At 45.5% G+C, this 143882-nt stretch overlaps 1 protein-coding gene and 2 long non-coding RNA genes across 6 annotated transcripts; 2 read left to right on the forward strand and 1 right to left on the reverse strand.

Annotated features, from left to right (window-relative positions):
• Nucleotides 1-963: 963 nt before the first annotated feature.
• FGFR3 (fibroblast growth factor receptor 3) lies at nucleotides 964-56920 on the reverse strand. Of its 4 annotated transcripts, none has more exons than XM_080592080.1 (18): nucleotides 56762-56920; nucleotides 55654-55889; nucleotides 36326-36589; nucleotides 31754-31807; nucleotides 25642-25811; nucleotides 20922-21045; nucleotides 20237-20427; nucleotides 15195-15339; nucleotides 12426-12613; nucleotides 11457-11602; nucleotides 11245-11366; nucleotides 9923-10033; nucleotides 9252-9442; nucleotides 7800-7922; nucleotides 6395-6465; nucleotides 4743-4880; nucleotides 4011-4116; nucleotides 964-3931 (listed from the first exon to the last, which is right to left on the reverse strand). In XM_080592080.1, exons 2-18 carry the CDS (start codon nucleotides 55838-55840, stop codon nucleotides 3767-3769), a joined length of 2496 nt encoding a protein of 831 aa, XP_080448206.1. In that variant the 5' UTR covers nucleotides 55841-55889; nucleotides 56762-56920; the 3' UTR covers nucleotides 964-3766. The 4 variants fall into 4 exon arrangements, with proteins under 4 accessions (XP_080448206.1, XP_080448205.1, XP_080448204.1 ...); XM_080592079.1 differs by having other exon boundaries at nucleotides 11457-11605; XM_080592078.1 differs by lacking the exon at nucleotides 15195-15339 and adding an exon at nucleotides 16404-16554.
• Nucleotides 56921-94058: 37138 nt separating this feature from the next.
• LOC308194961 lies at nucleotides 94059-95622 on the forward strand. The gene is made up of 2 exons (XR_013951107.1): nucleotides 94059-94461; nucleotides 94571-95622. It is a non-coding gene; the product is annotated as an uncharacterized lncRNA (long non-coding RNA).
• A 10572-nt stretch (nucleotides 95623-106194) lies between these two features.
• Nucleotides 106195-112662, forward strand: LOC308195200. The gene is made up of 3 exons (XR_013951323.1): nucleotides 106195-107623; nucleotides 108143-108211; nucleotides 108307-112662. It is a non-coding gene; the product is annotated as an uncharacterized lncRNA (long non-coding RNA).
• The last annotated feature ends 31220 nt before the right edge of the window (nucleotides 112663-143882 follow it).

The raw sequence follows: 143882 nt of genomic DNA on the forward strand, positions 1-143882 counted from the left end.
AAAAAAAAAGGTTTTTCCTACAACGGCAAGGAAATGACCTAAATGCCACACAATCTATCTTCAATAAATAAATAAATAAATAGAACGTAAATCCTAGGAAGCAGCAGGAGCAACAGTGCTTCCAGTGCTGTGGATGTAACCAGCAGAGATGCATGAACCCCCCCCCCCCATGCCACTTTCTTAAAAATAGGCAGGCTACACGCAGTTGGATAAACTTGCATGCAAAAATTGAGGTTTCTGGGAAGCAGTTCAACAGGATCACTCGCAGGGGTATGTTATATGGCTGTGCTGGGTTGGCCCAGTGCTCCCCAAGCTGCAACACCCCATCTGCTGCTGGCAGAGCGAGGATTTGTGGAGCTCCCTTGCATGCTCCTCCGGAGGTAAAGGAGACAAATGTGGGTCTGCTCCTTGGATGCTGGGCAGGATGAGGTCCCTCGTACCCACCCTGAGAGGTGCTGGGTGCCTGCTCTGGATAAATCCCCATTCTCTTTCCTAGCAGGGGCTTCCCTTGTGCATGGCGGGACTGAACACAATGTTTGCACCACATCATGCTGGGAGACTTCCAGGTCTGAACAAAATCCACAGCTGAGGTTTCATCAGCAAATCCTGCCCTTGTGCTAGGGGCAGATGCTTGGTCCTGTATGGGAGAGGGAGCAAAACGCCCCTGTTCCTGCATGCACGCAATGGCCTGTGTGGACATAAATACACCCACTACTAAAGAAATAATCCTGCCCTGCTAATCCATAACTTTTAAAGTTATAAATATAAAACCTGTGCTGGCCAGGACTTGTGAAGCGCTGTAAAATACACCCTCCTGGCACAGGTTTGGTCACTACAGACCCCACAGACTTTTTTTTTTTTTAAAGGACCCTCACAACTGGGAATAAACCCCCAAATTTAACAACTTGTTTATCTTTATTATTGTTATTTTTCTTTTGGTAAAAGTAAGTTTGCCATGTTAACAAAAGCAGAATAGTTTTATTTAGTGTTCATCTCACACCTTCGACAGCTGCAGCTGTCAGGCACAGAAATACAGTATTAAAATAAACTGAACAGAGTTGCTCATTGAAAAATCACGCTATGCAAACCTGTGGATTGTAACATCAACAGTATAAAATGTAACAAAATTGGAATTTTTTAATTTTTTAAGCTTTTAAAGATAATAGTCCAGGCTATAAAACTATATAAGCATTGAATAAGAAATGTTAAGTCAACAAGTCTACAACAGATACATCTTGTAAAAACTCAATAAATTATATATATATTTATAATATCTAGTAACATTTGAAATCATGCACAGTTTTGTACATTTTCTTTTTTCAGTACATGAAACTCAACGCTTCGAGTACTTGGAATGTACACAATTAGCAGACATTTGTAAGAAAATACCAAAAAATTCTTTTTTTTATTCCAACACAACAAAACAAAAATCTATAGAAATCTACCTTCTCAAACTTCCATCGAAGTAACCTCAAACTATAAATTATTTATTTTAGGATAAGGATTTTGTGGCTCTAAGAAGGAAAAAAAAAAAAAAAACTTAAAATGAGATGCTGCCATCCTGGTATTCTGAAACATTGATATGTAATATGCACCAGAGAAAAATGTAAAGAAAATTCAGGATGCAATTATCCTTGCCTCTTCATGGTAGCAGACAGTCTTCTGGACAAAAACAAACAAACAAACAACAAAAAAGCCAACCCAAACCTCCCCCCTTGTCAGCTTGAGCCACAGTAAGATTCTCTAGTTCACTTGTGTGCTTTTAAACTGCTATCTGACGTACAGGAACAAAACAGCACAGCACTCTGAACACAGAAAATTAGGCATCACTGGCATTTTTCAGTGTGTTAGATGCAAAAGAAATCTGCAGTCATTGCATCTCCCCTGCAAACAGTGTCACTTCTCTTGCTATTTTGCCCACATGGGTATTTCTTAAGCCCAAAATACAACGGTACTGGCAAAGGGGGGAAAAAAAAATAATGCGCATCATCCAAAGTCAACATTTCGCTTTGCTGCGTACTTGTTATTAACTCGACCACAAAGAATACCTTCATTCGAAAATAGAAAAATAAACACCCACACCCCCCTTAATGCACAGTGGTTAAACTGATGGAAGAATTCTTGGCCCTATTTTTCTGAAATATGTAAAAATCATCTCTCTGCTGCTATTTGTTTGGTTTTAACCACTGGTGATGTATTGAAAAATAAACTTACCTTTGCTCACTGCAATCCAGGATAAACTAATATTTTTTTAACGAATACATATATATATATTTATAACATTAAATGTAATTTGTTAAAGGACTGTACATCTATACATTCTTTCAATATTTCCCATAAACACAAAAGAAAAACTTGATTAATATATTTTTTCTCCATTTTTAATAAGTTAAAAAAAACACCCTTAAACTCAGTGAAATTTAAAGTTTACAGTAACGCTACGCTATTTAAACCGATGAACAGATATGTTAATGTCTATAAATAACTTTACAAATATACATGTTAAGGTACAATTTTTAAAACAAAACTGTGAAGATATAAAACAAACAAAAAAATCTTCTCTTTCACCCAGATCAGTATATCCTAGATTGCAATGCTCATATTTTGAGACTCTCTCTCAGTACTGCTTTATGTTGCATTAGTATTATACATTCTTTTTTTTCCCATATATTTATTTATATATATACAGGATATATTTATAGATATATACACAGATTCTCTGGAATAAACCTTTTTGATATAAGTTAAAGGCTCTTGCCTACAGGTACCCGTAACTTCTTTCTCCAAGTCACTGCACGTAGATGGAGCCAAACCGCTGGCGCCAAGGGCCGGAGGAGCTGCTCCCCTCCAACTCGCCCTTTGCAAGCAAAAGTATGCAAACCCCCATCTCCAGAAAGCAAGGTTCCCCCAAAACGGCTGCTCCCGCAGGTTGGGACAGGGCTTGAGAAGCAGCATGGGTGCTCGGTCCCCATGGGACCCGGCTAGCGGCAGGGTGATGCTCTCCTCCAATTAGGATGACTTGACTGTTTCTTTTTTTTTTTTTTTCTTTTCCTTTCTCCGTGACGATTTGCATTTTACTCTTTTTTCTTCTTCTTCTTCCAAAAAAGATTCCTTCTATGTAGCTGGGTAATAAGATCATGAAGCTATAAAAACGACGACAACAAAAATATAGATATTTTTATAAATATATGAATCCCTGCAGGCAACGTGGCTTTTCAGCTCCACCAAAAAGGTTCATGTACAGATTGCATAAGCAAAGAATTTCTACATTCTTTACACTTTTTTTTTTCCGTTAGCTTTTTTTTTTATAAAAAAAAGGAAGATTTTTTTTTTCTCTTCTTCGTATTGCAGGCACAGATCGGCTACTCTGGCACTCGGCACACGACCGTGGAGGCTGGAGGTCAGCACCCCCAGGTTTAACATTCTACTTAGGAAAAAAAAAAATAAAAAATACCAAAAAAAAAAAAATCATACAAGATAGATCATCTTGGCAAGAGATTAGTTCCTTCAGGCCAAACAGTGCTTCTTGACTTTTTATACAGCAAATGGGAAAATAAAAAATAAAGATTTTTCTTTTTCTTTTTTTTTTTTTTTCTTTTTTACCCTGAACAGCTCAACAACACAAATCCTCCAGCGTCGCCGAGCAGTTTCACGGAAACATCCTTCACTACGGGTTTGTCCTCGGCGCCCCACGCTCGCGCCGGGGTGGGCGCGCTGCCTGTCCATCCATCCGTCCGTCCGTCCATCCGTCTGACCGGGGGTGCCGTCACGTCCGGATGACGCCGTTACAAGGGGGGTGCTTGGGCAGGCAGGGCTCATCGGGCAGCAGGTCATGTGCAAAAACCGAGTCGTCCCCCGAGGAGCAGGTGCTGTGGGTGTCCTGGCCAGCCGGCGAGTACTGCTCGAAGGGCACCGAGAGGTCCAGGTACTCCTGAGGGGGTGACAGACCCGTCAGCACCCTTGGGGACAAGCCACCCCTCCCCGCGTCCCCCCACCAACACCACACTCACGTCGGTGGACGTCACGGTGAGGACCCTGTCCAGGTCTTCCACCAGCTGCTTGAAGGTGGGCCGCTGCGAGGGGACAGCGTGCCAGCACTCCCGCATGATCATGTACCTGTGGGGCATGACAGGGAAAGGGAGATCGTCACCTGTGGTAAAGCTCGCCCCCAAAACCCCATCCGCCTGAGAGAAAAGCTACGGCAGAGGGGAGCAGCACGGCTCAGCCCCAGCCGCCATGTCAGGAAGCAGCAGGGATGAAGCCCGGCGCTGAGGGGATGGCGGCAGGTCCCTGCTGAGCATGGGTAGGAGAAGCCTCCTCTGCTCACATTGACTTGAGGAGTCACTGGAGCTGAAGTAACGAGGAGGAACTGAGCGTAATTGTGTCATTTTCTGGGACGCAAAGCAGGCTGCGGCCCCAGCTCCTAGGACGGCGTCCCTCAGGCATGAGGTGAGGAGGGTGTGAGGCTGTGGTGTCGTCTTGGGGAGGGGAGGAGGAGGGTTTTGTGGAGCCAAGCCCTCATTACTGATCACCTCAACCGTATACGCGCTCTCAAAGCAGGACAAGGACCTGTGCTAAAGACGAGACACCAGAGCTGTGCCCCGAATTGCCACCCATCGAATGAGGCAGGTATGTGATGCCCCAGCAGCCCGAAGCAGGCCATTTGTGGTTGTGGCCACTGAGGGAATGGGGAGTGGGGAGAGGTGAGGGGAAAGCTGCTGGGTCACCCTCCTTCCACTCACAGGTCATGGGTGCAGTTGGCAGGTTTATCCATCCGATGGCCTTCTTTCAAGAGTTTGAAGAGTTCCTCGACAGGAATTCCTGGGTATGGAGACCCTCCCAAAGTGAAGATCTCCCATAGTAGCACTCCAAAGGACCAGCTGGAAACCAAAGAAAGATCTTTAAAATTCAATGAGTTTTTTTTTCCACCCCCCATATCCCCTCCCCCCTGCTCTGCTTTATTTCTGTGCAGCCATGCATAGCTAACAAAGTCATCAATAGCATGACTAATTGCCTAGGCCATTTTTACTAGTTACTTGGAGATCTCCGCTGATCCAACTCAATAGCAAAGAAATCCCAGGCACCAAGTCTGAAATTGAAATGAGCATTTAATCAGATAGGTGACAGCCCATCTATTACCCCCAGCTCTTTGTTAGGTCTTCCACCAGCTCCACTGAATGGAACAAATCAAATTATTCATGCACAGCTTCACTGAATTGCAGGCTTGGAACCACAGGCCACTAATTGTGCAAGCTGATACCAAAACTTGCTTGTTACAACACTCATTTCACTGGCCAAGCTGGGAGAAAAATACCCCAACAAAAATCAGCAAAGCACTAATGTTACACACTCCAGTCCTGCAGCTGTGCTCTGGTTAAAAGTCCTCTTTTCAAAAATATCTTTTGCCTTCTTCGTTTTCTTTTTAAAAACAGGGATTATCTGTCTCTGTTTCTCTTTCATGCATGCTCTCTCTCCTGTTCTCTAGCTTTGATTTATCTGTCATGCCCAATGCAGCATTACCTAAGCATGGAAACTATGATTTAAGATCAATAAAGCCAAAGTATGTGAAATTTACAGAAATAGAAATGATTCATTTGTCCAACTGCAAGCAGTGAGCCTTGGGGAGCCGGCAGCCTGTCTGCTAAATTACTGTAAAAAGCTATTATCATCCAAATATTGAAATAAAAAAGCCGGTGTGCATATTGAGCTACTTCAGTCCTTGCAAAGTTTAGATGTGATCTGAAACTGCTTCCCAAACTGCTCTACTTTCTGTTCAAGTCAGGAAAAAGAAAAAGAGATGTTTAAGGTAGCAGCCTGATAGATATACATTTAACATAGGCTCTGCTGTTTGCTTACAGTACAGAGACACTAAAACTGACAAGACGGGATTAGGAAAAATAAAGGTAAATAAATGAAGCAGCAAAATTAATCTGAGAATATATCTGTTGACTATTCTCTGATCACCTCTACTAATGCTGGGCAGAATATTTCAAGCTCATCCCACGTACTCAACTGAAGTGTAACTGTCTGGGTCAAAGTCTGGAAGAAGTCAAGGGTAACTTTTTAATGGTTTTTCTTTTCATGTTTTTTTTTGACTGCAGGATGAATCTCCTCATCTATAAACTGCACAAGAAATACCTGCCTGCCTCCCAGTAATTCTTCGGCAGCCTACTGGAGATTTATCCTTAGTTAAAAGCAACTAGATAACAGAAAAACAAAACCACGTGTGCAAAGCTGCAGCTTGAAATTGAATCATTTGTGTTTTCATCCCCAGGCGCCCCAGTACTGAGCAAGCCCTGCTTGAGTTTAGCAGTACATATGTTTTTGGGATAGTATGGGTGTTTATTTTACTGTTATTTTGTTTTATTTTTTAAAAAGTGTGGGTAATGCTTACACATCGCTCTGGTGAGTATAGACCCGGTCAAACAATGCTTCTGGAGCCATCCATTTCACAGGCAGCCGACCCTGTAATTAGGAAGACAATGGGAACATCCCATCAGCATATTCCCCCAGCCACAACGGCACCATCTGAATCTTCTTTTCTAATCCAGTTTGAAACATTTTCATTAACAACCACATCTGCCTTCCCGGTCACTGGGCAAAGCAGTAGTGGACACATATAAACAGATTACAGCATTTGATCCCTGGATCTTCGCTAACAATCTTTGCAGTAAATGCTCTCTGTGAACTGTATTTCTCTGCCAAGGCAGGTTTAACATATCAGAGCATCTAAATCTTTGTGTGGGAACAGCTTCTATTGCTCACAAATGCAGCTAGCTCAGAGGCAGAGAGCATAGGACAACAGTTTCAATCTCTTTGGTTGGAAGAAGCAGTTTGATGCTTAGACCAAATTCTGCTTAGGCTGAACCAGAGGGGCAATTTCCTAGAGTGAAATCAAGGGCCAGATCCTCTGAGAATCAAATTCTAATCCCACTGAAGTCTGAAGGAGGCCTGAACCCAGGTTTCCAGGGGGCTATTCTACATCAGGGTCATAAACATGCACAAATGGGATTAGGTTGTCAGCTGTCCAACGCAGCTCAAATGGGAAATCCATCTGAGCTGTAATCAAAATTCCCAATAATTTTTTAAAAATATATTCTTTTGATATTGCATGGGATCATGGTGGGCTTTGTAGGACTGCCTGAGAATTGAAACCCCTTGCAGCTGCAAAGCTGCTGAGCTCCACAATACACTCAGCTCTTCCACTGCTGTCCTCTGCACCACGTTGTAGTTGTGGCTTTTGCTCTTTTGCTGCAGAGCACTGGGACGTGCTTTGTGCTCTGCAGCGTGGCAGAAATCTGAACTGCTTTGGGACTCAGCCCTTGGCTGGGACCCTCTTCTCACCCTTGGTAGCAGACCCATGGAGTTCAGTTGTAAAAAAAGAGAGAGAAGTGCATGAAAGCCAGGTAGCTCCAGGAACACAAAAAGTGATATTCTTCACTCAAGGGCTCTGGTGGGGCCAGAGGTTGGCTCCCTGGGACCTTTACGAACAGTAGTGCAACAGGCTTGGAAAGGCTCCTTTGGTAAAAACCTTGGTTTCTTAGTCTAGAGCCTTCTTGGCAGAGCCGGGACCTCTCAACCAGCTGCTAGCACCAGCAGCATCTGTCAGGAAGAAAATGGATGGTGGATGGACTCGTGGGATCAGCCTGTCTGTGGTCCCTCACAGGCGAGGCCAATGGCAGATCTCTTCCTCCTAAGTCCCTCTAAAAAGGGAGATGTGGAGTGAGGGCCACTTGCTGCAGGGACAGCAGTTCCTTGCCAGAAGGAAAACTACAAGTTCTTGGCAGTTCTGTACTTACATTGGTGGTTTTCTTGTAATAGTCGATGTTGTGAACGTCTCTAGCAAGGCCAAAATCAGCTATTTTCATCACATTGTCTTCAGTGACTAACACGTTCCTGGCTGCCAAGTCGCGATGAATGCACTGTGAAAGGTGAGCAAGTCAATAAATAAGGGCTTGTTAGCTGCTTGTGCCTGGAACTAACAGCAACGTGTGGTTTACGAGCTGCTGTTTCATTGACTCCCAAGCTCATAAAGCTGTGAGCACTGCCTAATTCCTCGCTCTCTGTGTCATCGCTGCATCATGCATGCTCAGTGGGAGCCACCTCTTAGCAACACCTAATCGGCAGCCCCAGTGCTGACACGGCCGTGCAGCTTTTCCTTCTCCAAATGCATGGATGGGTGAGAAATCAAACTTTCCTATTCTGTGGGTGCCTACTGGGACATGAAGCTGTTCCTATCCCCCTTCCTCCACAAAGAGGACTGCAGGTTGATGTTTAGAGTAAAAAAATCGTCAAATTAAGACTCATCAATACACCCAAAACACATCATAGCTGTTAGCAGAGAAACAAGCTAAATTAGCCTGCACTGTGCAGAGGGAGTTGAAAGCTACCACAAAGCATCCACTCTGAACTGCACTCACAGGGCCAACACACCTGAAATCTGGAGCTGAACTTGTTCTTGCCTTTGTGTTCCCTACCTCCGGAAAGAGGTCACACCAGCTGGTGCACAGCTTAGCGAACTCAAAGGCCTGATCGTCCACTTGCTGGTGTCAGGGTAAATCAGGACTAATCCCCAGGGTGTGATGTAAGCAAACACAGAAGCCGGCTCAACGCCAACAAAGTACTCCCCAGGGAGCATCCTGGGCATAGCCATGCCAAATCCACTGCCGGCTCTGCTCCAAACTAGCTTACACGTGCTGGTGACAGCCGCAAACACGTGCACTGCAAGCGGGATCTCAGCTTCCTTTTAGGTGCAATCTTCAGCAATCCCAAAAGAGAGATGGGGGAAAGCCAGGGGTGCGGGGACCTCCTGACTCTAAGGTAATGCCTCCCAGGGTGGAAGCTCACAACTTTGTGTGATGTCCACCCCGACCACTGCTGGACGAGCCCCAGGACCACACATCTGAAAACCAATTACTTCTACAAGCGGTAGAGGTTGAACTGCTGAGGACACGCACCAGGGTCTGGGCTGCCTGTGTTTTTGCATGCCCTTTGGAGATGCTAACGGGCCTGCAGGGGACAGCCAGGGCTGTTCAGCTGCACAGCTCACGAATGCAGCTTGCACACGGGGAACAGGCTTCTACAGCTTCAGCCTTCTGCAAAAATACCAAGATCCTTTGTACTGAAAAATCTGGTCTCTAAAGGGAGAAGCCTGCGTAGGTAAATTTGCCTGAATTTGCCTATACACACACACGTCTCTGAACACACAGGGCTGACCAGCATTTTTACCAAATGAGACTTCTCAAACTCACTTTCTGAGATGCCAAGTACTCCATGCCCCGAGCCACCTGGTAGGCGCAGGAAACCAGGTCTTTAAATGTCAGCTGCTCCTCAGGCAGCTTGCAGGTGTCGAAGGAATAGTCCATGCCAGGTGGGCGACGTGCCCTGAGGTATTCCCGCAAGTTCCCCTTCGATGCATATTCCACCAGCACGTAGAGTGGTCCTGCAAGCAAGAACACCATCAGCATCCAGAAGAAAAAGAGGAAGCATGTGCAAGCTGACCCCTAAAATCTTATATTTTGAGACATTTTGGACAGTCAGTTAATAGAGGAGCTAGTCACAAACTTTGCCTCTCTCCAGGACATCATTTTATATCGATGAGAAAAGAAGAAAGACGTACAGGAGGACCTCAGGGAAAGGTGCAATCCAGGCCAAACCACATCAGACATAGGCAGGAGTCTGTTGCTGATGCCAGCTATATGGCCGTCAGCAGGGCCTGGCCAGGTCTCACACAGTCAATGTGTGTGTGAGTGAGCCAGAGGAAGGAGGAAAAATCCCTCGGCACTGATCAAATACAGCGGGCAGGTCCTATTTGGGGTGAGATTAGCTCCAGAAAGCCATGCTGAGCACTAAGAGCAATGCTGTGGATGCAGGAGTGTGAAACACAGCACCCTGAGCCTCCCGTCACCCTGTGAGCTCGTACCGTCCTGCGTGCAGGCACCGAGGAGGTTGATGATGTTTTTGTGCTTCCCAATCATCTTCATCATTTCCATCTCAGAGACCAGGTCTGAAAGGTCCTTGTCTGTGGCATCATCTGGTGAAAGCAAGAGAGGGAGAAAAAGAAAACATCAGGATGAAAATAAGTGTTTTGTAAAATACTGCTGCACAGCCATGCAGGGTTTTAATGGGGAAAAAGTATGCAAAAACTGTCAGTATTTGTTTTTCTTCTACTTTGGAAAGAAGAATCAAAATAAAAACAAAAACTATTATCCAAAAAAGAGAGTATTTGTTCAAAAATAAAAATGGAATAAATTGAGAGAAATATTCCTATGAAAATCAGTAATACCTTTCATCTTCTGTTTCACCCTGATGAACATTAAAGAAAAAAAGTCAGTCTGGGTACTTGGCACCATTTTTCTGTACTGATTTTTTCTCTCCCTTGTCTTCCAGGGAAAAGGGTTAAGGATGGGGGAAGATCAGATCTGGGATATAGGATAGAAGAAGGAATGTAGTTTTTGCACGGAAACCTGTAATTTTTCAACAACAGTAGAAAAATGAGGGAAAAGCTCCCCAGACGAATGCTTTGGTTTGGAGAGATGGGAATGTTCCTGCTTCCAAAAATAACTTCAGAACGGACTGAAGGAAATCTAAAGAATCCTTTTCTGATAAGAAATAGTTTTGTTTAAAAAAATGTCACCCCGTGTAACCTCAGACCTGGGCTGATCACTGACAGAGCGACTGCCCTGCCTGTTCCACCCGAACTCCACAAGGGGATTTCGCTTGTGATTACCAAACGACTGCATGGGGGCAGGATGGGAAACAGGGACTCTTATGGAGGTGCCCAGTGCATCCCCCATTTTGGCCTCCCTTCCACCTCTCAGCAGTTTTGGATTGATTTTTTTTAAGTGAGGGGTCAGAAGGAGTTTGGCAGATTAATTTCTGCAAGCTCCACCTGAGCTTGCTGAAAAATGTTTGCTAAAGTAGCCAGCGTTGGTTATGGGGGGAGTAAAGAGCAGACTGCTTCACGGAGCTGGCTAGCAGTGAAGGTGCTTCCCCTTCTCAGCGATCATATTACCCCTTGGCAGAGAACCGGGTTAATTCCCATTGCCTTTTCCTGATGGGACTTACACTTTTACATCCTCTCCAAGGAGACAGCCCTCCCCCCCAGGCTATGTGGGTGAAGCGGAAGGAAGGCCCCTTTTGCTTTCTTCTATTGGATCTGTTTGTACAAAAGACTTAAAAGAGAAGGAAAGAGAGGAAACCCCAGTGCAACATGCCGCTCCGCCCTCCGTGGGCTCCCCATACCTTTCAACATCTTGACAGCCACTGTGATGGCCTTGTTTGGCTTGTCCTTATCAATCCCAATCGCTTCTGCCATCACCACCTGGCCAAAACACCCCTCACCGAGCGGCTTCCCCAAGGTCAGGCTGGAGGGAGGAATAACAGGCGTGTTAGTGGGTATCAGGATGGTGACACTCCTGGGAAACGTGGGGACCCGGCCCGTGGGTTTGACTGACCGAGAGCGTGCCAATTCCCACTTGGGATCTGGAGGCAGTTCCAGCTCGGAGACGTTGGCCAGCATCGGCCCGTCGCTGGAGGAGAGACGCGTGATCCGGACCAGGGGTGTGTTGGAATTCATGGAAGAGTTGGACTCCAACGACACCTGCTTGGGTAGAGCAAATGAAGTGTTATTGCCAACTGTAGTCCCAGCGGGCAAGCGGGTGGGAACATGCCCTAGGTGGGTCACTGAGGGGTTTTGAGCTATCTCTGACATCTCACTGGTGATTTTGAAACGGGAAATCCCTCCCACCCCCCATCCCTCATCTGTCCCACCCTTGCAGAAATGAGCTGATCTTGGCACACGTGGTCACCGTCTTTGCTGGTGGGAAGGAGGGATGGGTCAGCCAGTGCTCTCCAGCAGGGAAGAGTCCTGGCAGCGGTGATATAAGCCCTTCATTTGCTCTGTATGCTTCTACACAGGTGTACACGTGCAAGTACAGGCTGTGGTTCTATCCTGGTACTGCAACTGCCCACCACGAGCTGTGAAATCCACGTACTTCACCATGTGGCTTTACGTGGTGCCTTTTGCCCCGCTGCAATGGCAGAAAGTGCATGGAGAAAGATGACCCTCTTTCATCTCCATGAGAACGGAAGGAACAGGCACATTTAACGTGCTCTTGCTCCCCAAATTACCCCTCTGCCAGGGAGCCAGGATTATACTGCTCCCCTGCAAGACCTGCTTTCTGTGGCAGCCAAGCACTGGGAGCTTGAACCCAAGGCAGATGCCACCAGCTACTGCTCCACTGGAACAGAAACAAATGAATAAAAGGGCGTTAGACTTCTAGACTGCAGCCAAGTTATGTCCCTCTTGGGCAACATCTTTCTGGTAGAGTTTCTCACCTAGAAAGGAAATCTCAAGGAAAAAAAAAAAAAAAAAAGGAATGACCATAGGGGGGAATAGGAATCTTGTATCTACTTTCTGTTACCTGTCTCTTAAGTGGAAATTTGGAGACTTTCTGTACAGTGGTGGTGTTCATGGCCTTTTTGTTTGGCATCTTCATCCTGCAGATAATCACAATGACCAGCACCAGGATGAAGAGAACTAAGCCAGTGCCGTAACTGAGAATGCCAGCATACACCGAGCCTGAATCGTCCATTTCCATTAGCTCCTCTGCTGCAGGGTGACAAGAGACAGCAGTCAGGATGGGGCGAGCGGCTGCCCGCACGCAACCACACACACGCAGCACAAAGAATCTGGGGAGGACCTGCTCATCCACACGGATTTTCTGACTGACTTCAGCGAGGGGTCCCTCCTAGGCCAGTGGTTTTCCACCTGTGGCTGTAGCTACAATATTTGCTTGGTTTGCTTTTTGTGGGGGGGTGATTTTACTGCCCTTTGATGTGATGCTGGAGGGCCTTCAGCCACAGGTTGAAAACCACTGCTCTAGACTGAAGGCATCTCCACGTGCCTGTGCTGTTCCTCTGAACCACATCGTGCTCTCTCTGCACATCCAAACCACGTAACTGGGTGCACCCAGAGCTCCAGTGAAGATCTCCACCGGACCAGTGCCTGCCCTGATGGACAAAGGGGCTCAAAGGGCACCCAGGGGTAAGGTACCACAACAGGAAAATGTCTCACAATAGAAAGCTACATAATTATTTTGTGAAAACTTCGTTCTTTTGGGAGGAGGCCGGAAGGTCTGGCCTGGAGAGGTGGCTGAGCCAGGAGGACAGTGGCATGAGCCCATCAGCAGTGGCCACCTGAGAGCAAGGCATTTTTGGGACCAGCAAGGCTCGGTTGCAATTCTCCCCTTGTTCCCTTCAGGACAGGCACTTGGACCAGAGGAAGGAGCCGTGGTGGGACCGGTTTTCTGTCCCCCAAAGGCAGACCAGCATCAGAGGAACAGTCAGCAGTAGGAAACTTTACAGTGAAGTCACGCCAGCGTGGGCAGCTTGCTAACATCCCATGTCCATCAGCGGCTTCGGCAGGCAGCAGGAGCCTTTCTGCTGGCAGCAGCAGGCTCCAAATCAGGTCTTCAGTGGCTGTTTCCAGGGTGCATATGGAGAAACGGTCATGGGTGAGCACAGGGTTCACACCAGAGCATGTGGGCCCATGTGCCAGCTGTGCAGGGCCTGATCCTGCCAGGTGGTGATCTCTTCCTGCAGGGAAGGGTTACCAGATCTTTCGGGATCAGGCACTAGGTTGGTGCCACAGCTCACAGCACGTCGCCCTCTGCTCCACGAGGACAGGTTCACAAAGTCAGGTTCCCCAGCAGGGTTGGATCCTGCACCTCCCTCCCTTTGGGCAGCGCTTTGGAGCCTGCTGCTGCACAGACAGCTGTACTTTGCTGCACGGGACTTCAATACAAAGTTCCACTTCAGGTGTTTTTCTTTTTCTCCCGTTTGTTCTTTGCTTAAATCGGAGGTGTGAGTTCATACATTATAAAAACAGCGCAACGGTTGAATGAGACAGGATCAGGAGATTCTTAAATAACAGGGATATTAGTGCTCTAACCAAAGGAAGTGATTTGTCATCCAGTGGATGGCAGAAGCAGAAACAGGATAGGATCAGCTATTTTAGAGCTGGCAAATAAACAGAGAAAAGACCAGCAGATCCCACCGGCAGCAGGGTCAGGCGTGGAGGAAACCCTCTTGAGCCCCAGGAGAAGTGTTTACGAGCAAATCACCCACACAGATAAAGTCAAGCTTAGAAATGCCAAAGTTCCTGGTTCCTAAACATATCCCAAGACATTTGTGGGATAGAAACAAATGTGGTCTATGACTCGGTGAGCAAAAGCTGTGGGTATGGGATGCTTACAAGGGCCTACTGAACATACTCCAGGTCTGTTCCCGCAGCCTCTGCAAGGCACAGCACCCACTTAGCTTTACTGTAAAACACTACTGGTGTTTTCCTGGGCTGTGCTCATGCTGCCTCCATAGCTGGAGGCAGATTTTGCAGGTGAAGGCACAGCACAGCCTCGGCCCTTTCTTTTGGAGGGCAGACCCCTCCTGCTGCATATTCTGCGCTGGCTTCATTGTCAGCGAGAGCTTTGCACATGAAAGGACCACAAAATTGAGGTCACTCTGGCCTCGGGTTTGAAACCCGTGGCAGCTTTCATCGGTTTCAGCTGGAGCAAGCAGCATTCAGTGCCCCTGGGAGCCAGCACTCCTGGGCTCTGTCCACAGATGACTCCGGTCGACCTCCCGTCCGAGATCGCTCTCTCCGCCTGTTCATCCGTGAAGTGGAAATAATGCTACAGGCAGGGACGGGGGTACTCACACCGACTACTTGTGCATCTGATTTTTGGTTGAGATATGAGGTCGGACAGAAAGGTTTCTCCATGAGATGATCCACGGTACGTGGCCAGTGTAGGTGTCCTGGATTGTCTGATGGGGAGTTTCCTTCTCCCATCGGGTACACTTGCAGCATAAGGAGACAAAGCGACTGATTTTGGCACCTAGAGACAGCCTCCTAATGCAGAGGCTGTGAGCACCTCTGAGTTATTGACATCTAGAAAGATACTGGGCAATTCGTATCATTGCTGCAACAGTAATTTAAATCCCGAGATGAAATGCAAAATCTGCCAGCTGTGAGTATGCAACAGGGGTCTTCTGCTGCACCGGTTTGTCACCGGCATGGCAAATCCCAGAGGGGAGCCCTCCCTGGGTAACGTGTCAGCAGGAACCTGGCATTTCTACAGCAAACATCAAAGCACCCTGGAGAAGGAAGGAGAGGCCAGCACAGAAGGAAATACCTGGTAGCACCGTCAGCCAAGCAGAGTGATGTGAGAAACCAATAGAATTCCCTGCGAGACAAGTATATTCCCCAGCATCCTCAAAAGTAACATTTCGCAAGTACAGAATCTCTAGCTCCTTATCCGTTGTGTTAACACCTGCCGTCTACGGGGAAAAAAAACACACACATATAGAAAGAGGGAAAACAGAGAATAAGCCACATTCCCAGCAAGTGTGAGGACACCACAGGCAAATTTCAAAAGCAGATTAAAGTGTTTTTTCTTTTTTCTTTTTTTTTTTTCCAACGGCCCATCTTCCACATTTATTCATTCATTCCCCTCTGCAACCTGTAGTCAAAAGCAAAAAAGTTCCCTTCACCAGGTTCTTACTCTGTCCCACTAAAGAAGCATGCAAGCAAAAGCATCCAGACGAAAAATTGCCCCCACAATATGACTGACCTTCAGTTAGTAGGGTGAGTACAGGGGGGAAGAAAGAGAAAGAAAAAGGAAAGAGGAAAGAAGGAAAGAAATGAGAAAGGAGGTGAGAGGTAGTGGGGAAAGACTCAAGTGCTGATCAGACGAACGTACAAATACTGAGTTCATTGAAGAATATTGAATTGTCAATTTTTTTTAAGAATTATTTTCAGAATGGCCATTTCTAAGCCATATATTTATCATACAGCCTTTGATACTACAATGTGACTCTGGCTGATCCCAAGAAGGTGCCAAACCCTCCAGGGGTGCAACAGCTGGAGTCACACCAGAGAGCTCACAAGTCTGCACTGCTCTCTGCTTAATGTGCTTGCTCGTATGAGTCAACATTGACATTTATTTCCCAATTACTCCTCAAACGGACAGAAGTCAGTCCGTAACGATTGTATCAGTTTTAGGGGCAAAAATCTTGGTTTTCCATAGCACCAAACGTCACAGGTCATTAGCATGCAATTCTGTTATCAGCACTCAATTGTAAGGAAGGGAAAGGAATAAAAGCATGAAGAGTTGATAGCAAAATTTGACAGTCATTTTATTGTGGGAATTTTTCCATGGCAATTGCTGTATAGGCGTTACATTCTTGTAAAAAAAAATTAGCAAGAAAATAAGATAAAGCCATTCAGCGTCAGTTGACAGGGTGTAATACAAAATGAATAGTAATTTTAATCACTAGCTTCTTAAAATGTTATAGCTCATTCTTGCAGTTGCCAGGGCCTTGGGACAGAGTCTGTGGTTTACCTGGTTTTGGTTTGCGAATGTGGAGCCAAAATGGTTTTTCGGCTATGCCTACGAAATTGTTGGCTCTACACAGATATTCTCCTTCATCTTGTTCTGTCACATTGAACAGATTTAGGTTAGCATCGGCTTCAGCGTTTTTACTGATCCAAGACTGCAGGAATAGACAGAAACCTGAACTTCAGTAAACCAAACAATACCTCCATCGAACCTATATCAGCTAGGATTGACTGTTCATGCCTATTTTCTTTCCAGCTATAGCAACATCCCCAGCTCGCCCTGTGGTGATAGACCTACCCAGGACTTGGGTGACAAAGTCCCCAAACCACATGTAGGTGACCTCCCACCCCTTCACTGGTGTTCCTGCTGCTGGAGGCACGCGTGCCATTTCTTTCTTAGAACAATTTCCCACTTCTCCATCTGACAGCAGTCAATGGCCCTACAGTTCCCTAATAACTCCGCAGACAGGAGCACCAGAGAAAGGGCTTAAGCAGAGATTTGTGTTTGCAACCCGGCTCAGCAAATACTGTTTCAATTATCAGATTCCAAAATAGAATTTGGAAACAAAATATAAGCAGTGGCGGTCTGAAACTAGCTGCTGACTTTGCCTTTCAGAAATTAGCTGTAATTTTTTCCACTGCTTATAGGAGCCTCTTCTTCACTAAATAAAGTGGCATATGTAAATCAAACAAACTTCAGGCTGTTAAGCAGGGGTTTATTTCTCTTCTTCCAAGCTGCCACAACTGCGTATCAGTTTGTTCCTAAACAGTTGTTTTTATTTTGGTTGAAAACGCACACACCCAAAAAAAACACAACTGTTTTGGGCGGCCTCTGAAGTAGCCTAGGGAAGGTCCATAAAAATATCAGCTTCAGTCCTGGAAATGAAAATAAACCGATTGCATTTCTCAGTTTTGTTCTTATGTCCTCCAGCTCCATCTCAGTGCTTTTGATTTCAGAGCCTGATCTTGCCAATGTGACTCTCAGCCCATGAAAATGAGCAGGGCTGCCAGATCTCATAGGTTATTGGAAGCCAAACCCAGAGGTGGCATCAGCAAGGAGCCCTGGTGTCCACGTCTGATGGCAAACCCCGCTGGCTTTGACCTGATCTCGTCTCTGAGGCTCACACGCTGCAAGGTCTGTCTGTCCTGACCAGTGGGGAAATGTGCCTGCCTGCTGCCGCCGCCTTGTTTATAATTAAACCAGGCATTTTTCAATGCCGAACGTACAATTTAGCCTTTGACAAAGCTCGGGCACCGTGCTGCCAGCCCCCCTCCAAAACTGGAATGCATTTAGTGCTCTTCTGCAAAGAACAAGGGCTTTCCTTTGATCACAAATGAGCCTGGCTTTCAGGAGCTGACGCAGGTGATGGCTTGGTTTTGTCAGGCTGCTTAAAAAATAGGTTGAAAGTACAGCATTCAGTTTATCCATCTGGCCTGGGGTGGGTTTTGTCCCCATGATTTAGATGTGAGGGGGAATTTCACATGCTGGGCACCTCTCCTTCCCCCTTGCTCTGATGGAGACTGGGATGCTCCCCATATACAAACTGCCCCGCAGCAGCTCCTAGGCTCCACAAAATCTCCTGAAGGCAGGAGGGAAGGACAGGCTGATAAAAAAGCCTTATCTCCCTGCAGGCACCATACTGTGAGGCAGTGGGGAGCCCCTTCTAAAGCAGCAGAGGTCAGAAGGGCTGCTACCAGGACCCTGCTCTGGCAGCACGGCCAGGATCCTGGATCAAAGCAACAGCATTGCACGGCACAAGGGCAACGAGTCCATACAGCCAAAGGACTGGCCCCGAGATGACAGCGAGATCATCTTTATTTTTGAAAAAGCAAACAAGCACATACACCAAAAAAAAAAAAAAAAAAGAAAAAAAATCCCTGCAAAGCTGGGCCTGATACAGCTCTGCAGAGGCCCAGTACTGGTGCACAAAAGATGCATCCCAAAATGGAAATGCTCCGTGCCCCAGTGCTGATGCCGGCATTAATACAATTCAAAGCATTCCTGATTAACCAGAAGTAGTAAATAGACGTGTGCTGGTCCTATTCAGCAAAAATAAAACCAAACAAAACTTCTGCTTTCAAACGCCTGCCTGTGCTCCCCTTCGAGGAATGCGGAGCCTTTGCCGTCCACAGAAGAGAAGGTATTTGGCAATTCTAATTACCTAGCCACCCCAGTGCCGCTCAAACGTAATTTTAAAACACTATTTATACGGACTATTTATATGTTCTTTGCCACAGCAAAATGGGAGCTTGTGCTTGTGACACAAGCCACTGTTCGCAGCGGCTCTGCAAACTTCCCAAAGGTAGCACTTTATCCCATGGGGACCACACACAGAGCTCGGAGACTATACGAGATGGCATGTGACACAGCCAGCTATTCAGAGCGTGGTACTGGGCTGTGAAACCAGGGGGAAATTCAAATATGCATAATTCAAACATATTTGGAGACACAGACAGAAAATAAAAAGTTTTATCAACTTGCGAGAAGCGCCTGCTGCCAATCCTGAAGAACTGTCTCCAGCCATTTCTTCCAACCAATCTGTTATTTCAATCTATGTAATTATTTCCAGGGTCTCTGGCTTTTATTATCATGTATCTGGCTGAGTTACAGTTTTGTAGATGCTGTCTGATAAGTTTTTTTTTTTTTTAATTTCATACAAAGAGATAAAAGGGTGCGTACAGCAGGATGTGCACGGGGAATGTCCATGCAGAGGACAACCTCTGCTCAAAAGTGCAGGGACAAAATCTGGTTTCAGACACAGAAAAACTGGATTTGGCACTACGTATTTTAATAAATACAATACAAACACAGGATGCCTTTAATTATTTAAAAAAAAAGGGAGGCTGGGGCTTAAAAGTTCGATTCGTTTTTCAATCTCTGTTCCTTACTTTTATATCTGTACTGCTTCAGAAGAAACCAGACCTGCTGGCTTTGCTCTGTCTGTAAGCTGGAAGATCCCTTTCTAGAAAGCATTTTAACAAAGTGGAGTTTTACTCACTGAGCTTTTGCTCAATAAAAAATAAGCTTTCCTGAGCATGGATAATAGCAATGCTCGCAAATGTTAGTGGCTGGAACAACAAGACTGTCTTGGCTCTCAGGTGCTGGTCGTTGAGCATTATTTAGCACATGTGCGCTGCAGTATGTTTACTTGGAAAAGGAAAGAATGTGTTTTAGTTGGGAGCCTTTTATTTTAGTGTGCCTTGAAAATACCTCTTTTGAAGCTGTAAAAGAGAGTTATTTTTACAATTTTAGGTCAAATTCAATCTGACAGCTTCTCTTTTATTATGCTGCATTTCTCACAGTTGCCTCAGCCCTTACAACTACTTTGCTTATCTGTGCCACTACAGTAGTTGTGTTATCTCTGGCAAGCAGAAGAGTCTGGAACATCGACTTCAGGACATTTTTGCTGTACCCCCTCCAAAAGTAGAATATTCCACTGCACAGGCTTTAAAGGAAAGAACAATCCCAATAGGGGCTTACTCTCACTGTTTTTTCTTATAGATGTGAAACAATTACATAAAATGAAACCTGGAGCTCCCAAAGATCTGATTTAAATAATAACCACCCTTCCAGGAGCGGTGGCATTTAGCATATTCTGTTGGGAGTTTCTGGTTTGCACTGCAGGGCTAGTCTAGGGCTTATTTAACAAACATGAAAATAAAAGTTTATGGCTTCCATTGATGGTGAGCACCTCTATTCAGTGCTGATCTCTTTTGCCACAAGACAGTGGGCTTCTTTGAGAAGCATCCCCACAATGTAGCTGCTGTCCCTGTAACACTGAGACCACGGCAGAGGAAAGACTGCCCTGAGGGTGAAAAGAAGGAGCGAGTACCAACCTTCAGCACCGTGACATAGGGTGTCCCATCGGGGCCGTATTTGCTGCCATTGACTTCCACATGTTTCAGCCACTGAATGTGAGGCTGGGCATCGCTGTAGACCTTGCAGTGAAACTCCACATTGCTCCCAACCACCACAGTCTGGTTGGCAGGGAGCCCTGCTTGCAGGATCGGTCGGTGGGGTGACCGTTCTGAAACACAGAGGAGAAGGAAATCTTAATTTACCCGTCCTTCTTCCAGCAAGGTCTCCTCTCTGCAGCCTTCAGCGCTCTCGATGGGAGGGGACAACACCGCTCAGTGGTGGCAGCTCACAGTGACCTGGCAGGAGTTGTTTCAGATGGGGAATCTCCTTTGTTTTACAGCAGAAAGGGTGCAAACTGGGATTGCCATCCCTTCCAGGTGTCATGGCCAAACAAGCCAAGGGAAGGAGAACCACCCGAGAGCAGAGGATCTCAGCCCCACTCATGCCATTCCTTCTCTGGCTCCTCTCTAGACCAGCTAGGTAATTTATTGATCGCAGATCCGAGGCTGAAGTGCTGGTCAAAAGGAGGCTTCCTCTTGGCTTCAGAAGATGCATGATTCAGCCATTTGTGAAAGAAACCAAGCTCCTGCTTCCTGTATCCCGTCATGTGCCTGTTCAACATCACCACAGATCAGTTGTTGAGGGAAAACAGGGAAATCTCACCTAATACATCAAGCTGGTACGTGTGCCTAATATTGCCGTATTTGTTCTCCACAACGCAAGTGTAGTTTCCTCGATCCGATGGTACAACACTCTCCATCACCAGGCTCCACTGCTGGTGTCGCAACTAGAAGAAGAAATGAAACCATCAAGCCCATGGTCAAGCACTGTTGTCACCAGAGCCTTCAAATCAGTGAACAGTCAGGGACCTTCTACACACTCGGCCAGCATGAACAGCCCCCAGAGCTGGCCTGAACATCACAAGCACCCATTTCAAGGGTCATTAAAGACTTAATTTGAAGAGGAATTAAGACCAGTGCATAAACAGTGCCACACTGAGATTGTAATGGGGACCTGTAGATGCTTCCACGTATGAAATCAGCTGACAGTTGCACTGATTATGGTGCCTCTCATTAGAATAATGAGTTTAGAAGACATCAGCTAAGGTAGCTCCAATCCACTTGTCCCCTTTGTGAGACCACTCTGGTCCACAGACCGTCAGCCCAAAACATTGCACTCTTGTCTGCAGATCTTTACCAACTGCTACATATAACACGTAAAGATAACTAGAAACAATACAGATTATACTTCTTATCCCATCTATAAGGTATTTTGAACAACTATGCTATGGGAACAACATGGCATGGCATCTGTCTGAACAGAAATGGTTATCTACAACTGAGTTGGCCCCCTAAATTTTCTGTCAAGAACAGATGAGAAAACATGCCCAACCTCAAGTCCGGTCCTAAGATGCTTGGTCAGCCCTTCTCTTTCTGCCCTAAGCCTCAAGCTACTTATTTTTCTGGATGGGGCTTATATCCAGAGCTATTGGTTGTGCAGTAGCAAAAGGTAAAGCACTACCCATGTCTCCAGCCTGACCCACTGCCCTGCGCTCCCCCTGGAACGTTTGTTTCTAATGAGTACAAAGGAAATAACGGATATGGGAAGTAAATCTTGAATTAATACAGAAAGCAACCAACACAAAGATGACTTCAGGATGCATAGCATATAAAAGCTCTGCAAATCTCTGGATATTCGTTTGATGCCTTCTGCTGCCCAGAGCAGCACATTTAACTTTATTAAACATGGTGAAGGTGACTCCAAGGACACAGAAGCAGGAGATTACAATAATGCTGTGCTAGAGAATGTCAAGGGCTGATGGAAAAAACAAGGGTGTAATTGCTCCTGGAGGTTTCTTGCTGCAGCAGGTGAACTCCAATATGAAGTCATTTAACCTCTTTTGCTACACATAAATTGCATCCACATGCTTTCCTTTAAAGGGCCAAGTCGCAATTAAAGCCAGAATTTTGGAAAGAGAAGGTTTGAAGCCATAGGACCAGACAGCTTAAACAACTTGCTTAGTTTCAACCCAAGCAAGCAAAAGCCATCTGACAAAGCCCCCTACTTTGTACATCCCTGGGATAGCAGTGCTGAGCACCCCACTTCTCAGACATTGTGATTTCCTTTCATTTCAGGAGGCCGTGGCTGTTTTAAACAGCCTGCAAAGCGGTCTCGGTTGCTGCCGATGTCTGGTCAGGTCTGACTGTGCTCGTTGCCCACCCAGGGCACAGATGGAGCTCAGTGCAGAGCCAACAGCTCACCTTTTGTAACGCAACAACCCACTTGGTGCAGCTCTTCAACAGCGCTGCAATTACAGGGTAACAGGAGCGGTGAGAGCTGAGGGCCTGAACCCTGGGTTCACATCTGAACATACCAGACTGTCAAGGAAGTTTGAATGCAAATTTGTGGCTGCTCAGTGGCTCATTTCCATACTGGCTTGTCTCGTAGTTTTGTTTAAAGACTTCTTTTAATCCACTCTTCAGCATTGCAAAGTATTTGCCCGTGGAACCCCAAGGAGCTACTCCAAGGAAATGGGACTCCAGACACCCGATCAACTCCCTAGTCTGAACTGTATTATAAAATCAGGTCCAAATTAGGTATTTTACTTAGCATGTCTTGTATTTACTTTCAAGGAATGTCTCTTCATTGGGTTTGTGACAGGGACTTTGGACCCTGAACAAAGACATGATACTGTGGAACTGCGGGCATAAACTTGGGGAAAACTTGTTTGGGAACTTTTCTAGAAGCAACAGGGCTTTTTTTTTTTAGGTTGAGACTGGGTCTAAACTTAAAGGATAATAAAAAGGGATGTTCCCAAGTTAGGATAATTGCTGTACTTGATAAAACACTAGAAATAAGAAGTGACTTAGTGCAGACATTAATCAAGTCAGTGAGATACTGGAAGTCCCTCTGGTTTATTTGGTGTTGTCATTCTTGGCTTCTTGTGAAACAAACATTTGCAGACACACTTGGAAACTCAGTCGGTGTTTGCCAGACTGGTATGTGCAATGGTCTGGGGAAGGGATAATCCCCTATCTCCCCTCCCCCTCGATCTTCCCTTCTAGGGTCATTTAACACACACAGGCTTACGATATTAGGGATTCCAACACGGATTTAACCATTAATGCTCTTTGGGAAATTTCATATGATAAGTCATATGAATTTCTTCTCTCTACCACTTAAGGATGAACTGTAAGAAGATCAGTTTAGCCTGGGCCTTCTCTTTAGCCTGCCCTTCTCTCTTGCAGACTTTACAAAGGGCTCTGACAATCACACAGGATCTAAATGCCATTTGTGAGAGGCAGAAGTGGAACAGTGGTCAGCTTTCATCTGCTGACCACAGTCCTTTCACAATCAATGTTTAAACTCTTCCGCACACTGAGAACAAATGAGAAAATTCCCAGCTCAAAGATTTCTGGGTTAAGACCAGATCTTGAGATGAAGCAAGCCAACCAAACTCTGCCAGATCTGGATCTTGCCCGTTCTTTTCAAGCTGCCTAATCCTGTTATGAAGCTAAGTTGTAACAGGGAATTTAAATCTTAAATACATTAAATAGTGAAGAGGTTTTTGATTTATTTTTCTGGTTCAAATCTTGGTTGATATCTATCAGTATTATTTATATTGGATGAGATTTACATTAGACTACTTACCTCTAACTATGGCTCAAGAGCAAAAGCGAGCAAATAAGAGAAGGAAAATTACAGAGAGAGAAAGATGTCTTTATATCAGGAAAGGGACAAAGAACTATACCTAGACAGACAGAGAGTTTAAACCAATCTTGCTGTAATTGGCCTGACGTTGCCTTCAACAGCACTTTAAGCATTGGCTTGTTGCTGGAAGGTGCCCCTAGAGAAACAAAGCACAGCGATGCCAAAGACTCACTACTGTGTTGCAGAGGATGAAATGTGTCAATTTAAACTCAAGGATAGATTAAAACCACCGGGAAGTGGGTAGGGGAATTGCTTTCAGCTTTAGATTTTATTCTGCAAGCATAATTTAGTGCAGCTGATGTCACATAGTCTTGTAAAAAGCAGTTCAAACAGCGCACGCAAGCCTGAAAACATTTCATGATGATCCTTACAGCGTGCAATTAGTAAAAGATGCTTGTGCTTTGTAACTGTTATCTGCTGTAAGACTGTTTACAGACAGGAGTCTTTTCTCTCCTTAAATTTTCAGATCTAAAAGCAAGTGTGTCCTCAGCCTCATCCAGGCTGGAACGGGGACAGGGCTGAGGAGGGACCTTCAAAGGCTTCTCTGAAACAACCACAATAGGCTCTTTCAGGAACAGGCCTGAGCTAACAGGAAAGCAACAGCCCAAAAGCAGCGGGGAGGGAAGACTTTTTCAAATCCTTTTCTGGTTTCTGGAGCCCTGCACGCTCCGCATGCCTAGCCCCCTTTCACAGCATTACAGATGTGGTAGGCATCAGCACAGAGCTATTTAAGGTACTGATGAAGGTGTCTTTTGAAAAACCACCTTCTTTCCTCACCAGCAGCCCAGGGAGACGCCAGGGCTGGCAGAGTGCAGGCTGAAAATGCCTGCTCAGGAGTCCTTCCTGCTGCTCTAGTATTGTTCTAACCAGCTACTGCCAGCTTTATGCTCCCCAGATATGTTTGATCGTGACCTCAAGGGGACAAAGGAACAACAACAACAACAACAACAAAATCAGAGCAGCAGATTTTCTTGTTAAAGTCCTCCCATTTGTCATGTACAGTAGCACAGAAACTTCTAGATAATTTGGTCATTTGAGTGCACTTTTGGTGTCCACTTGAGCAAGAACATTTTCCAGAACACACTTGAGCAAGAACATTTTTCAGAACACCTTATGGTAAAAAGGGAAGAGAGAGAAGGAAGAAGCCAAAGAGCAGATGCTATTACTCTCGAAACAGGGTAATCCAACACTTGACCAAGGGTCAATGATTTATACCACAAGAATGTTAATGACCACCAACACAGCAGTCCAGCTCTTTGGTGAGGACCTTCCCACACCTTCAAACAACACAGTCATTTTTCCTTGAAAGCTGGGAGTAGCTATGGCTTGGTCATGCACATCTGAATGCACTGGGCTGATCTCCAGAAGTTAGGAGTATTATTACTTTCTCGTTGCTGTCCACAACGCACCCATAAACTCAGCCTCTTTTCTACCTAAGCCCTGAATGGCCAATATAGACAAACTCAGAGGGAATTAAGCCCTGAAACCCGATGGACAGCAGCCCTATCTAACACTTTGGTGTCGAGCAATTGCTTGGACTGCCAGAAACATCCCCATTCCTATGAAGCTGGGACCATGCGCTTATATGTACCAACGTTAATTACAGTGAAATACAATTTCCTCCAGTCAGTAGAAAACTTGACAAAGCCACAGATCCAAACCGAGGCCTTACCTTGATGCCCCCAATCCTATGCTCTCCCTTGAACTCTTTGCCGTTCTTCAGCCAGTAGATGGAGGGAGTTGGGTTGCCACCCGCCGGACATCGGAAGCGAACGGTGTTGGCGGCGGGAACTGCCAGCAGCTTCTTCTCCATCTTATCTGGCCGGGTCCAGAAGGGGACACCTGAGAAAAAGAACAAGCTGAACAGGCCCGTTTCTGCTGCGGAGGATATCAGCTGGTGAGCAGATGCATTTGAAGAGGCTTTGGCATGTGCGGAGTGACAGTTAAATTGCTACCTGCTGCAGTTAAGATAAATGACACAGAAATGCTTTCCAGCTAAATGACTCTTATAGACGTAGACAGGGCGTTTGCATTTTAGGTTTGTGATGAAAAGTTCATGACCAGGTTCTTGTCTTGGTAATGCCGGTGTAAGTCTAGAGTAGCTGCTCTTAAATCAGCGGGGAGAGCTATCCCAGATCAGGGTGAGGGTTTGGCCTCAGTGTGTAAAAAGATACAGATGTACCTTTGGGACAATAGTAGTCAGGAAGCATGAACAGCAGAAAGATGTTGGAACTGTAAAAAAATGCTGATGGGCCAGCAAGGGAGCAGAGAAAAAGTATTAGCTGAGTGCTTTGGAAAATTTTGCTCCTCAGTGAGCACAAACATAGTGCAGCCTCCTTAAGGGAAGGAAAGGAAAAAAAGACAGTGCCAAACTGGTTTATCATGTTTATGTTCTTAAAGTTCAAGTGATTTTAGTTTTAAAGATTCATGTTACCTTTGAACAGGGATAAGTTTTAAAATACCAGTGTTAGCATGAGATACTTTTTATAATCTGCCTTGAGTACAGCAATGTTTCTTGGCATCGTTACAAACATTACATATTAACTCCAAATTAAGGCAGCAGCGGCAGCAAACTTATTATTCTGGAAAGAAAGAAAGAGAAAGTTCTAAAAACAAGCCTCCCAAGCTTTCATTTCTGCTTAAGGAAACACTGCAGAGCTGCACTCAGGCTGCTTGCCCTACCAGCTCCATGCCCTGCACCGAGGCCGAAGGGAGATGGGGGCACACAGTGTGTGCTTAGGAAAATAGCAAAGAGGAGGCCAAGGAGTGTAACCAGTGCATGGGAAGGAAGCACCCACCAACACAGAGTACCCAAACCCACTGGCTGCAGAGCCCTGCGTGCTTCTGGCCAAGACAAACCGAAGGTGCTGGTCCTGAAAGACCTGTCTTGGAAAACATGGCGGCCACCAAAGCTGCTGGGAGAGCATCGCTGCCAGCCTCTCCCGCAGTGGTGAAGATCACAGAATCACAGAATGGTTTGGGTTGGAAGGGACAGTAAAGTGCATCCAGTTCCAACTCTCTGCCATGGGCAGGGACACCTTCCACCAGACCAAGTTGCCTAAAGCCCCATCCAGCCGGGCCTTGAGCAGATCCAGGGATGAGAGGCTCAGAAACACCACTCAGGATCACAGCTCCACCTCAGTGATGCCTCTGTAGCCCCTTCCTCTTCATTACAAGGGTGTACAAGGTTTTCCTTCTCCTTTCAAGCCTCTCGGAGCTGCACCCGAGCTGTTCCCTCTCTCCAGCGTTCACCAGCGCAGTCGGCCCTGACACGTCTGGTTCCTACCTGCTCCAGGTAGGGCAGTGGTGACCCCACCTTGCTTTAAAAACCACAGACCAGACACAAAAGTGCAACACAAACATTGCTCAGACAGAAACACGTCACAGCACTCTGTATTCCCAGGGGTGCGCGAGGATTACGGGTTTTGAAGGCATTTGATAAGCCCAACCAGGCAGGCCTAGCACAACGAAGCAGGCCCGACGGAGAGTTTTACATCGTCTGCCTCCAATTAGGAGTGGCCTCCTCTCTTCCCAGCTGGAAATTCAATATTCAGTTTTAATGACACATCCCAGACAGGTGGGAACCAAACGGCATTCACCTGTTTGCTTCTGCAGAACCGGGATTTCCCTCATTTCTCGTAACATAAGCCTGGGTTTAGAGAAGAGCCGAGAGGATGCTGGCAAGCACCAACACCCAGCCCTTCCAGCGGATTCCCCCCTGCCCTGCAAGTATTACAAGGCCAATTACAGCAAACACAGAGCAAAATATTGCCTTGGATCCACCCGCACGAAGAGGGGATTTTTTTGACAGCCCTTGGGGAGGGGTCACAGAGGGGGCTGCTTCTGCTCGGATGAATCCCATAGATGTTTGGTGGCAAAGCTCACTGCCGTGCAACCCACCTCCGCAGCTCAAAGGGCTCAAGGGCTCTTCAATTCATGGCATTTCAGCTCCAGAGACTTTGCAGGCAGGCTCATATGGCTCAGCTAAAGCATGCACCATTTTAGCACCTGCTAACGCACTCCACATGGCCTGGTTTCCCTTTGGCGTCTGGGTGCGTTGCTGCTGCATCTCATGCTTTCACACCTCCGCAGCTGGATGGCTGGACACAGGTGCCTCAGTAGTGTCACAGCCTTTCCAGGGGGCAAAAATGAACATTAAGGGCTTGCATCTGCCCTCAAAATGCCTTGCACAACATGCTGCGACTCCTGTCAGTCAGCTCCATGTATCAGAGGAATGTGGTGTTCAACCGTGGCATGTACACCTAGGCATCTTTTAAAAAACAAAACTGTTTAAAGATCTTTTCTTGCTGGGCTCACACCAGAGAGGTGTGCAGCTGGCAGAAACGAAAGCAAAAGGAGTCCATGCAACTGTGCTCCTGCAAAATTCCAGGCGCAGCAAAGCTTGCTGTGAACAAACTGCACATCTGGGGTGGGCCTCAAATACTGCATGATAACATGGGCTAAATGGGAGCAGCCATTCACTTTCCAATATCTTAGAAAAACAGCCAAGAACTGCATGTCTCACACACCCGGACTTCCTGAGGACTTCACACACTTTTCCTGGGACTGAGGAGAGGGCTCAGGGAGAGGCCAGAAAAGTCCCCACGTGTCGCTGCAGAGAAGGGCAGCTCTATAACCTGCTGCTTGTTTTCCTGAGAATCTGGGGATATCCTCCATATGGAGCGAAAGCAGGAAGCGCTCCTCCCTCCTGCTGTTAGAAAAGGCTTCTTCCCTGAGTGCATCCCCTCCGTTTGGGTGCTCTCCCGTGCGACTCGGGGCTTGGCACCCTGGGCTAACATGCCAAGCATCCAACAACCAGGGCATCACGCACAGCGAACTGGAACTGGAAAAAAAGTGTCTGTGCATTCAAAATGGTGCCTTTGTTCTCACGCTCAGGAGTGGCGAACAAAAACATCAGCGCTTTTGGTTTACTGTGCCCTCTGAGTCCTTTCATTACCACTTTTTAAAGGGGGTGAAATTTTTTGCTCAAATCTTCTGTTCACACAAAGCTTGCAAAGCACCAGAGAGTTTTGGGAGTGAGGAAGGATGAAAGACAGCAAAAAAAAATAAATTCAGAGCCACTCTCTCTAAATTAATTACCAGCAATGATTCTGCATGTGCAGGTGTGAAAAAAGGGATCCGCAAACATTGTTGCCGGCCCTTTCCCATCATCAAGCACTAAGCCCGACCGTCCGTTTTGTTTGTCAAAGACACCGGCCACCCATCCGCCTGGAATGACCAATTAAAAAACTGAGAGCGATACTTGGAATAATTAATACAGCCGAGCGCTCATTTAGCAATTAGGAGCTGCCACAAAATTCTGCAGCAGACAGAATCAACTCTAATTGTGTAATTTCCCCAGCTGACACCTCCGAGTACACAGCCAGATTTAATTGGAGATTATAGGGGCTCTTTGAAGGTGCTGGGGCTACGCAGCAGGGGCTCCAAACAAACAGATACAGAGGAGTAGGGAGCACTGGGGCAGAAGAGCACTGTGTGAAAAGGGAGTTTGGTTTTTGTTTCGGGGCCAGGAAAAACAGCTGTAGAGAACAGAGGTACTGGAAAGCCTCTTTTTGCAAAGGCGGATCGCAGTTCGTGACAAGGCTGCAACAAATGGGATGATGATTTGAAGTTGCTGAGGTTCCTCTTTCTTCTCTTTGGCCACCCATCTCTAAGGGATGCTGTCTCCATGCTCTCCAAGGGCTTCTGGGCCAAATACTTTGTTTCTGCTAGGTGAAACTTCTTCTCATCCCCCAGCTTTGATATTTCCAGCTTGGATTTCAACGATCTTGGGTGAAATCTCCAAAATTAATGAGATTGGCTTCAAACTCATACCACTACTACTGTTGTCTCTCCAAGTCCCTCTCTGTAAATATGAGGCTTAAAAACTCTTGAACAACACAAGCAAGCCAGAAAATTCACATAGCATCACAAGGGGCCTGGAAAAATTATTACTCAGTGATGTGCAAAACGTGGCAACATGCAGTAAGACAGTCCTGGACACATTATCTCCCTCTGCATAAGAACAACTCTTGGTTGTATTTTGCTTTTGCGTGAGAGGCAAGTTTATTGCTCTCAGTGCTCTAACTCCTGACTGTGGGCATGTCTGATGGCCAGGCAATGGCTCGCACACTTAGGGTACTTTTTGCCACAAGAAATGGAGGACACGGGCGTTTGAGCAGTCCACAGGACATGGCACCAGCTATACCCACGCATCCTGCTCGGGATGGTCGAGCAGCCCCTGTCCCCAGTGAGATGTCCCAGTGGTGGTGCTGCTGGGGTTAACACACAGCTCCCCACACTCAACAGATCTGCCAATGTTAACTTGGGGGGTCTGACATTAAACAAAGCAACATAAAGTACATTCATGTCACCGCACACCATGAGGCTTCATCGCTCTGGCACTTGAAGCTAATCAACTGTTTTTAAAGCAAAAGAGAATCCAACTTTTTATAGCAAGACCTTTAAGCAAAGCCAGTGGTTACCTTCGGGTCTAAAAAAAGAGACAGCCTTGAAGTCAAGAAGACCCAGAATACAGGCTATAAATACATGCGGCAAAACGTGTGTTTTCCCTCTCTGTGAAGAAAAACTTGTCTTTCTGTACCATAAAACAGCCCGTGTTTTGTGATACCTGTTGCTAAGAGATGAAGTTTACTACAAACCACATTAAAAAAAGCACAGAGCGATTAATTCTGCTCATCAGAAGTTGCTCTGTAGCAAGAGCAAACCCTGACCAAAACTGACCCTTCCCATGTCTCCAGCAGGCTTCAACAGGCATCGGGAGCGCTGAGCACCTCTGCAAAGGTGCTCTTCAACATGCGGGATCCAGCCCGTAATTAGAAGCTATCAGAAAACCACTAACTGCTGCCGATGGGTTGCCTGGCACCGTACCTCACAATTACTGTCCACATACTGCACGACACAGCGGCACAAATTTATTACAGTGGGAGACCTGTTTTAAAGAGTCCTCCAACGCTATGGGCAGAAGAAATTTTCCAGTCATGTTGAACTTCTGCCAACGTACATAGCTGATTTGGAGTTCAAATGCAAGACATTTATTTATTAAAAACACATATGCACAGGCAGCTCTCTTTGCAGAAATATAAAGAGCATAATAAAACACAACACTAACGCCTATGAAGCATGTAATGATCCTGATTAATGATATTGCACTTAAAGAAACAAGCACTGGGATTGAAAGAGACTCAGTGTAAAAAGCACTGAGGCTCTGTTCTGGGGCTCCCTTCCCCATGCGAGTTAAAGAAAAAGCCAGGAAAGCCAAAGGGGTTGCTCCTGCTTACGGCAGCAGTAAATTTGGCGCTTGGCTAGCATGAATTTTATTCTCCAAGCTGCCTCTGCCTCCAGCCAAGATGCTTGTAAGGACCAGAATTAAACCTGCTAAAAATAAAGCAGGCTAAGGTTTGCGATGTGTAACTGCAAGGTGTAACTTCAGCACAGTGAAAAAAGCAATGACAGAGAGGGCTTGGATGGATTTTACATGCAAGGAGAATTTATAGCTAGAGTTTGTCAAGTCAAACTCACAGAATCAAGCATCTGAAAAAATCAAATATCAGTAAGATACTGGAGCAGCTCTACCACTCTGGCATCTATTTCTAAATTTCTGCTGCCTGGTCCAAAGAGTTTGCACCCCTGTCTGAAGGACACCAATTTCAACGTGACAAAGAGCTGCTGTCAGTCTAGGCATATATCCAGGTGAGCTACTCCACATGGCAGCCACATCTCTTTTAAAGGAAAGATCTCTGTATCTCATAAAAACAAATTACCTGTATCTTCTGACTCATCATCGTCATCTTCATCATCACCTGATGATGGCGAATCTAGGAAGAGAAGAGGAAAGAAATGAAGCAGAAAAAAGATGGCACATGGGGATACTGCATTGGATGAGGCTGCTGGTGCCAGTCCTCTAGTGAGGGAGGACACCTGAGTGATGTGTCTCCCTCCCCTGTACCTCCACCAGCCTGGGATGACCAGCCAGGAGCTTTCCAAACTAGGAGAGGGGGGCATGAATTTGCCAGTGCTCTGCCACTGGAGAGCAGGGCTCCAGTGCCAACTACTGCTCCACGTGCAAAGGGCTCTCTCCTCCTAAATACAAAAGCAATTCCAAAAGGGGAGATTTATTTTTGCAGAACAAGCTCTCCCCGCTTTTTTTTTTTCCCCAGCGTTCACTCTGAAGACTTTTTATTTCACCAAGTCTCAGAACGACAGGTCAGCATTTCTGATTCACTTTCTCTGTACTGTTCTTTTAGCTCAGCATATCCCTGCTATATCTCCCTGTGTTAATTCCTTGCTAAACTACTCAGATCAAGGCTTTTAAAACTTCCCCCTGTAATCAAAGCTCTCTCCAGATAGATATTTTGCTGGCTACTCCTTGACCCAGCTGCCTTCAGTTATATTCCTTCTACAGAGGCACCTCAAGGCTGTAACTGAATACAGGTTAACAGGTGGGAATTTTCCATCAGTATCTCTCCAAAGCTTCCTGTACCCATTCTCTTGATGTGGTCTAACATCTCACCTTCTCCAAGCTGTCCACAATGAAGCCTCCATCCCCCTCCATGCCCCTGAACAACTACTGTAAATGTAAATCCCATGATAAAATAGCAGCTTAGTGCTTGATTTAATTTTACACAATTTAGTACAATTCAGTGTCTGGAAGATTTAGTGTCTCCGACTTTATATAATCTCCAGGAATTTATTTTTTAAAAGAAAGGCAAAATGCTAACAATGCAGCAGCCTTTATATTCTGAGACAGAGGTAAAAGCACTTGGCACGAAGCACAAGAAAACAGGAAACTTTATGAGTGTACGACATGTGGCCAGAAAAGCAAAACACCGATTCAGACCAAGACTCCTTCCTACCAAGATGCACTTGAGTTTTCTGCCGTTCTCTAACCGGCCCAGCGACAAAAAGCTCGGAGGTAAAAACCAAAAGGGACAGGAAAGCTAATAACAAACATCACTTCTCTGCAGAATCTGAAAGGAACTTCCGAAGATACTCAGTGCACATAGCAGCAAGTAACCCAGGAACCAGCTCCCTGCACCAGCTTGCAGTCGCGCATCGTGCTTTGCACCCTCTCTTTGGCACGGACTCAGGGCAGACGTGAAGCACGTATCTAACTGCAGATCCACGGCTAAGGTCCTGCTGGCAGCAGATCCAGGGAAATGCCACGGGGCTTGCTGAAAGTCAAGTGCCTCTTTAGGTGTTTCAGCAGAACCAGCAGGTTTACTCAAGTCCTGGTGAAGGCAGAAACCTTGCCAAATACCCACCAGCATCGACAGATGAACGAGTACATTCTCAGCCCCACACTCTGAGATTCGGTTACCTGTATATTAACACGTGATTGCAGTTTACTTCTCGTTTCAAATGAACCAATCGTGACCAGAGCAGCAGAATCAATTTTTAAACCAATTCAAAATGTTTGCACAAGATCGAGGGAGAGCTTTTGACCTTGCTTGCGTTTCATATGAGAGCTCTGCAGCTTGGGTTTTAAGACTATCCCATGCTCAGAGCTACGCTCCTGTTCAGATTACTAAAAAACCACCTTCCAAAAATTACCCAAAATGTGTCAGCTATTTGTTAATCATTCACTGAACCTGTAATCCTTTCCATAAGACAACACCTACTGGCATCAGCAAAAACGGTTAGATGCTATTCTAAAAGGGCTTTCTTTATGAGCAGGAAGGGCTTAACAGTTTTAGTCACTCGGCTTGAGAAGCTTGGTGTTGGGTACTTTGAAAGTTCTTTTTGCTGATACCAGCCTGCAGCCCGTGCTGCTCATCCCAGGGGTGCTGCTCGGCCACTAAATCCAAAGGGCGTGCATGAAATGGCTGCAGAAGCAGTGCTTCTGCCAACAGGCCTGGAGATCAGTTTGGGCATGCACTCTTCAGTTGTGATTCACATCAAGTGCTCGTGCTTTAAGAGGGCAGTACATTTCTTCTTGTGAACTAGTAAAGCAATCAAGCCCATGTCTGTCATTGGAGGCATTTTAAATAAATCAAAGCCTGTTACTAATCAGACTGGTTTTCAGTTTAGAGTAGCAGCTTCTCCCTTCTCAGGTACCTGATGCTTCCTAATGCTGCCACCAGCTCTGTGCAATAACCACCTTGGTTTGTACCCGCCAACTGAACACCCCCCAGAAGGGTCTGCAGGGACAGAAGTGTGTCCTGCCAGCATGGCCACACAGCGTGCCCACCTGGAAAAGCCCTGAAATGCCAGCTCCAGCATCTCCTTGCTCTACCTTCAGCATCAGCCATCTCACTGGGCACACAAAGTTGCAGCAGAAGAGCTGGTTTGCTGCGAACTCAGAACTCAAGGTCCCAAACTAGAAAATCCTGATAGGATCTGGAAGCAGCTCTCAAAAAGGGACTTAGGTGTCTATCAGCTGCTTTGAGTATTACATCTTGTCAAGCCAGCCTCCTTTGCTCACTTACGGGTACAGATCAGAGCAATTCCAGTTCATTAGTACGGATTTAACCCAGTTTAACAAAGAGAACAACTCCAGCCCCGTACATCAGATATCCACATAAACACCCAACGAGACATCTGAGCTAATCGCTGGTGTTACCTTTAAGAAGTGGGAACGCAAACCACAGATCTCAGATAACAATCTCCTCTCCGCAGCGGAACACTGAGCAATCAATAACAATTATGAAGAAATATCTGAGCGTATGAGAGGCGCCACTATTGCCACACCGAGCAGGGCTTCAAAGTTTGAAACAAGTGCTGCTGACAACTAAAATGGAGACTCCCACATTACCAGCACTTTGGTGGTAATGACAGTGGGCTAATAGAATCAAAGACTCGTAATGCTGTCAGAAAGCAGGTTCAGGTTACTCGCTTGTTCTTAAGCTGTTATTAGCTATTATTAGAGAAGAGGAAAAACACAGGGGCTTAAACTTTCTAAAAGCAGAGGATTATCAGCCCTTCCACTATTAAAACAATTTCTCACTTTACAAACTTTTGGGGCTGGCAGCTGTTTCATTTGAATGTGTAACCAGCTGCCCTCTTCTGCCTCCCTGCTGCCCCTTGAACTCAAAAGCATTTTAATGTCACTTAAAAAAAGAGAGTAACATTTCTAACAACCTGCAGTTCCTTGGATAGTCCCAATAATCCTACCTAGTTAAAGAAAGCCTTTCAAGGGCCAAATACTTCTTTAACCATTTAATTGATATGACCTTGAAGCATTCACAGCAATCTCCAGTAACGTTCAATGAAAAGCAGATGTTGGTGAAGGCTTGCTGAAACGAGCTTTTATTCTCACGATGGTTTGATTCTCTCACTTACACAAAATCCTATTTCTGGCAAGAGAAAGACCTTTATGGAGTGGATGTGATTTGCTATCACAGACATCTCTGTGTTTGGTTTTCAAATGGAGCCCCTTGCTTTTTGAGGGAACTCAGTTTTTGGAGGCAAGGACCTACTGTGTTGGGAATACTTGAGAAGGTTCCAACAGCACACAGGGGAAGAAAAGTTTTCAAAACCTTAGATCCACAAGGGGTTAATTCTTCTGAAAATTCAGGCCTTTAGTCTGTGTGATTAGGAGGCTTTTTGTCAGCTCTCAGTGACAGATATCCTTCTACCAGTGCAGCAATGTGAAATCATGAAGATGATCTTAACGTTATTTGTTAGCTATCTGGGAACATCTTTTTCTGGCACCCTCTGTTGAGTGATCCAAGCTTGGACAGCTTGTAGCTGTTCTGTCCTACTGTCCCCATCATGGAAAATATGGCCAAGCAAATGACAGCATGTGCTGTGCTAATGCATCACTTGCTTGCAATACATGGTTTGCAGTAAGTACCTCTGATGAAGCACATATTCTAGATATGCAGTCTGCAGATAAGCTACTTCTGAAACAAACTGGTCACTTGCGATAACTGGGGTGGAGGGAAGTGACATTTATCAGCTAAAATAGGGATGCAGTGTTCAGGAACCTCCAGCTTTGACATCCAATTTTGCCACTGATTTGCCACATAAGGTAGAAAAAGTCACTGAACTTCCCTGAGCCACAGTTCATTCACTAAAGACTTCAAAGGCACATGTAGCATTGCATCTATTTGAGTGTTAAGAAGAATCTGAGGTTTAATCTGACCAGCACCGTTTCCAAGTCTCTCTCTATCTTAACATCAAGTTTTACCACTTGGTACAAACGCGCAAGCATTCTTTGATTGTTTTTTTTGTTTTGCTAGACTAATTACTGCCAGGAATTGCTGGGGAGGTAAAGACCTACCAAGTATGGCAAAACACTGCAAAGCACCAGCCGCGCTGAACATGTGAAGGGGCAAAAATACCAAAAAAAAAAAAAAAAAAAAAAAGTGAAACAGCCGTATTTCTGCACGTACCTGTAACTCTGACTGTAAAGTTTCCCAGGACCTCATTGGAATGCCTTGGCTTGCAACTGTAGAGCCCCGAGTCATCATAAGACACATTGATTATCTTCAACAGTTTTTGTCCAATATGAGTTCTGTTGGTAGGTGCAATCCCAATACCATCTTTAAACCAGAAAACTGACACAGAAGAGCCTTGGGTGTTGCAGGAAAGTTCAATGGTATCTCCACTTCCAAACACCAACTCTTCCAGAAAGGCGGTCTCACTCCTCAAGTACTCTGCAAAGGGAAGAAGACATGGAAATGAGTAAAAGCGGGTATCAGAAAACAAAAAGAGCATGTCAAAACAAAATTTATCTTCTATTTGCCCTACAGATGCTTCCATATACCCAGAGCTCCTTCTTGACAGAGTTGAAACTTGTGCACCCTTCCCAAGCAGACAGTAATGCAGAAACACAGCTCTGCACAACGCAGTCAGGTCTCTGGCTGATCTGTAGATATTGCTTCAATGCTGTAGGGACCAGAACATGAACACCCCACCAGGTGCATCACAAAATACGGCACAGATCTCTTTGCAGGGTCATTGCAACATACAACGTTGCATGTGGGTAGTGATCTGGCAGAAATAAGTGTGTGAGAAGAATAGTTTGGTCTCTGGATCTTGACTTCTCTACTCCTATGAGACTATCCACAAGTGCTGTAGGACTCAGCAAGGAGCAGGAATAGGGATTAACCCAATTTCTCAAGTGACTCTGGGTGGCCCGAAAGCAGCCTCTGAGGGCTGAAGGAAACGAGGGAGAAGGGTGGACAGCAGACAAGCTGGAATAGCTAAAATAATGTTCCCACCCACTAGCTCTCTGCTCTGTGCAATGAAGGTGTGCAGAACCAAAGACTGAACATGAAAGGTGAAATCCTTCAGATCAGCCTACCTACCAGCTGCAGCAGCCTGTTACACTAGGGATGACAGGGAATCCTGCTGTGGGCTGGGGAGTTTTGTAGAGTAACGACAAAAGGAAAGGTTCAGACTCAGAAGTCTTCCTAAGAAGGAACACGAGACATGCTGAAAGTGTGATTCCTCTGTTTCATGGTCCTCTGACTCACTTTGCAGTGACATATAAACTCACTTTAGACATGTAATAATTTCTTCCTCTTTTACACCAGTTAGAAAAAGAAGACATCTCTCTCCAGCTGCCCTCAACCCCCCTGTATGAACAGCATGAGCACTGGTTTCCTGCTTTGTCTATGCTAACCAACATTTTCACTTTGCAATGCTCCATCTGTTTCTTTCTGGCTTCTACCAGCTCTGAGATGTTGTGCTCCACCACACACAAGTCTTCTTGGTTTTGTACACTATGTATTGCACAGGATCCTAATCCACAGAGAAGACTCTCTGGTGCTAAGATTACCCAATTAACAAGTAAGAAGTAATGCAAAACAGACCAGTCTGAGCCTATTCCCATGATCCAAATTCAGGCAGCCCACAGGTGGTCCAACTTTACCTCTGATAGTAATCAGATATGGATAGAAATCCTAATTTTGCAGCTCAAGCACATGCATAATTAGAGTTTAACTGTCAAACCAACATTTCAGCAGCTCAGAACACCTGATTATGGGGCACTGTCTTCAAGTTGCTCTTTGCTATTAAGTGGAAGAATTGGAACAGGTTATAAAAGAAAAATGTATTACTTTTCTCCTCTTGTCATGCAGGTTTTCATACTTGTGGAACTTTAAAAATACAAAAATGCTTCAGTTGATAGTCTTACATGGTAAGATCGATGAATTCTAGGGGGCTGCAAATGTGGTATTTCATGGGAGGTATCATCCCGCAGTAGGCAAAGCCCACACACATTGGGGTCACAAGGCACCTTTCCCTAATACCCTGGCAGCAATTCCAACTCAAATATTTTTGGTTTTGGCCAGAATGCTGTGGTCTTCATACAGTTAAGGGTTTCTTTTTAATATATATTATTTTTAATGAAAAGATTTTCCCTTGGAAATACACACTGTTAGTAAAAAGAGAAAGACGAAGGAGCACCAGCATCTCTATCACCCCTGCTATCACGCTGAGTGTTTGCCTGCAGTCTCTTCCCAGCTGGGAGATCCTTGGAGAAATATGGTTGAGAAAAAGAAACGTGCAGCACCAGGTAAACAGGAATTTTCTGTTTTAAATGTTAGTTTCAGGGTTTTGCCTCCCTTCTTTGGGCTTTTTCAATGGTACCAACTTTGGCTTCCGATAAAAAAGCCCCGTATACAGCTTTGTACTTGCATGGCTGGCTACTGATCTTTATTTGTTGACTCGGATGGAAGCTGTTCCTAATTTAATCTACTGGAAAACAAACCCCACACAGCTGCACCATTCCTCCATACAAAACACACAGTTTTACCTGAGCTGTTTGCCCAATGATCAAGACTTGTATATTTTGGCTTTTGTATCGTAAACCTATCAAACAAGAACAAGCCCAAACCAAACTGTACTGTTTAGCCATTTAAAAGGAAGTCATTCTTTTCTTAAAACCATAATGAACCCGTGCTAATGACAAAGTGACAAGGTAGCTTCCTGTGGAAAGGAGCCTCACCTCTTGTTCCTGACACCTTCATTTTGACATCTCTGCCCTCAATCTCCTCAGCTGGTCTCCAGCAGATATCTGATGCCCGTTAAATACACACTTCAGTCCTACTGACTTTATTCCCATCAACTGTATGTAATATCTGGAAATTTGAAGGACTGGCAACTTAAAAGGAGAACATTACTGATGGTTTTAATCTCAATTCTTTAAACAGCTTTTGAAGTTTCAATTTATATACCCATGGCTAAACAATAAACGACCTAAACTGAGGACCTCTACAAAGTACTCCAACGTGCGCTGAAGTGCCTGAGCCCTTTGCCTAACTGGGACCTTGGACAATGATGTTTTACTGTTATTATTCCTCAGCTGGCCATCAGGCTGGCGGGCAGAAGTCTACATCTCCAACCCCATCTTGGTACAGGGTTTAACGCAGAGAGGCTGAGTCCTCCTGGGGACCTGGGGAGGGTTTGGCCTCCTTCTTCACCCTGGATCTCCCACTGCTAGCTGACAAAGAAGCCAGCAGGGGGAACAGGCACCGAGCTCTCCCGACACAGTTGCTTCTTGCATCTGGACACGCACCTGACGTAGGCACTCACAAAACGTCCTGCTGCAAAGCGGCACTGCTGGGAAGAAGCTTTCAGACTTCAGATGGGCTTACAACACCCATCACCCGAGTATCAGTCCTGTGTCCTATGAAAACCATCCTCACTGCTGGCAAACAGTTATCCCCTTTGAACCTACAGCGTTTCTACTGCAAGTCAGGTTATGAAGGTTCCCCCAAGCCGCCCTCCCAAAGCAAACTCCTATTGGGATTAAACCAACCTTAAGAGCATCTTTTCAAACCCCGCAGCAGAGAGCTGTAAGCATGGGCTTCCACAGGTAGGAAGGACTGGGGATCAGCTGCTGTGAGGGCTAAGGGAGGCCGCTCTGCCTCTTGCTAGCAGTGCTGGGATTAATGAGTTTGCAGCTTTAATGGGTTCGTAGTGAGGAGGAGGCAATTCAGGCTGTGGGCTCCCAAGGTATGATTCAAATTCAACCACTTATTAGTTTAGCCGAAGCAGTAACGAGTCGAGAGTTACCAAGAGACACTTCCGAGGAAGATCTGCACTTGCAGCGTTACTGCTGTTGCCTGTAGCACGCAGGCTGCAGAGGAAGAGGCAATTTTTGGACCTTTCACTGGAGCAAAAAGGCAGTGACTTGCTGGGAAGCACCTTCCACAACGAGAAGCAGCTGGCCCAGCTACACTAAAATGCTTTTGTGTGGATTCACTTATAAGGATAAGATACTTCATCTCTGTAGCTGCTTGGCTCATCCCAGCGATAATTCACTTTCTGTGTGGTTCAGAGCTCCGTGTACTTAAGCGTGTCAGTATTTCCATCAGATGTCTGCTCCTCTTAGACATCAATACTTGTTTCGGGCTGAGCCTGGAAGTGTTTTATTTTGGTTTGAACGCAGGCACCTCTCAAGAGCTGCAGGAGGATATACTGGGATTTACTTCTCAAGAGATCAAAGGATGAGGAGGCGGAGGGGGGATACTCCTGGGCTGCCTACGGCTCCCCAAAAACTTGAAGCCAACCTGCACCCTGGCTCGTGCCCCCCCTGGTATCGGGGACTATTTCCAGGTGCTGTGACAAAGTACCACAGCTGCTCCAGGCAGTAAAGGACGACGGTACCTGCGGGATGCTCAGTGGGGTGGGGGAGCCCCGGGATCTTGGACAGACTCGAAGCTCACCACCTTCAGTACCATGACCAGATATTCCTCACCACAATCCAGAGCTCTGAAAACCCCAGGGAGGTTTTTCTGTGATCGTTTCACAGCTCAGCGGTGACATCAACCAAGCGGCTCCGGCGGCTCATGTGTAAGTGGAGAGCATTTTCCTCTGTTCAAGCTGTATTTGCTATGTTAACAAGCAGAAAGATAGCAGCACTCCACTCGTTTCCCTCTGTAAGTTAATTCAAAACTGTTTTCTCGTTCTATGTATTTTATTGCGCTAAATCCACCGTGACAGGATATATTATAGGATCACGGGGTAACAACCACACCGAGCTTTCTCCTGCAGAGGCTGGTGTCCTGTTCCCAGGGAAAACTGATTGCAGCCACCGAGCCTGTGGCTCACTGCTGTAGGGACATGGAAACTTCTCCAGGCCCTGTACTGCTGGGATGAATGAGACAGGTTATCCCCAGGCTCAGATCAGTGCTGTCTCCTCCTTGTGGGGTCAGTCCTGGTCACTACATAACTCTCCCGTGCTGTTACTGGGGGCCATGGTATTATTATATCCCCCCAACAGTCTGATGGAAAAATGCAGAGGAATAAAAGCACTTTCTGCTTTCAACTGTCCCACAGTAAAATCTGAGCAAAGAATCCTTTATTTTTTCTTTTTCCCAAAACCTACACCATGTTTTTCCCTTTCCTTCCATGCGGGCTGGCCAGTCTGCACCACGGCAAGAAGCCAGCTGTGTTGAGCCCAGTTTCTTCCAGCTGCAGCCCAGTAAGTCCTAGTATGAAGCTTCATCAGCCTGATCCCTCTGAAGAGGGCTACAGCTTGCTAGCTACACTGTGTCCCCCAATATATGTATGTCCTCCCCTTAGGGGCTTCTGTCCCGGGAAGAGCAAGCCCCATGGATGACAACGGGAATAAACCTCTCTTTTCTGGCTGCGCATTGTTCATTTGGGATGTGCTATCATTTATAAGAGCAGCCAGGAGGGCTGGCAAGCAGTGACAAGCAGCCAGTGTGCCAACCCCCGTGCCAGCATCCTGCAATGTTCCCAAACCAGGACGTGCCGCCCCCTCCCCAGAAAGGCAGACAGGCCCCAGGGAATATTGAAACTCACGCAAAAAGCCCCAAACGTGGCATCAAGCAGCCCCACAAGACCCATCCTCCCGGCAAGGCCATGGGGGGCAGCAAGGAGCAGGGGCACGATAAGATGGTGGGGCTGCCTGCTCACACCATCCCTGCTTTGTTAGGGCAGAAAAGATTGGTGGAGTGGCAGGAAAGTGAGCCCATCTCTGGTCATCCTTACAGCACCGCATTATATATCTATTACATATATATATTATTATTTTTTGGCAGCATTTTATGCAAGGTGAAGCTTCCCCTTTTTCTGCAGCATGTGTGACGGCGTCAGTGGAGCATCCCTGCCCTGCCACAGCCCCACCAGCCTGCGCAGAAGGGGCACCAGCGAGCACATCCCCAAGGGATGCTTGGCCAAAACAACATCATTTCCAGCAGTGAGGCACAGCCGGGTTATCTCCCCCGCTCAACGTGGCTCCTGAGGGCTCACACCTCAGCAAAACCCCAAAGCCTGTTCACTTCTGTAAGTGAAACGACTTGGTCACTTCTGTAGAAGCCTAACCTGTGATTTAGAAATTTGCCTTTAGGAAATGACGTCTGAAAACAGTTTGCTTCAGCCATTTGAAGGGGTTGCTTTATCTTTCACCTGCTGTCTTTGCTCCGGGGTGTGAGGGGGGTTCTTCTGGAAAAGCCTAAAATAGCTTTCCTAATAATAAAGAAAGGTAAACTGTTTATACAGTATTACCACTGCAGTGCCTGTGCAACTGCTACCAGACAGCCTTAACAAGTGTGCTATGCTCTATTACCACCAAGGGATTTTTTTTTTATTTTTACTTTTTCTTAGATTTGTGTATTAGGAGGAAAGCAAACTTTCTTCCTAGAGAATCTCCAGAATGATAACCAGGTTTAATTCTCAAGTCATATGCATTTTTTTCATAAACAAGAGATTATGGGAAAAAAACCCTCTAGTGTTTAGCTTGGCTATCCCCAACAGCGACTTTGGAAGGGCTTCTCAAATGGAAAAGCAGATGTTGCAAATCTGCCTTATCTACTGAGCAACTGTTGACTCTGTTGTGCAAATCCTAATTTACATCTGCATGAAAGGTTTCAGAGATTAAATGGCATTCAAGAAGGAATATTAGCTTTTCTCCCTCCCTCCAGCCCTCCTTTGAATGGATTTACTACTGGCAATTAGCTTTCTGTTCCACCGGCCAAGTAGAAAACAGGATTCATCAGGACTCTACAGTATCCTCCTTTTAATGGACTGTTTTCTCAAATCACCCAATTCAGATGCTCAGAGTTAGAAGAAGAAATAAATTGTCACAAAGCTAAAATAGTTACAAAAACACTTTGGCTGGGAGGATTTCCCTGTGGCACTTGGAAAGCCCTAAGGAGTAAAAAAAAAAAAGGAGAACAAATCAAAGGGGTCTCCTGGCTACACCCAGGAAAAATGGGAATGCAAAACCCCAGGAACACAAAGCTTTGGTTGCTGCTGAGAGCAGAGTGCCTGTCCCAAAGACAGCCTTCAGCTGGGAGTTTGCTGGCTTAAAGGAACAGACACTGATGGGTATTTTCCTTAAAGTTTGGCCAGATTTTCATTTGTTCCTCTAATGAAAAAAAAATAAGAAGAACAAGAAGCAACTACCACCCATATCTGTCTCACAGTTTTGCACTTTTTTTTTTTTTCTAGAGTAAAGAAAAAAAACGAATGAAATGTCCTCCACTTCAACATCAGTGGTTCCTGAACACAGGGAGTGGGGATGCTCATGTCCCCAGGCCGTGCTGTTCCATGCATCCCATGGGAGCTCCTGGCTTGTGCTGAAGCACCTCAAGGATGCCCACACAGATGGTTCCTGTTCTGGAATAGTCCCTCCTGTTCTCCTGGGTACCAAAGGCTTCATGTTGGTCCTGCTTTACTCCAAAGAAGGCCAGTAACTGAGCCCACACTCAGTTATACCCAGCCCACCTCACCCCATCGTGGTGGCCAAACACGGTCAACCTGGACCGCTTCCTACACAAGGCAGAGTGATGGGACACCCGTTGGGCTGATCCTAGGGGAAGCACAACCATGGGCTGTCTGTTTGGTGTATGCTTCCCGTTGCCTCAAGAGTGGTGGCCAACTCAGCCCCAGCTTTCAGATCCGTAGAGTGACAAGCTGGTATGGGAGAAGTGAGGTCAAAATCACTGGCTGCACAGGGTAGCAGTGGTGTCCTGGCTTGGTCTGAATAGGCTGATCCTGTCACAAAATGGTTGAGGTTTTACATTTCTGCTCCTCATGCCCAAGGAAATTTAAAAAAATCATCGCTGTAGTGAGTAAATGACCACCAACAACTGGCTGAAGCCAGTGGAGGCAGTTATGGAAACTGAGGCCTAGACTGGAGCTTCCCAGCTTCCCAAAGGCCTGAGTAAAGCTCGTCCCCAGCCTCCACTCAAGCAGGACTGGGTCCCAGAACCACACCAAAGTACACACAACCGACCACAGAGTGGAGGTCCTGAGCAAACCCAAGCTCTTCAGGCATCAGCACACCACGCTGGCCTTCCCAGACCAGGCCGCTCAGCTGGGTCCTCCTCTACGCTCTCATTTACTTCCTAAAATCCTTCAAAAATTCATCCCATTGAAAGTTCTTGACCTCAGGATGGGCTTTCAGCTATCTGGTGAATGCTAGCAGAACATTCAGCACCTTTTCAGTGCCTTTGCATACTTTTTTTTAAACAATACGTAGTCACCAGGCCCAACAGTTGAGGTTCACCTCAGAGGAAGTTTCTACGGGATGCAGACCTGGAACAGTGGGAATACAATTCCCAGGCTGGTCCAGGCGGGTGCTTGTGATGCTTTCCTGAAGCGGGTTTTGAGATCACATGGCGCTAGAAAAAATTTGCCATAAGGCCCCAACCTTTCCCCTTTGGTTCACAGCTATGCAGCCACCAAATCCCAGCGCCTCTGCGTTTCCCTTGCACTTCTCATGTGCGCTCCTCTAATCTTCATTTAATGCAGGCAGCTGGCTGTAAATACCCCAGAACAATGACTTTAATCCTAAGTATCCTGAAGCCCCCCTTCCTCCCTGCGCCAAAACTGAAGAAAAATAAAAAGAACAGCCTCATGACAGCAAGATGGAGAAATCCAAGCTAGCCACTGGGCCAAAAGAGCAGAAAGGCACAATGAGCTAAATTTTGCCTGGCCCGCTAATTAAAAACGGAAGCGACCATACTCTGGAGCCAGCGATGGGAGGTGGGGGGAGTTTTCATGCTATTCAAAACCCGGCTTCCAACTGGGACCATATTCACTCCACATTAATTGTCATTCCAACTACGAGTGTCCTAGTTTCAAAATGAAAACTACTCTCCAGCGTAGCTAGTGAAAACCAACACCAGTTTCAAGGCATTAAACAAAATTTATTGATTGCATTTTCCCACCCACTAAAACTTTAATAAGCATTAAACCTCAAACTCCTGGCCCTGTTTCCTCCCTCTACCCTCTCTCTCCATAAAAAGGGTCAGGCCCCTCTATATGGAGATTAGGGCTTAATGTTTGGTATTTGTTTATGAGCCTATCAATTGCCTCTATTTCAGGGGGGAAAAAAGCACATCTGAAAAAAAAAAAACCTCTGGTACACACAGATTAAGAGAGGGCAAAGGTTTAGGGTAGTTTCTTTTTTTTTTTTCCAACTGATTGTGGGTTTTAGATATATTACTGATCACGTTTACATGAATGAAAATAAGTAAATATTCCCCTCTTTGCAAGCTTCCCTTGAGTTACATAAAATGGCATTTTTCAAAGATCCCTATTTCTCAGTAATAAGACACAGAACTTCAAGGCTTCTCTGCTAGCTGTTTTCAGCTGTGTAAAAGGGAAAAAAAAATAATTTGGGGGCCACTCTGTCTGCATACTTAGCAAAGAAAACAAAGGCCAAACATTTGAAATGCAAAGGTCAGTGATTAAGCCCAGAAATCCATATCTAGGCACCAAAATGAATAGCCAGATTTTAAGAGTGCTTAAGTGCTTTAAATGCGGAGCCTGACCTGGCTCAGCATCTTTCAAAACCAAGCCTGTTATTTCAATGCCTCAAGCGAGATGGAGGTGCCAGGTACCCAAATTGCAGAAGTCTAATCTCCTTTTCGTGAAGGCTGAGCCGTTGTAATCTAAAGTCGCAAACGACAAACCAATATTTTATTATTTAGAAAGCACATCTCACTAAAGCTGCAACACTTTGCCCTTCTGCTAAACTCAACGCTTACCCTTCAGCGTTACGAGAAAGAGTTTTGAGAGATGGTAAAAGAAAAAGGGTTGTCGAAAATTCTTTTATTTCTCGTCTTTAAAGAAGGCTGCTGAAGGGATTAGACAGCTTGGAGTTCACTGCTCTGTTAAATCAACCTTACAGTATTTTTTCAGCTTGTTTGACTTGCTGTTTCTGTATACATTTTGTGTTTTCACCTTTCTGCATTCAAATCCCATGCTAGCGTTTGTTCTGGGCTTCTCACAGGAAACTTGGTCAGCTCTTTATTTGTATTAAGTCTACGGAGTTATAGAAAACAGACTTGGAAAACAATCCCTAAATTAGCAGGACTTACCGGCATACATGCCTAGGCGCACACACACAGAGTGCCGCATACCATCCTACCCGAACGCGGCGTTTTATCATTTCCAGCAGCAACAGCAGGGCATCGGGTTCAGCAGCACGGACCTTTTAATGGTCTCGTGCAACCGTATCTATTACAGCGGGTTTCTGACTGCACGTAATAAATTAAGAGAGAGTTCAAGGAAGTCATGCGTGTCTCAGTTCCCACTCCCTACAAACTGCTTTAATGCTCCCAAATAATCATCCTCTAGGAACTGAACCACGGTAGGCTCCAGAAATGCCAGCAGCAGGTTAGACAGCTCCACGCGCAGCTATTTTAATGCATCCATAAGGAAAGGCACTCTCTGTGGAGCCTCCTGCAGCAGGACACTGCTGGTCCTGCCTGCGGGAGCCTGGGACCTTCCACAGGCTCTCTCAGGCACCTGCCCCATCCTCTGCGGTCTGACCTTCCCAGCTTTTCCCTTCCTTCCCCCCCAAAAAACACGTCTAAAACCTCTTCGCTCTGCAAACGAGCTCCCACACATCCCTCTGAGACGGATGCCATTGCGACAGCGGGGTTGGTCATTGCAATGGGCAAGAGGAAGGAGGAAGCAAAGAGCCATTTCTCTTCTGCAGACAGAAACCGTGGGACATAAATCTGAGGCCAGTGGCCACACACGGGCTGGATTTGTCTGTAAGTCAGGCACCGATGGCAAGCTCCAGTGGGGCTCCCTTGGGTGGGATGGGTGGACGAACCACCACCTGGCAGCATGAGCCAAGACGTGAAGTCAGACCCTCACCACATATTTAAACCTATTTCTCAATATAGATGCATGTATCCATAAGAAGAGTGAGAGCTGCCCACAGCAGTGAGACCATTGAGCAGTTCAGACCCATAAATGACCCAAAATCTGGGCTCTGGTCTCTTTGCTCCCTGTTGGAGGACTGGCATCTAATCCAGCATCATTTCCTCTTCCTCCCAGCCCCGAGACACCGCGTGCTGCTCCTACAGCTCCTCCTCACCCCAAAACCAGCCAGGCTCAAGCAGCAGTGGTTGCCATCCCTGCAAGACTGCACCACTTGTCCATGCCTCATTTGCTATGCACTGGGAGCAGGGGGGCAGAGGGGACGAAAACCTCCACTTCAAACATTTACGCATATTTTGAAAGCACCTGAGAAGGCTTCAGGCGCCTTTTGCCAGGACTAACACATTCCACCGACACGATTACCTTATCCAGAGGGCTCCTGGTAGGAAGCATTTGCGTTGTGTGTGGGGTTACGATACCCAGAATCAGGCGGGCAGCCCAGTTTGCAGGGCTGCGACCCACCACGGAAATCAGAGCAGCGGGGACTAAGCTGTCCCTTTTTCCTGCACTGAGAGAGAGAAGGGCACAGGGGAACCCTGCTGTGCCCCCCAGCTGCCTGTGTTGTTCCTCTCCCTCCATGAAGACACCCCGATGAAGATGCCCACTGCCTTCTCAAATCCATCGCTGCCAGCAATGAGGCAGGAATCTCATTTCTCCACTAAATATCACACAAGTTGGAGTCCCTGTACAACTCAACAAACGCATGCAAGGACTGGTTTTCCTTTTTTTTTTTTTTCTGGGCCGCATGCAGGTGGTTAAACCAGGGGCAGATCCCGAAGCATTTCTGGGGCAGGATGCTTCAGATTTGGGTTTCCTTTGCCTCTGTGTCTAAATAACAGCAATACTAAGAGAACCACTGGGCAAAACTGAAGTGCTACCCCACACTCTGGGGGCTCCTGTTTGCTGGAGCCACTCGATCTCTAACAAGGGGTAGAAGAAACGATGGCGAGAGAAGGTGCTACAGTCAAGGTGCCTCTCTCTGAGATACCCAAGGCAGAATGAAAGATCTAGTATCTGTAACGTAGTATCTACACTTAAATTCTATGGTATTTACTGTATTTATACAGTATTTCAGCTGGGCTGGGAGCTGGGGATGCAGCTGTGTGAGGACAAGAACATGGTTTTACCAGGGATCTCCAAAGCAGACATCAGCACGCCCCAATAGCATTTTTCCCTGCCTCCCTAGGCAGGGAAATCAGGAGCCTGGAAAGCCTGAAACTTATTTTTATGCTTAATTACAGTTCTTGAGTGCTTGACACCAGGCACTCACTCATTACACTTTTGACACTGATGCCTTTGGGCTCTCGGGGAAGGAATGCTTCACGCTCGGCCATCACTCACTACATTTGCAAGCGCTTAACGCAGAAGAAGGTGGCTGATGGATTTGTAGCAATTTTGAGAAAGGATGCAGAGAGGACACCATCTGCTCTTTCTTACTTTTTTTGCCTTCCTTTCTGCAATTTATCAGTTCGCAGACTGGGAGGCCGAGGTTTCTCTTCCCCCAGCCCTGGGGAGGAGAGGCAAGGACGAGGGGCGCAATGGGCAGGGGGAGCTCTGGGCTGCCCGCTCACCAGGCACCCAACGACCGCACGCTGCAAGAAAGAGGCTCTCTGAGTTTTCCCTGGAAAAAAAAAAACAACAAAAAAACTCTTTCATGCAAAGCTGCGGGAGCGTGCGTAACACGCCGGCCGTAAAATGAATGTATTTTTTATTTTATTTTGCAAGTGTTCCCCCCTGTTCCAACTGCATTCGTTCGCAGTCCGTGCCCTGCACAGGAAATACCAGCTAATTTATGCACCTCCATTTACTGGCCCCCCTACTTCTGCACGAATCCCCAGCTATTAACATAACTATTTAAACTGGACATGTTTTCTTAAACATTCCTCCTCTTTCATAAACTGCCAAGTGACAGTTGTTTACTGTCAACAAGCCTGGGTACTCCAAGACAGGGAGAAATATGCCCTTTCAAAAGGCAGACATATCGGCTACCAAAAGAAGATTAAAATCTGGTGTTTTTCTCTTCTCCCTCCCCAAAAACGCTTTATTCGTACGGGCTCCACGTGACACAGATCAGCAGAGATAATGCTATGTTTAATTCCGATCATTCTTTTAATTAAAGATTGGCTTATGGACGATTTATCTTTGGTTGCACATGCTACTTGTCAGTGCAGACTCCAAACTCCCTAATCTTCCCACTGCAAATGTTGCCCCCCCACCCCCATTTTTAGCTCCGATACCCCCAGCACATTTCGGGGAACCCGTGTGCTAATCTTGCACAGACCCTGCTATCGGCCACAAATAAAATGCTTGCCCTGGGGATCTATAGAGAGAAGTTAAAAAATTTAGGAGGGGAAAAAAAAAAATCAAATCACTGTTTACTTCAAGACCTACAGTCTCCTAACAAGCTGCTGAAATATTTTGCTGGGAGGGAATTTCTTGCATTTGAGTCTTGCACACGAAAGCAGACAATAGGAAAAAAAATACAGCGCAGTTCTCTGAGAAAAACATTTTTCCATGCCTGCGAAGTGCTGGGGAAGCTCCTCCAGGGTTTCTCTGCTGTACCACAGCGGTTCCTGGCCGAGCGCTGCTGCTGTAACCCACATCACGCCAGCTCCTGCTCTGGTGGAAGCGGCCCCGTGGGGACACCACGGGGACACCCCAGAGCACCGTGCAGAGGGGTCCGGGCAGCGTTGGTCACTGAGATGCCACCAATTTGCATCCAGGCCGGGTGGGGGGCATAAAAACCTGCAATCGCACAGTGCAAAGGCAGCCACTGACCGAAAGTGAGATGGAAAGCGAAGGTCCCGGGACAGCTTGTTCCCAGGGGGACGGGAGGGCCGGGGATGGCCCTGGAGCAGCAGAGGCAGGCACCTGCCCACCTCCCTAAAGTTTCCTCTGCTTGTTAAAATGTTTGGGTCATTAGAAAACTTTGCGAACAATCCCCGCTTATGCTGAACAGTCGCTCCCACCACGATCTGTTAAGGGCTCCAGCCTGCTCCCTTGGAAATCAATGGGGGCTTTTTTGCTTAGGATTCAATAGGCGCAGGATCAGGACCTCATTATTATCTTTACAGGACTACAAGCAGCAGGGAACGGTGAAACCCCCGAAACAAAGCAGCAACCCTCTGAACCGGGAGCCAAAGTCACCCCTGAAGGGCCTTTACAAACTCTGCCAAGCATCCAGATAAAGTGAAAAATCCCAATTCTCGGGAGCTTTCAGTTGTTTTACAGGGAGAGCGGGAGGTTGACGAGGGGTGGTCACATCATCTGGACCCAGGAACATCTCCCGTACCTCCCTGCCCTCAAAAGAAAAGCCTGGATAGATGTCTATTTTGCTTTCCCCTGGGAAAACACTCATCTCCCTCCAAAAACCACACAAATCAGCATGTTGCCGTGGATCAGCCTGACGTTTTAAGGCAGCGAAGCAGCTCGTGGGATGACCATCGCTGGTGCTGGTGCCGCGGTGCTCCCGGGGCGCGCTGCCTCCGGCACGCAGGGCAGCCTGCGCGGTTTTCCAGCCGCAGATCGCAGCAGCCCCAGACTGCGTCCTTCCCCCACCCGAAAACTTGGAAGCCTTCTCACTTCTGAGTCATTAATACTTTTAACCCCTCGCAACCTGCGGAGATGGCACGGCCCCAAAATCCCACAGATGCTCGACGTGTAAGCACATGGTAATTGTTTTGCATACGGTTCTGGGCGATAAAGAGACTACAGCGCGCTTCCAAGTTTCAATATAACCTTTTTATTGAACCGAGTCTTTATCTTCCCCTCCTCTCTGGGCTTTGAGGAAGCAAGGCCAGCTCACTGAAGCTAGCTCCCCCTCTGCTACGAATACCACACCTTTTTTAGATGAATACATCTGAAACTGAAGCGGTTACTGGAGAAGTGCTTTCTCGCTTTGCTGCGCTGCGATTCTTCAAAAATAAAAGCTTTGCTAAGTTGTGTAACCTGAGTGTCACAGCAAAAAAAACAAAAACAAGGAAAAAGAGCAATTTAACTGCTGGGCTTGTCCCTATCCACCTGAACGCTGCAACCCCCCCCAGATAGCCTATCAGAATGATAGGGCAGCTTTACTTCTGATTACCTTTCACATTTTAACTACTAAGTTTACCAAAGGTTTTACTCGGCTCGTATCTCACAGTTCTTGTTTGCTTTTGATATTACAGAAACTTCCTGGTCATTCAAGCCAAGGAGCTGATACTTTAGGGGGAAGCAACATCAGGAATTCCGCATTCGCCGCAGGAGTAAAAGCCCTTCTTCACACATCCAGAGCTTTAAATCATATCTATGGCACTTGGCAACCTGAGCTGCGAGCTATCGGGAAGGGGGCACTGGGGCTGTCAGCTCCAGTTCAGGGAAGAAGCACATTTTTTTGCGAGGTCACCAGATAAACAGCCCAAAGAGGGGCAGACAGTGAACTATGTTTAGCTATGATAAGCTATGTAGGAGGCCTAGTTAAAAAAGCCTGGGTGTCACAAGGTAATTTAAGGTGCTTTCAGCATCGAACGTGTCTTCAGACGCAGCTTTAGCCTGCATTTTGCCCAGGGGGTGCTATGGGATTTACTCCTCCAGCAGCCTGGGCTGCCCGCTTGCAGGGACCAGGCATGGCTCTGCCCAGCTCCAGCCCCGTTTGCTGAAAAAAAAAAAAAAGGGGGTATATGGAGAATTTGTAATGAGCCACCGTCCCCTGGCACCCGGCCTGGTACGTGGAAGGGAATGAAGTTTATAAACCAAACAGTGTTCAGAGGGATGAAACAGCAAACGCTGAAGCCCGTCCACCAAACCGCGCTGCCGAACGGCTTGGAGGGTGCTGAGTCAGCAGGCTGTTTCAAGCTGCTTTTCTTTTCTGAAAAAAGAAGAAAAAGGTATGCAGAGCCAGACGAACTGACTCCCGGAGCACAGGGAAAGTTACACGCACGCAGCACACTAGGAAAAAGAGGTAAGTCCTTTCAAATGAGGAAACAGAATAAAATTAACGTAGGTTTAATCGATGCCTGTGCACCAGGTTCAGCCCAGCTGGGAAAAAGTCGCTCAACTAGCAAGGGAATTTCACCTGCCTTCCTAATAGAAATATCTGAACTTGTAGCATTCCTGATCAGTATCCATGTACACTAAAGACTGCCAAAAGCTAAACTCTTGGGGACAACACGACCACTTCTTCACCTCTTCTGAAGCCTCGGGACTCGTGCCCAAGCTCCAGCACCGCATCCTGCCCCCTCCAGTGACTGCCAGCAGAACGTCCCGGCAGGCACAGACACCGAGCTTCAGCTACAGCCCTGCCACGGCTCTGTCTGACAGGGCACTGTCAGAAACGTGTTGGTCTAACACTGCTGTGAACTGGAAATTTTGTTAACTGGTCGGAAACCACCGTCACCCCCCCGCCTTTTTCGGTCCCTGACTGAAAGAGCAGACGCACGCAGTGAGCGTGCCGAGAGGACAGCTCTCTGAGCACACAGTCGGGTATCAAAGTTCACCTTTACTGATTATACACGAAGGGGGAAAAATTGTTTCCCGGCCTTACAGAGGCGGAAAAAGCCCTCCCCAAAATTTCACGTGAAATTTCACTTTGTCCAGGCTGCAGGACTGGGTCCCTCTGGATGGGAACAGCCCTGGTGCAGCGGGGATGCTGCACCAAAACTTCAAAACCCACGCTGGAGAGGGCTGCTGGACAGGTACGCTTTCCCCAACAGCACCGAAGATTTGTTGGAGAGAGTCATAAAAGTTAACGTGCTGGTCAGAGTGGCTTAGTTTAATTGCATGATTTAATTAGCAGATCAACACTTCGCTAACACAATCTACAGATTTACTTTCATCACATTCCCTACCCCATGGTTGTTAATGAAGTCTTAATTAAAAGAAAAAAAAAAACCCTCGGATTTAATTGGAGTGACCCTTGCCAATACGTGTAGAAGATGTGGGGTTACACAGCCACTGGCGAGCATGTTGGTGAGTCAGCCTCTGCCCTGGAACAGACTTTTTTTGCTAGGTAAGGGATAGACAACCAAAAAAAGCCATATTTCATCATCCTTCACTCGTGTCCTCTTATTTTATTACTCAATAAAACACGCTAGTCTCAACTTCAAAGGCTTAATTGCCTTTTTTAGCTGCTATTATTAGAGAACAACTTTTTATCTCATAGCTGCCCACTGAATCTAAAGGGTTTCAGTTCTCGGACACGAAGTCGGAAGCACCACCAATTTACAAGGGGCTCTTTTTAGAGGGTTTTAAAACACTTCCCTGAAGGGACCACGTGAACCCCGAGCCCTGCTCCAGTGCCGTGTGGCACTCGCTTCAGCACGAGGGCAATTTCAGGGTGACCTTTGGAACATTTAGGTACACAGAGCCAGGCCGTATGCAGCGTGCACCTCGCACCCACCGCCGGGCACAAGCTGGCGGGCCACCAGAGCACGGCTGCCATCGGCTGCGTAAGGCAAATCGTCCAAACCCAGAGCATCTCCTGCCATGTCCAAGCAGAGAAGTGACAGGAATCCGTACGTGCCCCGGCTCGGCTAAATCCCGTATTGGCACCTCTTCCGCCCTTTTGGCTCTCTGTACAACTCTTTCAATGCGCATACACAGCTCTGGCTGCTAACTCCCAAATGCTAAGGAGCCCCAAAATTCCCCTTTTTTCACGTATATTGTGGGCAGACAGACACTTACAAACCAGCTACAGGAGACAGGCCAGTTATCAGAAGCTTTTAAAAGCGAAACGCTGCCGTTTCAGTCGGTCTGCTCTCTAAGAAAACAGCCAGCGTTACTTGACATTCACAAATCGTACGGAGTAATATCTTTATCTGAATACTAATGCAAATTGGACGGGCTTTTTTATATTGATGTCTATTCTGTGGCTGCTGAATAGAGTGACCGCATGCTCAAGGCTGCAAAGGAGTTCACTGACCTCCCTAATCATCTCTGTCATAGCCCCTGAATGACATACACATTCAATCCTGCCTCGCCTCTCTACTTTCATTCATAAAAAAAGAAGGGGGGGTGGAAAAAAATTGACATTGTTCTTCCTGCAGCAGCCCCGAGAAAGGGAGAGAAGAGAAACTCGGCCCAGATGAGGCCCCTGGTGTTTTTAGTTTAGCTTCTATTCAGCAACAGCCCCGCCATCTGCCTCCTTCCTGCCAACAGCCGAACACCTCCCTGCGGAGATGTTAAAACCTGCACCCCCTCCACCTCCGCTAATAGCGAGTATTCATATTAGCAAACATACACATACCTCGAGAATGCCTCCCTTCAATGTGTGTTTTATGTAGCTGAGTATAGGCACAAAGCAGTAGCTGTTATAGCCTTCACAGCCCCGTGTGGAGAATTAGATCACTGGGGAAAAATCCTTCCAAGCCCCTTTATGGAAAATAAGGCCTTAGACTGTAAATGCAAAGCCCAGCGAACAACAACCCTCAGTAATGAGCCAATACCCCATGGCCCATTTGACCAGGAGAAAGAATTTGCTTTTTTACCATGCCGTTCAAAGGCTGAAAAGCAAAACGTGTTTTTGCTTGGCGCGGAAGGTTTATATCCTTTACAGTTGCTTTTGCACAACCTCTCTCCCTCCCACCCCGGGTCGGGTGCCGCTGCCCAGCCGAGGCGCCGGGCGATGCTCGGCCGCCGCTTCCCCGCGCACGTGGCATCGCGGCGCCCGCCCTCGCAGCCCCCTTTGCCCGTGGCAAGCCCCCAGTGCTTCAGGTTCATGGGACAGCCTTGGGGACATCGCTGGGCGGCAAGGGGACCCTGGAGCCCTCCGCTCGGGGGCCCGATCCTGGCTCCTGGGGGGGCTTTGACAGCGACTCTGCAGCGAGCGAGCCTCATCATGAGGATTTCCGCGGGAAATCCCAAAGCATGGCCGAGCTCCCCGCTGTCCCAAACGGGATGTTGTCCCCCTGGTCCCCTGGTACAGCCCCAGTGCTGAGACCCGCAGCAGGCTGTGACACCTGGGTCCCGTGCGAGCGGCACGGGGCTGCTCGCTGCCCGCGCCCACCTCAGCCGCCCTGACACGGTGGCGGAGATGTTTGCCCTGTAAATCAGTTCTTTTGGCTGTGAAAAATGAGCCAAACGAGTTACACTAAGAATCTGGTGTTTTATTAGGACTTTCTTGAAAACAAAACCAACCCCCGGTGTGATTTATAGCTTTAACCAAAAGGGGTATGAAAGTAATGCCCCCACCCCCAGCCTCCACGAAGCCCATTTATTCCCCTGTCACTTTTTTGGCAACCAGGCTTCAAACCCTTTCGTTGAACAATGGAAACTTTTCTGCCGGGTACATGCAAGCTGGAAGACGGGGGGCTGCGAGGGGGCTCCCGTCCATTAAACAGCTTCGAAAAATAAACAGCGACTCAGGTAGCAGCTGAGGCGTATCAGCGAGAGGCGGCGTTTCAAACCGGGGGCGATATATATAAATTTTTTAAGACTCGGTGACTTTTTTTCACCCCCTTTCAGGCCACTTGAGGGGGGGGGGGGGGGGGCAGCCACCCCCTGCGCCACCTCCTCGCCTCCCTCAGCCCCCCCCCCCCCAACCTCTGCCCGCTGACCCCCTGCCCAAGGGAGGCGAAGCCCTTACCTGCCGGCTGCCCGCCGCTCCTCTCCGCCGCTCCTCCGCCTCTCCGCCGAGCCGAAGGCAGCCCTCCGACGGCCGCCGCCAGGCAGAGGCACCAGACGGAGCCCCAGGCCGCCCCCATGCCTCCGGCACGGCGCCGGGGGAGCGGGGCCGCCGCTGCCTCCCCTCGGCCGCCTCCCGCCTCAGACATCCCCCGGCCGCATGCTGGGCGCCGCTCAGCGCTCCGCTCCGCCGCCGCGCTGCGGGGACAGGCAGGGGGGGAGCTCAGGGGGGGGGGCACGGAACCCATCCCGGCACAAACACCCCGACATACACACCCCGACATCCCAGCCCCCGGGCACACACGCCCCAGTGCACGCACACCCCAACGCACAACCCCCTCCGGGCACACACACCCCGACATCCCCCCCCAGGGGAGAAAGGGAGGGGGGAGAGGTGAAACGGTGAAAGAAGTAGGAAGGGAATAAATAGGGGGAATGGGGCAAGTAAAAGTAACGAGACGAGAGTAATGGGATAGTAAGGGGAATGAAATAAATGAGAGTGATGAAATAAGAGTAATGAAATAAAGCAGGATAGTGAAATGAGAGTAATGAAATAAGTAAAAATGATGAAATGAGTAATGAAATAAATAATAATGGAATAAATAAAGCTAATGAAATAAGTAATGAAATAAGTAATGAAATAAATAAGGATGATGAAATAATTAAGAGCATATAAAGTATGTAAGAGCATATAAAGTATGTAAGTGCATATAAAGTATGTAAGAGCATATAAAGTATGTAAGAGCATATAAAGTATGTAAGAGTGAGAGTAACTAAGAGTACATAAAGTATACAAGAGTAAATAAACAAGAATAATGAACCAGGCAAGAAAATAAGAATAATAAGATGAGAGTGATGAGCTAAGATCAAGAAAATAAATAACGAAACACGTAAGAACGCTAAAGCAAGGACAAAATAAATAGTAAAAGAAATAACGCCAAAATAAGCGATAAGGAAGACGAACAGTGACAAAATGCGGGACCCTAGGACAAAGAATCAGAAACTCGCGAAGCACCGCTCCCGCGGCGGCGGCGGGCAGGGCGCTGAGCGCAGCACGGAGCGGCGCCTACCTGCGCAAGCCCCGCGGCCGGCCGCGCACCGCGCATGGAGCCGCTGCTGCCGCCGCCTCCTCCTCCTTCTCCTCCTCGTCCTCCGGGTCCCGGCCGCGGTGCCGGCCGCCCTCCCTCCCTCCTTCCCTCCTCCGCCGCGGCGCTCCGGCGTCTGCCCGCCGCTGCTCGGGCGCGGAGCGGGGCGGCCGCGCTGTCCCCGCCCGCCGGGCCCCGCCGCCCGCCCCCGGCCGCCCCCGCTCCGCCCCGCAGCCGCGGGGGGCCGCGCCCGCCGCCCGCGCTCCCCTCCCTCCGAGCCCGGCCCCAAAAAGGCGGGGGGGGCCCGGCCCCAAAAGGGAGCCCTGCCCCAAAAGGGAGCCCTGCCCCAGAAAGCAGCCCGGCCCCAAAAGGGAGCCCTGCCCCGAAAAGAGGGGAGCCCGGCCCCAAAAAGATGCCTTCCCCCCCCGGCCCCCACCGTCCTGGGATGTGAGGCTGGGGGAGGTGGTCTCTTAGGGAAGGCGGGGGGTTGTTAACGTGGGGAGGGCAGGGGGTGAGTGTGGGACCCGGCGCTATGTCGTGGCACGCTTTTTATTTTTTATTTTTTAAATTTTTATTATTTGGGCTTTTTCTTCTGGAGCAGCAAGAGCGTGTTTTGGGAGCTGCTGCAGTTTGGGTGAACTGGGTGGTGGTGGTAGTGGGGGCCCAGGTGGGACAGGGCTTTGGTTTAACCCCGGGATGGGTGCTGGGAAAAGGCACCGTGCCCGCAGGGCTGCCCTGCTGTGCCCCATGGCGAAACCCCCGGTGTGCTGCCAGCGCTCCCAGGGACTCCCTCCAAACACCCAGCATCGCTGGTTTCGTATGGATGGGAGTAATCGCGTCCCCCTTGGGCTCTGCCTGCCTGCTGTCTCTAACCCGACCGGCTACTCCAGTAAAACCTGGTTAAATGTCGCTTGTATCTGAGCAGCCCTGATTTTGGGTGCTGCGGTCATCTCAGACACCCCCAGCCACAGCGACACACACCAGTCACTGCCAGCGAGCCACCCGAGCTGCTTCGCGCCGAGAAGTCACAGCTCTGCTTTAATCCCCTTGACGTAGCAGCTCGTTCACCAAAAATAGATGCAAATATTATCGGAGCTGAAAACGCTTGGCATCAGGGGCCCAAAAAGACCGAGAGCTCGCGTTAGAGCTGAGCTGAGGTTTTTTGGGTCCCGGCTCTGTGCTGAAATCCAGGGGAGTGGGGAGGTTTCGCTCCCAGCGCCGTGGAGAGCTTTGGGCTTGGCGCTGTTGTTGCCGAGACTGGGATCCGTCCTGACACCTTTATCAGGGGCAGGGAGACTCTGACATCTCAATACTGCCGCATTGTGTGGGGAAGCATTGAGACGGGGCCGCCGCGAGGAAATCCCTACATGTCAGCGGAGACCCTCGCCGGTGACACCAGCGGTTCAAATGAAAACAATGGAGGGAAAAGCAGACGGGGAAAGGAAAGCGCGGTGGTTTCACCGTCACGGAGATGCCTTGGCAGCATGTCAAGCTGCACGATGTTTGCTCTCGCAACTGCTGCGCTGGAGGTGCCAGAAAATCGATAAAAATAAAAACAGCGGCAGCGGCGTAATTATAGCGGGGACAGCACCGCGCGCGGGGTCGTTGCCGTCGTTGTTTTGAAGATGACTTTTCGGAAAAGCAGGGCCAAATTCTGATCTCGTGTGAAGTCGGCAGGGTAAGAGCGACACCCGTTATTGTGACTATTATGAGCTCCAAGAGCGGAGCTGCAAAGAGGATCAGGAGCTTCCTAAGCCCACAGCTAAAGCCGAAATGTGATAATTCAGGGCGGTTTTTATATGCTATGACTGTGCCGCTGTGTCAGGTGAAGCCAAAGGCATTCATGATAGCCCTAGAGCAGGGTAATAGGATGGAAACGGCCGATCCCAACCAGGCAAGTCCTAATGTTGCGGAGAGATGAAGGTCCGCATCTCAGATCAAGTCCTTTAATGGTTTTGAACTGTTTTTCATTTGGAGGAAAACTAAAGGCTTATAACATTTGGAAGCCCTTTACAACAGGAAATCAAAGAGGGATTGGGATAGTCCTGCACGAAGGACTTCAAGGTTCACAGTTTTCCCCAGAGTGGGATATTTTTAGGTTTCCCGTTGGGTAACCTCCGGGGCAGCACGCGCAGACCCGATTAAGCGCAGATTTCCTGGTGTTGCTTTGTCACTGTGTGGCCACCGCAGCGCAGCCCGGGCTGCAGTGCTGTGCGCTGGAAACGACGGCTCTGGACTGCATCTCAGCCACTTTCTTACTATAAAAAGTCCCATGTACTAGTAAATCCTACACAACACAATTGCATTTTTTTAGGACTACTACACTATAAGCCGTATATTTAGCCCCAGCGTTTTTCTTCCACCTCAAGCTAGGAGCGTGCACTCCCCTGCATGCTGGGGTACTCTCACTGCTGATGTTTGTTCTCCTTTTCCCCTTTATAAGCTTTCCCTGCCCAGAACTTTATATTTGGTTAGCCTCTTAATATCCAGAGCTGTCAGTGATGAAAATCAACCCCCTTTCAGCAGCTCAGGGATGGCGAGCGGCTGCTCTCTTCCAAGCGAGCAGCTGAAATACGATGTGATCAGCGATGCTCTCGGTGTCTGAGCTGATCACCATCGCCTCCGCCTGCCCCGATCCCACCAAGGTGGCTCTCTTGGGAAGGGGCTTTGGGAGCTTTGCAGGCTCTGGGGGCACTGGCATGGCTAAAACCCCTCTTTGTGCCTTTCCAGAGCCCTGCCCAGAAGGAGGCTGCTAATCTCTCAGAAAGTGCGACCTGCTGATGGTCTCAAAACAAGTTAAATGCAGGCTGCTGTCAGCAAAATTGACAGCAGGTGTGAGTGCTTTGAGCAGTTCCTTCTGCCTCCGTCCAGAAGAAGGGGACGGGACAGGCTGCGAGATGCCTGTCCAAAAGCCCTTGGCGCCAGGGCTCCTCATGAGTCACCTTTGGTGACGTTGCTGGATGAGAGCATGGGATGATGTGGGTTGGGATGGCATGAGCGTGCTGAGGGCATGCTGCAGGAAACGGTTCCTGCATTAATACTGAGAGCAGAGCAATGAAGGAGGTTGAGCTTTACTACAAGTTTTACTATGCTGAGCGAGACTGACCAGAATTACAGCAAAATGTGGTCACACGAGTCTGAATCATATTGGGTTAGGTACACAGAATAAACATCACCAAATATTTCTTATCAAAGCTAGGACCCGTGAGCCAGACGGAGAGCTGCAGCCCTGCTTCAGCAGCTCTTTAACAAGCTGCTCCTTCAGCCTGATGGACTGCTACGAGGTTACATGAGACTGGATTGAAATATTGGTTAAAGTGTGCGTGGGTAGAAGCCCAAATTGCCCACCCCTTAGCACCAAAGGGTTAAGAGCAGCAGCGGAGGCAGACCCCGGGATACATTTCCAGAGCTCACGTCACTATCCATTTATATCAGTAAGGTGCATTGGAATGGCTAAACCGGTTTTTATTAGCTAGCCAGCCCAAAGGACTGTGTTTCTGAGCGGGTTTATTGAATTTCCAGCTGACTGTCCTTGTTGCTAAGATTAAGGGTCCAAATGATTGTCAGGGAAAACACAGCACGGGGTTAAGCCACCCCATGAAGGCTTTCTCTGCGCCTGCACACAGTCCCCCTACAAGGTGGCTGCAGCACAACCTCACCCCGTACAAGTCGTGTCCCACGGAGCAGCATGCAGAGATGAGAAATAGATGGTCCCCGCAGGGGCCGAGCAATTTGAAGTGAAAAAGGAACGAGTGATCCGGAGAGACGCACCGTGCCTCTTCTGCAGGAGCTGCGTGCAGGGAGGTGCTGGCAGAGGTAAGATCATTTGGCAGCCTGGTGAGCGAACGACTGGAGGAAGCGGAGAGGGAAAAAAACTGGAGAGAGCCTGTGGAGGGTGTGAGAAGCACAGATTTCAAGCTGATCTTGAAATACTGCTGACTCAGCAGAACCGCTGCGCGTGCAGCGTGGGGCTGCTGCGGGGTCCCCTTGACAAACATCTCTCCGAGGTGCCATTCGCCACCAGTGCAGGCTGGGTTTTCCCGGTCCTTGGAGTGAATAATGCTAAAGCTCTGGAGCCTGGAGAGGAGGAGGCAACGATCACTTCTGCCTGCCAGATCTGCTCGTGCCGTCACCGCACAGGACGGTTCAAGCAAGCGTGGGGCTGGAGCAATGCACTTACAGGCTAGCAGGACACCCTTCTTTTGGGGGGCATTTGAAACGAAGCCACAACCCCTTTATCCCTCCGCCACCCACAGAAAGACGCCTGTGGGGCAACATTAGGGCATTACCACCCCAGCTTTCAGGCGAGCTCTCTCTCAGCGGCACGTTGTCCTGCTGCAGGCAGAGGCTGGAGCACAGGGACAAATCAGGCATTCTTCGCACTGCGTTAATACTGCCTGTGTGCTCCGCAAGCAGTGCTGACACAGTGCCCTGCCTGCCTCCTGCCTCGCCACATCGAGAGGTGACTTGTACATCCATCTCCTTGCAATCCCTGTGGTGGCTTTGTTTTTCCAGGGAGCGCGGTGCAAGCTCTGCTCTGGGTGTATTCAACTGCAGAGATAGTGTGTATTGGGTGTGTATTGCTGTACGAAATAAATGGGCTGTGCTGCAGAACTGAGCAGCTCCCTAACTTGCACTGCCCTTCGATATAAGAAGCAACATGCACACACATTCTGGATCCTACGTGCACAGCCATCAGCTTTGGGGTGGAAAAGCAGCACAGGGTACTTTATAAACAGAGATAACTCCCGCAGGAGTTGAGTGGTGTTACCCCCACATCACGCACGATCACTGCAGAGCCCAAGAAGGCGAACAGCCTTCCCAAACGCCACCCCCCTGTCTGCAGCTTTCAGTCGTGGAACCACATCCAGCTCCATCCGAGCAAAGCGATAGCTGTGCTGCTACAGAAATGCGACTCCCCTCACGCAGCACGCTGGATGTCCAGATCAAATGCGACGAAGAATGCAACCAGTGGTCGGGGAGGTTTGGCCTCCGTCAGCCCCGAAAAGCCCCTGCATAGTAATTGTGGCATAAATCGTTTCATTCATCATTAGGAGAAAAACATTTGCGGTGTGGAAAATGGCAGTTACATAAGAAATTGGATAGGAGGCAGGTAGGTATTGACTTTAAGATGTTGCGTGGAGCCAATGCCTTTAATCAACAAGGGAAATGTTTGAATGTTAATAGAACTAACAATGAAATCGGAGTCATGTTTTGACAAGTATTTCTAAACATTCCAGGAACACTGCGATGCTCTAGCAGCGGCTTTCCCGGGGAGGTAATTGATTGCTCGAGTTATAGCAGGGTTTGCAATGTGCGAGCAGCCTTGCCGACGTGTGCCGAGCCGTGAGGCTGTGGTGGGCATCCTGGTAGCACTGCTGGAGATGGGCAAGTGGCTGCGTTTAATAAATAAGAGGGCTTTCTTCCCTGCAAAATAGCCAGCAGGCTTCTTAAAGAGAGGTGAGGTCAACGTTGGGAGCTCTTCCCAAGAAAGAAATTCTCTTCTGGATTACGCTTTCGTCGTATGAAATTGCTCATCTTTCATTCACCGAGAATTTGGTGGCCAGGCCCCCCTTACCGGTTGGATTTTGCCCCATTTTTTCACGTGTATTGCTGACACATCTGAGCTCTATTTGTTCTGAAAGTAATCCCTGAGTCATTTAAAATGTGACCAGGGTAGTGCTAGGGGACAGACGTATTGTAGAGATCAGCCCTGCAAGGCCGGCATGGTTTGCCATGCTTTTCTCACTGATTTTGTTTTAGGTCAATAGATCAGATGAATCATTTATGAGCGTTTAGAAACACTGGATGCCAGGTACCGCTCGTCTCGAGAACCTTGTAAACGATTGACCAGCTGGTCAAAGGTGTGTGGGGTTTATTTTTTTATTTTTTTACAGAGAAGACCCACGGTTTACTCCCAGATTTGCCATTAACTGCATGACTCCGGAAACTTCCCACCCTCCTTGAGCATCTCCTGCCTTTGCAACAGTTTGCCACCCTTGTCTGCATAAGTTGAAAAACCCACATAAACTCAAGTAGCAATGCACCTGAGTTAGAAATGTAATGGACCTGGTCTGTCCCTGTGGCCAATAGAGACAGATGCTTCCAAAATACGGGGTTTTGAACTTGATCTACTTCTCATGGTGCTTGTCTATGCAGATAATGGAGGGGTCCTGGGTGTTCAGCAGCCAAAGAGAGAGAGTTTTCACCCCATTTTAGCAGCTGTGGCTCTCTGGGTGGAGGTGGGCTTCAAGGCTTCACTGTGGGGCTGGCAAGAGAAGCAGCATCCCTCTGAGTCCATGGGCAGCAGCCAACGGGAGACCCGTGGTGGAGAGCTGTGTCCCTGCCAAGCTGAGCACTGCAGGATCTGGCCATGAGCGAGGGGAAGAACTGGGAACAGCAGAGGCAGATTTCACCTTTGTTCCCTCCGATTCTGAGCTGTCATCACCGAAGGCTTCATTTCTCCAAACCACCACCGTGCCTGAGGTCAGGGTCGGCACCCGCCGCTGTTTCACATCACTGCAACAGCTTTAAATCTGAAAGATCTCAATTTCTACCGAAAGGCACATAGGTACTTCTGAAGGCATTTTTACAGCATAACCCTAGTCTTCCTTAAAAAAAAAAAAAAAAAAAAAAAGCAGCCAGAATAACCAGTGGTTTTCAGTCAGTGGTTTTCCATCTTTTTCATTTGCAGACATCCACATTTTTTCCAGCAGAGGTTCAGACCCTTGTATACTTAAATTGAAGACTATTGACAATAAGCTCATTTTTCTTGTTAAGTTTTGTAGACCATTCAGAAGAAGTCAGAGTACCCCAGAGACCCACAGACTACAGTGAAAACGATTGAAAACTGCTATATATTTATTCTTCTGTAACTAAATATGATTTTTTTTTGGCCATATATTTATACAGACTGTCTACTTCGGCCTCTATAGTGTCTGGAATCTGTGGGTCTGCTGGTGAGGGGGGACAAGGGTTTGCTCCAAGGATGAATCTAAATATTGTTTAGGTATTTTCAATTGTTTTAGTGATATCCCTATGTGGACAGTGACTACGACATTAGCTGGGAACATTAATGGATAAATCAAGTTACTCCTCTTAATCATTAGTTGCCAAATTTGATGCAAGGAGTGGAGAAAAGAGTTCAAATGAATCAGGAAAATAGCAATAATTGCCAAAAGGCTTAATGTAGTTTACAGAGAAATGGCTTCTTAATTGCTTCTTAATTGCTCTTGATGGGCTCATGGGAGGCAGGATGCAAACACTGCAGATCGTACAAATGTCTCCAGCCGTGCACTGGAGTGGAAGCCTTGTTTTTTTGGGAGGAAGAAGGAAAAGTGTATGAAGCTGGGCACTTGAGAAACAACAATGAGTGGGCAGCTGCAGTATCCACTGTGGTTCATCCAAGTCACTCGATTGAGACAGTAAATTTGTGTTGTTTTCCGAAATTCAGGCATAGTATTAATAATATGCCATGGTAAAACAAAAGGGCTGCGTATTGCCAGGAATATATTAGCTCCTCTTTCAATTGAGAACACAAGTAAGAACTTGGTTGAAAAGGGCATATTTTCTCTGTGGCTGTTGATGCCTCAAACCATAGAAATATGAAAATATTTGCAATAGTTTGTATCTGACTATGCAGTGCGAGGGGGATAATCCACCGTCAGCTTGATTTCTCTGGGGGCAGTCGTGCAGCCAGGCTACAAGGGATATCTGCAAATGTAAAACGTTTACCCAAATCAAACAACCTGAACTTTGAAAATATCTTCCTCCCTGCAGCTGACAGTGCTGGAGTTAACCTGGGAGCACCCTGTCTGCAAACCAACAGAATGAGAATGGTTCTGTGCTTCCAGCAAATTGAGCAGCTCGCAGGGTAATAAGGAAGACAAGGACACTACAGAGAAGTTATCATTTTTTCTTGAATGTTGTGTGACAAATTTCCAGTCCCTTCTTTGCCAAAATAGTTCCATAAATACTGGAGATACTTGATTTTATCCACCCTGAATTCATAGAAATGTCGAAGCGTGTTCTCACAGGTAGCCGCAGTTAATCTGAGCAATCTTGAAATGGCTTCCAGCTTTCTGAAGTTTACATTAAGTAAAGATTATCCAATTATAGTTTTCTTTAAAGATAAGGTCGATGGAGAGACATGCTAGATGACTAAAGTATGCTACTTCTACTTCATACATTTCTTTCATGGCACTCTGTGAGACAGCTCTAAAATTAAAACACAGGTTTTGACTATGCAGGTGTATATGACATAACAATGTAATTGAGGGATAAGCACAGCAAAAGATGACAATTGTTGGTGAAAAGTATTACTACTATCTAAGAACACATCGTGTCACTATGGATTTCATCCAGATTTATACATTAGCTTTCAAAATACCTGGTTTCATATTTTGATTTCAGCCAATAAATTACCTGTAGCCTGACTCAACCGGTTGAAAATAAATGTTGACTTTTCAGGAAACTGTAAGCATTACCAAAAGGTTTGAAGTCAGACCAATAGCTGGTGATGGATTATTTTGTGAGAGGAATATTGTGTTCAGAGAAAGGATAAGGGAATATGTGAGTTTCGTGTTCGGAAATGGAGTCATATTCTAACTTTAAATTCTGGTTCTCTTACAATGTGTGAAATATATCATATTTGTTCCTACCTCACTGCAGCCTTGAAAAAATATGTTTTTCTTAGGTAAATATGCTTGGGCAGATTTCAGAAACGTGGTGAATATTGGTCCTGTTAAGGTCAAACGTGAAATTAATATTGTTTCAGTGTGTATCAGTGTATCAGTGAAAGGTTTCATGGAACAATTTGAAATTAAATATTAGTGTAATGTGTCAAACTGGTAATAAACACAATTTAAAATAAGATGCTGTGGCTTATCATAATGGAGCTGGGTGTACCTGCTCAGGGCATCCAGGAGGAAAGCTGCGTGGACGCTGTCCTGAGCCCACCCTGCCCTGGGAAGCTGTGTGGGTGACCACAGAAAATATCTACCTGAATTGCTTGAAGGAAACAGCTTCTCCATGTCATCAACAGCTCAGTCAGTTGGAAGCCAACGTGTAGATCATCCATGACCTCAGGCCAACGGGGGTCTAAAAGAGAACATAATTGCTTGCCATTGGATTCCTTCCCCTTTCATCTTCTTTTTTTCCAGTTCTCTGGCTTTCCTTTCCGACAATGCCGAATTGAGGAGGGCCTTTCATTTTGCCATGTATTTTGCAGGTGGAAGTGTTGAGACATGGCTGCCCCATTGTTTGCAACCTCAGCTGGTGCCTGCTGAGCACAGCCAGGACAATCCCACCTCCAGCCGCGGGTGGACGTCGAAATGCTAACCATATGGTTGGGCCAGAGAGTGAATGAGGAAAATTCCCCAAATCAAACAGCCTCTTGCAGCGCTTTTAACATTGCGAGTGTTTATTTTTTCACTTGGTGATGTTGGAAAACTTTAAAAGATCTGTGAATTTAACTGAACAGGGTCGGTGAAATTTTCAGGGTGACAGTTATCAGGGCAAAAAAAGAGAAAGGTTTGGGCTTTAACTGTTGTCCTGTCAAAGGTGCCTGATGGAGGGAGACTAAAAAATACTACTGCTCCCTTGGGTGGTGTGTGCAATAATCACTTGTCCTTATTCCAGTGCCTTTTATTCTGTTGCACTCCATCTTTTTCACAGCCTGTGTTTGAAATGTCTCCCACTCGCGTTGCCTTTGCAATGACCCACATGAAAGGGAATCAAAGGCTGTACCAGCGTCATGCCTGCAGACCTATCTTTATTTCTATAAAGCCCCTGTATTATGGGAGCTGGCTGTGCTCTGGCATCATGAGTCACCGTTGGTAAATCCAAGTCAGAAGACACGGTGTTGTTTGGGTGAAAAAAATGCTGGAGGGCATTACAGGGAGCACGAGGGTGTCCTGAGGGCTGTTATGAGAGAAGACCTGGGGTAAGAGGGATAAGAGGTCCATGCTGAGGTCTGCAGAGGAAGTTGGTGAACTCTAAAAAGGTGATGTCTTGTCTTGCCAAAATCACCTGTTGTTACTTTGTGGGTGCTTGCCATTTTCTGTGTTTTCCACCTTGGTCTGTGATGTTATTTTTTGCTTCCCCAGGATGCCAAAACCTTAAAGGGCAGAACCCGAGGACTGTGCCTCTGTGGCTAAGCAATGAAGCTAACCGTTCTCTTCACCAAATATGTTTGCACAGCCTTTTCACTCAGGCAGAAAATACGAGAAGTGGGATCCTTGCAATCTGGGCCAGAATTGGTGGAAAACTAGATTTCACTTCTCACCTCTTCATATTCACATTGAGTTTAGGAATTGCCGGCACCAATCCCATTTTTACTTCCAGATGAAAAACATCACAGATGGAGGGACTGGGCCTGGGGCAGGTTTCTCAGAAATGGGAGAAGGTGCAAAAAAGCAGAGAGAAGCTGAGTGGGCAGAGGGAGAGGGGGAGCAGAAACAAATTCCTTACGAGGGCTCACTGCCACCCACCAACGCGATGCTATGCTCCGGTGCTGCAATGTGCCGAGGGGGCACCAGCGCATAGTGGAAAGGCCAGGATTGCACGAAGCTGGGGGGAAAACAGCACTGGCATCAAAATGTCACAGCACAACACCTTCACAGTGGGCTGGAGCCAGCGTGGGTGTTTGGCAGGTTGGGGGCTGACAAAGCAGCCAGCGATCACCCCTGTGGCACCAGGTGCCCCGTGCCTACAGACCTTCCTTCTAAAGCAATGAGATGGATTCAAATGCTGTCTCTGCCTCGCCGCTGTGACTTCCTTGGGATGCTGTGAATTTTCTAAGTGAGGAGAGGGTTTGGCCTCCTGTGTTTGCAGTTAGTTTTCTCCACCGCCCATCCTCAGGATTTTGTTAGCATTGCAAATTCCCATTTCACAATCAGCTTTCTTCCAGCGCAATGGACAAAGGCATTTGAAATGGGCTGCATTTATCACTAATGCTCAAGCTGGATGAAAGACAGGGCTGGATCCTCCACAGGGGGGTTACACCATAACTCCATTGACCCAAGGGAGCCGCACTGATCTACCGCATCTGAGGGTCCGCCTGGTGGAGTTTAATCTGGCAAGGCTTCGGTGAAGCTCTGATCAAAGGCAGCCTCTTCAGAGGCCAAATTCAAAAGGCTGAGGACGGAAGCACCATGCTTTTGGGGTGTGCTCTTCCTGAGGAGATGGCTAGAGAGTCCCGGCTCAGCCTGTTGCACAGCAATGCTGTTGTAGATAACAACCATCTGCATACTTGGCAAGCGCTCTCCAGTTGCATGTCCACCCCTGAGGCAATCGCTGTCCCCTGGATGGCCTGTTAGACCAGGTTTAGGCAGCACTGATAAGATTAAAGAAGTGAAAGAAAAGATACAGCATTTGCCCTTGAAAGCACGTTTGCTCAAGGGCCATCACGCAGAGTAGTGCCGTCCCCCCTGGCCCTCTGAGCTGCAGCTGCTGGGGAAGCCCTTTGCTCCCAGCTCAGCATGGCTCCATCCACACAGACGTGTCCTTGGGTGTCCGGCAGGTTTTAAATTCTCACAGCGTAGGCTCGAGCATCGAAATAGTTGCAAATGAGCAGCTAGTGGAGATATTTTCAAATAGCAGACTGGTTTTTGGTTTGGTTTGTGTTTACACAGCTGAGCTTCAGTCACTTAGTTTTAGCTCTGAAGGCACTGAAGGATGGTAGTGGAAACAAGCTGAAAAATGAATTATTTCCTTTTGTCTTCAGTGCTTCTGCCTACCCACTTACAAGACTTTGAAGAATCTGAATTTGAATGTTTCCCTCACCATCAGAGGCTTAAGGCAACTTCCCAGTCATCCCTGTCTGGCTTGAGCAGCTTTTTGCACGTCCTCTGAGTTGCTTAAGTCCCAGAAATGTTCCCTTCCAGCTTTCTTTGATGAGTGGCATGTAGCTGTCTCCATCTGGGTTTCCTTCCAGTTGTCTGGTGGCAGGACGGCCTCTGCAGTTGCTTTGATTTCATTTTTAGCACATACTGGCCGTGCATTTTTCCCTTACTGGGTGATGCTGGGCACTCAGATCTGATGAGGTCTTTGGGCTCACTCTGCCAGCACAGTTGTGGCCGTAACGCCGAGCAGACACTTCTACCTTGGATTCAAACCAGGTATCTGTAGCAGCAGGTGCAGAGCAAAATAGTAGCAAAACCCACCCAAAGAACATTATAAGTATGTGGGTAGTCACTCCACTGTGCTGCTGGGTTAGTCTGCTGTTGATGAAGTGATTAGCAGGTTTAAAGATGCTTCAAGGTATGTCTGTAGGTTATCTCCACTGCAGAGGAGCGTTTGATCAAGTTCTGCACTTTCTGCAATAAATCCATTTAATCAGGTACATCGTTCTTCCCAAGGCATTTGCATCTGAAGTCGTTTGTCTGTTTGGACCTTTGGAAGGTTTTTCTGGTTTTCTACATATTTGTTAACAAGGGAATAACATCCAAAGTGGAGCCTGAACGATGTGACTTTAAGCTGTGGATCTTTAAGGCTCAAATTTTGGTTAACACTGCTGTGCTGACTACAGATGTGATTTCCTTCCAGACATTCCTACTGAGCTGCACATTGCTGCCAAGATATGTAAATTGCCTCACTGAGATTCCTTTGCTTTCTAATATCACATTGAGTTAGGCATTACCTGGCTTCTCATTAGGTTTGCTTTTTTTATACAGCTAATTACTTAACCCCCTTTTTTGCTGATCTGGACAAGATTTTGAGCTCTACTTATATGTCAGTACTGCTTTCATCTAAAAAACTGCACTGCTAGTAAAAACTAAGTGATGGAGGGTACTGCTGGTGAGCCACGCAAGGCCTGTGTTGCATCTTTGTACACTTTTTCTCCAAGTGAAGTCCTGGGCAATGCCAAGGAGGAGAGGTGAAGAAAAACATTCTTGCATGACGTCAGTGCCTGTATGAAAGCGTTCACCCAACTTCACATTTAACTAAGCACTCTGCACCTTCATTTAAAACATTAATGATGCTCATTCATTTTGCTGGCATGAAGAAACACTGTGAGACGTTCCAGGGTGAATCACCACACTGACATTAGCTGAGATAAATAAAGCATATTTAACAAGGTCTTCAAAGCCAAGTGACCTCTGTAGGTACACTAAAGTAAGCATTGCTGGTCATGTTTTACTAACATCGTTCATTAGGAGAAGCACCTCTTGCCTTAAATAGACCAGATGACTTTGAGGAGAGCAATTGGAAGAGCAAAGCCCAGGTAATGGTTTGAGGGTGAAGCTCCCTCCCACCGAAACAACTGAGCTGAGCACCTCAAAGTCGCAAATGGGAACCGCTTTAAGCAATCTGTCTAAAGCTGGCCCTGTGATGCAGACATGTTAGCTTTCCTTAACAAGTGGAAGGTGGACATTTGATGACAAAGCTTTTTCTCAGTTGTTTAATTAAGACAATTAATGATTAATTTCATCAGCAGTTTCTATTTTCTTTGTCAGTGGCCCGTGGCTGAAAGACAGCAAAGCTCCTGCTTTTTCTTTGCTGGTTCAAAGTGTCCCAGTGCTGGGCACACATGTAGTTTATTTTGCACTTAGCTTTTGTCAGCATTTCCAATAATTTGGTCAATTTCTGAAAGAAATTATTCATTCTCATTCTCCCCCTGATATTCAAAGCAGCCTCTGTTTCCTTTGGGTGAGCTGGAACTCTCTGGTTCGTTTGGGTGCCTGTGGACTATGGTGGGGCCACCGTGGTTTGCTCCTCATAAGGAAATCAGATTGCACATCCCAGGATGAACAGATCCATTTAAAAGCTTTTGGGACTCTCTAGTCTCCAAAGGCCATGGATTTGCTTAGAAGATTTGTCCATCTGCCATTTTTTCTTCCTTTTAGAAGTTATATGCCTAGCTTCTAGGCTTCCAATCTCTATTTTACTTTAAGTGTTATGTCCAGCTTTCAGTACTTTAGAAACTCCTCACTGAGTAAAAAGTGAAGGTGAAACATTCCCATAGGAAAAGGTACTCGGGAACTCAGTATCCATCAGTTCATGGCTTTGTCAAACCCCATATCGAAGATGTGTTTATAACAACAAGCCATACCCCATCGTGGCTGCAGGTTTGTTTTCATCTGGGGGTGAAATGGATGAATTTGGCTCTAAGTACTACAGACATGTACCCCCAAAAAATGCATTTGAAGTGTGGGATGTATTTCATTCATTCTTGAGTAACTACAAGTTCACCTTCCAGTAGTCACTTTGTGCTTGATGGGGGTAGGCAACCCCACCAAGGGGAGCAGAACTGGTGTCTCCAACAGGGTGAGCTGCAGAGCCCAGGGACCTGCTGAGGGGGATTTTCAGACTCCATGGATACTTCCAGGAATGTCCTTGACAGAAACATTGCTGGCTTGAGGTCAAAAACTTGATTTCAGTAGAAGTCTGAACTTCTGTCCTTATGGTGTTTGGGAAACATCCTGATTTACTTAATTTAAACAAAGGCAGATATCCGGTTAAAATCCCTGGAGCTGCAGCCAATAAGTGCCTCATTTCAGCACTGTGCTTGCAGCGACGGCTATCCACCATAAAAACATGGTTCAGGGAATAAAAGTATTAAGAAAATAAATGGATTCAGTACTTGGATTAGATGCAGATTTAAAATATGTGAAGAAAGATGGAGCAAGCATAAAGAGCTGATAAAGAATAAATAGACAGACCCCAGCGACAACATGCTTAAACCAGGCTGCTGCACAGGATGTGTTTTTATGTTGTATATTTGACTTCTTCCCTCCTACCAAGTAGGTGGGAAAGAGACTTGCACTGCCAGCCACCCCTGAAAGTGGTTGTGAAAGGGTGATGCCGGCACCGAGCAGAGAGAGCACAAGGAGCTGCTGGAAAGGACCTTGCTGATTAGGGACAATGATGAGGTGTGTTTAAGACATTAATGTCATCTCACGTTACTCCTGCAAATTGTCAGTGCTTGCTGGCCAGCCAGATACTTCAGTCTCCAGCACAGTTATCTGAGTGTATCAGTAACATGAATGGGTCTGTCAATGTGCATTACCCTGCCTTTGTAAAGGTGGGGAGAGGTTAGACATCTTGCCTGGGCTCATACAGGAAATCTAGCATAAATCTCCCCATATCTCCCCACAGCCATGTCTTGATGAAATAGGTTCATAAAACTGTTAAAAAAGCAGGTTAAAAAAACCTTGAGAGGTCATTGAGTCCTTTCCCCAGTCCCTCCATTGCCTAATGAAAATCATCTAGCTTGCTCCTCTCCTTTACCCGCCTCTGGGTGAGGGAAGTAATGGGTATTGATTCCTGCAGCCTTTCTTTCTGTATACCAAGTACACTCTTAAGCCTGCAGCTGGCCATCTACCTACCTGGGGAGAAATGACTCTCCTTTAGCTGAGTTCGAGCAGAGCAGCAAGAAGATGCGACTTCTGTGGTGGGGTTGGAGCTGTCACAGCTTCACTGAGAGATGCTGGAGCTTTGAAAGGTCTTGTGTCTAGGCCTCCTCTTCAGATACAGACCAGGCTTTGCCTTTAGCCTGGTGTTAGCAGAGAGGGCAATCATCCTTGGAACAACTCCTTCGTGTTTTCAGAGCTGTGGACATGGAGCTGGTTTGGTGGTGGGGTAGGTGGAAGATGGTGGTTTCTTGTTTTTTTGTCAGTCTTTTTCTAGCAGCTGGGGTTTTCCGGAGCACTATCCTAGTTAGAAAATCTGTGTGTGTGAGCAAAGCAGTCAGATTGCAGCCCAGAATCACACCCTTTGTTGTTGCTGTTGTTGGGACCGAGCAGAATGACAGAGAGCCAATGGGTCTGGATGGATGGCAGGACCAGACTCGGTGTCCCCTGCTTGGGCGCTTTGTAGCGACTCTAGTGTGTAGACTTGAGTCATGTTCTTTTCTTCACTTTGGGGTAATGATACTTGCTGGAGTCATCCTGACTCTGAGGTTAGACTCATCTGGTATAAAAAAAGGCGAGTTCAGAACAGGCCACCCTCAGACTCTAAACAAGAATGCTGTCGCTCGGTTTATGAATTCAAGATGTCAGTTTTTACATCCCAAGATCTATTTTCTGCTATGGTTTCTATTCAAGAAGGGCTGTGCCTGAGTAATGAATAGCAGCTGATGAGGTCTTACAGCGCAGCATTACGCAACCGAAATGAATAACATGTATGCAGGAGTCCCCGGCATGGCACAGCAAGGAGTGCAACCTGGGGCTAGGTCTCATTTCTGGGGCTTCCACATCATCCTGGTGCCTGCCTGACATCTCCCAACGGGCTCAACAGGGATGTTTTTTATTCCCTGTTTTCCCAAGCACAGGGCAAGCCAAGAAACTTGGCTCTGCTGATTTTCGTTCCAAAAAGTCCAAAATCTGTTGGTCAGGATGGTACGGTGCCCTCTGGGACAGAGCTGTGCTTCAGCAGAGGCCATGCCTCATCCTCCAGGCAAAGTATGTCTGGTGGTTGCAGATAATATTTTTTATTAGATCTTTTATTTTGGTCTAATAAAAGATCCCGCCTCTCCCCACTTTGGTTCATGTCCTGAGGGCACCGTGGTTACCACAGCACCTAACCACCTTACTGTGATCAAAAAGTCCAGACCCACAGCAACAACCTCTTCACAGCCAGCTCGATGTGGTCTTCTTTAACCCTCTTGATCTTCCTAATTCCCCCAAGAAAAAGGTGTCAGGGAGCTGATGTGTTGATCTAGGTAAACAATGGATTTCGGGTTCCAAGAATGATAAATAAATTGTTTTGGGCCAAACCAAAACAAATTATTTGAGTTTTCTTGGCAAACTGAAAAAAAAAAAAAAAAAGAAAAAAAAGGAAAAGATTCCTGTAGGGTCAACCCCAAATAGTTTCTTCAATCCAAACCCAAAATATTTTATTGTATTTATTAACCTTTTCATTTAACCTTGTTTTCTTTTGATTTATATTCATTTTTAAAACAAAAAAGCTGTTTTGAGATATGAATGTGAAAATGTTGAAATGAAACATTTTGGTATTTCAGAAAAAAAAACAACCCATTTTGTTTAGAAGATGTTGAAACAATGTGTTTCGAAATTTTTTTCAGAATTCCCCTCCCACTGTTTTCTCTCTCTCTCTCTCTTTTTTTTTCCCTCTAGCTGAAACTGTTAGCTCAGATGACCCTGAATTTGCAAGGAATTTTATGTTCCAAAATCATTCATTTCTGGCATACTTGGTGTTAGTCAAAAAAAAACCCCAAAACATACTCACTTTTGGAGGTGAGTGTCAAATCAGTGTTGTCTTCTTGTCCCTCTGCTCAGCACTCCAAGCCTCCAGCAAACCAGTGGGTGAAGGAGATCACTCACTAGCTCAAAGCCAGGAGTCCCAAGGGACGTAGGAAGGGGGATGCAGTTGGTGAGATAATTGGTTGGTCTCGCTGAGGAGCAGCAACTCCATCGGGTTTGGTGGTGTGATGTATTTACACATAGAGTTTTGTTGGCCGTTGGCAGAAGTTGGGGTCATTCCAGCAGAGCCAGCTGCTGCCCTGCAGCTGGTGCCTCGTGGTTTGCAACCCAGCACAACGTGTGCTTCATCAATAGCAGCAATGGGCCCAGACACAGGTCAGAGGTATTTGTGGTTCAATAAAAATTCTAAATTGCAAGACGCATGCTGGTGGCAGATGTGGGACAAATGAGGGTACAATAATTATGGTTATGAACCCATTTCCACAAGCCTTGTAGCCCTCAGACCCTGTGTTGCAAGCTGCTTGGAGATGATCCTGGACATGCTAATGTGCTGCTTTGCTGTGTGGCCAAATGCATCTTTCCAGCAAGAGGCCCTGGGTTTTTACCACCTTGGAAATTGTTGTCCAGGATGCCCACAGGTATCATAGCAGGCTGAGAGGTGCAACTGCAGGCTGTATTTTTCCAAACAGGGCAGCTTCTCCTGGCAATACCCAAAAATGGGAGGAGAAGGAGAAGGAGAAGGAGAAGGAGAAGGAGAAGGAGAAGGAGAAGGAGAAGGAGAAGGAGAAGGAGAAGGAGAAGGAGAAGGAGAAGGAGAAGGAGAAGGAGAAGGAGAAGGAGAAGGAGAAGGAGAAGGAGAAGGAGAAGGAGAAGGAGAAGGAGAAGGAGAAGGAGAAGGAGAAGGAGAAGGAGAAGGAGAAGCAGCATAACTCTGGATGAGATCACTGTGTTGTATCATACGGGCTATGGGAAACGAAAGCCAGCTTTGAAGATTATTGCTTTCACTCATAACCAGCTGCTGCTCAGACCTTTCTCTCTTCTGCTCTATGCTGCTCTTGCCTCTGCTCTGTTCTTGCCCACAAAAAAAAATGAAATGAAAAATGAGGTTTTTTTTTTCTTTGAATTAAGCAACAAAGTAGCCAACAAATTGGTTCTTTGAAACTGGTGGGGTGGAAGGAGTCAATTGGAAATAATTTTTGCTATATAGCCCTAAGACCTTTTCCCTGGCAAATGAATTATGTTTTCTTTTGTATTTATAAACTCCAAGTTGCCTTTTCATTTCAGTAAGTTTGAGCAAGTAAGAACGGATTAGTCTCTGGGGCAAAGGGTAGTGGCAGTGGGGGCTGTAAGCATCATCAGTGTTTTCGACTGATGTGAGTGAGAGCTCAGTAAATGACAGCAGTGCATACATGTGTCTGATGGGAAGGGGATGCAGTTGCTGATTTGTGTGGCTGGTGCTGCGTGCCCCTCATGCAGGTGGAAACCCAAGGTGTGCAGGGAAACTTCAACAGCCTGCAACTCCCCTGGGGAAATTTTGGGGCTGCACCTTTGCTGCTTCCAGATTTTCACCTTCCCGGTCACAGCATGGGCTGCAAGCCCTAAGCACCCGTCCTTCACCAGTGATGTGGAGCTCTGGACCCCTGCCAGAGCCCTGCCAGCCCACCTTTAGCCAGAAGTAGGTGATTCGACCAGGATCATTCAGGAAGCTTGTGGCCAGAGGGTGATCCCAGAACCTCCCCCCTTTCCTAGCCACAGTCCTGGTACTTTTGCTTTAATCTGCTGATTTGCACATAGAGCAGTGATACTGGCATGCATGCAAGAGGGAAAGAATATGACCACAGGAAGATACAAGGAAGAAGTCCAGTTTCAGTAGCATTTTACACTCACTTCGCACCACTTGGAATAACTGCATGCAGTGCAGAACCGTGGAGAAACAGGCTCCCTTACCCTGGGACTATTACATTACACTTCCCATAAAACAAGCCCTTCATTTTGCTCATTAAAATCAGGCATGCTTGTTTGTTGGAGTTTGAGTGTACAGTATTTCTTCTATTTGTGGGTTTAGCTATAAAACCGAAAGAAAACTTTTCTTATAGTTAATTTTCCTTTTAATTGCTCGTAGTGGAGTCCTTCTGACTCCAGACTATTTCTATAATTACTGGACCACATTCTTCCCCCCTGTACCTCTTTTATAGGGTAGGAATACTATTTGCCTCCCCTGCATCCAGAGTCTTTACTGAGATGAAGCTGTAGAAATGTAACCGCAAATTAAGGCTGTCAGCTCTCGTACTCATGTGTTTGTTATTCTTGTTGCCAAGTTGAGAATGGACTTTTCTTCTTTTCTTTTCTTTCTTTCCTTTTTTTTTTTTTTAGAAATAAAATAAAGAAAAAATAAATCAAACCAACTTTCTCAACTTTCTCATGATCTGGGTCTGCAGTTGAACACAAAGGTTGTGCTGTGGTTGCATAAGTTGTAGGGTGAAAGTCTTACCTTGGCCACCAAATTATGGTCCATAGTCCTTGGCAGCATAGAGAAGCAATACTCAGCTCAGCTCACCAGCCTTCCCAGGCTCCCCATCCCAGCAGAGCTCCTGCTCAAGGCCATAAACCCCGGATGCATTGTCAAACCATCTGGGCAGTGTTTCGCAGTCCTCTGTAGTTCAATAAACCCAAGCTGGTTTCCAGGGTGGTTGGAGGAGCTGGTTTCTCTTTGGGGCAGTTGTAGGAAGCCAGAATTTGGGAGGGTTTCAGCCTGCACCCCCATTGCAAATGGAGAGGAGGACCTCAGCTCCAACCTGAGCTGTCTGTGCCTCTGTCTCTCATCAGCCTCCTTTTTCACTGTGGGCTGTTGGTGCCTCATTTTATTTTTCCCACACCCCATGTACCAGAGGCAATCCTCCTCTGAAAGCTGGGCTCACTGCAGCTATGCAGGGAATAAGCAAAAATTGCATTTCACTCTCCACCCAGTGCCTTCATGCATTCTCAAGGCATGACTTCAGGATCAGACTAGGCCAGCCTGCAGGACCTGCACCCTCACTGTGATCAGTCCAAACTGCACTGAACCAAATTCCCCTTAGTTTAGCTGAAGGTCATGCTCTGCTGGAAGCAAGGTGGCAGAGGACTGCCCAGGATGGACACATTCCTGTCAGGTCTTAGATCAGCCACGAGCAAGCATCATTGACAGTAACTTGGGTGATATGAGTTGGAAAGTCCAGACCTCTGTATTGATCTGCACCCATAATTACCAGAAATGAGCAGGTCTGCCACCATGACATAGCAGGGGGGCTGTTAATGAAAGGACAAGATGCGTGAGGAGTGTCTGAGGTCCCTTGGTTTGTTCAGCCCAGAGCAGAGCAGGCCGAGGGGAGGCCTCATGGCGGCCTGCAGCTCCCTCACGAGGGGAGCGGAGGGGCAGGCGCTGAGCTCTGCTCTCTGGGGACAGCGACAGGACCCGAGGGCACGGCATGGAGCTGGGACAGGGGAGGGTCAGGCTGGGTGTTAGGGAAAGGTTCTGCACCCAGAGGTGGTCGGGCACTGGGACAGGCTGCCCAGGGCAGTGGTCATGGTATTGAGCTCCTGGAGTTCAAGGAGTGTTTCGACAATGCTGTCAGATCTATGATCTCATTTTTGGGTGGCCCTGTGTGGAGCCAGGAGCTAGACTTGATGATCCTGGTGGGTCCCTTTCAACTCAGGATATTCTATCATTCTGTGAAATGCCATGGGGAGCCACAGTGGGGCCTCAACATTTACTCAAGTTATGACTGCATCTAGAGACAGTAGTCACAGTTTGGATCCCTGTGGGATTAAGCCCTGGAGGAACCACAGACAATGTCTTTGCAAGAAAGCACAGCAAGCGTCCACGGGCAATTTACTGCAGATAGGGATCTGATGGGGCATGCACATTACAGCTGTGCATTTCACATGTGTCTGCCCCAACCCGATGGAGCCTAGATGTGGCTGATTCTGGTGAAAAGGAGAAGAACATAGTAGCCATGCTGGCTGGGCTGGAGGTTGGGCGCCCCATGTCTTCGGGCAGCAGCGGCTACAAAACCCTGCTCACACCCAGCCAGGGTGGGGACTGGGCTTCCACACCAGGAGATGTCTCTGAGGGTTTCCATTTATCACTTCAGTCGCCTGCATGTCTGGTCTCAGCGGGGGATCTCCAACCTCTTTGCTTGTGCTTTCGCCATATGTCTCAGAGCTTGCGACAGCTTGCTTCGTGCTCCAAGGTAATGCTTATTTACTGGCAGTAGGTTCAGTAATTGCCTGGGTCGGCAAGTTATTTACAGAGTTCCTATTTCCTAATAGTCTTATAATGCAGTCCACTGTTGACAGTTTGTTTGAAAAGTCACTTTTCATATATAAACATGTTCCAGTCAGTTATTATTTGCTTTTCTAACTCCTGTTATCAATAGAATTTATTATTAACACCCTTCCCCACTTCATTAGAAAATGTTGTTCTGGAATATTTGTGTGTCTGCAAATGATAAATATTGAGATTTCTGCTTTTTATATATTTGTGAAAGGGCAATTCATTTATTCAAGCACTCAACTTTTGACCCGATCTTTGGAGTAGTCACTTCTGCTTGAATTATTCATTGTGAATAAATTATCCCATGAATTTATCCCCCCGTTTTTTTTTTCTTGTTTGTGAGGCGTATGTTGAGCGATCCTTATTTCTGAGAACAGAACCATCATTTGCGAGAATTCACTGAATAGTTGCATGGCCAATGCTTCCTGCAGCAGCTGTGGTCTAGTTGCCTCCTTCCCTGGCTGCTCAACATGGAGACCTCCACATGTCTCTTTAGACCTGTGATGGAGGGAGAAGGTTAAATGAAAACTTTTTTTTTACTGGGGGGAATAAGACTATTTTACCTGCACACATAGAATCATGGAATCATCTAAGTTAGAAAAGATCTTCAAGATCACCAAGTCCAACCATCAACTTGACCTACCAAGTCCCATCGCTAATCCACGTCCCTTAGTGCCACATCCGCACATACCTTAAATACCTCCAGGAATGGGGACTCCACCGCTTCCCTGGACAGCCTTTTCCAGTGCTTCCCTCTCCATGAAGAAATTCTTCCTGACATCCACTCTAAACCTCCCCTGGCACAACTTGTGTCCATTTCCTTGAGTTGTATCACTTGTCACCAGAGAAAAGAGACTGACACCGCTCTTGCTACAATCTCCTTTCCGGTAGTTCTGGAGAGCAATGAGGTCTCCCTTCAGCCTCCACTTCTCCAGACTAAACAACCCCAGTTCCCTCAGTTGCTCCTCATAAGTCTTGTTTTCTAGTCCCTTGCTCTTCTCTGCAAACATTTGGGACACTCAATGTCCTTCTTGTAGTGAGAGGCCCAACACTGAAAACAGTGCTCGAGGTATAACATGTCTGGTTGAAGGGGATTGCAACGCTCAGCTGGTGGAGAAGACTCATGTCCTAGTGCTGCAGAGGGGAGCATGAAGCCACCTTTGCCTGCAGCTGGCCTACCTCTGCATTTGTCCCGACATGTATAACAAATCCTAGGGGTGTTGGGGGGGGGAATAAAAAAAGAGCAAACCCAAAAATATAAATCCGTTCTCCAGACAGCCATGCTTTCAAGCGAGGTCCTAAGGAATGTTTTTCGTCACTCCCAGTGAAACTCTAGGACTTTCATCTTTAAACGCTTGCAGAGCTGCAGATGAAAGGCTCCTGACTGGAAGCACTTGCAGCTCAGCTTTTGATCTCTGTCGTGCCCGTGTGCTTGGCCCAGGAGTGCTGCTGCAGCACCGCTTCCCTCTGCTGAAAGACATCAAGTGTTTTCTTTCCCGCTCCCTGTTTGATATTATTGCAGCCAGTTTACCCAGGGGATGGATGTTCCTATTTTCTGAGGGTCAAATATTATGACAGCTTTGGATATCAACGGTCTCGCAATACCTCCGGCAGTTGTCTTCCAAAATAACTTCATCGGTCCCTTTTAAGAAATAAGCTTTCCCGGATAGCTAAGCTCTTTGATTCTCCCTGGGTTTTGGGAAGGGTTTTTCTCTGAGAGGTGGGGAGAGGAGCTTTATTTATTTTTTCAGAGGAAAACCTTGGCTGTTGCGAGCAGGTTCTTGTAACACAGAGCACTGCCATTCTCCACGGAAGACAAACAACCTGGGAGATGCTGAGCTATCACCCAGTGTTGGAAACACGGAGTTAAAAAAGTGAGGTGGCGAGGGTTTGCAAGGAAAATCATGTGTGGGCACATGACCTACACTGCTGAGGACAGGCTGGGAAATGGGGACTGCTCCCTGTGTTAGAGGTCCTGTGGGCAATGTTAGGGAAGGAGGAGCTAATTTTCCACAGTTGTAGGGTATCCTTTACAGCTAGAAAAAATGTATGGAAAAGCTGCCATGCCAGAAGTCTCAGCTCAAGGGTTGGTATTGATTTACACCCACTTAGCACTCAATTTGTGCTGGTATAAACCTCTGTGAAAGGCAGTGGCAAATCAGGATAATTTTCTGATAGTCCAGAATTTAGTAATAGTGCAATTAAGAGTAACGACTAGGAAGGACTGCCTAGTTTCGGGCATGAACTCACTCCTTCTCCTCAGTGGGATGCGAGTGAGGGGGTGTCACCCGATGGGTGCTGGGACCCCCAGCACAACACATATCTCCTTCACAGCGGTGCTCCCAGCCCCAACGCCAGACAGATCTGTCATGCGATGTTCTGCCATGAATTAAATCCATTACTAAAACAGACTCTCTGCCTGTAAAAACTCTGACTCCAAAGCAACTGGCTGCAGCGAGCTGGTTTAAATTAGAAGGAAAAGTGTATTTTTAAAACAGTTTGGCTAATGCATCCTAGAGCCTCCTGGAGAGAGAGGACAAGTTGTGTTTTTGCACTTGCTATGAGGCGAAACTCCCAGGGGCTACTCTGCCCAGTTGATGTTAATATACAGTGTTACCTGTCTTAATTAGGGTTTTTGGCAATCCTCACTATTAGATGCATTTTTAGGCCCTGTTTAGTCACACCCTATGCCTACTGCGATGGAAGAACTTACCGAGTTTTAAGAGTGTTTATAGGCCAACTTGGACAAATACTGCAGTGCTGTGACACGAATCCCTCCCTTTGCCAGGATACATTGTGCAGAGTGGTTAAAGAAAAAAGGGATAATTCCAGTCTTGCATTGGTTGGGACATTCTGGGATCGTGCTGGGAGCAAGTCTGCTTGCTCCTCCAGGGCTCCCACCTGACCCTCACTTGTTGGCAATGGCCATGGGTTGTGTCTGTCCTCCTGAGCATCAGCAGCTTTTCTCTTTATTTTCACACTGGGGCTCCCAGGGGCTTCTCCCAGGCTTCCCAAAAGTCCCAATAAAGGCTTGGGGCATTCAATAATCTCCAGAAGAGCCAATGAAATACCATAGTCAGTAGGTCACCCTTGCACCACTCCAGCCCCAAGCAGCTGGGTGCAGGCTGCATCCATCCTGTGTCCTCCTGCACTGAAACCAAACCCCAGCCCACCTTTGGTTCCCTTCTTTAACGCAGGAGCCTCAGCACAACCTTGGGCAGCAGTAAGGGCACTTGTGGGCTGCAAGAATGCCCCAGGAGCTCTTAGATGCTGCTGTTATGGCACCCATGTAACTCCTTGCTCCCTCTGTGTGCTGGAAGCCCTGGATAATTTCACTGAGAGAAAATGCAACTACAGCAATTAATCACATCAGGTGCTATGGAGGTTTGCTTGAACTTTCCTTTCAGATTTGCAAGCCTGATAGATATTATTATTTTTTTAGCAGCTTGCTGGCCATCTGCTGATCCTCTATAAATATAGCTGATTTAGTGCTTCGTCTTATAAAAGGAAGAAGATGCACGTATCCACACACAACCCAGAAGAGTGTGATGCCAATGCAAGGTATTGGTGAATATTTCAGCTGGCCAGGAGCCATGAGTCATGCAGAAAAGGAGGAGTATAGCCAGGGGTGTGTGTGTGTTTAATTTACTCTGCCAGGGGCTGAGCAGTCTTCCAAGACAGTCCATCTTACCCATCAAAGGCCACACTGGTGGCATTGCCTAGGTGTCTCTCCTGGTGGGATCCAGCATCTCTAACTAAAAGAGAATGGTTTCACCCATCCTCACTTTCACCTTTCCTACAGGACAGAGAGGTTCCATATGGCTGAATATCTTGTACTCCAAGTTAGAAGAAAGGAGAAGGAAGTGAGGAAGTAAGGAAGTAAGTAAAGAAGGAAGGAATGAAGGAAGGAAGGGAAGGAAGAAAGGAAGCCCTCATCTTATCAAGGGGTGACTCCTATGAAACAGGACAAGAAGGTATCACATACATTCTTCTGAAGGTTGCTACATGTTTTAGCAATTTGTGCATGCATGGGAAATGTCTCATCTCTGCAGAGATGAATATTCAAACATCCTGGGTTTTTAAAATGGCCCGTTAGCTGGGAACAACCCTGTCACCACACAGACACCCCATAGCCCTGCTTCACCTAACTCCAGGCTCGCAGCAGAGTGCATTTTCCCCAGGCAGGATGCAAGCCCTTAACATACAGATGCGTATTCCTTTTACGTGGCTTACAACTGGGAGCTGCGACTTTTGGATGTGGATATCTCCTCCCCTTCTTCTGGCCATTGGACCTTTGAATGCATTTGCTCTTGTTCTTGCAATAAAGGAAGTTCCTGGCATTTTCTTTCCCTTGTGAATCAACCTGTTGGCTTCTGGGGAGTCCCTGCAGCTGGGTGCATGTAGGTGAAGGGCACAGCACGCCAAGGGGGTCATCTCCCCAGGGGATGGAGATGTGGCCCTTGGCTGGTTTTGTAGCCTATGGAGCAGTGGCCAGATCCAGCCAGAGGATGGGTAGGACGGGACAGATGTTTGTGTCTTCTCCCCTCCTGTTCCCTTCCAGGCATGCCCTCTGGGGAGCCAGGGCTGTGAACATAGCCTGGTTGTGCAGCTCCTCTCCCCAGGACTTGCCTGAGCCAAGTGGGCTTGGTGACAGATTCCTCTTCCAAGGGCAAGTGAGGAAAAATCCTCCATCGCTGCAAAGCAGCTTCAGAAGAGCAGCTCCCTGGCTGCTCCTCCAGGCCTTTGACTGGGAACCTCAGCAGCTCTTTCATGCCTCTGTGTGAAGGTCAACGCCGGCATCTCTGAGCGGGGAGGATCCCTCGCCCCTGACCTGCCCTCTCCCCTCGCCTTCCCTCTCTGCATAAGCCCCTAAAGCACGCGAGGTGCTGGTGGCTCTGACAGCACTCTGCAGCATCCCAAAACCCCATGGGCAGGGCCCTGCATGCTGGTGGAGGGGGAGACATGGCCCATTGTGCATTGACAAGGACTGGAAGACAGTAAACGAATAAATCAAAAATAATTGAAATGACACCATGGGAAATAACTCCCTGGGGCTTGCAAGCAGACAACTTCTTCCCAAGGAAAGTTACTGGGGATGCTGCCTTGGAGATGTCAATGTAATGAAAACAAAAACAAAACCCACCCCAAACCGGGGAGTGTTTTACGTTAACTAACGGGTCCCTTTCAAGTGTAGGATATTGACATTGTGTTTGAATGGGGGCACTGTAGGAGCCCAAACTTGCCATACATGTATTTCCAAACCTACCACCTTCTGCAGAAACATCAAGGGAATACATTTGAATGGAAATAAATTCAGCTAACGCCTATTGATGCAAATGGGTAATTTCAAGTGCATTAAAGAATGCGGTCGGAGACGCTTCAGCAAACAATCCAGATCATGTCTTAATTAAGGTGTTTTCTTTCTTCTTCTTTCTTTTTCTTTCTTTTCTTTTTTCCTCCCCTCCATTTGTGGGCACAATAGCAAGGAATCCTTGCAGTCCCTGAGAAGACAAAATTACACCTAAAAACCAATGCAGCCTAAAAACACGTGCTTTGATAAACATAGATGGACACGCATTTAATTGTGTCCATGCGCTTTCACTCCACAAAGGTGACAGCTGAGCCAATCAGCTAACTAATTAACATACACTGCAAACAAGATTCCTCTTTTCTCAGGACCGGGACAGATGGCCTATGCCACTCAGCCAGCTTCCTGCACCTAATCCCCTGCTCCTATTTGCTCCAGTGGCTGCAGATATTTGCATTCACTCAACAATAACCCATTGAAACAAATCACTCCCTTTTTTCTTGCCACCTCCAAGAAAGCATTACACGCCACTGCCAATGTGGAACCATTGCCATAAAGGAGCCAATTATTATTTACAGAAAAATATCAGGAAAAAAAGGGAAAAAAACAGGATTGCTGCTAAAAGTAAGACAAAGCCCTTAAAAAAAGTAACAGGAAAGGAATAAAACAACATCCCTGCAAAGGGGCTCGTTCATAAGGGCTGCATTCAGAGTGCTTGGGGCAAGTTGTCATAATTTTCTGCCTACTCCTGTTGCCATTAAATCCAATAGTGCACTTGCTTGTTAACAAGTTTTATGCTTGATTTTGGACAATAGTTTTACCCCTTGGCCAACAGTACAGATTCTGATTTGTTTTCTAACAGTCCCCTTTCCAACAACCCATGCATTGCCAACAACAACAACAACAGCAACAACAACAAAGGATGTAAAGCAAGATTTATTTTCAACAATATCTTTTATCTAAACACGTCCCTAGATGCTCTGCAGAGAAGTCCTGGGTGCGAGCAGGCAGCCTGAGACTGCATTTGCTGTGTTGGAAGATGCTGGCGCTGCCACATCCCCAGCTGCCTTCCTGTAGCTCCTGCTCTCCTGAGGGGTCCAGGGTGGTCTCTCAGAGTGGTTTGTCAAGGATGTACAGTCTGGAGAGGAGGGTAATGCAGGTGTATTTGCTCATAATGATGGTCTAAGGTATCCCAGCACTGAAGAGGTCTTCCCGGGTTTCTCAGAGATCAGGCTGCAATATTTTATTTTATTTTATTTTATTTTATTTTATTTTATTTTATTTTATTTTATTTTATTTTATTTTATTTTATTTTATTTTATTTTATTTTATTTTATTTTATTTTTTTATTTTATTTTGTTTTGTTTTGTTTTATTTTGTTTTGTTTTGTTTTATTTTATTTTATTTTATTTTATTTTATTTTATTTTATTTTATTTTCTTGAATCCCATGGAAAGAGAGGTTTTAAAAATACTGTCGCCTGTTGTGTGATGCTCTGCGATGCGTTTGCCAAGATGCAAAGGCTGTGCCACGACTGTGAGCTGAACCCTCATCCCTGGCCAAGTGCTGGAAGGAAGCGGCTCCCAGAGCAAGGAGGGGGCAGCAGTGGGGAGCAAAAAAATAAACCAGCCAGGGATTTCAGAGATCAAGGAGGAAATCTGCTGGGAAAATCCTCCAAACTTCATTGGGACAGTTTGAAGAAAAGACTGTGAGGTTGATTTTTTGACGATGTGTCCAGAAGGGCTTTTTCAGTCACTCATTACAACTTGGGCAAACCAATGCTACAGCTAGCAAATGTATGACTGAGTGGTCCCAACAACACACCTGTAACGTGTCTCGTTGGTAAAATGCATCAGTAGCTGCTTAGATCAGGTATGAAAGGATTGCTTTGTAGTTCTCTTTAGCAAATACAGAGAAGATTCAAGATACTTGACATCTAAAATAATTCTCTGTGTGCATCATTTTTGCTGTAACATTAATCAGTTCCATTACATTTCTGCTGCACTTTATTTCAGCTGACTGAGATGATCCCAGACACTGGTTCAAGCGTTGCTTGCTATGACCAAGTAATCAAGTCTTCTTTCCTAGGTTGTGAGAAGTGGCCAGGTAAGAAAATGTTTGCTCTTGGGGGTGACACAGTTGGCTATTTGGTTTCATGTTTGGTTATTGCTGCCTTGACTCAGCCTTTCTGGGAAAGGAGCTAGCTTTCCAGTTCCCATTTGCTCTGATCCAGCAGTTCACATACTGGGGTCTTGGTCCATGATGGGTTAATACCAGCATTAAAACAGTAGTAATCACACTCAGCAAGGAGTGCTCAGTGACAAACTGGAGATGGAACAGCCTGCTCTCCTTCTTGCTGCCACCGTTCAGTGGGAACACTTGCATTGGTTCTGGGGGGGTTAGAAAACTCAGAACCTACTAAGTAAACAGGAAAACAGAATTCCAGATTCAATTCCAGACCAAGGAATGGCAGGGAAACTCCCCAGAAAATAATTACAGATCCATCAAAAGACTTGAATGCATGAAATTTTCATTCTAGTTTGAGAAAATCCTTTACAAAAGCCTTGTGGCCAGGCTCTCAATACTTGGTATTGGGCAGCAGTGCCCAAGGAACCAGGGAGGTTTGGGATGGACTTGCCAGAGGCCATGGGGTGTTGTGCACTGCATTTCACAGTGTGCCCTCCCCACATGGATGAGAAGAGGCGAAACCCCTCCTTGGGACCGAGCAACCTTGCACCAGGTGAACCAGGAGTGCATTTTAACACAAAACAGAGCTTCCCAGACATCCAAAAACCCATCTATTTTTACTTGATTTCCTGAGATTTATATTTTCTCTCTGCCTGTTGCCAGATTCACATGGAGATGCCAGAGTAAAATAGGAGAGACTCTTCTCCATATATCTACATTTCCACCGGAGCGATGACAAGCAGCCAACAAACATCTGAGTGGGCTGATGAAACTTTCTCCTCGGCTGTGCAGCCTTACTACTTTCACATCAACAACCCTGCTACAGGGTCCTCATTTGACCTGCAGCTCCACAACCTTGATCCTCAAATGTTGGGAAGCCCTAATTAAAACCAACAGAGAACAGGAATGCAATTTTGCATGCTACACCTCAGCCTGCAAACTGGTTCAACCACTACTGATCCCTTCTCCCCATCCATCCAGCACAGGAATGGCAGCAGGAACATTGCTACAAAGCCTCTTTTGGCAATGATGAGCCCACTTGCTGTTCCCACCGTTTTCCTCTTATCTTTTCGGCAGATCCAGCCCTTTCACAGAGGCAGGAATCCGGCGCTGCTTTTTGACCCTGGAGCAGTCTCCTTATCCAGGCATTGAAATGAGTATGCAAGGTGGAAAGATTGCAGCCTGGTCAAAGGCTGTGCTCTCTTTTGCCTCTTAAATAACCACTGATGTCTCTGCAAAAGTGACTTCTCAAAGAACACAAGCTCACTAGCTGGTTTGCAGGCAGTTAAAAGAAACCCAACAGCAACCATCAAATCCTCTGTATTTTCGAGACAAAGTTATTTTTCATAGCAGAGCCTTAAAAGTCCTTATAAATGTAAGATGCCAGTGGTTTCTCATGCAAACAAAAGATCCTGGGGCTTAGCTCTCCGCTGAGAGCGGAGGAAGCGCCAGGGTAGGAACGAGGGAACATTCACCCGGGCTCTCCTCTGACAGCTTTATAGCCCAGATACAATGGGCAGAGCCTCTATACTGATGAGTCTAATTTCGGCAGCTCTGGCACCCGCCCCCCATGGCTCTGCTGCACACTGGTGCTGTCTTCTTCAATTCTTCTCCCCAGCCCTACCGAACAAATCGGCGTATCGGTCACAGCGGCCCCACACACCAGGCCCCTGCACACCTTTGTGATGCTCTGTGCAGAAAAGCTGCTGTTTAGCAAAACAAAGGCAGTCTCATAATCTACTTATTGTGCCTCATTAAGATTGTGGGCGCCCTCTTCTAATGGGAAAGTTATAGGATCAAGCAGCCGGTGCACTTCAAGGTTACCATTCTGGGTAATAAAGACATTTTTTTCCCCGTTCATGTCCAAGCATGACAAGACACAGCAGCTCACTCCTGAGAAGCTTGACATCTTCATTGTTCTACCTTCACCGCCAAACGTTTTTACGTGTTGCTTGAGATGGGCATCGTGAAACCAATGCTGGGGAAAGAGATGTGTTTTGCCACTTTTTAATTTTTTTTAAATTTTTTTTTCTTTTCCAGTTTTGACTTGATTTTCATTCTGCAGGCTCCAGCGTGGAGCTGGGCAGGATCTCTGCACATTTTCAAAGGAGGGTCCTGGGCAGATGTTATCATGGGCAGTTTATATAAATCCAAGCCTGGGCTAATTCAGAAAATATGTAGTTCCCGGAGCAGCTCTGAACCACACAATGTTATCGTGCTCCTGATATGCGGGAGCTTAGATAACATGACAGTCCCTAGATGATAGGGTCGGATTCACCTTTGATGCTAAAACACATGTAAATTCCCTTTAGAGTTGGAAATGCGGTGCTTCGGGGCTGCTTAGGGGAGACATTGTTCAGATAGCCTCTCTCCCTGAAACTGCAGTTTCTTATTTCCAAAGCAGAGCAGCCAGCTCTGTTGGATATTACAGAAGTCACTTAGAAACGTTTCAGAGATAGCTTAAAAATAACCATTATAGCTCGGTTTAAATGGATTTATGGAAGATAAACAAAACCAAACAAAAACTTGGCTGGTTTAAGGAACCGTAGAGTCAGAGATCTGATGTGCTCAGTAAATACAGCAGCCAGCGTCGTTCTGCAGAAAACATTTGGGAAATATTGAGCATTTGACTTCTACTTCATGTGTAATTTAACTCTAATGTGTCATCAGTTTCGAAGTGAGAGTCCCCGATGAAGCCTTTCAGGGAAAGGGCTTAAAAAAAGTGAGGAGACGAGGATTTCAAAGCCCTTCAGCAGCCTGGAGAGGTCTCAGTCTCCAGCACTTTATTTAGGCTAAACACAGACATTTTCAGCATCACAACTCAGATTAATTACACGGATAGTTTCAACCAACATTAAAAATCAGAGCTCCCTCATATGAAGCACATTCATTATTTAACGGTTCGTAACAAAGCTGTGTTTCAATTTAACAGCAGATTTAAGAACTATCACACTCGGGAGAAACTGTAAGGGAATTTTGAGAAGAAACTGGGAAGAGAATTTTGGGAGGTGCAATGTCATTCCCTGTTTTGCCTGAAATAATCCTCCCCCTTCTATTTCCCTAGTCTTTTCCTTATAGCCCAGTGCTTACAGAGAATCTCTATGGCCTCTTTAAGTCAAGGAGCAGCCAATATTTGGGCTTTACATGTCATCAAAGATGAATCCAAGTCTATAACTTCATCTGATGAGAACATATAAAGGTATCTTTATGGAGCCAAAATAAAATGATTAGACCATCATCCTATTGATATTGCCAGTATGGTAATATCAGTGTGTGCATGTGGGACTTCACTTTTTTCTTTTTTTTTCATGCCTCTCCAAACCATTCTGTGCACCCACAGCTGCTGGGAATAGGTGTGATGTGGTTTCCAGGAGGAGTTACAGTACCAAAAAGATTTGCTGTGGGTGACGAAGAGCCAAGGTGTCTGCCAGGTGAAGACGACACACTCCCCGGTTCTCCTGATGCTAGCTAATTTTCCTCCTGCCAACTTTTCTACTCCACCAAGTCTAATTTCAAACACAGACAGTGATTAAATGCATAAGATGTGTCAAGCCATAGAACAAAATACTGTAGCCAGCAATACAGCAAGGAGGCATGAAGTGCAGTCACTGGTTTTTGGAAGCAGTTGCTGAAACAGCCCAGCTAGGAGAGAGAAATAGCCGGTGAGGAATTGCCAGGGAGTACAACCTGGGAAGGCGCTGCCCTTTAGGACAAAGCAGATGTATTTCACAGGGCTCTAGGCAATGACAAGTCTTGGAAACTCGTAGCTAATGTTTCACCCAGTAGCCTGCAAGGAGACCAAATTTCTTGGAAATAAAATGTTTCTCATGGGTGTCTCATAAACAAATTATTCTGGCTCCGCTTGCCGAGCTGTCCCTTTCTAGGAAAGCAAATACACGATGAAGCCCAACCCAAAACGAAGCCAAGCTACCCTGGCACTGAAAGAGCAATGCATGGGCTGAACCTGGAGCCCTGCCATTTTCCTTAATCTGTTTGTAGGGAGGTAACAAATATCCAGTTTCTCTCGTGTATCAGCGGCTTTGAGGCCTCTTTGTCAACAGCGCTGAAGTCAAGTGCATCTGTAATGCCTGGTATTGTGGCAGGCACCACAGAGAGAGCATTAGGAGCGCTCCCTCCTCACCCCCGAACACAGACCAGGGTGTGTTTATAGCCCAATAATTGCTTGTTTGTGTAAAGTAATGATGTCCCTGTTTGGCTTTTAGGCCAATTAGTAGAATAAAGGTGGTAAAAACACGGACATAATTAGTCTAATGACTATAAAATGCTGACACGAAGTGTAAAATCTCTAGCCTTTTTGACACCTCGGTTTTATAGTGCAATATAAGGAGGGCAGTAACATTTGGATGCGGAGGAGTCCCTCTGCTTTTGTGGCTGACTTTTGAATGTCCCTGCACGATCTGATGTGCTTGGGTCGCCTGGGGTAGCTGACTGTGGTCTCATATTAAAAGAAAGTTGCCTCCGCTAATTGCTTCTTGCACTGCTGTTTCCCCTTGCTAATTAAGAATGGCAAAGAGACTCGATTATCATTTTTCCCTGGTAGTTTAAAAAAAGGCAAAACCCCCAACTCCCACCCCAAATCGCCTGGCTGAGGACCTTTCTCCCACGGCTGGGGTTTCATTCCTTAATCAATACGCTACCAGCCGAGATTGCTGGGGACTGGCTGCGAGAAGCAGCTGAAGGCACCAGAAATCAGCCTTTTAGTGTCAGCCACAATGCCAGGGCTGTGCTTGGTGGGTGAACAGAAGGGGAGTTATCTGGACACGCAGCTCTGCCTGCAAACATGAACAGCATCATTGTGGTCCTGCCGCTCCCCTCCTGGTGCGGTTAAAAAGGGACTGTCAAGGCTAGGAAGGCCAAGATGCAACCTTAGGGTAATTATTCACCCAGAGACTCCCTTTGAAACAGCAAGGCAATCCCTTTGGAGGGTTTCTGCTGCTGGCGTGAAAGCCCCCTCAGTTAGCTGATAGCTGCTCTTTCATGCAGGAGTCCAGCCTGTGCTGGGAGGGCTGAGTTGTTGGACGGCATCGATGTGCATCACGCTTATAGCTGCAAAGCTGCTACGGCTGAATCCATCCCTGTCTAGTGAGCTACTTACTGCTGGAAAAATCCACTTCTCAGTGCACGAGAACAGCACTACAGGGAGGCCTTATGTATCACCTGATGGCACTACATGCTTACAGCAATGAGGTTGTCCCACGTACCTGTCACAGGAGTCTGGTCCAGGGGCTAAGCCTGGGCAGACTTCACCACAGCATGCATTTTGCAGCACAGGGGGATTATCTGATGTGTTTTCCAGTGTTCTGGCTGATCGCAGGCCGTGAGAGTCTGCAGTTATTTCAGTTTTTCCTCACCAGTGGGAGGAATAGAGAGGCATTGCAACTCCAACTTCTCTCTCAAAGTCACTAATTTTTCCTCTACTGTCCTAGAAGTATTTGCCCTTATTATCCCTGCTTTTGCCCCACTTCCACACCACAGCACCTCCCTCTGATTCCTGGCATGGGTCTGTAAAGCAGGAGACTCTTGAGTATGTAAGGCTATAGGAGAAAGCATCTTATCCCATTTCAGACCTGTGTGGGCATAGACAAGGCTCATACCAACCTGGTATGTGTCTGCCCACTTGCCAGCAAGGTTAACTTGTTTCAGGACACCATCTCCTCCTAAGCCATCAGAGGAGGTGGGCAGCGGCTGCCCTTGCACAGGAGCAGACTAACGGGTGTCCTTTGGCTCAAGGGAGTCAAGGGCAGTGAGGATAAGAGCATCCTAAACTGCTCCAGTGAGGTGTCCTCCTTCATGCCCCTGCACTGAGAGTCCTTAGAAATGCACAGGCAGATCAATAGGGACCTGACTTGTGGCAAATGACATTGTCTGATGGGCTGAGTGTGATGCTTGAGAGGTATTTTTTTGTTTTTCTAAGGACACAGTTAATAAAAATGAATTAGGGGTGGTAGCACTTTGACCTTAAGTTTGAACTTCTTCCTGATGCTTGAGACTCCAGGCAGAGCTCTACAATTCCCCAAATTCACTTTGTTCTACTGTGTTGTGTTTTTGTTTTTGTTTTTTTGATTTTTTTCTTTTCAGCTTTTAAAATTATTTCAATAGATGTAAAAATGTATATCTTGTTGAATTAAAAATGTGGATAGAGAAGATATCTCCTGCCTGGGGAGCTCAGCCGTGGGGTTTTGGAGCATTTATCTTTTCAAAAGAGATTCCTCTTTCTTCCAGCCTCTGCTGAAGCTCAGCCTTCATGCTCTGAACTGCTTTCTTTCCACGGGTTATCTGAAAAAGATTCTGCCTTCCCTCACTCTTCTCAGATCAAAGGGAACACTATCGGTTTACAAAGCATCCTGTCTCCTAGCATCTCTGTCTGGCGTTAACCTTTTCTCCAGGGGTAGGGGACTGGGACCCATGCTGCTGGGTCTCTGGTGTCTACAGAGGTCTTCTGCTCTGTGAATCTGAAAATCGTATCTAAGCTTCCTATTACCAGAAAAAAAAAAAAAAAAAGAAAAAAAAGTTTTACATTCTGATGATTTGGGCCGCCAAACTTTTCTGGTGGAGCACTACTGAATGCAGGGAGCTCCCGAAGGGATCAATTTGACCCCCTGTCCTTGATTTGCACTGTGGGGAAGAAAGGAATAAAAGGCATAAAAATGTAAGTTAAAGATAGAGTGTCACCCTTTGCTTTGAATTTCCTGCCTTTTGTCAAGCTAAGTGCTCAATGCTATTTAAATGCAAGTTTTCTATAGGAGAATCCTCCCCCAGCCAGGCTTTCATGGAAAGGTTTGCAATGCCCACTGCTTCCAAGGCTGCAGGTTTGGGGAGAGTTCATCCAAAATCTGCCATCAGAGAGCTCTCCCCATCTCTTCGTTGTCTTATAACTGGTTGATGCTTTCTTCACCTTCAGAGCAAAGAGATGGGCAGAGTTTTTGCCTTTACCACTGACAGATTTTGTCCTATGCTAGTGTTACCTAAACCGTTTTTTACCTCAGTTTACCTGTCGATTCAGTGGTTATAGCAGTGCTGATATATCTATAACATTTCCAAATGCCTAGATTTCGCTTTGTGGGTTGCATTTCAGTTGGAACAACTTCTTCAGAAAGAGCCTTTTGCTAATGGTGCATCTTTTCTCCTTGCCAAGATGGCCAGATGGCTCTTAGTTAAAAAAAAAAAAAAACATTAAAAATCTCTCTTTTTTTTGCTAGACTCTCATTACAGTATGCTGCTGATGGAGCACTTGCTTCTTAAATATTTCCTCCTTTTTATCTATCCCACCCTTATCTTGCCCCTAAACAGACACTCAATTAACCATGGGAACAGATTCTCAATTAGGCGTGGGCAAACCTCACAAGTTCATTTCCACATATTTATACGGTTGGTCAATGTTTTTCTGCCTCAGCTGATATTTCTGATTGGTTTTCAATTAAATAAAAGCATCTGTTCACTGGAAAAATGTTTCAGCAGAACTGAAGCTACAAGCCACTCTTGTTCTTCGGTAAAATATGTGTTAAGGAAAAGTCATTTTCTGTTGGTGGTGAAAATAACAAATCTCTGACCTTAATTTCTGCAGAGGTATCGAGCCCTGAAAATTTCCTGCTGATTTAGTAATGCATGACATAAGAAGCCTCTAAAAATGAGGCGAGTTGAAACAAAGTGAGGATTCAGTTATTCAAGTAAAGGCATGCCTCCTCCGAATGCTGTGTTGATCAGCTATACCCCAGCGTTACACCTGCTGAACAGGGGGTTCTCCTTCGGCTTTTGTGCTTCGGTGGAGATCTAGACCAACGCCACCAGGCCAATGGCAAGGTAAATGAGGGTGGCCATGTGGCCGTGTAGTTCAAATGCTTGCTTGAGCAAATACACTGTGAATGATTCCGTGACTCAGAAATCTGGCGATAACATCAGATGTGTTCAGATTATCCCAGAAAAACCCTAGATTGTCTCCATTTCAGTCACTGGTTTGTTCCAGTAGTGACCCCGAACACACTCTGGGTAGGACAAAGAGAGGTGGATTCATCCTCAACATTGCTGAGCTCATGCAAACCCCAGGAGAGGCTTGGTTCCTTCACAGGCTTAGGCAAAAAACCTATCTTTATTTGCCTGCCCAGGTCAGGCCATCCCTCCTGTAATATTTTTGCACGTGAAAACAGGGTTCTGGTCTCCAGCCTTGTTTTGGAGTCTCGGCAGCAAAACCCAAGGCACCCGTGGAGCACCGGGAAGGCAGGGCAGCCTCCTGCTTGGTGCGGGGACTCACGGCTGGGCTTAAGCACCGGATTAGCCACAGAATAGCTAAGCTCCTATAAGGCTTGGGAAAACATGCTGCCCTTCCATGCTTAGTGGGTTTGCCAGGCTCTCCTGTCACTTGGAATGAATGGGGAGAGAAATCATTATTTAATTATCTGGGAAGCCCTTTAAAAGACTAATCAGCAAGGAATTTCACTCCAGTAGTAACAGCTGGCTCTCACACTATGAGTCACAAAGAGAGATATTAAAAGGCTGTGTTTTTCTCAGTTAGTGAACTTATTAACTGTGCTCTCCTCTTTTATAAAAATGCTGCATTGTTCTCTAACAATGGACCCCAGCCCTTGAGAAATAAGACAGTAGTGGCCGGGGGGCTGCTTTACTGTAAAGTTGGGGTTTACCCCATTCAGCATCTCAGGCTTCAAATCCCTGGTTTGCTTTTTTGGTCGGGGGTTCAGGTGAGGATCTTCTCTGCTGCCTGGTGAAAATGGGGTCTGCAATGAGTAGAGTCCTTGAGGAAGGCAGTGAGAGCACAGTCAACAATGTGCTTCCTCACTGCCCTTACAGGCAGAGAAAAGCGCATCCCAGCTGTTCTCCTGGTGCTGCAGAAACAGCAAAGCTGAGCCAGGCTCAAAGCACGGTGATTTTAAGAAGGGACAGGCAGGACATGCTGCGACAGGTCTTCCTGAAAGGGATCAGGAGGTCAAGGATGGAAAGGGAATGGTCCTCCTCACAGAGCTGGGACAATCATCATCCTCTGTGGCTGCTGCATGGGGCTTTGAGTTGTCACCATGTCCAGAAGACCAGACCTGCCTCTTCTGCTCCTTCTTCATGAGCACAGCTTTGAGCCCCAGCGCTGTGAGCACAGCAACAGCTTGAAAAGCACTTTGCCATCAATTTTGGCACTGATCTTTCCAACCAGCTGTGCCATAAAATAGAATAGGAGCCAAAATCCAGGGTAGGTAGCCTGGAGATAGCCCACTTCCACAGCCTCAGCCCCTCTCTGCTCACCTCCATGCGAGCTCAGTGGCTTCCAAAATGCTGCTGAAGAAACTTGGCTGGCACCTGCCTGGGTGGATGTGGTGGCAGGACCATCGGGGGCGAGCAAAGCACCAGTCCAGCAGGTCTCTGAGGTCAGATGGAGCTGCTGCATGTCCCCCACGAGCATCTGCACCAGTTCCCCTGGCGCCAGTGGCCAGCAGTGGACTGGGGAGCATCAGCAGCCACAGTGCACTGCCTGGGGACAGACCAAAACTCAAACCGAAGAGCACCGGCTTTGCTCTCTTCTGAAACCTGCCGCCGTGTAAGGAACACTTCAAACCCCAGCCAGTCTGCTGGCTCTGGTGGGGACTGGGTTGCTGGGGGGGGGTGTGTGGGAAGGAGGGGAGGAAGGACAGAAGGGGTATGGGATTACATCTTCTGAAAAACTATTTTCCACATACACAGTGCTGTGACATTTTCGATTTTTCTTAAAAAAAAATAATATTTGTGTGTGCGTGCACGAGCATATAAACTCCACTCTCCCCAAAAAATCCAACCCAGACCAAACATTTAACTGTGAAAGTCATTTACAGGGTCAAATTGAATTCCTAGTGTCTTAGCACAGCAGAGCGGAGGCATCTCCATCCAGAATGCTCAATAATATTTACCTTGCAGACAAAAGTGGTCCAAACACAACCGTTCCCTCCTCTCCTGGGGCCCTCACCGAAGACAGACAGCTCAGCAATCTGGCAGCCGTGGCCAAATCTCACAGGGCAATATTTCAGCTTATATAAGGGATGGGTCTCCCTGCCAAGAGAGCTCCTACAATTTACATCAGGGAGGATTTGGCTGGAGATAAATCAGGCAGTCCTTCCCCCGGAGGAGCTGCGGTACCAGCAGCGCTCACCTGTCTGCCCGGTGTGGGAGACAAGCCTGTCCTGCCTCGGGCAGCCCCAGGTACAAGCTGCACATTTGGGGTGCCCTGGGAGAGGCAGACACTGATGGTGGTGAGGAGCAATGGCAGATCTGGGCGTGCTTAAGCACTGGCAAAATGGGTGCTCAGTGAGAGCGCTTTACTTATGGGCGGTCTCCTTCCCAGGGGGGTGAACTGGGATTCATTCCCAGGGATGCAAGCTGAGCTCCCTGCTTTGTCACCATCTTTTTGTGCCATTGTCCTCTTGGTCTTGGTCTCCTGCCACCTGTACTGTACCCCTGGGTGCTGTAGGTGTGGGGTAGGTGTGAGTAGGACCTCCTGTGCTTGTCCTCTGTATGCAAGGAGAGTGATGGAAAGGATGATGAGCCTCTAGAGACGTGGTTCCAGTTCCCCATGCACACCTCCTCATGCAGCTGCCGTGGGGGAGCACACACCATCATTTTGGGGCTGGTGTGGGCTTGCTCTCCACTCCTGCTCCAGGAGGAGGCTGGGAGGACTGCTGAGTCAGAGCTGTCTGAACCAGGGCTTCCCAACCCCTCTGGGTTAGCAGAGGGGACGGGAACAAGATGAAGCATCACTGAGCCGTGGGCAGGGTGAGCTCCACCTGATACCCATGGGGAAGTCTTCGGCAGCCTGACCTGGGGCTTGCCTTGCCCCCACGTCACACGCCCATCAGCTGTGTTGTGTAAATACAATGCAGTTTGCTCCTGGTTGTTTGTATTTGGTTTTGCTAGTCAGTAGGCTCACTGCACCCAGAGGGGGCATGCACAGGAGCTCGCCAGACTCCCAAGGAAGACCAACAAACCTTCAACTGGTGCGCCAGGACAGGGCTTCCCTGTAAGGACACAACACTGAAGTAAGGACACTGAACTAAGGACACCGAAGTCCATGCCCAACAGCACTAGATGCCCAAGCATATAATAGCGATGATAGGACCTCTTAAGTCCCTGTCAGAGGGAAAGAATGAGCCAAGATATTGTGTAGCTTGTGCCTGTTTCTGTAAAGAGCTCTCCTGTTACTGGATACTGTGCAATATCACAGGGTTTCTGGCCTAGGCTGCTATGAAAGCTCCTTAACAGATAAGAAAATATGCCTTTATATTATATTTGTCATTTGATTGTGAAAGGAGACATTTTAATCAGCATTTGTCAGCCTGTCTGATATATAAATAGTATTTTTATTCCGTTACACTGCTCTTATCAGGGTCCTCCAGTCTGTTCACTCACAAAAAACAGCGATTATCTTTTCTGTAGGGAAATCATGGCTTTCTTTTTCTTAATTGGACAAAACTTCTACTAAAGTGAAGTTCTGTCAAAACCAAGCTGAACGTCCTGAGCGAAAAGAGGAAAAGGGGGCAGACAGAGAAGTTTGCCAGAACCCAAATTCAGAAAAGGGAGGACAGGGTTGCCCATGCAAGGAGACCAGTGGGCAGTCACCAAGTAGGAGGTTCCCCAGGGGTTGGTGACCCCAAGACCAGCCAGGCAATCCTGGTGTAGCTGAAGAGGCAGCAAAGAGTTTGCAGATGATGGTATTTATGAGATATACAGGGAAGAAACAGACATGGAACATTGTTTCCAGCAAGTCTTTCTTCTCCCTCCATCTTCTTTTGAATTGCACAGTGAGTCTCTGCATCTCCCCATCCTGTCTCTGCCCCTGTGCTCACCTCCTGTCACTGGCACCTACAAACCCTTTTTCCATCAGTTTGTGCAACAAATCCCTGCACATCCTTCAAATGGGACATGCAAAGTCTGTGACACCTCAAGTTAAAACCAAGTGAGCCCCAAGTGGTGCTGCGGATTGCACTCCTCTGCTATCACAAATAGAGACTTGTGATATCCAGCTGCATTGGTGCTGCCTGAAGATTCCCTTCTGCTTTTCCTTCTGAAATCTGCAGTGTGCCCAGGGCCCTTCCTATGCTGCTGATGCTGAGGACGAATCTGCCCTGTGCTATGAAGTGCCATAAGCAACAGGCACTTGCACGTCGGTGCTTCAGCACAGATATATAAACCTAACCCCAGTTTGAGGGATTTCCAAATTCTGAATGAGAGTATGTGCCTGGTAGCCCTGTTTTCTGGGAAAAAATAAGAAAAGAAAAACAAAAAAAAAGGAAAGAAAATAATCAAAAAATAAACAGACTCCAAAGGCACCTGTTTAGGAGCATTCAAAGCACAGCGCAAAATCTAAGGCCATGGCTTGATGCTATGTCTACGCCTTCTGCAACAGCTCAGTTAAAAGGCTTTTTTTTTTTTCCAGAGGAAAATGTGACACTTAAAAGGTAACATATTCTTTTCACCTTCCAGTTTCCAATTCAGTTTGTAACTTAGCCCCAAGAAGTGATCGAGGGCAGCTTTCCTTTCAGCCCAAAATCTCTTTTTCATGCACTGGATGTCAGCGCTCCCGAAAAGATTAAATAAGGCAGAGGTAATGTAGATTTAAAGGATTTTCCAGATGAAGTGCCAGGGCACTTTGAACTGAAGAAGAAAGGGGTTGCTGTGTGGGGAACTGCTTGTTATGGGGGGAAGGCGCCGTGCGGGTGAACGTGCCGTGTCCGCGGGGCCATGAGGGCTGGAAGAGCACTGCTGGCTCTGCTCCGTGGGGCACAGTGCAACAAAAAAAATGCATAGAGGTCCAGCCGTGGATCTAGGGAACTGTCCTCTGGGCCTCACCAGGAGGTACCAGGATCTCTTTTCAGGATTAGAGAGGTAGAGGGACTTACCCAGCTGCCCTGGTGCTACCACGTTGAATTTGATGGATGTGCAACCATGAGCAGCACTGCTGGGGCAGAGGGGACCTCCACCCCCCTTAGTCTTTGCCCAAATATTCAGCTGTGCATCAACAGCAAAATCACTCCAAAAGGGATGCCAGCGTGGAAGGAAGAGTTGTGAGGACAGTCCATGGGCTCCCTGTGTTTGTTCAGCGGCCATCTCAGCTAGGGAAGGGACATCAGATGTCACCGGGGTCAAATGTTTCTGACACCACCAGGAAAAGAGGCACTGGGGCAATTTTTCTTGCTTGTCCTGTAAGAGGGAGACTCCTCCCTGCTTCAGCACTGGGAATGTCTGGGCAAGAACATGAACTGCTTTAAAGGATAAATTATTCCTGTTATCTCCAGATGGATCAGATCTCTAACAGAATCTGATACCAGCCGTTCAGGAGGAAAGTTCAAGGGAGATTTGTGGAACTGCTCACTCTGTAAGGAGCAGAGCTACCTTCTGGCCACAGGCAGCATGGGGAGAGAGAGGCAGGGGGAGGAACAAGGTTTAATAATAAATAAATAAATATATATATATATAAATATATATTAAAAAAATCCCCTTCACATTTCAGTAGCAGCTCTTCCAAGCATCCCAAACCAAATTAACTCATGAAAAATTCCTGGCAGATCGGCATGAATTCCACAGATAGGCGAAAAGAGATTTGGAGGCTGAGTGAATAAACAGCTTCGAGTCATGCAAAAGGGCAGTGGAGTGCACAGAAAGAGAAGCCAGGAGTCCAGCTCCGTTTCTCCTCTCTGGCTGGCTTTTTCTTGTGCCACTTGACCTTCGGGAGCACCGCTTGTGCCGTGAGAGTTTTTTATCTCTACTCAGGGGCATCTTTGTCTAATGAGCTGCAGAGAGGCATGGAGAGCAGTCAGGAGGCTGAAGCAGTTCAGGTATCTGATGCCATTGAGCTGATACTCATCTCTGCCTGTTCAGGCTTGTTCACCCTTCGGGAGATGTGGTTGTGTAGGTGTGGGGCAGTGTGGGATTATTTGGGAGCAGCAGGCAGCATCAGAAATACAAGTCTTGACAGCAAATCAAGGGCTGATTTTTGGGTGCTCTGTGCCTGCAGCAGTCCTGCTTCTTCTTCCAGAGCCCTTCATCAGTCTTCTGGGCAAATTTTCAGTGGCTGCTGACCTGGTGAGCTTTGGTGAAAAACATTTATTTTGAAATCTGACCATGGTTTGAATGGTGAGTTCTTCGGAAAATTGAAACTTGATGCATAGCCAGATCAAATAAAAAGCCACCGGGCGAATGACAGCAGACATCCATACCCCGCTTCAGTAGACATTCATAATACGATTGTTGAAATGTCTTTAGATTCCTCTCATCTCTTTTGGGCATCGATTTATTTTCCCTATTATTAAGGGATCATCCTGTACTATTTATTTGTTAGCAGCATGCTGGTTTGGCTTGTGCAGATCCTAGCACGTTGGTCCCGGTCCTTAGTGGGGTAAATGGGATGGAGGCAGGTTTGGCAGTAAGTGCCCTGATGCTGAGCCCAATTCCCCCACCACGGGCAGCTCTGCAACACATGTTCAGTCCCAAAGCCACCACTGAGTAGCTATTCCACATGCCTTCAGTAGCTATGCCCACATACCATGGGTATCTCCCCTGCTCCCCATAACAAACTTTCAGTAAAAGACCCAAACCCTTGCTATAAGTTGCAGGAGAACTCCCAGGCGTCCTCAGCCATGCAATAGGAGGAAATTCATTAAGTAAAATTCCCCCTCGACTTTATGAAAATGGTTACAGCCGTTACTGCAGACGAAAGGAAAGAGCCCCATGGCTCCTGCCCGTCTGAGCTGGGGGACACTCATTCCTGGTCTCTAATCTGGTGCCAAGTGCAGCCCCAAGTGGGTGATCCCAGACCATCGTCATTTAACACCTCCAGGAGGACCAGACCACACATCCTTCCCTGCCTTCCCTTTCCAGTCTCAGGTGCCTCCAAGGAAGGTGAGGAAACCCCAGCAAAAACAAACAAACAGGGAAAGAAAATCTGCTCCCAGGGTCTGCAGGCACCCAGGAACAGCCCTGGGTGATGGCACTATGTCCTGTGTGGGCAGGGACGTGGTCCTGCCTGGTCGTAAAAACTCAACAGCCCCTCTCGAGTGGGATGATTGTGGATTTTTTCATAATTTTGAGGCTTGATTTTTAGAGTGCTGAGCATCAGCACCTTGCCCAGACCTCTGAAACTCCGGCCTCAAACCCTCTGGGCATCATCTACCCCTATGCAAGTGCACAGCAGGGAGCATTGGGCAGGCAAAGGCAGGGTGATTTTCAGATACAGCCTTAAAAACTGCAGCACAGGTTGCTCTTTACGACTCACGTGAGGCATTGCACATGGCTCTTGGGCACCCAGGACCGGTTGGTCACATCCTGCTTTCTCTGTGTCACCCCCCCACCAGACCCTTCATAAACACAGATGTTCCTTCTCCTCTGACAAAAATCATTCGTGAAAAATTCAATGGGACGTTTCTTCCCCTCTCTTTCTCCCCCTCGTTTTTGTTGTATTCTTGACAAGCTTGAACTCCATAGGGGGGGAAAAGAAAAGAGCAGCCCAGCCCCTGGTTCTCCCGCATCCTGCAGCAGTGCCCATTTTACATGGTACAAAGGTCATTTAGCATAGCATGAAGCCCTCAGCGACTTGCACAAGGCAATTTCATCTGATCCGTGATGGAATTCCACTCAGCCAAAGTCCTTATTATTATGCATTTTTTACACATTAGGATTTTCCTTTTGTTGGCAGCCAGATCTCTTCATGAGGTGTTAAAAAGTGCAGAGGGGCTCTCTGCTCCACTTCGGGGAGCTAATCCTGCCTTTAAGGCTGGGATAACTGTTTCATTGCGGGTCGGGATCAGCTTTAGAGCCTCTGACGTTTGCTGACAAGGATCTCAGAAACCAGCACAAAACCTGCGGTGGAAGAAAAACCATCCCCGTGTCTTGCCCCAGTGAGGGCCATGAGACTGTAGTTTCTTCCCTTTCTCTCGTTTATTTTTTTTTTTATTTTTTTTTTTAGTTCTAGCTCCTAGTTTTTTGAATGCTTTCCAAGCTGGAAAACATGTGATGACTCATTTGCACCTGTGAAAAGCAATCCTCCCGGTTTGATGGATGATACAGCAAACCTTAAAAAATAAAGGTTAACCGGTAGAGTTAAATAAATAGATTCTCCCCCAGCAGTGAATGGAGCAATGTCGTAGGCAGAGCCAGCATCTGCTTCATGCCAATCACAGCCACACGTCTCCTGGGTAGCCAGAATAGCCACTTCATTAAGAATTTTGGTCCTTCAAGTACTAATTAGATTATATCTGAATCTGAAAAAAAAATGGCTGCCTTTGTTTATAGCTCTTATAATATAATATCCAAGCCTATTGTAATGTTTCTGGCTGAAAACTAATCAAGCCCAGTGCTTCAGTCGGGAGGATGTTTCGGTGATTTTAAACTGTTTTGACTTTATCAGAAGAGATGAATTCAAACAAGAACAGGTGCAGAGAAAAGCAACAAGGATGTCGCATAATCAGGGCCTGGAAAGCCTGTTTTATGAGAAGGGACTAAAAGAGATTGGCTTGTTAAGCCTAGCAAAATGAGGGGAGCATGATTGCTGTCTATAAATACATCAGGGAAGTAAATACGAAGGAGGGAAAAGCGCAAAAGGCAGGGCTGGCACAAGAACAAATGGGTATAAGCTGGTCACTAATAAACACGGTCAGGAAATTAGAAGATGTTTTCCAGCCACCTGAGCAGCACGGCTCTGCAGCAGGCTTCCAGCAGGAGCCAAGGGAGGGAAGGCTGGGCATAGCCTGAATGGTGCTTGGGCAGTTTCTGGCAGGGATGGCACGTCCTGAGATACGGGAACTGACTGCAGGGAGATGCCTGCTGGTCCCACCCTCATCTGTCAGTGAAAATATCTTGTAACGAGGCGGGGTGGGAGGAGGAAAGATGGAAAATTGTCACAGTGCTGGCAATTTGTTGGGAAAAGGCGACTTCTGGGGAAAATCATTTCTCAGGGAACAGAAATAAGCAGTGAGAAAATTTCAGCCAGTGAGATAAGGACTGATAATGAAATGTGTAGTGGCAGTGAAATGGTTTTCCTGGATAATACAGGAAGCAGATAGGAGAACTGGGAATAGCCCTAAGCCTGTTTTCTTCAGGACAATACATGCTTTCTTCCCTGAAAGGTAGGGAATCCCAGAAAAGCTAGATGGGACCAGATCCTGTAAGGGACCACTCCAGCTGCTAGCAATGAGCAGTGTTTGGTAAGTTATGAAAGGATGAACTGAATTTTGGCTTTTTCCTCCTACCTTCCCCATGACCAAAATTGTAAACATGGGAAAAGACTTCCCTTCGGCACACTGCCTAAGGAACACGGGGTAAATTAGCAGAGCTATTTAAGTCCCTTGCTGAAAGTGGCTTTTTTTCCCCTTCTGATTTAGGCAAACTGAAGTGTTTAAGAGAATTCACCAGTCTGGCACAGTCCCTCCGTCTGAAGCTGGTCTGCTGCTTATGAAATCCTTAAACAGTCTTGGCTCAGCAGAAACATTAGCTGTTTTTGTTTTGTGACTAGAACCCAAGTGTTATTTGGAGTCATCCCCTCACAAACGCAGGCGCAGAGCACAGTGTTTTGGTCAAGCTGATCCTGCTCCTGCCTGAGTGAAAGGCTTTTGGCTAATTGGTTTTTAAGGGCTCTGACGTTCGGTCATCATCCTGCGAAAGATAAGAGACAAGAAGCTTTCTGGTTTTGCTTATAAACCCGGAAAATACACAGCAATAAAAAGCCAAGTGTCTGGGGGGGAGGTCTAGGTCCCAATCTCAGCAGCACCTCTACTGGGTCACCCGTGGCTTTGTAAGAGCAGGATGGTTTCCTCAAGATATTGTTCCTATCCTGTTTTTCTGGTTTCTCAGGTACATTTCCAACTCTTTTTTTTTTTTTTTTTTAACCAATTAACAACGTACTGGTCCCCCTTCACTAATAATAAAGGCAAAGAAAGGTAAAGCAAATAGTTACCAAACAACCGAAGGGACTAAACAAAGAGTGACGCCTCTACACAGACAAGTAACCCCTGGTACTGTGTCTGTAGCATATCAACGCAAGCACACATCAATATCAGTCGATACTCTACCGTAACCCAATACCATATGCACTTCAGCCACCCAAAAGCGTCCCAGGCATCCACCCTGCTCAACACATGCTGCACCTTGCTCTCCTTTTCCCCTGCAATTCTTTTTTTTTTTTTTCCTCCCTTTTTTCCCCTGCAATTCTCCTTTTTCCCCTGATTTACTTGTTAACTCCGGACAGGTCACTCAGTCCCAAGGTTAGTAACCAGGTAATAAGCTGGCCCTCGAGGTTCAGATGCAAGATCAAAGGTGGTTGGAAGGGCTTGGACAAGGAAGCTGCTGTGTTAAAACATGGTTACAGGTGCATGACAACCGATTGCTCCAAAGAGACACTGCCAATATTAGCCAGGATAATGCAGAGGGGATACATTCATTACTTGGGTAATGATTTTACTTGCTTTACTTGATGCTTGCCTTCAGTGGACTCACTCCAGAAATGATTTGTGCATTGTCCATATGCACATGCTATTATTTGTCTCTGCATTTATCAAGCTTGGGTCTGCACTGAGACTTGAGAAAAACCTGACAAGAGTATAGAGATGCAGAAATGGCCTTCAACTCTCTATTTGTTAAAAAGGCAGATGAAAAAGCACTCTAACATGCTTATAGATTGGTTGGCTATGAGGACATCGATGTTATAGATTTGTAGGCTGGGCACAACCTCACTGAGGTTTTAAGGGTAAGGGTTTCAATGACTGTGGTGCAATGAGAGTGGCGTAACACTTGTTTTTTCTCATTGCTCTCCCAGACAGTGCCTTCAAATGAAAAACATCATCCATGGTGTGTACTGCAGAGAGGAGAATAACTGCCTGGCTCATGAGTTTCTTGTTGAATGTGTTCACTGAAACAATGTCATATGAATAATTAGGCAGACGCAGAAATACTTACTGATGGGTTTTGTAAAGTACATTTTCTTTCTATCCCAGAAATGCCCTTGCTACTTTTGTTCTTCCTTTAAAGTGAGAATGGAAGCTCTCAAACTAAATCATCAGCTAGTCTTGAACTTAGGCTGGTGACTTCGTGTTACTTAGACTTTCTGTGACAATTGTATTCCAAAGTAGAAAAAAGGCATAGTCTAGACAAGTGATGGTGTGTGCAGTTTCATTTAGAAAGATGGACAGAAGAAGGGCAATATGGAAGGAAAGAACCTGTGCAGACGTTGCTCTGAACTCCCGGAGAAATGGAAGTGAGAAACACTTTGCTGCCCAATCTGTGCTTTGCATTCAAATCCTGCTGTGTGCTATCTTTACTACTGCCCCGTGCCTATATGGACTTCCTTTCTCCGAAGCTCTTTGCTTTCCCATACTGAAGAAAAAGGAGGATCTTCCTCTTTTAGCCTTTATCCTGTAGCCATTTGTTTGGCTTGTGCTCAAAATAAGAGTGAGATGATTGCAAAGGAAGACATGTTAGTAACTACAGCTTGGCTAAGCACCCATCAGTGAACAGATGATACAACATATATATACGTGTGTATACCAAGAGGTGGGTGTCTTCTGGTTTCTTCTGATCCCAAAGCAAAGCCTGTTTTTGTGTTTGAATCATCATAACTCAGAGGTCTTTAGGTCTGAGACTCCAGTTTTGTTCTTTTTATTATTTATTTATTCTTCATATGCACTTAATCGTTTCTAACAGATGTTAAAGATCCTTCGTGTCATATGAAAATTACTAAAACCAAACTGAAACGTGGCTAATAAATACGTATATGCATATTCCTGAATCATGGCTGCCTGCTCCTGGATGATTATTGCATGGATCCCAGATTTCATGCTGGTGAAATGTATTTAAACATGAATATCAATTTGAGACTTCAGTTCTGATCACACTAGATGACTCTTAACAACCATGACCAACCTCTCCTCAAATCATTACCATTCGTATAGCCACAAAAGGCAAACTTGATGAGAGAATGAGAAGCTAGTAGGGTCTCAGGCTAAGCATACAACGGTGGGATAGCTATAAATGAGCCTTTTCAACCATAAATTACATGTGGCCAGTAATTCCCTTTTCTCCCTCTCGCCCTCCCTCCCCATTCCCCCCTTCCACTCTGAAAACCCTGGGACAAAGGCTTGCCTCTCTGAAGGATGCCTTTCTGGAGGATTAAGCAGCTTTTGTTGACAAAATACAAATTACAACTCCTTTGCTTGGTGTCCCGCCTTCTCAGCTGGGCTCCAGTCCCTGAGGGACAAGGCTCTATTACCCCTGCGTAGATGAAGAGCTCAGAATAGGCAGATGTAATTATTAACACCATTCAGTGGGGTGTCTTTCTGAATTATCAATTAAAAATCTCTACTGTTTTTCCTCACAGTAAATAGAAAGCCGATGGCAGTTAATCTATTGTGCAGCAGAGCTTTATATGCATGTTTAAACAGTGTGCTTCTCTGCTTTTTTATCCCAAGGGCAGTGTGGGGTGAGAGGGACTCCCATGAGGTAGCACAAAGACCCCTGTCATTCGACAGAGAGAAGATTCTTTGGAGAAATATTGTCGCCTTCCACCCTTGCAAACAGGTCCTGTAGAGATGGCCAAACAGGCGAGAGATGTCTGATATTGTGGAAGATGACAAATGAGCCTTCCCTGCTCAGACACCAAAGTGCATCTAAACAGCTGTTTTGATGCACTGCTATTAAAATGCAGAGTTCATGGGCAACAGACACACGAACATGAAGTGAAAACAGAAATTAAGCAACGTGACTAAAACCAACAGCCACACTGAGCCAGGCTGCCAAGAGCTGTCAGTTTTTGGCAGAGGGAGAAGACCGGCGAGGCAGGTTTTGGGGAAGGGGCTGCGAGGATGGCTCAGGAGCAGGAGTCCATGTGTAGAGATGTGTCAAGTCACTTGCTGATCTGTCAGTACGTCGCCAGCTCTCACAGGAACAAAATTCACTGCAAACTTCTTGAGATGGGTTGTTTCAACTTAAAGCTCTACACTGAGAGCTTTAAAATTTCCAATGGAAGTTTTGGAATGACGGCGTGGTGTGGAGCTACCACCTCCATCTGACAGCTCCAAGCCCAGTCCCAATATTTCTAAAACGGCTAATATTGCTCTCAGATTCTTCTCCACTTGTGTTCATGGTCATTTTCTTCTTCTAAGCAACTTCTCTCTGGTCATACAGTTTGACCTATTGCATGCACAGAGCAAAGTCCTGATTTACAGGTAAATTAAATCCAATTTTTTTCCATGTTGTATATACTGTATATGTTGTCTTTTCTCGTAGCTGGGATTTCCACTGAATTCACAGCAGAGTGAGAAAGGCTTTTAATATTGAAAAAGTAGCATTATGCACAACAGGAATGGCTGTTCAATAATTTCAATTTCCAAAGTGGAGTCAATTAAAAAAGCACCCAAAGAAAGACAAAACAAGAAAGATTTGGGACTATGTCTGTGCTTGGTAAGTAGAGCTAAAAATGCCATATCAGACAATAAGAATAATAGCTGTTAAGGAACTGGAAAGCATTCGGGGCTGGACATGTGCCTTCAGCAGTTTAGAAGCTTATTTTATTAGCACTTAAGACCTAGAAGTAGCACTGAACTCTTGACATGTTGGACCACTTCCATCTATTGCCTAATACAAACCCTATTCTCCTTTCCTAGCTCTTCAGAGTCATGATTACCTAATAGCATGCAATACCTGGGTGCAGTCCCTCCCAATCTCTCTCTCTCTCTCTCTTTTTTTTTTCTGTTCATTTTAATAAGACAATTCTCCATGCCCCAAAAGTTGGCAGACCATAATGGACCATAATGCACATGCAAGTGTTCCAAGCTGCACCGCTCTGCTCAAAAGCCTTTCTCCAAGATGAATAGCATTTGAACTTTGTCCAATTTTTCTTATGTGGTATGTGCCCTTTATTTACTCTGTCATGTATATCTCACTCCATTTAAAATATTCACAGTTTGTTTTCAGTGCTATCTGGCTGGCCTTCAGTCTGGGTTTAACAAATGTTAGACGTTACATTCACTTGCGTATTTCAGGTTTTGTCATGAACCAGAAGGGAAAAAAAAGGAATAATAAAAAAAAAATTGCCTGCACCGTGATTTAAATAACATGTTCAGATCCTTTATTTTTTTGTTTTAAATGCCTTCATCTCTTGGCCTTATAAGGTGCAGACTGTCTCATGCTGAACTCTAGCTGGGTGGCCTCAGTCAGCCAACAGCCCCGCAAGCTCATCCCATTAAAGTCATTATGTTTACTTCTTATTTCAACAAACCAACCTGGATTTTGAGACAAGAAAAATTGAGGGAAGGAATCCTAGGTCCATTTCAGAGTGAAAGGGTGCAAAATTCTGTTGCCAATAGGCTGCAAAATGGGATCTTTCTGCGTTTGCTGTTAAAAATGCTTTTTTTTTCGCTGCAGGGAAGGTGAATTTCTTTCCCTATGAAATTTGAGGAAGCCCTCAGCTCATGGACAAGAAGTTAAGAGAAGGTAATTGCTGGCAACCAAAGCAATTTTTTATCGGAGTAACACTGCTTAGATCTAAGAACACTTTTTTACCGTTACTCTGGTCCCATTTCCAATAGGAGAGCGTGTACCCCCATGGATAACACCAATAACCTTCCTGAAGTGCTCTCAGTGGTTGGGGAAACTGAGGCACAGAGCCTTACTTCAGCTTACACAGAACATTGCTGGACAAGCCAAGAACCAAATGTGTGTGAAATATACACCAAAGAAGGATTTGAAGCCCGTGCCCACTGACAAGTAGCATACCTTATGCTGGGAACGCAACTTCTCCATGTGCCTCTGGTGCTGTGCAAAGGAAGTGAGCCCATGGTCTTTCTCCCAGGAATGTGTGGTCTGTGATGCAGAGAGAAAGGACAAAAAGTGGAAGGCAACAGACCTTGAGGCCAGAGGTACCAATGTGAATGATGAAGGGTGATCAGCCATGTACAGGGGAGTGAAGCCAGGAAAAACAAATAAACACAGGTTCCTGGGTGAGTGCTTTGGATTCTGGGCTGGGATTATGGTCCTCCCTCTGTCACTGAGAGGCCATGCCATCATGGCACTTTGTTTCTCCATAACACATCCCACATGCTCTCAGGGCAGGGATAGGTTCCCAGAGGATCCTGGAGTTTCTGAAGAAAGGAGCCCTCACCAGGGTGGTTCCCAGGATCTCCTGGATTGAAAAAAAAAAAAAAAAAAAAAGAATGATGAGTGAACCTTGCAATGTGCTGGGTTTTTCCCTCCAGAGCTGGACACAGCCCCAGGTACCTGCGATTTCCCTGGGGCAGTCACCCTGTGCTTGATTTCCCTCTGACCCTCAGATAAATAGGACAATAAAAGGAAGACTGAAGGATGAGTTGCCTTGATTAAGTGTCCAAGTACATTCCAGAGATACCGGGCACTACGAGGGCTTTTCAGATTCAGCCAGATTGCAGCAGAACAAGAACCAGTAAGAAGAAGCTCAGCCTGGAAGTTAAGGGCAGTCAAATTCACAAGGCATGCAAAAAAATAATTAAAACAGCAAGGCTGATTAACACATAGCACAAACTATGGAGGGGAAGCAAGACATTTCCAGATCAACACTGAATGCCTTTCTGGAAGTCGTGCTTTGATGAAAATAAAAATGATTTGGCTCAACGGAAGGAAAATAGAGTGAACCCGGTTCCTTGGGAGGGATTTCCAGAAGACTCCTCCAGCTGAGCAAAAGGCTCTTCTCTAGTTTAACAGTCTTCTGAGCTTTTTATTGTGGAGTTTTATTTTTACAAACTTAGTCCTATCAGTTGCGCGACAAGAAGTGTCAGCACTCACCCAGCAGTTCACAGGAGGACTTTTATCCTTTTGTGTCTCACAAATGTCTCTGCGCACAAGGGAGAAAGAAAAGAGGGGAGGAGAGCGTGCTGGAGTGACTCACTGCAGAACTGGAGAAAAGTCCCAGCAACTGTCTGGTGGAAGGCTGAGCCATGCCAACGCTCACAGCCCCGGAGAATTGCTTAGCAAGCTCTTGTGAGATGAAACAGCAAAGCAGCAAATGCAAATGGTTGAGCTGGATAAACAAAAACATCCCGCGAATAAAAATCTGGGAAAATGGATTCAGGCTGCTCCATCGCAGGGCTGTTGACTGCATTCCTTCTCAGCAGCAGGATTTGGCCTTGATGCTGGCAGGCCTGTGGCCACGCGGGGAGCTCCAGCCTGCGTTTGAAGAGGCTTCGAAGCCACGCTGCAGCTCAGAGGAATGTGCGAATGCACCAGCTCAAAGACAGAACAAGTCCCAGCACTTCTGCAGCCTGGAGTAAAAATCGATGCGCTGTTCACAGCTGTATTAAAAGCCACGACCTCAAGACTCTGCCCTGTGGAGGGGCTGCCCATCATTCATCCATTTGCCATCTAAGCTAACAGATAGTTTGTTTGAGGTCCTTGTGGGCAGAGGTAGGAGCTGAGCAAAGGTCTGACCTTCCGTAGGAAAACTCATCCACTTTGTCCTACGGCTTTCAGAAAGCACGGACTGAACTTTCTGCCTTGGGAACCTGGTTCTGGACTTTTCTTTTGGAGCTAGGCTATATAGACACATTCAGACCCCATACAGGTTGATGAATCTGTGATTATGAGAGAAGAGCTTCAGGTTGTGTTTGCAGCTGAGGTGATGAGGTGCTCACTGGTACAGGAAAACACTCCCCAAATCATAGTGCTCGGTACCCTATTGCATCCTGCAAATACTTGTGCATGTGCCTAAGCCGTCCTGTGCTGGTGGGAATGATGGGGACAGATGTGACCTGCACCGTAAATCAAGGAACAGGCACTTAGAGTGGAGGAAGTGAAAGGCTGCAGCTTTAATCCTGGTCAGTGACTAATATGAGTGGTAAATCGAAACAGACGTCAGAGATCGTGAAGCACTTGTTGTGACTGTTGAATACACGTCACAGAACCTCAGCTATCCTGCCCAAGGATGCTACGCTGCCTCTGTTCCTTGTTGTTTTTACAGTGTGAGATATTTTTTAAAGACCTGGGCTCAGGACTCAGCTGTGATATATATGTGTGTGAGAGGTGATTTTGTCTGGGTGCCCCTGGATGCTCTGAAAGCGCCAAAACTCAGCTTCTCACAGCCACCTTCCTAACAGCGAGGCTCAGAAGTGTGTGACTTTGATCTTCCTCTTCAAGAGCAGGATGGCTTTGAAGGAGGCCCAATGAACTTTTAGCTTGGGAGGACCAGTGTGAGTCCAGACTGCTTTGTTTGGGATTCAATCCCATCTGCTGGAGCTTGGGGACCCTTCCTTTGGTGGGAAAGAGAGTTTGCTGCAGCCCCAGTCCTGCTGGGAAATTTCTCCATGTGATGGCTGTTAAACGTTGGCTTTAAGGTTAACCTCACAGCTGCCTGAGATGAATCCAGGTTGTGATGCCTCCCTGGTTTGGGACGGCTTCATGGTGGAAAACCTTGCTCAAAACTATAGAAACCAAATAATTCTCAGTGCTCCTAGTACTTGCTGCTGTTAACACTCAGGGTTTTTTAACAAGCATGGGCAGGCCTGTGTTTATACACCTAAACCTGTAACAGGAGCATGTGTATAAGCAGGGGTGTTGCCTGTGCACCTACCTGCAGACCAGATTTTCCCCAGGTCAGCTGAACATTTTGGAGTCCTGCTAATGTCCCAACCCAAAGACCTTCATTTCCAAGGGACTTGCTCATAAATTTTGACATCTTGGTATGAAAGTCATGCATGCAAGATCTGAATCACCTCTCAATTCTCAGCTTCACACATATGAGTATCTCTCTGCAATGTTAATGCAGAGAATTTTTTTATTTTTGACCGAAAGTTGACTTTTTTTCATACATATCTCTTTATTCTAGCCAATGGACCTTTAGCAAAACAGAACATTGCAAGGCCTGTAGTGAGACCACAACATTTTAGTCTGCACGTATCTGGGTAAGCATCTGACTAAAGAGAAATTACTAGCCTCTATGAATTTTTTATGACTGTTTTCCTATGGGCAACTACACAAGAATTCACCTTTCATGAAAGCAAAAATACAAACTGTTGTTGCAAAAAAGATTCTGAGAAATATGAACCGTGATGCTTTAATCATTAGAATTCAAATTAGTAAAAAGCTGTTGATAATTTTTCAGCCATCTTGTGATTTTTTAAGGTAATCTCAGGTTTTTGAAGGTTTTGTATACAGTTTTTCAACTATGTAGCTGGCAGCTCACACACCTCGAAAATACCAAGGTTATGACAGCACCCAAATGATTATATTAAGCATGTTTTCTTGCTATTGGATTCAATGGGTTCCTTTGCGTACACAGACACACACATATATATATTTTCAAAATCAGACCATTCATGTAAAAGATATTGGAGACAGAAAACAACTTTTAGTATGGGTGATGGAAAAATGACTATGCTAGCACAGCCAGCATTTGCCACTTCTGTTTCCAAGTGACTGAGACTTTCCAGAGGCAGTGAGTACCCTTGTGCTGCAGAGAAATAACTTCTTTATACAGGCAGCTTATGTGGTAAATTGAAAAGAACAGTTGCATTGCCTAGAAGCTGCAGATCAAGTGATGCACGCCTTGACTATATCACTCGTCTCCCATCTATACTCCCATCCGGGACCTTAAATGATTTTTTTACCTCCTCATAAATGGTTTACTAATTCACTGGCATTTGTGTGCGTACAACCAAACACAGGCAGCCTTGTGGTCATGGAGTGTCACATTCAGGAACTATACTCTTCCATCACCTTGGCTTTTAATTCAGAGGGAAGGCTGTTTTATATATAACTCATCTTAGGCAGTTCCCTAACTCTTCAGTGTCCTGAATTCTTCCTAGGAGACATTTTGCATGATATTTACTGAAGCGAATTGGCCAAGGTCAGGAAAATATTGTTAGTATAGACACACATATTTTTCATTAGAAAAGAAAAATATATTCTTTTTTTTCCTATTGTTATATAGATCTCTCATGATTACATGTTGGTAGTCCCTCAGCTGGAGGGGACGTTTGCCATGTGTCATTTTGTGCTAGTCTTTTATAGTTTGTGCAGGGCAAAACGGAGGACTTTTGCCAACCCTCCATTGTCAGAGTGGGGAAAGAATGGGTGAAGGGCTGCTTCAGTCTCCTGTGACTGCTCAAAGACATCTTGATGTCATGAAGGATTGAGTGTTTTTCGAACTTCAGGGCTAAATGTTGCAGTCCTGTACTAATGAAGCTGTACAGCTTCAGCAGGAATTCAGTCTTTCCAGTGTCTGTAGCCTGAGTGAAGTTTACACTCAAGAGACAAACTTGTGTATAGAAGTGTAGAACATCTTTGGCCATTGAGATGCCTTTAGCTTGGGCTCACACTGGGCATCATGCTTGGGAAAGCAGGATACTTTACACCAAATTATGGAGTAAATTGCAGTAGTGGCAAGGACCCCATACGAACTCTCCTGGGACCATTACTCTTGGTGCCATTGCTAAAGACAGTGTCACCATCTTGTCAGTGCTGTTGTTAACAGCCTGATTAGATTGAACTATTGCAATTGCAGTCACACTTTTTGCTGAGAAGACAGTCCCAAATTCACTTCCTTTGTGAATAAGACACAAAGGATAGCTTATAAAGACAGATGGATCCGTGCTCCACCTAAAAGAAGAAACACCCTTCCTGAAAATATACAGCCTTATCACTTGTTCAGACCTACAGTTAATGTAGGATAGAGCAAATGATGCACTGTAAGAGTGCAAGAACATGAGAATGATTGTACAAAGATCCTGTTAACCCACTGTCCTGTTTCTGAGCCTCAAGTAGTAGCAGATGCCTAAGAGTGTAGAAAAGAGTAAGCATAGAACAGGATTCAACAGTTTGTGGCCCAGGGACTTCCTCAGCCAGGCTGAATCTTTCCAAATATGCTATGCACAAATAGTCACAAATGGATGGTTGGGGGGTGAGGAAAATGACTTACAGTTGCTAAAAAGTCAAAAGTAGCTTGCCCCCAATGAGTCATGAGGTGAAGAAAATAAGCTTAATGTTAATGAAACTCAAGGTGGGCGTGAGTGTAGCTGGGGACCTGCAGCGGAGGCAGGACGTTGACTGCTCTGCTGGGAGGGAGAGGCAGCAGCAGGGGAAGAGCTGCAGCCCAGCAGGACTTCAGGTCCCACAGCCTTGGGAGATGGCTCTGCAAGGGAGGAAGGCCAAAGTGAATCAGTGGAAAAATTGTGTTGCGCTTAATTTGGGTTTAACAGTCCTCCCCCTTTCTAAATCACCATAGAGTACCATATGGGGAACCTCATCCAATTAGGCAAATCTAATTTAGTTGCTTCTTGAACTCAGTGATCTTCCTTGTTAAGATTTTCAGCTTTAAACTGAAGCATGTTGGCCCATTTTGTTAATTGCGCCTGTTGGGCCAGGCCTCCTGTCCTTGTCTCTAAACAACATTACTAAGAGCTGGTGAAACGCATTGATCCTCCCTGGTCTAGCCATACACGATCAGATGAGCCAAAATAAACACAAACTGGGCAACTTTTCCAAGAGAGAAAACACCTCATTTGTTGAACCTCCAGGTCTCAAAGGCGCTTTGTCCATTTTTACTTCAAACTTTCCAGAAAGAAAGGCCTGTTCTTCCAGAAGATCATGGATGTAAAATTCCAGATGGATTGTTGCAGACTTTGAAATTTAGGGAAAAAAAATGGTTGGAGACTGGGAAACTACTGTAATATGAATACTGTTTTAGACTACTGTCTCTCCACAAAATACTCCCGAATATAGCAGCGGAGGGCAATATGATGTATTGGGTAGCTTGAACAAACCTCCAAAGTGACGGTATTTTCAGGATTTAAACCATCCAAATTGCATTTGAATGTAATAGAAACACTGAGCACATTATGGTACATTTAAATAAAACATTTTACCAAGTATTAAATGAGGAAGCATTCAGCTGGTTTTGGCTGCAGATCGAGAGGCATGCATTAAGAAAACCTGAGCTTTTTCACACACTGTAATATTAGTTACTTGGCAAGAGACTCTCTAAACCCTCATTAGCAGGGTTGACACTTTGGCAGTGAAGAAAAGCATCTGTTTATGAGTAAACCCTCACATTATCTTCCTCAACTCTTTTTTTTTTTTTTTTTTCCTTTCCCTTTCCCATCAAGGATGTCTCTCTGAAGCCATCCCACCACTGTTTTTCTCTGATAACATATTGGCCTGTCCATATGCAGGACTTCCTACAGGTGATGAATGGCTCCTTCCAAAGGTCATTAGCTACACAAAGCTTTGGAACCAGTCATACTAAGGCAGATATCTCCTTTCCTTATTTAGTGATTTAGTGTTTCAGGGAACAATCAAACCAAGACTGGTATCTGACACTCTGTGGGGAGATTTTCCCTTTACAAAACTGTGTAACATTTCCCTGTATAAAAATGTATAAAATTTACTTGGTTTTATTCCACAATGTTCCTTTTTGCAATGAATATTTTTGTCAAAGTTCAACATTTGAGTTCTGTGTTCAGGAATACAAAATGAACTATTATTTGCTTCTGCCCACCTCTGGGAGTACTGCCTCAGGAAACTGGGACAGCCACATGTGAAATCTGGACCTCTTAGATGGCTGCTTGTTGTGGGCTCAGTCATCCACCCACTTCTCTCCACTCAGGTCCCTTGAGTGGAAAGCTGGTAGAGGTGAAATGTATCCATCAAAAAGCCTTTGAGAGGTATGTTCTCACTTCTAGAGCAAAGTTCTGTGATTCAAATGTGTGCAATTTAGGAGCACTGTTTACTCTCCCACTCTGTCTGAAAACTATAAGAATAATTGATCTAAAAATTAAGTAGAGGCCATGCCAGCTAATGTGAATTGCCATTCCCTAATGTATGAATGTGAGAAGGGGGAGAAAGCAAAGGTCATCTTGACCCACTCTACACCAAAAGCTTGGAGTCTGTTCAGAAAACTCCTGCCTACTAAGCCCCACTGAAAACAGTGCTTTGATCTTTGTACAATGCGCTCAATTAGAGGGAGGGAATTCTCAAACAAAAGCTTTTTTAAATTTCCTTTAGAATGAATATTTTTGAGGGTGGTGGAGGATGGCAGCAACAATTGAAGGAAATCATCGCTCACTATTTGACCAGACATTTTGCTAAAACATAAAAAGCCATGAGGAAACACACTTTGGAGGGTGGGTACAGGTATGAAACTGCTCACAGCATGCTGCATGTGGTGCAGAAGATGATAGATGGCCATAAACATGTAGCTTTATATGGTTCTTTTCTCAAAGCATTTCACCCCATGGACCTCACTTTATTCAGTGAAGCTAAGGCATGCAAGAGGTGACCTCAGATAGAAATCAGAGTTCTTCCTCCTCTAAATGCTTTCCTCTGCCATAGGTTTCACATTAGCTACAAAGAGAGTCAGAGTTGGAAATGCAGATCCCATCCCTGAATCTGGCATCATTTACACCAGGACAGTAGAGCAGAGCTCAGCCTGCCCCAGTCCGCAGAGCCCCTGGTCTCAGGCTCATCAGATTCGTTCATAACACTGTGAGGAGCTGTGCCTTGCAGCCTGGACTGTGGGATACATGAAAGACCTAGACTATCCACACAGCTCATCCTCTCTTTTCTTAAATCCTATTTAAATACTGCCTGAAACTCTTCCTCATTTCATCATCTCTGGTTGACCATTGAGCCAAGACATGTAGGTTTAACTGCATTTTCCATATCAGAGAATAAAATCAATATGTTGAAAAGGGGGGAAACTTCAGAAACAGAGCACAGAGTTCAGATTAAGGTTTTGGCTGAAAAGTTGTGCATGCAAGTCAAATGGCGTTGTAGCCGATTACAAGAAAAAAAAAGTCTGGGACAGGAGCAAGGCTGTGGAGATACGTGGCATCCATGTCAAGTCTTCTTAGAGAGTGTTTTACAGATAGGCCTGTGAAAAATTTTATTTATGAGTGATGAAAATGCACTCAGGGAAATCTGGGTCTTAGAAATCCACCTACAGCTCATGCAAGGCCTTGGATTTCTATGAGAAAATCCATGTGTGAAGACCAGGCTGGTGGTGGTGTTAATGGGGAACAGCAAACAACAGCTCTCCTTCCACTCAGCAACTTGGAAAGAGAAAGACATGATCTGGCACTTGCTACATTTCAGGACATGAGAATGCAAAACTCAGACGGTATTACTTGCTGAGATTTGTAAAGTTTTAAAAGCGTACTTGAATGCAATCTGCAACTGGTTTACTATACGTTTGTAAGGGCTCTTTTTAAGTAGTCACCTTTTGAAAGGTACCTGCTCTCAGAGTGTGTTTAGACATGGTGTTTCCACCCAGTCAAGACAAGAAGCAGAAGAGGACATGCACAGAATTGCAGGTAGGGGCAGTTGCACCCAAATCATGAAGAATATGCCTTGATCCCCTGACTCAAGGCACTTGTCACTGGGAACCTTAACTCTCCCTCCAGCCATGGAGAAAGTATAGCTCTTCTAGGGTCATGCCCGTGACATCTCAATTGACCTCTGGGGCCATATCCTTGGGTCAGTTTGCTGAGATGCTTTAAGTTAGCTGAGATATATATATGAGCCTTTGCTGCTGGGAGGGGTGCTGATATAGGCAAAGTTCCTCAAGCTGGAGATGCCCAGGTAAGAGGTTGTTGCATGAGAAATGAGAGAAATATGAGAAAATGTGATAGAAATAAGCTGTTGGGGATCATACGAAGGAGTTACTCTGAACTCACAACACAAAAGCACCCTGGCTTTCTGAGGAACTGGCAAAAGTATAAAAGGGAATGCCATCTCCTGATACCACACACGAAGGGCTGAGGCAGTCACTGCTGCAGGGAGCTGTTTAGACCTATTCCAAAATGCACGTTCCTAGGAACAAGGACACCAAAGTGTAAATAACTTATTATAAGAGCGTGCTTGAAGGGGTAGTACACCTCCTGATTCAGAGCTGAAGTCATTCCTTAACTATTGCAGTGCAGGACAAGTACTGTAAGAGAGAAGTTTATTTCAAATTTGCCTGCAGTCATGATTTAATACAGTTATCTCAAGTATTTGCCACTGGCTACTGTCAGAGCCGGGACACTGGATTAGATCAACTTTGGGTCTTTTCTAAAATGTCAGCTTCTGTATTCTGAGGATGGGGGATGATAAACTGTAGATTTGTAGATGTGATATACAGAAGGTCATTACAATTTTCTTGTCTTTCTCTTATGCCTCACTGACTTCTTTAATGAGGCATGAAGAACAAGGGGTATCCAAACCTAAATGCAGTGTTTCAAAGTCCTGCTGCCTTTGTTTTTTAAAATGGCTAAATAAACTTGTAGCAAGTATTTGGATCTTGTTCAGTTGAGAGACAATTTTACCAAAATGACGTATTTCCAAGCCAGGCACCATGTTGCTTCAAGTGAAATTTCATCCACCCCCAAATGAGGTGCTCCGACCTTCCCACTCACTCCTATCACCAGTATCGCACATGGGAAGGTGGGATTCTCACACCTTTATACACAGCCCTAATAGCTACACACTGTTTTCCCCAGGGACTTCAGTCATTTTAAGTTTTGTCCTTCCATGAAAGGGACCCAAAACCACCAACTTTTATTCATGTTCTCAGAGCAGCTACCCACCACTCCAAGAGGGACAAACGAAGTGTCCCTGCTCCACTGGGCTTGCTGTCGCTGCCTTAATGATTTCCGTAGGCTTTGGATGGGGGGCATGATCAGCATCAAAATAGGAAGTTAAAGAAACAAATACTAACAGGTTAAAACAACAACAACCCACAAGAACACAAACAGAACCCGACTCTGTTTTTTTTTGAAGTGCAAGAGACTCAAATAATTTATAATGGATGGATTTCTTTTGATCTCTGTTCTATCCACTTAAACTTTTCCATACAGTTGCTCAACCATGCAGGGCATAAGGTTAAAGGAAGAAGATTTCCATGGTCAGATGGAGCAACAACTTTTTTTTCTTTTGAGCCTTAATTCTTTTTACACAAATGTGATGACAGCAAGTATACAAAAATGCACCAGCTCATGCATTTCCCTCTCCAATCTTTGATAGATGACATATGTGCACATATCCCAGCTGTTACTTAAATAAAACTGCATGTATACAGTATGTCAGAGACAACACAGGCCAATTCTATGATAGACTATTTAAAATACATAGGCTAAAATACATATTTTTTTCTGGAAAATATTAAAACAAATGAAACTGATCCAACTGCAAATAAACAGAGAGCAGCCTCCTTCCAAAACATAGGAAGATCAAGGTTCAAACGCTGCAGCTGATCCTTCAATTTATTGATTTATTTATTTTAATGGGGCATTTTCTTCCCTAGTCCAGTCCCAGTACATTCTGGCTCCCTGACTGGGAAGTGGGCTTTATGACTCCCTTTTATCCTCGGGGGAAATCTAGCCCTTGCAGTATTACTTGCAGTTTGTGTGTACATATTCTGGATTTGGGACCTGCCTTTACAGGGGGACAAAGCAGAGTTACGGATATTGAATCACCTGTAACTGAGACAGGCTAGAGCATGCCAAGACTGTTCTTGGAGAACAAGATACAGAGCAGCAAGATGTTTACCCACCTACAGATATTGGATTTAGCAGCCAGCCAGGGAGCTTTACGGCTCAGTGTGCATCCCTGCATTCTGCCTGATTAGAAATGAGACCGTCCATTATTTTTTACCAAGACAGAGTAAGCCAGCAGTCTACACATAGCTCACATACCTAACAAGGTATGTCCACCTAAGCTGACATGCCTGACTTTGTGGCTGAGACCTAGGTTCATTTTTACGTGTCCCACTGCCTTCTTATAAGATCTTAGACAAGTCACTGTTTATTTCCTACCGTCATTTCTGTCACCTTCTGCCTCCTCCCTTACTTTAAAAGGGTAAAATGTTACCCTCTCTTGCTATTTAGCACAAAAGGTTTTCAGGGCACTATATTTTCCTCCTTACATACCAGGCCCCTGCATTCACCCCAGACCTTCAGTGATGATCATAGTGGTATCTCCGTTAAATCAAGATGCCCGCTCTTCCACAGATACCAGCAGCTCTACTTCATTAATCAATTAACCTGGGAGACCCAGGAATGTGGCAGCAAAGACATCATGAAGATCCTGGCCCTTTACAGATGAAAGAGTTCATGAAGAAGAACAACATTTTTGAACGTACCAAGCCATGATAAATGAATGTAGGAAAACACAGGTCTTGACACTTACTGTCAGCATACAAAAAGGGCCTCAAAGTATATTCTGATTCACAGTCCTCACAAATCTGTGGCTCTGTGCTGACTCAGAGTACACAAAACTCTCGACTCACCCATTTGCTGTGAGAACATGTGTGTTTAGGGTTAGACAGGTGAAACACCTCGTATCAGTCAGCTATGCTTGCCAACTGAGAGGGGAGGATTTTGTGAGTGATTTTCACAGAGCCTCTGGCTCAAGTAATGTTAAGCTGCAATCTTTGCTGCTGAAAAAAAAATATGAAAAAGAGCAACAGCAGGTAAGGGAAGAGAGTGGGAGCCACACATGGAAAAGGTCTTTGTCGTGTCAAAACAAAAGCTGACATAATCCAGAAATAAGCACCATCAACCTGGTAATGAGTCACCTGCAAGCAGAGCATCTCAGCTTCACTTAGTAGAGACTTCTGTGAAATGGGGCTGCCCCCAGTGCTGGGCAAAGATGAGAAAAATACAATGAGGGAGTCCTGTGCCAGTGATTTCAAATGCAGCAGTCCCAGTCAAACCCTCTCGGGGAGGAGTTTTTCACATTCATCATCTAGTTTATCAACGCTGTCTTGAGCAAAACTTAGATGCAGGCTTTGTGAATGCCAGAGCACATGAACAATGGTTAAAGCTGGGAGGGTGATGATAAGAAGCGGGTGCAAGGCACATGTTTCAAGTTCTACCTTTTTAAGCAAGTGTTGGGGCTGGGGAAGCTGAGCTTGGGCTGAGTGCCAGCACTCCCTGCAATATAATCCCAGCCCTCAGAGGAACAAGCTGTTATCCTCGCTCCATGCCAGTGTCTACCCCTTATCTCACATTTGAAATTCTTTAACCACTTCAAAACAAAATATCTCCAAGGAACACTTCAGAAAATGTGTTTTCTTTTGTCTCCTGAAAACACTGATGAGAAGAAAAGCCCTTTTGTGTTTTGTGTAAGGAGCCTTTCAACGTCTCAGCTCTAAGTGCTCTCTTCTGTTCATTCACTTTCCCCAAAGTCTCACTCGGTGTAAGACCAATAGTCCTTTCCCCATGGAAGGCTGAAAACCTGAGAGTCCTGCACTGAAGAGGAGGAAGCTTAGGCAATGGGCAGAGCACCGGGCATAGAAAAAAAAAAAAAGAAAAAAAAAACATTAAAGCAACACCAAGGGGTTAAGGAAGGCCTGCAAAAGCATTCAAGTGGAGCAGAGACACACCTCAATGCCCTTTCCTTATGACTTGCAACCAGCACCTGGGGTGTTGAGGTGGCTGCTTGCTTTGCAGACTGGTGGTGTCTCCTTGCTGGCTGCAATGACAGTGTCATCTCAGAGCAAATCTCCTTTCGTGTTTGTAAGAGTAAGGCACTGCAAGGTGGTGGCACATCCCACCCTGAGACTGGTGTCTAAGAGGCAGTAATACCTGCTGGTGGGGCCTTATATGTGGAAGCAGGTCGTGGTATGCGGGCACAGTGCTATATCCCAGCTGCCAGAATATCCACCCTGAGTCTGGGGAGTAGAAAGTCAGCAATGAGAGAGAAACAGAGGAGAAAATGAGGAGGTCTGTGTGCAGGAACACTCAGAAATCTGAAGGAGAATTGAGTCATGAGGGACTTGGAAAGTTGCAAATGCTCAGGGAACTAAGGGCAGATAAGAAAAGTGAGATTTGGCTTGAAGAAGGTCTTGAGGAGAGGGACTGAAATCAGACCCAGGAGGGTCTTGGAGCTGACCCCTGTTCTTTTTAAAGGCTTTCTCCTTGCAAAAACAATGAGGGATTCAGCCCCACAACAGTCAGCAGAAACCTTTCCCTGTCCTTCAGAGTAGGGATGCATCCATTTCCTAACAATTCTGTACTCAACCCATTGCAAGCACAGCCCTGCTAAGGATAATATGAGCAAAAAGAGAGAGAATTGCTGACCCATTGCTGCAGACTTGTTAAGTGCCATGCAGATGATGTAAGTCACAAAACCAAAAAAGCAAATACTACCAGTTAGCTCTACCACAACCTCGTAATCCTCTTTGGGCAAGGAGCAGACTGCTGCAAGAAGACTTTGTTTTGGCTCCCTCTTCTCTTATGACAGCTACGCCTAAACTGCCAGATCTTTGTTTTAACCACGGGGCTGTAGGCGTGTTCTTACACGCGGGTGTGTGTACCTCCTTGGAGGCTTGGGGTTCTTTGTGGTCTGGCTGCCTTCAGTACTCTTGGTGTCCTTCTCTACCACATTGAGGACAACATGGAAGAGTAACAATGAATTCTTATTTGAGCAACTTCTCAGCAAAGGCTTTTCTTAACCTTGTTCTCTCCTAATATGTTTGAAAATAACAACTCACCTGAATGCTGTTCCTTTGAACTATATATTCCCACGTGGCTTCGGTCAGCACCAGTGGACTACTCAGCCTCCTCGTGTCTCTCTCCTTATCTGAGTTTTTCTATATGTGGCAATAATTTGGGTTCCTACCCAAAGATGTCACAGTGGAATCCTGCAATCCTTAAGATAAATGTAGAAGTTGTGTTTCAAGCAGTTGGTATGATTCAAAACAAAAAGATAAAATTGTTGCATAAATTATTAGGTGAGGGTGTCCAGCCTGTATATCTTGTTGAAGTCTGGAACATATTTGCAAAATCATTCTCTTTGAGAAATAATCACTGCAGTGTGGAAGACCACCTCGAGTCCATATGCTTGGAAAGCAATATCTGATGCTGGTTCAGAGAAAAATTGCAAGAACACCCTGAAGGCCAAGACTGCATTTTTGAAATACTACAGCTTTGATACTGCTATGGCTTCACTGAAACAAACAAACAAACAAAAAAAAAATTCTAATCAAATGTCAGCGCAATGCGATGTTCCTTAGCATGGACTTTTCTGTTCAATAAGACAGAAAATCTAAACTGCTTTGCAACATCCTGGCACTTAGAGGTGTCCACACTGCATTTAAATTTCCTAGCCTTAAAAAGAAGAAAACATTTCTCTCCTAGCTGAGGAGTTGTGTGCAAAGTCCCATCCTATAGTAAAATTTTATGGCTGATTTAGAAAACCCCTACAAGGCAGTGTTTACGATTCATGTGCTGACAAAGTCGCAGGCTCAGCATACTAAGTCTCTCTCTGTGAAAATATACACAAGATGGAGAAGTTGCTAAAGTTTCAATAGCATCTTCTGAGCACAATTTGTTTTTTGCACTTTTCCCCCCAGTGAATTTAAAGTCATGGACCCACACCATGTAAGCAACCCCTATTGTGCCCTGGCAGAGGAGTGCTTATCTCTCCAAATGAGATGTTGCAGTGACTGTTTATGAACAAACCACACAAAACTTGGCTAATTCTTAATGGACCTATTGACGCAGTATCAAAGGTGAAGTAGACTTGGACCCCACAGCGTGTTCAAATTACATGGCTTTAAATGAATTTAGGGTTTGTCAAAGGAGCTGGTTTGACAGCCCAGGAGACTAAAATCCTCTGTTTACCTCCAGAACAGATATCACATGGACCACTCACAAGTCCCCCTCTGTGCTAATCCACAGAGGATTCGAGTTGTTACGACTCCCAGTTACGCAGCCTGGCTCTGAACCTCAGCCTGCAACAACCTGGGCTTTTAGCTCCGGAGGCACCTAGTTCAATCCCAGTGTGTCAGCCAAGACAGAGGCCATAACAAACTTCCCTAATGTGTTCCAGTCCTACCCCAGAGAGCTCATTCTGAGGGCTGAACAACATTACTCTGTACCCAGTAAGTCAAATACCACTACAGTGCTAGTAAGGAGAGGAAGCATTAAAAAAGTTTGTAATAGGCAAAAAGAAAGAGAGAAAGAGAGAAAGAGAGAAAGAGAGAAAGAGAGAGAGAGAGAGAGAGAGAGAGAGAGAGAGAAAGAAAGAAAGAAAGAAAGAAAGAAAGAAAGAGAAAGAAAGAAAGAAAAGAAAGATTGAAAGTCAATAGCAGGAAAAGTGGGTCTGCTTCACACTTTCCAAAACACAGTTATTAATGTAGCTAAATATGGGAGAGCTTTTCATGTTAGATCTAGGAGATTCCTGTTGCTTCACTTGTATCCATTGCAAAAAAAAGATCTAACTTTCAAGATCTCTTCAGTGAGGGAATATTCCCCCTCCTCCTTCTATGAAAATCTTTACAAAGACCTTCTTACCCCAGAATTTAATTCTTCTGGAAAGGGACTAGCTAGTTCTGGGCTGGCTGGAAAAACAATTCAACAGTTCAGGCTAGAACCAGCAGGGCTTTCAGGAAAAAAACACTTGCTTTAGGGAAAGAAGGTAGATATAAGGCAGTGGGGTATGGAGGGAGCTCACAGCCTCTTTGAGCTACCAGGTAGTCACAGATAGACAATGCCCACAGCAAGCTTATGTTTTACCAAGCTATTGGTTACGTTCAGGTCCAGTTGAACTGTTGTTACATCAACAAAAGGATCCCTGCAGGTTTCAACATGGTTTGGATTGGATGCATAAGGAAACATTGCACTGCGTCTTATGGTTTCCAAGCTGCCATGGCTTGTTTAAGTCCAGGTGCAGCTCTGTATTGCCTTGAATGGTGGGGTGAGACTTCCATAAAGTATTTGTGCAGCTCTCATGTCAAATGGTTGGAGTTGCCCCCTCTAATGAGATGTGGCTAGAAGCCCTCTCAAACAGGGGGAAATGTTTCTTTGTTTTGGCACTTCATTTCAGTTCTCAGCAGCCAGTGGAATTTTCCTCTGCCTTTTTTAAAAGCCCAAACTCACCTTTGGTCAGAAATCAAACATGGAAAATTTCAGCAAAGGTGGTCGGCTTTTTTGGAAAGTTCCAAGTGTATTAAAAAAAAAAAAAAAAAAGTATGGAGGTGGTTTGTAAAGCTGAGCATGCAAACTCAGGCAGGGGAAGCATTCTTTGTCCCCTTGTAGGGAGATCAATAGTGACATAAGTCCAGGGCCCTTCGCTGCAAGCATAAGGGTAGTGATTGCCTTGTACAGGTCTGAGAAAGCAGATCATTCAGTGTTTGCAGCTTCTACAAGCTGCAAGGATTTAGCTGCAGTCTGCTCTGCACCTGAGCATCAGCCAGTTTCTGTTTGCTCACTGTAGTGGTGATTTCACGACAGTCAGTGGATCTCCACTGGCATAAGCAGAATCAAACACAACATGCTGTGAAAGAGCTGTGCATTAAACCAAGCCCTATTTACTCCTATAGCAGGAATAAGCATAAAGACTGGAATATTTTCACTTCCTGTTCTCCACCCCAGTTTAATTTCTTCTTTGGAACTCTTCATTGTTTTCCTTGTGTTTGAACAGCAAATAGGAAGAGGTAAAAATACGCTAACAGGAAAGCAAAGCAAAGCAAAGAAAAAGCACCTCTAACATATTTCATTGCGCAAGGCCTGATTCTGATCTCTCGGAGTAAATCTGGAGTAACCCTACTCAAGTGAATGGAGTCATTCTGGAAATTCAGAAGTGAGTCCAGTCCTGTATGTTTTGTTTTGCTGGGAAGCAGTAGCAGGGCTTTAAAGCAAGCACTACACCCATTTGTTTAATGAAAACCCTCTTTCTTACACGGTAATCATGGGCATCTTTCTCTTTTAATTTCTTTCAAAGTGCACAGTATTGGTGAACGGCAGTGGTAATTTTATATCCTGGCTCCGCTTGGCCTTGATTGCATCAGTAACAGGTAAGAAGGGAGGGCTGAATAGCATTTCACTGTTTGGTAAAATAATTACTGCTCTGGCTCAAGATTTCAATTAATCCTTTCAGTGCTGCTGGAAAATACTTGTGTCTGTGAGTCCTAACCACATGTTCAGTGGTCCTTCCTATTCATGCTTGGATGATTTTCTGTAGAGTCCCTCATGAAAGCTGAAATAGTGAGTGGGGAATGAAATGATGAAGAGAAAAAGAAGCAATTTTAAAGGTGAAGAAAAGGGAGAAAAAGAACTGTTTGGGGGTGTCTCCTGAAGGTGGAGGCCAGCATATTGCTTTACATTGCTGGGGAAGAGAAAAGGGGAGGTTAAAGTGCCCTTTTCAATGCCTAGAGGTTGCTCACCTGGGCTGAGGCTCAAACCTCATACAGTTGCCATTATTCATGAAATTCCCACAAAACTGCTACCTTCTCCTTGCTTTAGGTCTCCTTCAATGTCACAGCCTGGTGGGACAGGGGATGAGGAGAGAAGACCCACAGTCTGGTGACTGGTGTTCAAGAAATACAAAAGCAAAGACCTTAAACCACAGTCTCAGCCTGTTTTATGTAGGGTGTGTAGAACTCGACTCTTCCAAGGGACACCACACAAAGACGTTAGTCAAAGATGTTCACTCTGTGCAAGCCCACATTTATGGCCTTTTCTCTGGGCCGATTTAGCAAAGTTCAGCCCTCCTCCTTCAGGTCCTGCTTCTCATAGGGCACCCCTGCAGGAGCCCAGAGCACCAAATGGGCAAAGCCCACCACTTTCCCTGCCATTGGGGCTCTCTGAGTGCTGCTTTGCTTTTTGCTTTGCCGGGATACAAGCAGTCCCCCCAGATTCCCTCATTGCACTGGGGCTCTTGCAGATGATGATGCTTTCCCAGCACATGAGCCATGCAAGGCAATGAGGCACTTATTTTTTAAACAATAATTTTCTCATCGCTGCAAAAAGTTCGAAATTGAGGAGTGTGAGGCTCAGCTGTCAGCAAAGAAAAATGAATAAATAAATAAATAAATACAGAGTAGTTACTATTTTCTTTCAAATGTACATTTTTTAACCCATTAGGTTTTTAGGCTTGGCTCATACTTCTTCAGCTTGAAGGGTTAGTAAATGAACATGTACAGTAATAATTAGCTCCATTTAAGATAGTTAACAAAGATAAGGCATAGAAACTAAATCTTTGCAGTGAAATAAACAGCACTGGTGAAGCACTGAGCTCCACGTCTGCCTGAAGTGAGGGGAAATAGTTGGAAATAATCTGACGATTTTATTATGTCTGTGTTTCTGACCTTTTCGGAGAATGCTTGTTCTGGAGAAGCTGGAACATATGAAAGTTCACAGAGAAAAGTGACATTTGAGTCATTTGTTTTTTGAGAATGGTCTGAAATTGGTTTGAAAAGAAATAATAATAATAATAATACAGAACTTTGTGAAATATGGGACTTTTGATCAGAAGCAGAAATTTCAGCTCTGTTTGGCTTCAGCCAGAAAAGGACGTGTCTTTGACACCGTGGTGCTTCGCTGAGACACAAGAAAGAACAATTTGGCCATAGGTGCCCTATGAGACCTGGGTCCAAGGATCAGACCCTGTAAACCTCAGTTTGCCATCAGAAAAACTGGGGAAGAAACTCCCCAGTTCACAGAGCTGCTGCAAGTGTCAGTAATAGAAATAGATAACAGCCACGGATGTGGGTCCCACACAGACAGTGTCACACCTTGTATAACAAATATCTGCAACAAGCAAACCCTGAGCCAGCCTTGGGCTGAAGTGTGTTCTCGGGAAACATTTGCTGGGTGATTTAATGGGAGAACAAAATAAAGCAGCCAGTTCACAGGTTTTTGTTGTTGCTGTTGTTTAATATTGGAGAACCATCCTCCTAGCACTAAATTTTACAAGTCAATTGTTTGCTGCAAACTCTGTGCTCGGCTGATGCCAATACAAGGCAACTTTCATATTGCATTCCTGAGAGCATCAGCCTTGTTCAGAGTCTGTCAGCACAAGGGATTTCTGTTTGTGAACAAAAGTCTTTACACATTCTGGCTCTGAACGTGTGCGCTGTCCTTTCGAAGCCAAAAAGACTCTCTCTCCGTGCCAGTTTGTGTTTCCAAAGTTGCTCCGCGTCCTCTCGTCATCAGCCAAGTTGTGCTGAGCTACTGAGCTACGTCTCTGGAATTACAAGGAGAGCTCTTCTAGAGGGGGAATGAGGACAAACTCTGCAAACTCTGGCCCAAATCCTTCCCAGGCAGTACGTGCCTATGTCCAAAAGCAAGGTGCTGCTGTGTGTAGGCGCAGAAGGGTCTCGGTTACGTTGGCCTACAGGCGCCAGTGTTCTTCTGTGCTTCTGGGACACAGTTTTGGGTTTACTCTGGTGGAAAGCAGAGCAGAAAGGCTCAGCCGCTGCCCAGAAACCTTCCTTAACCCCCTGTGGGGTTAAGGTAACTCACTGACAAGTCATGATGTCGTTTCCAAAGGAGACCAACTCTCCAGCTTGTAATTTCTCAGAGGCACAGAGACATGAAGTTGCCTGTGGTTAGAGACACGAGTGAGACCCCACACGCCTGATGCATCAACAAGGTGATAGCATCCACCACAGGTGAACTCCTGGAGCAGGCTAACCGAGGCAGAGGAGCAGCAGACCTCACACTGGCACTGGCCACACGCTGCCAGTTTTGGAAATATATTTGGTAATTTGCACGAACGGTGAACCAACTGGAAACTTGGTATTTCACATAAAGACATATGTGTCGGTATAAAACATCTTGCTCATATGATGAGCGCTGTACATCATTGTGTTTCATGGAGGGAATGCCGCAGTTTTTCTGCAGCAGTCAATGAATTCTGCTGTTCCTGCGTGACCACCAAAGAAACCTCCCTCCTGCCTATTATTTTTTATAAGGGACACAGATGGCAGCTGTGTTTCATACACCAGTGTCCTTAAAAATTCTGCCATCTAGGAGAGCTGAGAACAGGGGGAGGCTTGTGAGGTATAATATGTATGTGATCTAAGTAAGAAAATACCAGGAAAAGTTCTAAAAATATTTGGAACCAAGAAGCCTTAGTGAAACTGCTCAAGCACAAAAGAGCATTGAATGTCAGGACAGTGTGGCACATATTTTTTCACCAGCAATCTTTTATCAGATAATTAATAAAGAGGAGGACAGTGCTGTTGCTGTTCTGTCCTCCACCTCATACATATGGCCACAATCTCTGCTGACATTCAGGTGTTAACCTCAGAGTGAAATCACCACAGTGATGTGAAGACAAATTGGAATTAGCTTTACAGTGATTTGTTTTGCACATATAGAAATTAGAATGGTCCCTAGAATCTCTCAAAAACTTGTTCTTCTCTCATGTGCACTGTTATAGAATCAAATTGTCAAGTAAGGACATAGAATTATTATTCATCTGATTTTTCTCCTCCGATCTCCTTATGAAGTTTGAGAAATGCTTGGCTTTATCATAGAAATTCATTGCTTTTTTTTTTTTTTAAACAAGCATTACTTCTGCAATGTAGAGCATTGCTTACACTGAAAGCTTGCAAGAAGTAAGAAGCTTCTGGATTTTCCAAGTGGAGATATTTTGGAGACGGAAAAAAGTAACTCATAATTCCTACAGCCTAGAAAAGGACAGAGAAGGTCCTGCATATTTCTAAACAGGAAATCCTAGAAGAAAATAGGAATTTATGTACGTACCAGCAACTTGTTGAAGAAGAAAAACAGCAGGTTTGCAGAAAGGCCACTTGTCTATGCCTTTTACAGCACATGTGCTATCATCAGATGTTCCAATCTGAACATGCAACTCCAAAATATGGAGATCTTTGACAAATGGCAAAATCTTTTTTTTTTTTTTTTTCATTGCCCAGTCAGAATTTTCTGATGGAAATGCCATCATGCCCATAGGAAAGTAGGCATATGGGAACACTAGTAAACTTGCAGAAAATATTGTACTTGACTGGTACACTGTGAGAAATGTGAGAGCAGAGCCAGAGGAAGAACCGTGTGATGGCTACTGACTGAAGCCATCTTGGTCTTTTACTGAACCAGAGAAAGAATGTGGGAAAGCTGGTTCAAGTTCCTGCTCCTCCACAAAGTATCTGTATGGCCCTGGGTAAATCCCTTCTCTGCTTTGCTTGGAGGTCACTCATCTACAGGTAGAATAAAAAATATACTTGCACCTCTCTGCATGTTAGGGAATACGTACACTGGATTTTGAGGTGTTTGGATATAAGAGAATTGAAGAATTTATTCTTCTCAGGCTTATAATGAAAAGAAAAATAATTGTTTCAGAACAATGCACATCTAATTTTTTTTGAGAATATTTAGTGAATTACTTAGTTTTGGGGCATTTCTAATGAAGTCAAAGACAGAGTTCACAAAATCAGCAAGGAATGGCAGTGATTAGGATCATTACCCACACAATGGGAAACCCAGGTTCAAATCCCACTGTTGCCTGACGCAGAGCTGATGTGAAACTGGTCGTCCCAACCTTCCTCTCTGCCCGTTCCTTCTGGGAGAGGAGTGCTTTCTGCGTGCTGGGGCAGCAGAAGGTGCTCAGCAGGAGGGAAGTCCTCTGGGGAGGATGCCAGCCCCATTTCACTAAACCTTTACTTATTCTCAGGTGTTTCTTCCTACATCAGAATAAATGTCTCTTCCCCACCTTGCCTGTCCAGCTATGGCTCAGGTACCACCTGGAACCTAAGGGTTAGATTCAAGTTCTTGTTTGAATGAAGTGCTGTAGGATCTTCAACTCAAGTCTTCCCATCCCCACTGACTTTTCTCTGATGATGAAAAAAACTGATAAATAATTCCCTACCAGTTACACTTCACACTGTCACCAGATTGTCTCTGTTTCCTGCACAATGTGTCAAAAGAAGCATCAAGGATATCTTTTAACGGCAGCTCTGAATTATCCTCCCAAAGAATCCTTTTCCTCACTGAGCACAAAAAAGGGGGGAAACAGCCAATGTCAGGATGAAGGAGCTACTGACTGTATGAGCTGGGTGCATGGGTTCCGTTCTTCATGCCTGCTGGTTCCTTTCATGTGCAAGGAGGATGCGCCCTACCTGAATGGCAGCTATGAAGGCTGTTAGGTATCAAGGTGCCAGTGTACACTTGTGCCATCAGTCCTCATCCCAGAGCTTTCGGTGCAGTAACAGACACAGAGGTGAAAGGTGATTCATAATGGAAGAGTCCTTTTCCCTTAAAAACAAACAAACAAACAAACAAAAAACCAACCAACCAACCAACCAACCAACCAACCACCACCACCATAAAAAAAAAAAAGTAACAAATAAGAGCTGAAAAAGACTTACACAAACCTACAATGTGGCTGGTGATAAGCAGAGAGGGGAGAAGTGGATAAAGTCCTTTCAGAAAACTGCTCAAGCGAATAAAAGTTTGGAGAATAAAAAAACATTGTGCTCATGTGTGACATTTCAACATTAATGCCACTGCCACAAATTAGTTTTGTCATCTGTAAGAATTCAGCAAGAAGTTAGCGATGCCCACATGAATTATAATAATGTAGCTACATGCAAGTAGTTGTTTTTATTATATATTCATCTGAATTTAATTTTCTCCACTTCCGCAATCATCTGGTAGACTGTTCTCCAGGGGGACGTTCACATTTTACCTTTGAAAGTACAAGAATTTCAGCTGAGTATTTTTTTAAGTGTATTAAAACAATGTTTTGTGATAAAACACAATATTTCCTACATTCTCCAGGCACTGTGAGGTCTGCAGCTATTCTAGAGTGATCATGATCTCCAGGGACATAATAAACAGTGCTACTTTTCAGAATGATCTTGTTTTCTTTTACCAGATCCTTCTTTGGAGACCTGACCGTTTAGGAGTTTACTTCCCCACAGTCACACCATGAACCTGCACGAGGTGTCTGTGCCTTTCTACCAGTGACCTAGCAAGGGGTCTCAAGCTGAGGTGAGTGGAAATGAAAACCAAATTAGATGCATGGATGGACTAATGCAACAAGAGATCCTGCATTTTGGACTGTATAGCTAATGTCCTCTTAGACACTGATTGCTAACCCTGGTCAAGTGTTCAGCCTTCACTCATGTTCAGTGAAGATAAAACTTAGCAATAGAGGAAGCTGCCACCACAGGGGTTGTAATCAGATTCTGGAGAACTGGATTCAGTTACCTGAGCCAGTGTAAAATGACCACGGTAGGACAGTGTGACCAAGTGCACCACAAAGTTTAAGGTGTTTAATTTCTCTTTGAAATCTCTGGTGTGGTCAGAGGTCTGTGACCTCACATGTCATGACAGTTGGCTGCTTCCAGATATATGTCTTACTCCCATTTTTTCTCAGGAAAATGGAAAGTACAGACACTTCCTTCTAGGCAATAAAAAAATCCATCTTGACAAGCTGAATAAATAGTGATATCCAGAGTTAGTGATAGCTAATCTTATTCTGTAAATCCAAAAACACAGCCCGTATCTCAGATCTTTTGGTACCCTGAGAACAGAAGTAAGGTAATGAGAAATCAAAATACAATATTCACAGATTCTTTTCTTAGTAGTTGCACAGAAATTATTCCATTTAGCCATTAGACAATTTTGCAGATACAATTCTTGGTGTTACATAGTTTAACTCCATAAGAAGAAATAAATGCCTAAACGATGTTCAAGTATCCCTGGAGGAACTTTTGTACATAACTCAGAGTCCCATCAGTTGGCTGCTGACTGTCCTGGAAGTGACTTCAAACATCTTAATTCCTCATTTGACATGTAGGAAAACCACTTTCACAGGCATCAGGTCTCAAAAGCACTATTGAATTACCATTAATTTTATCCCTCTTATTAGACTACTTCCTTACATTTTCTAAGAAAATGGCTTTTACTTTGGGTTTGCAGAACCATGTGCATTTGTGGAATATTTCTGTGAAACACCAGGAAACCAGTTAGCAAAAGAGCATTTTGTCTTAGGCTGAAATTTGCTTTCAGTAGAAATGGCATACTATAAATTGAGATATTTAGTGTACAGGTGAAAAAAACTTTCCAATAAATTGCTATAATTTAACTGGAATACAAATCAATCATCATTGATATTGTCTGATCAGATAATAATTGAAATCCCTTCTACAAATCACAGGGCTTCTGTTATGAACCATAGAAGGAACAATCTATTTCACTTCATTGTATCTTGCAAATACTTCACATTTTTTGAAATGGCTCAGTGACTGCTTTATTGACATTGTAGAGCATTTCTGGAATCTGTTAATGTATTGTTGGGCTCTTTTCTCATTCTGCTGTTGAACATGGAATCTGAACTTCTGAGACCAAAATGTTCATTTAGGCTGGAAATGAAGCAAAGCAAGTTTATCCAGATATACTCACGACTATTTCTCTCACAGAGGAAAAAATAGCAGAATAACCAAGAGCCATGCAGTACTCTTCCTTTATTTCTGGAATGAAACATGGACAAAAGTGATTTTTGAGGCTCTCATTTTGTCCCAAATTTCAGAAATGGGTTGTTCGAAAGCCATTTCTAATCTGTCTGAAAGGCAGATGGACTGGAAAACTTGCAAGAAAGCCTCAATATGACAACAGCAAGACTTTGGAAGAGTTCACACATTTATTCAGGATTTTGGTACTTGACTTGACCTAAGGCTAAGCTCTGACGGCAGTGAGGACTCTCCTCATCGAGGAAGGTCAGTTAAAGCCGAGCACAGCTCCAAAATTCCAGGGTTCAGCCATCCATTTTCCTAATAACTCCATTTCAGTTATTCTTTAGCTCTTGCCAGAACCACAGCAGATGAAGAAAGTAAAATTTCATCATCCCAGCAGCTCAGTGAATACAATTCCTGCATTTATCAAGTACCAGATAACTGACACCAAGGCAAACAAACAGGCAAACAGGAGTGTGTTGCTGTATCTTTCAGCTCCCTCCTTACACATCTCCCCAGGGGAAGAAAACTCATGAAAGCTAAAGTGTTCTCACAAGGTGTTCTTTTTAGCTAGCTTAATAGCTCTTTAGAGTGCTCCTTCACCGCAGGCTCCTTCGGACACAAATGTTTTGTTGAACTTGTACGCCCTTCCTCCCGAACGGAGGTTACTTGATAACCGTTTACAACACTCAACGCATTGATGTACAAGGGGCTGTAGAGCACCGATCACAGATTTCTGGAAGACTTTCCTCAGCCAAATCACAAACAAACTCCTGAGTAAATATCTGTCGACCTTTCCCTCTTATGAGCTTCACTTAAAAATTTCCCGGGATTGTGAAAGGCTGAGTTCAAGCTTACATTTCTGGGCAGAGTCTCCTGCCGTTATGGTATTGAACTGTGTCACAGGTAAGGCTCATTTTTCGCTCATCCAATTTACCTTAGAGCAGAAATGACAGACCTGGACTGATCACAGCCGCCTGGAATTTCTACATCTGTAGGTAATGTGAATGTTATGCAAATTGTATGACACTTCATCTGACAGCAGGGCCTCTGCTTGAAAGAGAAAGTGTTTCTTATGTTCAGAGGTGCAGCTCTAAACAATTTATTCTTAGGGGCTTTTAAACAATTTCTCCTTAGGGGCTTTTTTCTTAGTTTCCTCTCTCTCATGACTCATTTCCACCTCCCCCAGATGAAATTCATTGTTCTTCAGATGTGCTTCCTCGATGTTTCTGGGTCAATTTAATTGAAATCTCCAATATATAATAATAGTGCCTTTAAAAGTGCAAGAGAAGCAATTTCTAACCCATACAATGTACTAACAAATAAAAACCAAGCCAAAAGGATGAGTGGAGGTGGTAGGCGAATGGGACTGAGCAAGTGAATTGAGGCAATCAAGTGGGTTTTTATAGGGGGGAAAGAGACATTGAATCTTTTATTTTCTGCCAGACTTCTTGTTTGTCTCATAAGGAGCCTTATGGAGCCTTATTTTAATGCAGAAGTAAAGAATCAGTGTTCAGGGGAGAAAATCCCAGGAGCAGCACTGAAGTTGGAAGCTCACTGATCTGGACGGGAGAGTTCCTCCAGAGGATAAGGAAGTTGCTGATGTGCAGAGGGAAGGAACGGTTTGTTGCCTGTGTTCATTCCTGACAGAAGAAAGAGGGGCTTGAAGTGCAAAGATCCAGGTTTAACTTCCTTTTTCTCAATCTCAGTGAAGCCTCTCAACCAGTGAGGCTGCAGCATTCCCATCGCTTGGGCACTGAATATCACTGGCATCATCCACATCATTGCAAGTATCTCCATCCATAGTAGTAAAGTGAAGTGTTTCAGTACAGCGAAAGCAGGTAAAATGCTTCTTTATGCCTGGATACCTGAGAACACTGGGCTTAAGGACTTCTTGCCTGTTTTGTCAAGGTCCCAGCACAGGCCAGTGAACTGATAGCTACAGACGTGCACCAAGCTGCACCAAGCTGGTTCTGCCACTTTCAAGAACTTCCTGATGTTTTTCTCAGCCTCGTTCTTCCACATTCATCCTGTTCTTTTTCATATTCTGACAGTTTCCCTTATCTCTTCTAATTCCTCCTCCTCTTTTTCTCACTCACTTATAATCTCTAACTGGTTCATAAATTAAACTTTTGGACTGACCAAACATATCCTTTGTGGACCAGCCTTACTATCATTACAAGTAAATCAACTCAGGCTTTGACAGCACAGCAGTTGGTACTTCACCCTTTAGACAAAAGACCAAACCCAACAACACTGAATTCTCTTAAATAAAATAAAGTAAAAATAAAAAAAAATAAAATAAAAAATTAAATAAAATAACATAACATAACATAACATAACTAAACTAAACTAAAATAAAATAAAATAAACACTGCCCAAAAAAACCAGTTAAAGTCTTTTTCAGGCTCCTTGGAGCTGAAACTCCAAGGCTGGAAACTGAAACTGAACAGGCACTGGCACTTGGAGGGGATGCTCTCCAGTTATACAGCGCTGTCTTACAGCAGACCCAGTCCCTGAACTAAGACCTTGGATCTCTGGATCTGGAACCTTCAGAAGATGACAATTCATGGCTTACCCTGCTGCCACCGAGCTGGAGAGCCTCGAGGACCATGGGAATAGGTCTCTATTTTGGCAGTCATTGGTTGTGTTGGCTCCTTGAGGCTGTTCTCAGGTAGGGTGTAAGGAGTGCATGGCTTGTCACACAGCAGTACCAAGGAAACTAAAGGAATCTAAGGAGCAAAGGAAGGAAAGGAGCTAAGGAGGCAAAAATACTCGAGAGGACTGAAATCTCCTTTGAATACTTTTTCTGGAGAAAATTGCTCATGGATGATTTTCACAAGCTAATGGTAGCAGACCTTCAGATGGCATCCTGGGCCAGGCCCTTAAACACTGCACAGCCCTTCCTTGGGCCTTATCCTCAGGACAAAGAAGCATCTGTAGGCCTACCTAACAGTGATCCAATATAGTGGGAGTCACAAATGAAAATGGCATTAAAAACTGATAATGAATAAAAACATTAAAAGAGCTCCTTCAAACAGCTGTCAACTGCTATCAATAACTAAATTAATAGTGTTATCTCCGCACACAGGACATCCTGTACGGTTGTAATGACAAACGCAAGGAACTAACACAGGCACTAAAGTAGCTTTATTTAGAGAGGTGAAACATCCAATTCTGCTATATAGATTGTGAAAAAAGTCTGCTGTGAGAAGGAAGCAGAAAATTGCATCCTGAAAATGAGAAGCACTCTGAAAGAGAAATTCATGGTAATGTAAACTGGAACTTTTCTTCAGAGAAATGTTTAAAATGAAACTGCTCCTTTCTCCTTCTCCTTCCCAAGCTGGTGACATGCATTAAAAAAGTGTGTTTGACCAGCAGCTTATTTGGAATGTTTTCTCCTTCCCTTATGAAATTGTGTTATTTCTCTAAAGAATATGCCAATTATTACCAGCAGAAGTATCCTTAGCAGATAGGATGCAGTTGCAAGACTTTATCCATGCCAGGGTTTGGATCTAGGAAGAAAACCCTGTTAGACTCAAGTATTTACTTATTTAGTGATTCTTTCCAAGGTCATATTTTTAAGCTGTAGGGGAAAACCATCCTGAAGAGTAAACTCAGGGACTGGGAAGCTGAAGTACAGAAGCTTGCTGTGACCAAGTTAGTAATGTTTTCTTTAAACAGTGGCCCCACTGAAGAATTGAACTTAAGTGCCTCGGCACAGTAAAGCCTATGTGTTGTCTTTGGGAAGCATTTCCAGCTTAATAGGGACGAAGTTTCCTTTATGCCTGATGCAGCAGCACATTTCGTTTCACGAATTTCCTTTTCCACCCATTTAAGCAATTAACTTGGAATGAATGAGATGCCAGATGAATATTACTGCCTTAAGAATCAATAGCTGCTTCTGAGGTGGCTCTGAAGAAAAGAGGGGTCTATACTAGCCAGCTGTGCATTTTGACATCTTGCCAGAGCCACGCCACCTCAGCAATTGCTCCAGAAGCACTGTACCTATGCCTCCGTGTGCCACATAGCAGCAGCAACATGCGTCCTCTGATTTCCATCCCGGCACATGGGAGATGAATGGCAAACTTTTGGGATGAGGGATTGGGGTGGAGGTTTTGCAGGCCCTGTGTCTTGCTCACTGTCCATGGATCGGAAGACCCAGGGTACATACAACATGCTGCCTCTGTGCTTGCAGCCCAGAGAGTCAGCATGAGTGAAGATGGAGTTAATTACTCCCAGCACCTCCACACGTCTTGCAAGTCCTAGTGGCATCTCCTTACCTCGTAAAGCTGTCCCATGTGAAGTTGCCAGTGACTCTGCTTCTTCCCACAGAAGGTGTGAAAGAGAAAGGGATGAAAGGTCCGTTGGGGGTAGAGAGAAGCCCGGTGTCCCCTGAGATAACACAGGTACAGCTCCTGAGCTCCCTGTCCTCATGTGGAGCAACGCTTGGTTCAGGGAGCTGCCCCGCTGTCTTCAATGGAAAATTATTTAACCATGGTCCCCCTCTATGGTGCCTTATAGCACCAGTGAGGGACAGAAATGAATAAGAAGTGATGTTTTGGTGCTTACAGCTCTCTGTACGTCTAAAACATGATGATGAAAAAAAATGTAGAAAATTGTTGGCCCTGAAAAAGTAGTTCTTAGGCACTGAGCTGGAAACTCTTCTGGATCATCCCTCACCAAAATCATTGTTAAATATCTTCCATTTGTAGAATAGTTACTTCTGGAGATGCCAGGGCTAGAAAGACACTCAGAAGGGGCTCCCCTCCAAGGCATCATCCCTGCCCAGGCAATAAGGGACAGATTGGAAAGAGAAGCTTGCCTGCCAGCTGAATATTTAAGGCCACGAGATGCTGTGACAAAATGACAAATCTCCTCCAGCAATCTGTAGGGGCTATTTTCAGCACAGGTCAGCACTTTCAGGCTGATTTTTTACATGTGGGTTCTTACACTGTTCTTGCAAGACATTTGCTCACTCGCTGCAGGAAGCAGGTACTTATCGCTGTGGTTATGTGGTCTGCATGAGCAAAGCCTCATACACACAGGAAATGGGATCCTATGCATTTCTGACAGTCCATTTCATGCAATGGGAACAATTCCTTTCCAGACTGAAGAGTATCACCTTGTTCTTAAACACAAGGTAGTAAATTGGGTCGAGAGAGAGAGAAATCCCCAGTGAGACTTAGCTGGGGTGTCTGCCTGCTATGGTGCCCCAAAGCAGGGCTTGGGACGTACATCACTGGGCAAGTTCACACAGGTCCCTGTCACTGTGGGGAGGAAGGGGGTTAATACCACCAGAAATGCTGCCACTGCAGTATTGCCCCACACAGCCTAATTTATGGTGAAATGGGTGGCTGTTTCAGCCCAGGGCTGTTGGATTTATAAACTATCACACAACAGTTGCTTAATACAGGGTGCAGTGATAGAAATGGGAATTGTGCGCATTTCAGCTTAAGCATAAATCTGTTTTTGCACTTGCTTCTTATTTTGACCTCCTAGGTTTGGCTTTCTGTCAGAAAGCACCACATCCGATCCTGCTAATTCCTTTCTTTAGGTCCTTCCTGTTCGAGAGCTCATGTGGTCCTGCTGAATTCTTGCACAAATGCACTTTGTACAGTTTGGTCTTCTGGTATTAAAAATAAGTTTCCTCCCTAACGAGGAAAACAACAGCATTATAAACATATGCCTTCATTTGCAAACAGGTATTCTGTCACCTGAAAATCTGGATTTTGGTTCTAGCATGAAAGGAGTTCTGGTTCTCAGAGGTGTTGGGAAAGCAGACTCCTATGAAAAGGCTTGATTTCAGGAATATAAGATTGAATAAATTGGCATATTGAAGAAGAATAATATTTCATCATAGAAAATGGCAGCCCTGAAACTCCATGGAAATAACCTCAAAACCATTGTTGCTTAAAACAATTCCCTTCATGTGGGGTTTTTCTTCTGATACTGTCTGAAATACCTTTAGTCTGTACTGAATTGTTTTCCCTCTTGAGGTTCAGATGTTTTTTTGGTTTTCTCCTGGAAGGAATTACTCCAGCACTAGGGCTGAATAAAGTACAAGTGTGCCAGCTTGGCTTCAGTTTTGTTTTAACAAACACTTTAGTTATGCTTAATTTTATAGTTTTTACTTTGTCACTGTGATTTTTCAAACACTACGAGGCTATATTCATTTTAAATGAGCGCTAAAGTGAAGTGATCCAACAAGGATATAAAAACATATTTATGATGGAAGCAATGTTGTGAAACCAAAACTGATGCAGCACCAAGCAATCTCTAGATTGTACTGGATGGGAAGATCCTCTTCCACTCCCACTACCTCAGCCTGTAAATCACTGCTGTCACATCACTTCTGAGAAAACTCATCTTGCCAGATCAGGTGTTTAGAAGTTGAATACTGGGTACCTTTTATGTCAAAGTGCCATTTGCAGAAAAGTATCAAGCATATGCCAACAATTTTTTTTTCAATATTCTTAAGAAATGCATGCATGCATTACTGCTCAGTTAAGAGCTATGGGTCTGGGAACTCAATATACTGAGGACTGATCTGAGAAGTACAAAGCCAAAAGCTATTAGGAAGGGTATGAAATAATATCTGACAATGTAAGGGCGTGAAGGAGCACAATTTCATACCCTGTTCAGCAACACTTTTATTATTTTATCCTGATCTTCCCTTGAGTTCAGGTTCCCTACCTCCCCAAGCCAACAGCTAAGGTGGAGATTCACTAAAGAGAGCAAATAATATCTAATGATTGGAGTTGTTACAGTATTTGAACAAGAGAATCCTGAGAAAAAGACCTAGCATAAGATCTTGTAGGATCTTGAATTTGTCCCATAACTCCAGCTCTTTTGAGGAGAATCCATCCATCTCCAGGCTGGACCCTGACACATGCAGGTTCTGGCTTTGCTCCCAGTGATGTTTGCAAATACGTATGGGTATTTCAGTGCACGGTATTTTATTTTATTTTATTTTATTTTATTTTATTTTATTTTATTTTATTTTATTTTATTTTATTTTATTTTATTTTATTTTATTTTATTTTATTTTATTTTATTTTATTTTATTTTACTTTACTTTTATTTTATTTTATTTTATTTTATTTTATTTTATTTTATTTTATTTATTTTATTTTATTTTATTTTATTTTATTTTATTTTATTTTATTTTATTTTATTTTATTTTATTTTATTTTATTTTATTTTATTTTATTTTATTTTATATCTTTTTATTTTATTTTATTTTATTTTATTATTTTTTTCCCCTGGAAGCTACTGCTGATTTGACTCTTTCACGCTTTCTCAGGTAGGAATACAATGACATTGTACTCTTTCTGCCAAACAGGTTTGTAATAAAGTAAAGATTTTCAAAAGCAGCTCTGGGGGTAAACAGCTATCATTGAGGAGAAATGTTTTAATTCATTAAGCCATGGAATTCTATTTCCATGGCATGGGGATAATCCGTCTATGTTACATGATCCAAACTGTGAGGCAATGCTCCTCACTGAGGATTTTAAAAATCTGAATGACTCTTTTGGCACTCTTGAGTGCTCAACAAGTTCTTTTAAAATTTCAGAACAGGTTCTGAAAAATGGAGACCCCTTAAATATCTTCTGTCTTCACCTTTTTTCTGAGGAAGGACTAATGGGCACATCTTAATCACTACACAAATATTACCCTTCTCTTGGTACAGACCTTTGGTTGAGAAAGGTTTTATAAAGTAATAAAACATATAGTACATTTCTAGCAGTTGCATGAGATGCAGGGGAAGTTTAGGCTGGACATCAGGAAGAGGTTCTTCACCAAGAGGGTGGTCGCACACCGGAACAGGCTCCCCAGTGAAGTAGCCACTGCACCAAGCCTGTCTGAATTTAAGAAGAGATTGGACTGTGCACTTAGTCACATGGTCTAAAATTTTGGGTAGACCTGTGCCATGCCAGGAGTTGGACTTGATGATCCTTATGGGTCTCTTCCAACTCGGGATATTCTATGATTTTATGATTCTATGATTCTATGCTGCAAAATCACCAAACAGCTTGTTTTAACTAACGTATAGGTTGATCAACATCTGTGCTAAAGTGTGGTAAACATGTAATTTTAATCGTGAGTATGAAAACCAGATGTTCACATCTGTATTTCCATTTCTTTTTGAAACTTGTTATTTCTGATGGCCATCATTTTACATCTCATGGCTCCTATGCTTCATCCAACACAAAAGGTATGAAAGTCTACACCCAACACAGCTAACACCTATTGAAGGATCCTAAACTTGCACATCAGAGTTTGTGCTCCTAAAACACTTAGTAAAGCTCAGCTGAAACATAAATCCAGACTCTGGACAGATGTCTCCTTCACATTAAAGTTTATTTTCCAGGAGTTTGTACACTTTCCATGGATACTCAGAAGAGTCATTTCTTGATATTATGATGTTAGCCTGTCAGTAATCTTCAGACTTTCCATCTCATTTGCCAAACCCTATGAATCCATTTAGCCTCCTGTTGACCTATGTTTGTGAACATTGCAGGGTGAATTTCATCACATTTCAGGGATTTACTATCCATTAAGTTGCCAGTAGTCATCTCTGACCCGTCCTATTTTAAAGCTGCAAGGTTCACTGACATAAAGAATACATTGGGCTGAAAAGCCTTATATGTAATTTCTTTCAACTCTTGAGAAATATATTCACCTTCCCAAGTCATTTGCTAGCAAGGTTGCTAGGCAGGATACTTCTGATAAAACTTTTTTTTTTTCCATTTGAAAATGCCAGTTCATCGGATACAAAACTTTCCAATGTAATTTCCAGCTGCACTTTTCACCAGGTCAGAGATGGAATTTCTGACCGAAAGAGACCAGCCCCCGTCCCCCTGCCATGCCCCAGCAGTGCCAATAGCACAAGAGTGGTCAAAGACCTTGCTTGCAATGGCAGAGATCCAGGCCCTTGATCTGCCTGATTCAGATCTGGGTGTTAAACCTAGGTCATCTACGTATCAGGTGGCCATCAGCCTCTCCCCTCAATCCTTCCTGTTGAAATTGTTCTACTTTCTAAGATATGATACGTTATTTATTGAGTGGAGAGATACAGACAAAGGGACTCAGGAAAAAACAGAGAAAGAAAGAAATTAAATGAATTGTTTTGGCACCAAATACTGCTGTCTCTTGTTTCAGTGCCAACTTTGGGCTGCATTGCTTTTGCCTGAACAACTCTTTACATGGTATTTGGAGATAGAATAAATTCAGGTGTTCTCTTAGATTTATTTTTATAGTGGCGTGGCATCGTCTGGAGCCACAAACAGAAGTACATGGACCTCAGCCATCGTGGTGATTGACGTCTCTGAGTAGACATCTATTCAAACCTGCTGAGACCTTACCTGGATTTCAGAGGATTTGTCAGAAGCAGAGCTAAATGTCAACATAAGATTCATCAGGAATACAAGTTCTCACAGGTAGCTGAGTACTTGAAGGAACTCAAATAAAAGCAACAAAAATGTAAAGGTAGACTGACAAGTCAAGAAAAGAATTACAAAAGCTGCATTGGCTAAGAGACAACTGGTGAAGGACATGCTTGTTCCAGTTTATTTGAGGCATGAAACACTAGCAAGCAGAGAGATTATTTGAAGATGAAAGAATTGTGAAGATTCCTTCTTACTGATTGTTCAGATCAAATGCATGTCACCTATCAAAATGAAGTATATAGAGACCAAAGAAACAAAAAAATATAGGATAGCTAAGCAACAGCAGAGGGAAGGCTGTTAGAAGGAAGAAGGCATATTCCTAAAAAAGTTGAAACTATTTCCATATGAGGAAAACAGAAGAGAGACAGATTACATATGTAGATGCAAAAAGACCAATCTAAAAATGGCTTTAGAATCTATTTTTAAAAGGCACAAATATCACTAATAATTAATTTTCTAACAACAAAAAAAAATGTCTTGCAGAGATTATGCAGACCAGTAAACAGTGAAAGTGTGAATGGAGCAGTAAGAAAAGTTAACAGCATAAAAAGAAAAATGACTTTTTGTTTTCCATTTTTGTCCACCATGAAGCCTTAACACATACTTTGGCTATCTCAACTTTGAGTGTCAAAATAGAACAAATTAAGAAATATTAGGAGAAACAAATTGGCAGCATCACATGGCTTTCATTGAAGGGTTCTAAAGAAAGGCAGTTTTGAAATAATGGATCTCCTGGCTGTTGTGTGTATCTTTCATTAAAATCTGCCTTTTTATAAAAGAAATGGAAAGTTGCAAAGGTGATGCCAATAATTAATAAACTTCTCCAAAGAAAAACATGCAAAGTTGGGAACACGTGCCTAGCAAGTTGACTGAAATTATCATAAATAATAATATCATGACAAATGAATAAATAACATTTTGGTGTGTGAGGGGCAATAACCCATCCAGCTATTGTGACAGGAAGACAAATCCACTAGTATGTTTTGAGGGAGTCAGTGAGCACACAGACAAGGGAGAAATGACTGACAAAGTCTAACTGGATTTCTTAAAATTCTTAAATTCCTTCAATTTCACCATAAGTCCTTCACCAAAGCCTGTTAAAGAACCTGCTATGAGATAGGTAAGACCTCAATATGAACACATACCTGGCTAAAAGATACTAAACAAGTACCAAATAATGATAGCAGTGGACTTTCAAAATAACCTCTGCTTGTGCTTGAGCCATGCAATATACATATAAATGTCCCCAGTGTCTAGTGAAAGTATGAAGTTGGCTCACCATACGACACAGGACCACTCAGGGTAAAAATGAGAGCTCCATTACGAAGATTTACAGAGGCAATGTCAACTCCACAATACTGATAAAAAAAAATGCAGGATGGAATTCAGCACTGATAAATCAGAGGCAATGCACCTAAGGAAAAAACAGTCAATTAACATACATAATGATATGCTCTTCAGATGTGCTCTTAGATATTACCCTTCAGGAAAAAGATCTTGGAAT

This window comes from Anser brachyrhynchus (assembly GCF_964034855.1).
Source record: "Anser brachyrhynchus genome assembly, chromosome: 4".
Lineage (NCBI taxonomy): Eukaryota > Metazoa > Chordata > Aves > Anseriformes > Anatidae > Anser > Anser brachyrhynchus.

Coding starts and splice junctions, on each gene's coding strand:
- FGFR3 (XM_080592077.1), bottom strand. CDS start 55,840: ATGTCTGAGGCGGGAGGCGGCCGAGGGGAGGCAGCGGCGGCCCCGCTC. Junction 11,367..11,456: donor TGGGAATTGGCACGCTCTCG/GTCAGTCAAACC, acceptor TCCTCCCTCCAG/CCTGACCTTGGGGAAGCCGC. Junction 4,117..4,742: donor GCCAACTGCACCCATGACCT/GTGAGTGGAAGG, acceptor CATGCCCCACAG/GTACATGATCATGCGGGAGT.